This window comes from Pipra filicauda, unplaced genomic scaffold (assembly GCF_003945595.2).
Source record: "Pipra filicauda isolate LSUMZ 115617 unplaced genomic scaffold, ASM394559v2 scaffold91_size2508729_pilon, whole genome shotgun sequence".
Taxonomy (NCBI): domain Eukaryota; kingdom Metazoa; phylum Chordata; class Aves; order Passeriformes; family Pipridae; genus Pipra; species Pipra filicauda.
In genome coordinates this window covers 2,197,481-2,335,474 of record NW_024105109.1, presented here as the reverse complement: position 1 = coordinate 2,335,474, position 137,994 = coordinate 2,197,481, and the positions used below count along the sequence as shown (strand labels likewise).

At 38.9% G+C, this 137,994-nt stretch overlaps 2 protein-coding genes across 2 annotated transcripts; one reads left to right on the top strand and one right to left on the bottom strand.

Moving 5' to 3' along the window:
• The first annotated feature begins 25,236 nt into the window (after window positions 1-25,236).
• Window positions 25,237-48,990, top strand: PIK3R4 (phosphoinositide-3-kinase regulatory subunit 4). Its single transcript, XM_027733391.2, has 20 exons — window positions 25,237-25,306; window positions 25,498-26,279; window positions 27,588-27,721; window positions 27,892-28,474; window positions 30,340-30,474; window positions 32,703-32,924; window positions 34,251-34,424; window positions 35,584-35,729; window positions 36,956-37,159; window positions 37,949-38,150; window positions 39,722-39,921; window positions 40,885-41,095; window positions 41,501-41,666; window positions 42,140-42,304; window positions 43,823-44,034; window positions 44,320-44,451; window positions 45,682-45,782; window positions 46,815-46,903; window positions 47,327-47,435; window positions 48,381-48,990. The coding sequence occupies exons 2-20, from the start codon at window positions 25,550-25,552 to the stop codon at window positions 48,549-48,551; spliced, it is 4,086 nt and encodes a 1,361-aa protein (XP_027589192.1). The 5' UTR covers window positions 25,237-25,306; window positions 25,498-25,549; the 3' UTR covers window positions 48,552-48,990.
• A 30,625-nt stretch (window positions 48,991-79,615) lies between these two features.
• Window positions 79,616-122,796, bottom strand: COL6A6 (collagen type VI alpha 6 chain). Its single transcript, XM_039391236.1, is given in 39 exon segments — window positions 79,616-79,789; window positions 81,680-81,951; window positions 82,122-82,215; window positions 83,037-83,708; window positions 84,773-84,863; window positions 86,662-87,149; window positions 87,261-87,272; window positions 87,842-87,878; window positions 88,750-88,785; window positions 90,995-91,057; window positions 91,376-91,438; window positions 91,565-91,600; window positions 93,659-93,709; window positions 94,144-94,206; window positions 95,720-95,782; window positions 96,672-96,734; window positions 97,441-97,503; window positions 101,757-101,792; window positions 102,745-102,798; window positions 103,968-104,033; window positions 105,179-105,241; window positions 105,487-105,540; window positions 105,755-105,799; window positions 108,127-108,153; window positions 108,632-108,703; window positions 109,201-109,254; window positions 109,420-109,512; window positions 109,609-109,754; window positions 110,325-110,403; window positions 113,413-113,756; window positions 117,332-117,458; window positions 117,460-117,553; window positions 117,555-117,630; window positions 117,633-117,788; window positions 117,791-117,878; window positions 118,648-118,961; window positions 119,681-119,757; window positions 119,759-120,212; window positions 122,787-122,796. Coding segments are annotated over 39 exon segments (4,869 nt in total). The 3' UTR covers window position 79,616.
• Between the last annotated feature and the right edge of the window lie 15,198 nt (window positions 122,797-137,994).

Below are 137,994 nucleotides of genomic sequence, written 5' to 3'. Positions count from 1 at the left end.
ATCTTCCAGCTCTGAGGAGGACTCATCTGAATGCTTTCCATCTCTTACTCAGAAGCGCTCTAAGCAAAAGCACTTTCACAGGTTTGCCTAAGGTGGAGAACACCTGCAGTACAGTCCAGGTCCTAAACAGGCACACTTATTTAAGGCACAATCAGAGACACACAAGGTCACATTATTGAGAAAGTCCTCTGTTATTCAAGAACAAGCTTTATAGAAATTGCATACGGGACATCAAGGACTAGATCTGCAGATGTACTTAGGGATACAAGACACATTCTTACTAGGAGCCCCATAAGACACTGTAGAAATTTATTTTTTTCCCTAAATCTTATCAGAATAGCTATAATGAGAGCCAGAAGTGCTGCTTACTGTTAAGATATCTGCCTCTTCTCCACACTTAAACAAGAGGAAAGTCTTTCTCAAACTGAATCTGATTCCAGCAATTCACCTTTAAACACTTAGCATTAGCTTTCCAAAATATCCCTCTCATAAGACTAGGGAAAGATAACATGGAAATTCAACATGCATTCTGCCAGATTAGGCATACAACATTTCCCTGAAATTAAGGAGACTTCACTAAAGTGAAAGTAGCACCTTTCCAGCAATTCAAACTTGTTGCGCAATGTACTCTTCTACATCTTCTTATGACTCTTCCTTTCTAAATGTAGCTACCATTCTTAAGATAATTCAACAGCTGAGAATCAAAAACAACTAACCTTTTTTCCCATCTTCTCGTGGTCTATAATTCTTTTCCTTTTCAAAGGCCCTCCCAAATGTTCCTCTGGGAATATTTCCCTTTATGTGACTACTGAACACCACAGAAGAAAGGAAAATGATTGCAATACTGCCTTTATAAGGGCTCACCTTGGGTCCCCTTCCTCTCACTTAAAGAGACCTAGCCTAGCCTATGATTTAAGGAGAGTACTGCTATGTAATTCTAGATTTTTCCCTTTTGTCTTTGTGAACATCACAGATTTGAGGCTGGTGAAGTAAGCAAGCAAGGAGAGGAGATAGTGTGAGTGTATGAAATGTGACTTATCCTACGGTGGAGAATGTGAATCCTGCCAATGACAGGGTATAAAGGATCTAATTGAAAGCATATATGTCATTTGAAAGCTGATGGAGAGTAAGAACCAAGTGAGCAAGAACCACTGAAACTCCAGGTGCAATTAATAGTTCAGCTGCTTAGCATCTACTGAAAAAAACCCATGCCTTACTTTATAAAAGATTCCATTTTTAAAAGATCTATCTCTCAGGGCAGTTCATTTATCTATTGATCAGATTAAAATAAGAATGTGTCGGAAACCTACATACAACTAAAAGTAAGAATCAGCATGATAGTTTAAAATAAAAGCTTGCCCAAAAGGCTCCGAATTTCGTGTTGTAAATTGGCAAATGTCTGACTCGAAGAATGGCATTTGAAAGTAACAATACATTCAGAAAATAGATTCTGGAAAATTATCACTGATTTAGACTTTATCTGTTTATATATCAAAGGACATTCTTCCTAGTAGCTGCATGTCAATCTGTTCTTTCTGCCTTGTACACACTCCAAAAATTATTTTAGGATTGAATTATCTGTCAGTTTTGGATAGCCTGGATCTCTAGTGCAGAGGATATACAGCCACTTTAAAGACATCAAGCAGAAGCTATTGCTCACATTATGCACGGATGATCAAAAAAATGTGCCTAGAGAATGACAGGAGGCAGTATTATTTTCCATTTAAGAAACTAAGGATGTGTCTAACTGAGAGCACCCATAGCCAGATATATCATCATCTCACAAAAACCAGCTGCAGGAATGCAAAGACATGAGACAGACAATGGTCATGGATAGTCCTACAAAAGCTTTCATATGAGAAAGGACTAAAAAGATGCAAACTATTTAGAGCTAGCAGGAGATAGGCACAGAGGGAAATAAGAGACACCATGGAAGAACGAGGTACAGCAAAGAAGGGCTGAGCTCTTATTTGCTTTTATTCTGCACAGGGGAACAACGAAGCCACAGCATATCTGAAACATGGGAAGAAAGTCTTTTTTTTTAAAATATATTTTCCTTTTAATAATAATTGATTAAAATGTGGATTTTTTTTTTTTCCTGCAGGCCATCTCTGAGGTCAAATGTTACTCAGACTCAAAAGAAGATTGGACAAGTGCATGTATAATGGGAACATTCATTAGAAAGGGTAGAGGCTGGGATATCAAACTGTATGCTTCAGGGCATAGGTCCCTCATCAGCTTTTAGGAATTAGAAACCAGACTTTTATAAACAGTTATCCTGGCAGACAGGGAAAGGATTGTTAATTCATTTATCATGCCTTTGACCTAAAACACCAGGGCAGGATATAGACACACAAAAAGAAATAGAAATAGAAATAGCAAAAATGCAAATGAATCCACATATGATGACTTACCTACAAAGAAAATCCCCAACTTACTCTTTAGAAAAAGGAAAGGGATGAAACATAAATTAATCAGGCAGAGAGAAACAGAACGAGGTTCTGAGGCTAGGCCCAGCAGAAATATGAATAGACAGGAAAAATCCCCCAAATTTTTGAGCACAGTTATAATGAGGGTGAAACAGAAGTGTGACATATTGAAGAGATGAATAAATGGATCTTTTATTAAAATAAAAATTACAGTGAAGCAAACCACAGAACGGATTCAATATTGAATGTTTAAAAGTTTTGTTAATATAAATTGATGCTTTACCAAAAGAATCAGTTTGTTGAGATTACTTACTTGATGTCCTTTCTCATTCTGGTCTGAACATGGTTCAATTCTAGCAGAGGTGGAAGGTTACATAGAAATGATCATTCTCCAACAGCATTGAAACTTGTTAACAGGAAAGGGTGAGGAAGCCTGAATTATGTGCTTTGTGCACAGAAATAATAATTCATCGGGGTAGTTTGACACTGGCTTCCTTTGCCACTGAATTCTCAAGGAAGGAAGACAGGAAGAGAAAACCTGCAACCAATTTTTTGTCTCATGAGGCAAATCAGATGAACATATTCCAATTGCAGAGTATGCAGTGTTATTAACTTCTCTGAACACTATGTTGATACACAACCTGTTGGTAGCTGGAGTGATCTTTATTATCTTTATTATCCTGGCTTACAACCACAAGTGAGCCATAAGCCATGTTTCAGCCCAGGCCATTCTGTTATTATTGCCTATTTGAAGTCAAAAGAACCCCCTGGCAAACTTCTACAAAGCCCAGGCAAAACATGTCTCAGTCACTTTGCAATTACTGCTGAAGTTCATTGAGCAGCCACATCCACAAATACCTTTAACACCTCTGTTTTTAGCATGGTAACCTTCAACCTTATAAATTCTTCTAAGAGAATCTCTGTGAAGATGTCACTGAATTATAAGATACATGATGCTGCGTGATCAACCATATTACTGTCACACCTTTTACTTTTTCTCCCAGTGTGTGGGACCACGTGCACTAGATTCACATGATGAAAAGCAAGCAGGTAATATGATGGGTAGCAGAGTGTATGACAGCTTGAGGTTGTGCCCGTGCCCCACAGCTAAAGGTGCACAAAACCCAGAAGCGAACAAAACACCAACCACTCATCACCTACTTCATGTTCAGTGGTCAATGGATCACAGATTGGGTCAACGACCTGGTCATGGCACATCACACCTCAGAGAGGGCTACAGACATTGGTGTGTCACAGCAAAGGAGTGAGCTATAAGGCAAAGAAGCAGGTAGCTTTGAGCCATGGGTGATCTGGGAGCTGTGAGGGCATGGCCCCACCAGCCAGGGCCCCTCCCACCACCCTCATGGAGGGAGTAGGACAGGCTGGAGGGGGGCAGCCAGGCACAGCAAGCCCATGGGTGATGAGGCAGGTCTGGGGTCAGGCTGGGAAGCTAATTCATGGGTCGGGGGCAGTGCATGCATCAGCAGAGTCCACAGCCAAGCATGGGCATGGCTGTGATGCATCTGCCATGTAGACTGGTTGGGACCCAGGGAGCCGGAGTCTGAGGTTAAAACCAGATTCTGCATGAATGGAGGTGAGGAAGGACCTCACTGAGTCCTCCCAGGTCTGTCCCTAAGACCACCGTCTGTGTCACAGGGCACCGGACTGGCCCTGAGCCCAGGCAGTCAAACCCCTAGGAGGGATGGGGGATGCCCTCAAGGCCATGACATGAGGTGAGAGACTGTCCTCACCCACTTCTGCCAAACAGAAGGAGTACTGTTTTGTTCTTGTATCACAAGTTACAGCTCTGTTTGTAGGTTTCACTATTTGCCTTAAGGGATTCATGAGAGCAGCCCTACCCCATCAGAGTACGTCTCCATTGAGACCTGCTTCCTGCCATGGCTTTTAACAGATGCACACAGAACTAAGAGCAGAGCAGGCACACAACGTTGCTTCCCTGAGGTACTTTCGTCAGCTTCCAGAATTCTCCAGATCAAGGATTTCCTGCACCAGAAGAGGTGTCTTTAGGTGTGGCAGCCCAGATTAATTTTTTGTGCATAAATTTCTCTAATTCCTTTAAGAGCCTATATAAACTGCTGGTGCCCACAGCATCCTGTAGCAATGAGCTCCCCTTCTTATCTTTCCTCTGTCTGTTGAATTCCTTTATGAATCCTAAAAAGCAAAAAACTACGTGTAGCTACATTACTGATGAATTCCTATGGGTAACTGAGAACAGACCTTGATCTGGTGTAGCTGTAGAAGTATCAGTTGCTTTGAATTATTTGATTTTACTGTGTTCACATGCAAATATAAAATCCCAGGCTTAGAGATACTAGGAAAAGGACTCTTGGGAAGAAATGATACAATGTGTTTTGCTTTTGTAAAATCTGGCAGCCAAAATGTTGAGCAGATTAAAAAGGAAAGTAAAGGGCATGTTAGTAAAAAATTTATTGCATAGAGACACCTCCAGAGACTACAAGAGCAGAGCAATCACAGTGTCAAGTGCCATTTATCACCAAGAGAAGACTCAACGTTCCCACTGTAACCTTGTTTCTATGGAGAACGCCTTCTCCTGGCTTTTTCCCCGTTATGATCGATATGATACACCAAATATGCACAAATGCTGTTTCCAGACTCAGTCAAGTTTTCATGGTAGAGAAACAGTACACAATTTGTCAGTTAGAAAAGGAAATTACCATACAGTTACTGTATTTGGGATATTCGGTGCAGCATATAACTGGGAAATGCTTGTTAACTCTATGGATTATGAGAAAAATTTGAGAAGTAACGTTGAAGAGCTGGGACAGATCAGGACATCAGTAAAATTATATCATCCGCTACTGGCGTCAAACGCAGGGACTTTTCCCCGTGCCTCTGCAATGGGAATGTGCACACTGGGGATTAGGACACTGCGCTGTTATACCTTAGTCACATTGCCTTTTAAAGTGCAGGAAAGCTTGGTCCATCCCTGAATATTTTTTTCTTGGCATTATATGCACTCTGTTGAATGAGCGGCTTTCAAAAAATGCTCATGAGAGCTTGTTGGCAAATCTAGCTGGGTATATATGCCGTAGGGCCCATCTTAAGGTGCCACATACAGCACATTCCCAGTCTACCCAAAGTTGCTACAAGCAACTTCAGGCTGTTGTTGCTCTCCAACAGTGACTTATCCTATAAGAGAAGATAACCACTTCCCCATCTGCTGCAGAAAGCTGATGCCAGGTGCTCTGCTGGCTTTAAAACACTGATGAAAAAGGAAGTCTCCATTTTCCTCATGCCTCCATTTTAGGATTTTCCTTGCAAGACTGATCTCAAGGGCTTCCTGCACACGGAACAATCAACTTATTTGAATGCTTCTGAGCTTCTGTGAGTTTTGAGTGGGAGAATGAAGAGTTACATTTAATGATCTCAGGAGATCATTTCAAGATAGAGTTTCTAGTGGGGTTAATGGTATCCTTCCATTTATTTTTCCATGGCGTTCCATGAAATAACATGATGCCATTACCCCGTGATTTACTACTGTTGCATTTTGCTTCTCATATCTCTCTATTCCAGAGCATAGGAAGCTAACCTCCTGTTCTGTTGTCTCAATGCAATTTCCCTTATCACCTCATGGGAGCTAAGTGCCTATCTTCTTCGTAAGCCTTTGACTCTGCTCTAAATAACAATCTTCAAGCTGACTTTACAAAACACACTGTACTCCCTGCTGTCAATGCAATGTTAGATTCTGTAAATAAATGTATTATGACACAAATCACAAAAAATTATTAACAGTGCAAGAAAACAACATTTGTCTAAACTGTCAATTAACCACCTGGGAAGGCTGCATATAGGAGATGTCCACATTTATTTTTACTGTAGCAGAATTTGGTTCAACATTACTGGGTTATTTCATACCCTTGATGAAATGAGTGTGCAGAGTGCCCATTAATGGAAATAAATGTACTGTGTGAGATAGGAGAAGATTGTGTGGATAGAAGCAAGTACTTTTGGGGAACAGAAAAGCAGTATTTATATCCTTTTTTTTTTTTTTTGGTCCAAGGTAGAAGACCTAAGGGAGTAGTATTAGTGCATAATTTATGTGATGCATTTGCAAGGAGCTGTCTACTCACAAGACATGAATCTCAGGCAGCTGGAAATACAGGCCAAATTTCACCCAAGGATGAGAGGTTCTTTAAGTCCCAGTACCCAGTCAGTCTCATCACGGCCACTGTGATGAAATGAACATTGGTGTTCTGTAAAGTGGATTTTGTTATCAGTGATTCATTGCATAGTGATGATAGAATAGCCATATATAAAAACATTTTCTTCCCACTGCCTTAGATTCTAACTTTTTAGCTATTAAATGTAACTGAGCTGCAAAATTACCTCATGTATTTTGTCCAGTGACAATCATGTACATACAGGTAACATAAAAGTAGCATAGAAGTAGACATACAGGTAACCTAAGGAGTGTTTACCACATGCATTTTCTGAGAAAAGTGTGAAAACCAAGCCTTACTTCCATTCTTAGATTCAGCTGTGATCCTCTCTACCAAAAACTGAAGGGATACTAGAAGGCAAAACAGGCATTCTACAAGAGCACTGCACATGTTACATCTTGGCTGCAAATGAAAGGCTTTACTTTCTACAGCTTATATTAAAGAACCTTTATACGGCCCTGAGACTAGCTCAGTTGGTCAGAGCCTGGTGCTAAGGATGCCAGGGTTCTGGGTTCAATCCCTGCATGGGGCACTCACTTAAGAGTTGGACTTGAAAGATCCTCGTGGGTCCCTTCCAACTCAGAATTATTCTGTGATGCTGTAACTATTATACTGAATTATAAAATAACATAAAATTTTGAACTGGAGGTATCAGAGGACACTTTCCAGTGAATTTGCTCTGATGAGAATCTTTTTCCATCTGGCTTGGGTCTTAACACCGCAGAGGAAAAGCTGTCAGCAAATTTTAGGGGCATGATCCTCAGGTCAGCTTGGTTCTCCTTTGAGAAGCCTGTGCAACTCTTTTCTCACCCTGTAGGACAGGAGCAGTTCTGGTCCCTGCTGTGGGAACATTTATTCCCCTAGTTCCCTCCCTGCATGCTCACACTTGCTCCATGCCGCTCCATCACCGTGCCTGCCTGACTCCCGTGCGCATCTGCAAAGGTTGGGCTCCATGATCTTAAAGGTCTTTTCCAACTTAAATGATTTTACGATTCTATATGAACACAGAATACCTCCAGTAAAGTCACATCAGACTTCTGAGGGCTTACACTGGGATGGTATAGGATGCCATTTATGAACATGGCCATAAATTCATAGTAAAACACTCTTCACTTTGTGATATCATTTCCCAGGTCACAAAACAGGGATACAAAAGGTATCTTTTTTTCACTCACGTATGTATTTCCAGAACTGAAGCCCTCCTCAGTACCTTTTAAGTTCAAAAATGGCCAGAAAGAACAACGATCAGCAACACTTACATGCTTTCAGCCAAAGGACAATTCAAACATTTTACCCTAAATATCATTTACCCTGTCAGGTACACACAGCAAAAAAAGAGTATCTTACAAAGCAATGTATCATGAATAAATATTGTCAATAGAGTAATTTTGACTGAAATGAAAAACAGAAACTCCCAGGCACTAGAAAAATAACTTTCTAGGTAAATCATGGGCATGTGGTCTCTAACATCAAGGAAGTCACTCTGAAATTACATTCCTCCCTCTTCAGCATGAAATTCTAATTGTACTGAAAATAATGGAAATGCCCTTATTGATTGTACTGAGATAAGGTTTTCAGCCCAGTCTTTTTAAAGCATTAGTCAGGAATAACATTTACCAAGTTACAGCCTCCCTTTGGAACTTGTAGATGGGTGGGAAGTGCTTTGCCCTCACTTCTCCTGCAAATCCATTGGTTGTGAGTCAGAATTTCCATCTGGAGCGGCTGATCTATTGATATAAATTAGCAAATCACAAAATTCATCCCATCATTAAAAGAGGGGTCTTGTTTCCAGTGAAATGAGTTGTGTTCTCATTTCATATGAGATGGTGGGCTAAGCTCACACCTCTTATCACTTGTGTAACTGCTCCTTAATTTGTCCGTCTTCTCAAACTCTGACCAATTTAAAGCATTAACCTTCCACTAGGCAAGAGAAGGGACAGGTTGGGCAAACCAATTTCAGTATGTGTCATGAGAAGTTCCCCTGAGTGCTTTATCAGCTGTTTGTTAATGGTTGAGAAGAAGCTTGATAAAAACAGCTGTGCAGAAAGATGAAATATATTTCCTATGCTGGCATTCGTATTGACTCGGAGTTCACAAACACCTCATAAAATATTAGTTGTAAGGCAGCATCTATCTAGGCTGTTTTTTGAAGAGATTACACTTAGTTTGTCAATCAGGACCTTTCATCAGAAATAAAACAGGTAGAAACAAATGAGAATTTATAGACAAATCCCTTGCCTCAAAATTTGGAAATGTTTTTACAAACATTACACACAGCTGCTACATGAAAGGTCATTGAAATAATGAAAAAATGGGAATTTGAGATGCAGACAGCATCAGTAAACACTTCTGTTTGCCCTGGTAGCTTAACAGTGTGTAAACAGACCAGGGGAATGCAGGGGAAGATTTTGCATCCTCATTCTGAAGTGAATGCATACTCTGAAGTGAATGGTGCAAGTCGGGTGCCAAAGAACAACTACTTGCAAATGACAACATATCAAAGAGTTGTAAAGCAAATGGATAGAAAAGATCTGTAGAATTTATCTAGTTGAATACTTCTCAACAGTTTTTCACCACTGGCTCATCAGATCTTAGATGGCACATTTACCGAACAAATTAAAATCCCATAATGTTAGCGAAATATACCACCAAGTATTAGTGAACAAATAAAAATAACAGTATAAAAATGAAAGCATCAATAACCCATTTCAACCCACATGTTGTTTAGTTACACAAGAAAACAATTATGACAAAACCAAGTAAGATAAATCTTTCTTTCCTTTTTGGCTTGTCCTTCAATTTGTAAAGTCTGAGAAACATCAGCATCGCCTGTTGCTCTGTCCTGAATTTTGTGTATATTATTCCTCACAGCTCTTGTTTGCTCTGTAGCCAAAGATTTTCAGGGATGGAAATTACACAGTTTCCTTGAGGGACACGTTGACAGTAATCTGTTGGTCAACATGTGGCCCCTGTTGTTCATTCGTGCTGCAATTTCTTAAGAAAATGAAAATAAGAATATAAAAACCATGTATAACACAAGTTCTTTCATTCATTTGCTGGAAAAGAGCATTAATTTTCAAAGAGAATTAAACAAGGAATAATTAGAAACTAAATGTAAGAAGGAAATGTTGAAAGTCATTAGCTCCTAAGAAAATTTTGCTGACCTTATTCAAAACTGATGTGAAAGTCTATAGAAATGTTGTGGCACTAGGATGTTAAAACAAATGCCAGGAACTAGCATTACATGATACTATGGCATTATAAAATATTATACTAGCCCTTCACATTTGCAGATCTTTCCTTACTCACAAGATCTGAAGGGTGATTTGACAGTATTATTTTAGTCCCTGTCTATAGATATCACAGAAAAATGACTGTTGCAGCTGCAAAGCCGGCCAAACCTGTTCAGAAAAGGCTTGGCATGGGAGAAGGAGTGATGCTATACCTCAGGATGAGCTTCTGTTACTAGCACGTGAAAAAGTGAAGCAAAATGCTACAAAACCTGCCTTCTATTCTTAAGCACTAGCCAAGGTGTCCCATCTGGTACATCAGGCCAATATAGGGATCTTTGTGCTGTTGCACAAGAGTTGCCAAGAAGTGTGAATGAAGGTGTGGTATGTAGGAGGTAGGTGCCGCTGGTGAAAAAGCAATTATTACGTGGTGGTATTTTTCCTCTAACCATGCAGTAAAAGTAGCATAAATGGTCTTGTCTGGCAGGCAATATTGTGCTATAAAACCTTACTCTCCAGAGAATTCAGCTCATCTGGCCTGATTACCTGAGCAAGTCCATCACTCTTTTCCCTTAATTGTTAAAATTAGCTGTGAAGTTCTTGGTTGGAGGTATCTGGGTTTGAATGACTAGGAAGAGGCATGATCAGAGAGATTCCTCTTTCTGGAATTCATTTTTCCTTCCTGTCTAACACAGTCCTGGTGCTTTGACTGAAGCATATTGTGAAAGATAGATTATATCAGGATAGTTTCAAAATATATGTTTGTTTGATTTGTGTACATGAATATGAATTAATAAGACTTTAACGTTAATGGAATCAAAGTTTTTTTTTACTCAAAGTTTCTTTGTACGTAAGCAAGGACCAATTCTAACCCTTCCTTTTATGTAAAATAATTTTCTGTCAGTTTAGCCTACTGGACATGAGAAGAAAGATAATCAAATGGCTAATAATTAAGGATAATTAAGAGGCTAATTATTAGATATGAAAAACATTTTTTCAAATAATCCTCTGAAATACCCTTCAATGCAAGGCTTCAGTGCCAAACTAAAGTTTGCTCTTCATTCTATGTAACCTTAGTTAGTGAACCTCAATTAACCAAAAATCCTTCTTAAGCAAACAGTTTAATATCCTGAGATGCTGATTAATTATATTGGAAATTCCATCAAGCATCGAATCACTTGAAATTGTTCTTTGCCACTTTTTGCATACAGGTAATCAAGCATATGATACAGTACAGATGTCAGCTTGTTATTTTACCTAGTAACTCCAGAAATGAGCACTAAATTGGAAGGAATACTGCAGCACAATTATCTAAAGTTATAAATAAAGTGAATTTCCACTTTCCAGACCTTGCAGTTCCTAATGATGGTTTTAAATTATTCCTTACTCCTCATGAGAAATGTCTGGCCTACAGAGTTATCATGTTAGTCTTGACACCATGGGCCAATTAGATGTTAAGCATAACAGCTCAAAAAGGAAAAAGCCTTCTCCCAACATTAATTCTTAAGAGGATCGTTTGAAGAATTTTTATGGCAAATTGTTCTTGTGAATGGTGCTCAGAGGAAGCCAGAGAAACAACAGTATTACAGATAATTTCCACGCAGAAAGCCGAGCATTCTGAAAATCAGGACTCTGCCAAACCCAGTCTGCAACGGTCACACATCTCTTTTAGAGAAAAACCTGTATCAGATGGCAATGCCCAGAGCCCACTTTGCTGACTTAGCTGAGAAAAGTAATCTTCCCTGTCTCAGGAGATGCTGATGTGAAGCCACTTCCCTGCCTGCTGTTCTGAAAAGCAACTACAAATTTCTTCTCTTAGCTATTGCTCAGGTTTCTGGTTCTTTTTTTTCTGTCAAGATTATGTTATTTGTATATAATGGCCGGTATAGAAAAAAAATTTTAACGAGGACATCTCCATGGATGCTAATTTAGCACAATTATATTAATGACAGTGAAACTGCTTAACAGGGATATATTCATCCAGTTACACAGGGAGTTAAGTATTACAAGCTCAGAAATCAGTGTGAAATGCCAAACTTCCCTCACAAACAGAGATTCTAGTCATAACAAGGAAATAAATACCAAAGACATATGAAATGCTGTCAACAATCTCTTTTTTGCAGTAGTTTTACTTCAGTGGCTACTTTATGCCATGGCAAGTCTTTTCAGAAGCAATTTTGTCTCTCCTTATCAGAATAGCTGCTTAATTGAGTTGTCAGTCTACCAGTTCAGAGGATTCTACTGAATTAATGTTCAAATTTGCTTTGCTTTAGGTAATCAGATGTGCAGGTGTGATGTTCCTGCAGGTCTTTGAGTGACAGAAACAAAGCCTATGTGCTGAATAGTATGGGGTAGAGCAATTAAGAAGATAGGTTGCAGATATTATATGTTCCTTAGTACACCAGGTTGCTTTTCTTCCTTTTAAATTTTATATAACTGTTATAAATCACTACTGGAAGAAATACATGTTTTGTTTACAGTAAATAATTATATATTTATAAATTGGATGTTTAGATTAAGAAAAATAAAATATGAAACTAAGGAAAGAAGTCCACAATAAATAAGAGAAAAGTGGCTGAATCATTATTAAAATTTCCTAGCAGCTAGGATGACTGTTTTTCCCAGTGATACACCACCAGTCCAAAATGCTCTAGAAATAAGGGCATAAACCCAATTTCCATTTAGCCCTGCAGGTTATCTGCCACAAAAACCAGAGGAAGAGATATCTATTTGAGAGGAGAAAAAAAAAAGTAGAAGATTAAATTACTTCTAGAAAGGAATTAATGAATATTTAATGAGTAGCTTTACTTTCAGCAGCCCACATGTAATTTCAAGACCTAAACCCAAACTTGGCTGTTCCTGTGGAGATTTTTAGGGTGTGCAAAAACAGGATGATCTTCAACTTTCTTGAAACACCTGCACCTGCCCCAGGGCACTCAGGACCCTGGATCTTGTACTGGAAAGGGTGAGGAGAGAGGGTTCCTACTGTTACGGCCAAAGATGAAGTGGACATCGTGCAATAAAAACCTGCCTCTGTCATTGTCCCCCACTTCTGTGCCCACCCTCCCCGTGCTCACTATAGCACCAAGAAAAAGGCATGGACACAAACCCTTTCCTGCCTCAGCAATCCTCTGTATTCCCCACTGCTCCATTCTCAAAGCAGGGATCTGTGCTGTATGATCTATCCTGCATACCCTTGGCCAGCCCAGGGCAACAAATAACAAATAGAACACATTAGTAAGGTTTTATGCAGGAAAAAAAAATACAAAGTTTCTAACTTGTGAAGGTATATTTCAGATAACAAAAAGGACTGGGAGAAAGGGGTACATCATCAAGACTTTGTTTTGTGCTTCTTGAATCTCAAACTTATTTTCTTCTTTCATGGTAGGTTTTTTGTTTTCCTCTTTTTGGCCACTAAACTTTTCCAATGAGACATGGAATTTCCTTCCTATGCAGGGACATCCTGTCATTTGGCATTTTTTGGAGTAAACATACAGACCCAGCTCTGTATCACTCAGTAAGGCTTTTAAGGTACCACTGTCTTCATCAGGTAACAGCCTGTTATTGTTGGCTACATCACAGAAATAATTTTTTTTGAAGCATGTCAAGGCTAGAAAGTAACCACCTTTAGCTACAAAGACAGATTTCTGTTTGTTACTGTCTTCAGAGGAGGAATAGGATTATTTTGTCTCTTAGGAGATGACTATGTACTCTTTGCACCTTTTGTTTTTCTTCCCTTCTTTTGACATGGTTTCTCTAGGAGCCATGTTGAGTCAGACTGCTCCTGAGAAAAAATTTACTCCTTGGCACATCAGCTCCAGAAGTTGTAAAAGTGTAACAGCACTGCTGGAAATCTCTTACTTTCTGAAGTACCTAGGAAACTGTATGCATTACTTCAATAAAAAAGATTCCAGCCTTCCTGTAGTGATAGGACACGGGGCAATGGTTTTAAACTGGAAGAAGGAAGATTTAGATTGGATATAAGGAAGGCACTTCTAATGATGAGCGTGGTGAGGCCCTGGAACAGGTTGTGAAGAACAGTTGTGAGTGCCCCACCATTGGAAATGCTCAAGGTCAGGTTGGATGTGGCTCTGAGCAACCTGTTTTGGTGGAAGGAGTCTCTGTCCATGGCAGAGGGTTGGATCTTAAAACGTTCCTCCAACCCAAACCATTCTATGAGTATTGTTATTCAAACAATATTTTCCAATACTTACAGTATGGAAATGCCCCAAAGAGGTAGAAGACCATGAGTTCCCTGACTAATACAAAATTATGGAAATCTGCTAGTAAAATAGGAAGGCTTATGTACAAAAGATCAGCATGGAATCTTAATATAAACCATATAGGATATACTGAATATTTTCTTCACCTGAGTTTCTGAACTCTCTGTCAACCTGTGAATAATGTAAAGAATCTCAAACTATGAACATGGTTCATGTTGTTTGCAGAAAGAAAAGGTGATATATTATTTACAAGAAGATCAATCAAATAAGACATTAACTCACAGGTAATTTTGTCTATACTGACAGGCTGCTGAGTATATATACACCAGTTTTGCACTTCAGTTTATCCTGATTCAATTTCATTTATAATTGACAACTGCATTTGCCTTTCTATATTTGCAGTAAAATACTGTGCAAACAAAATTTGTGAGTATACGTGCAGAAAATCTTGTATCAACACTGACTGGCTGCCAGATTTGGAATCAATTCACTGATTAGTTTGAGAGTGATTAATGTGAGTGCTTAATTGAAGTCCCTGATTTAAAAACATGTATGGAAAGAGAACTGACAGCTTAAATAGCACTTCAAAGTGCTATGCTTCAAACCATCCTTCCATGGATTCTGGTTTTCTGAATAGTGAGGGTAAGTTTTTGCTCAGGTACAACATGCCATAAGGTGATGATGTTCAGATGCCAAATTTTTCAGCCCTTCTTGCAATAAGAAATTATAATTGTTAACAAGTTTTCTGAAGAAAAACTGGAAGAAAACCCCCTTTTCCTCTCAACTGAAAGGAAGACAAAGCAATGGCTGAATAGAGCACTAGGGTTAATCTTTTTATATACCCGCAGTTGGAATTTCAGCCTGTTTTATGTACCCTACTTCCAGCCAGGACATGACGAGAAAAATTTGATTTTGGGTTAGGATAATAAAACAAGTCCCCGTAGACAGTCAACGGTTTCCTGGTGGAAGCATTAATTCAATTAGAAGTTTCTCCAGCACTGTCATGTCAGACCTGCTACTTTCCCTCTCCATATATTTCTGCCCTATATGGACGGGAAACCCATAGTCCAGGCCCAGTCTAGAAGCAGTACAGAAGGGATGCAATGTCAGGGCTAACGCTGGATAAGAAGGAGTTCTTGACACTAGGCCTTGTTTTGAAAGATGTTATGAAAAAAAAAAAGAAGTCAACATCAAAAAATGCTGTCTTGCATAGATTATGAGGGAAAGAACCCTAGGAGATCAAATAAATTCAATTATTTCTTTTTATTAGGCCCCAGCTGCATGCTCCCCCTTCAACAAACTGAATACATATCCTCTTGCATCTTTGAACTCATCCAATTTTGGTTGTTTGCCATGAGATACTGTCTTCTGATCCTTCTAAGGCACTTCCTTTCTCAAAGTCAAAATTACAGCAGCATTTTAGTAGCTAAAATAAATTACTGGAAGCTCTCATGCCTTAATTTATGTACATATACAATCATTGTTTAGTTGACCCTTTCATCTGTTTAAATCTGCCTGGACATGCTGAAAGTAGACAGTTTTTAATGGAAAATGAGAAATGCCCAACTGCACTACAGTTTTTTCCCTTCTCCATCTCCTTTTGGAAAGATTTTTTACTTAAATCCATCATGCATATAACACTGTCTACTAAGATCCAACATTACTGTTTTGCCCAGGCAGAATTCCCAGATATTTGGAGGGTACACAGTTTGGAACTGATGTTCTCCTTGGTAAATTTATTTTTGTGGAATATTTTTGCAGCCTATAGCAAATTCCCTTCTATTTCTTATGGGCATATGCAACATGAATAACAGTACAAATCTGTTGTGTTGCTCTGCCTAAATCTTTCTAGGTAAGAAAAGAAAATTGCCTTTTTTTTCCTATTCAGTACTTCAGTCTGCCAACAAAAGTGAAAAATTGCAGTAACTGCCCATCATGATTTAGAAGAGATTTTCATTGTTTCATAGAAGTCAAACAACACAGAGCTGACCTAAAGTGTTCAACATTAACCTGGATTATATTCAAATTAAAAACTGATGAGAGAAATCCACCAGACTTCATCATTAGTTCCTCCTAAGCAGCTTCACTTTATTTTGGAGTGAACTGAACCCTATGGACTTGGTATGTAGAATCAAGGAGAATGGATTCTGGCCCTTTACTGCCTTCTGCCAAGGGAAAAAAATATTACAATATTACTACTTTACTAGTGAGCACACACAATAGTGCAATTTTGATGGACTTATTCACTGTTCTTCAAAACACAAAAAGCACAAATTCTTGTTCCTTTAAAAAAAAAAAAAAATTGCTCTGCAAAAAATTTTCTTCATCTTTTGAAATAATCTTGTGGCAATCTATCTTCATTTAAACTGTAAGGGATCTGGCTTGAGTCCTGGAATAGACTCCAGTTCCTTTTAAAACAGGGAAATAGCTTCAAATACATTGAGCCACTTTTTGGAATTTATGAAGCAGAACTCAAATCTAAGAGCTGCCAACATTTAATGATAATGAGGCAATTCTTACATGAGAGAGTTCATAACAGGATCAGCTCACTACATTTTCCAGCAGCTGGAAAACAGAATCTTTTGCAGGCTGGGAATGAAAAAAATCTCACTTTAAAATAATCTTGTTTATACTCTAATATAAAATTAGTTTAAAATGGAAGCACAGCAGAATTCGTCCTGCTGCTCCTAATGCAGTGAGTTTTTTACTGAAGGAAAGATGTTTTCCTCATACAGTGCTGTTGTGCCAGCTGACTTGCAGCACATGCTGGAGAGTGGGCTGTGCTTTGCTCCTCTGCAAATGTTTTGAGATGGTCAACACTGCTCTTGTATGAGGCAGAACCTGTTATTGTAGTCAAAAAGCACAAGGAAAAGGATTGTGCCTGGCTCCGTGTTGCTAAGAAGATGCATTTCCTTACACAGGCATGTTTCTTAATAATCTGCCATAACTCCAATCTGCCATAACTCTTTCCTACTGTATTTTTGCCATCAGATGGCTTTGCAGCAGAAGTATGGCCCAAGAGGAGTTTGAAGTCTCATTCCAGTCTCATAGCTGGAGCGAGTTTGCCAGAACTGAGCCATGTAGATGCAATGCCTACCCCCCAGCTCACTCTGAGTACCCTTTCACTACTCAGGTTGGACTGGAACAAGTTGCAATACATTGTTTTACAAAATGACTGTATTAGCCAGTGGATGCTTCTACAGGAGAAAATCCAGCTGTTTAGCTCCTCATTTTGCATTTGTTTTTCTAGTGGTCTGCAGTGTGCATGGTGAGAGATTCTCCAAATGACCCAGAGCTGCAAACACAAACTTCCCAAAACGGAACATATTTTCCCTGTAGGTTGCACTCTGCTGCTCTTCAAAGTATTTTCAAAACATGCTGAGATGATTATTTCACTTCACTTGCTATCCCCTACTTTAAAAGACACTTAAATCAATTAACAACAGAAAGACAACAAAACATCCCACTCGTCCTTTTAAAGGCTGCAGAAGCCCAGAGAACATCTAAAATTGAACCTCTCTAGAGGAATCGAGCCACCCCAAGTCAGCTGCAGTTCCTAACCAGTTACTGAGCTGGCTTCCATGGTCAGTGCTGGTGTAGGAGGGGATGGTGGGACCAAGGAAAAAAAACTGATTCCCCAACACTCAGTTCCCCAGCCACCTGAGACAGCCAGCTGTCATTGCTATTTCCCTCCTCCCCAGTAAGGCATTATGCAAGGCTCAAACATGCCTCAGGAGTGAGGCCACAGAAAACACAGTTAGGAAATCAAGAGGAGTTGGGGAGAGAATGGAGATGAGATGGACTGAAACCTGTGGAGATTTTAAAAACAAGGGTTTCTATAAGAAGGAGCTGTGCATATTTTCTTGCACAGGCTTGCAAACCTTACATTAGCAGCCTGATTGAAGTCAACAGAAAGGCAGGCTGTGCACAAAGAGCAGTGTGAGTCAATGCCAGCAGTTATCACCACAATTTTTTGTCTCAGAAAAATTTTAATTATATAGTTAGGTAATAAGCAGTATTTTTTTCAAACATGTTGATTGCAGTGGCAAAAGTCAAAGAAACTTGAAAACTCTTGACTGAAGTGCTGAGAAATCACAATGTTAGACTGCTGAACCTAGATAATTTTTTGCTTCATACAGAAGATGTAAAAATAAAACTACCAACAAAAAAACCCAAAACACTAAAAAGAGAGCTGGCAGGAAAAGATCCAGGTATCCCAGCTGCAAAGAAAGCCAAACTGTGAGCTAGAAACAGATTGCTGAAGGAACATACCCAAGTAAGTCAGCCAAGTATTTATTTTGATTTATACCAATGCTTGGTCCAAAGCCCCAAACACTTTAAAATATACTAGTTGAACAGTAAGAGTGAAAATGCAACTTCAGCTTCAGATTAACTTTATAGGAACTTAAAATTATTGTCAACCTTTAAAGAGCAACTACTAATGATTTGAATTTCAGAGACAAGTGAATAAGTTCTCAATGAGACATGAGAGACAGAGATAAAACCAATAAACCAATACCAGTAGCTTTCCTGTTAAGACTTTTTTGCTATTGAGACAAAGAGACTATAGAAGATGTGTAGGTTTGCAGCACATTTCTGGATGACTTTTTTGCCTCTCTCTACAAGAATTCAAACTAGCTGGTAGTAGCAATTTCTGTCCTGAAATCCAATCTGTAGCTCTAAAAGACTATCAGGTTGTCATGGCTCAGTGAAACCCAAAAAGAATATCACTGTTGTTTGTAAACAGAATGATATGGATGAAAGTCTGGGTGTGCTCTTCTGTGCTGGAGAAGATATAATTTAACACTCTTGGACCCAATTTTACCCTCATTATAGGCAACTAAGAACTTCACAGTGAAGTCAGTGGGCAGAAATCAGACTTCTTACTGTGGGCTGACAGACAAATAATAATCTGTTACATAGGAGAATGTGATTTACCTTGCATGCTAAAAAAGCGATTTTTAAACAGCTCTATAATATCAGGGATTCTTTAAAAATAGAGGACCAGGGTATTAAGATGCATAAATGACAATGCATTGATATGAAAAGAGCCAAGATCTTTTGGTGAACATCCTCCTACTCCTGGATGCATTAAAGGTGCTTTTCTTGAAGCAGTGGAAAGAACAGCATGAAGGAGTAATGCCTGAAAATGGGGGAAAGGAAGCAGGAGTAGGAATTCAAAGATTAATCTGCTATTATATTTTTACGACCCCTTTGTTACTGACAGCTTAATTATAGTTGGATTTGCTAGAGAGGAATCTGTTGACTGTTGTAGCTCTCAGCCCTGCTTTTTCTTATCCTCTTGCTGCACCCAGAAATGGCAGTGACATTGCAATCCTTGAAGTTCATGCTCATAAAAGTAAAACCCACAGGGAAGCCCAGTGCATTGCTCTCCACACGCTTTGTGTGCAAGAAGTGGAGCTGTGGTTAATTACCTGCCTCCAGCCACTCCTTAAAAGCTGAAGAGCTTTTCTTTGTATTTTTATGGCTACAGTAGCCATGGCAGCTGCTCATTTATTAGTTGCATCACATATTAAAGCAGGCTGGGTAACGAGATTGTGTGGAAGGTGAAGATGGCATGCAAATTTCTATTAAAAAAAAAGAGGCCAACAATCTGTTTACTGAGAGCAGGTAATGCAGATGCCAATCAAAACCAGAAACTGTCATGCATTTCACCATTAAGCAAGAATGACTAACAACTTAATATTGCACTGAGGTACATAATTATGTTCTGATCTGTCTAACTATCCCTGGCATCTGCTAATAGATCATTCACTAAAGATGGGTCCAAATCAATCATTTTCCTCTCAAATTTGAAAAACCAAAATTCTTGGCAATGTTAGCTGTATTCAGATCAGAATTTAGAGCTAAACAATCGGACTGCAACACCACAGAAGACTCTAGGAGTGGATTTCCCTGATATATTAGTGTTTCAGTGGGGAAGGGAGGAGAAAAATGGGCACTGCTTGATATCACAGCATAAGCATTACTGCTTCTGTCTCTGCCAGAAAGTTGTCACTGGAAGAATAAGCTGCAACTGTTTTTAATGCTGTATGCCCACATGAGGACGTCAAGAAGAGCAGTGATTCTATTCCCAGTCCTTTCTCATGGGGATAAACCCAGTATCACCATGGTTGCTCACACAAGGGTCTGGAGGGCAATAAGGCTGTTATAGGATGGCCATAACTATTTCACTGTCCTCTTCCTTGACATTCCCATAACTAAGAGCACTGGCCAATTAGATGTTCCCTGCTCTGCATCACCTCCCCAGATGTTGCCATTCCAATTCTCCTGTCAGTTGTGTGCCAGGTAAACTGACTTTTCTCATTAGGCTTTCTTCAAAGTGTACCTGTTCTCAAAGAGCTCACACTCATATATATCATCATCACCCTTGCAAGAGAGGAATGACTTTTAATTTGATCCAGATTTCACAGCAACCAGCACCTGTTTGCTGATTTTTTTCTGGGAAATTTTATGTTGAACCCCAGTTCTGGGCTATCTTTTGCCTCTACAATTCCAACAAAGGAGAGTTTGCAACATAATACTCAGCCTTTTGCCAGCAGGTGCTTGAACAGCCGCCTCTGTCTCTTGGTAAAATTATTTCCAGCTGAGATAGGAACAAGTGAGGCATGGGAAGCTGAAGCCCTGGAAATGGCGAGTTACAATTCTTTTGGGAGGGCTTCCGCTCGCCATAAAACCTGCCTATGTAAAAACAGGTTTCCAAAACGTGCTGGCCACTCTGTTAGACCCTCACAAACTCTTACCAGCATACAAAATAAACAGATGAAAAACACAAAACCTCTCAGCTTCCAGCAGAGTCCTGCTTGCTTGGAAACACTTGACGTTTCAGAGAGATGACATGTCAGAGAGGTCACATCTGGCTGGGAGCCCCTGAGCCCTGGGGCACTACAAGCCCCCCGCTCTCCCACCCAGAGTCCTGCGGGGCTGGGGGGCAGCACTGACACCCCACAGTCCACCCGCTCTGGGGCCAGAACTGAGAGCAGGTCTGGCACAGATCAGCTCCTCTAGAAGAGGGCTGGTGTCTGTATTGAAGAACACGTTAAATAGGTACCCAAGGAGGCGCTGCCTCAGAGCACCATTTGGGATTTGTACCCTGGATTTCACAGGAAGACTGAATAGTCATAGTATAAAATCAAATAAAATAGTCGAATTAAATAAAAATAAAATAATAAAATAAAATAAATGCATAAGTTGTCTGGCATTAGAACTGACTTATGCCAAGCAAAGGTAACCATTTGCTGACTTGTGGCTAATACAGAAGAGCCATTTCTGAGTTTCCGGCAGAGGAATCAAATGTGGGAAAAGGGAAATTTACACAGTTTAGTCCTTGAGATTAAAGAGTTACTCAGCTTTCATTTGAAGCTCAGAACAGGCTGAGATTCCTCCCTGTGTATTTCCATAGCTCTGTAAAACACAAAGCAAAGCATTTTTACTGCTCCGCTCTCACTGCAAGGGGGTGCTTATAAGCACTATCCACAGCTTGCAGGTATGTTTTGGGTTTATGTTTTTAAGGCATGTAATAGAGCTTGCCTGCATGATTTCCAGCTTCCTCATTTTAATTCCCAAAGTTAAAAGTAGCTGCAGACACAGAAGAAAATTGCACTCATATAACCTAATGGTGGGAATGCATGCTAGTGCAATTTAACTCACTGCGTGGCAGAAATACTAAACTTGGTCTGAATGAAACAGAAAAGTGTGTATGAAAGTATCACACGCGTTTGGATGCTTCTGAATACATGGTGTGGGTGTGCATGGGAGTGACATTTACAACACAGTGTGTTAGTGACTGAAATCAACTTTGTTTAAAATAAATACCATTTTCCCTTTCCATATGGTCTCTTGCCAAGTTTTGTGAAATTAATTTTGTACATTCTGCTTTGGTAGAAGAATCCAGGAGGAAGTGATTCTCATTCCAAAACAATTAGCACTTGACTAGGGAACAAATCTGTCAGTACATCAGTTTGGAGACTAAACTTCAGGCAATCCTCCTGCTCTGGGTACTTTTAAAGAAAGTATTCTATAAACCACTTCTCTCACCCATTTAAGTCCCTGGGATCACTGCCATATTGCATGCAGTGAGATCCTGCTAAATCAGCAGGACAGACTGTCAGAAGACATGATAGCACAGAATGTTGTTGCAGAAGGTTTTAAAATGTTAACACATACTAATCAGGGGTGATAAGGACAGATCTTTAATCCCTTTGCAAATTAGCAATGAAAAAGCACCATTCTTAGAAAGTCAACTGATATATTAATAAAACATTTTTAAAGTAATAAATTATCCAAACTCCTGGCATAGAGAATCAGAATAAATTAAAACCTCCCAAGCCATTTTCAGGAAAACATATGAATTTGAGAGTTTAAGCTCAGCTCTGCAGAAGCAGCAGAGTTCTGACATTTTCAAGAAATCATGAAAGGCAAAACCATTTGCATAGATACCCAAGGATGTTTGCTTTAGAAGGGAAACAGATCTGGGAGACAAGGAAAAAGATGACAATGTATTCGGGAGCTTACATAATTTCTGTTAACTTCAGCACAGTCAACAGCCACCACTAAGTGTCTCTTTTTACTTCTTGTATCCATCTGAACAGATGCTGACCAAAGAAATGCTGGCCATAGTGAAATGATTAAGTTTTGCTTTCTATTTATTTTTGATTTGGAGGATCACCTAGACAGTGTAGTATGAGGAGGAATGGAAGGAGAGCATATATACGAGTCACTCTTTTCTTCCATTTTATTGTTCCAAAGCCACAAATGCACCTTCTCCACTTGTTGCAGCCAGTTTAGCTTAACTAGATTTAACTCCAGTTACGGGGTACCAAAATGTGCCCCTGTATTTGTCTCAGCCCCTGTGCCCACTCATGCTGTACTCGTGGCAGTACTGGGGAAGCCATCCCCCTAAGACAGGTGGCTAAAAAACTGGCTTGAATCGTGACTCCAGCCCAGCATGACAGTGTGCACAGACAATAATACATCTTAGCCAGGAGACAGTAACTAATGGCTCAGCCTGGAGCAAAGTCTGCCTGCGGCTGTTACAAAGAGCCCTGGGTATGAAAAAGCTCTACCCTCTTGAAAATGGAGCTTATCTCCTATGATCAAAGGGAGGAGAGCACAGCTAAGCTGCTGGGGCTGACAGATGCTCCTCTCCAACCAAGTCTGCAGCTTGACCACGCAGTCTGTGGCATCCCTTCACAACTGAGATGACTGCTCAGTCACGAGTGGAAGCAAAAGCACTCCTGCACTCCACTTTGGGAGGTGCAGACTCTTACATTGCCTGAGGTAATGTGTTTTCTGTTCAAAAAGCACAAGGCACATCACTGGGCTGGCCTTCTTCTGACAGAACCCTTACAGTTTCTAAACCTTAACTGGGGGCTGCTGTAGCTACAGTCATAGTTCAGTGATTTGAGCAGGAAGTAAGTCACAGCATGAATACACATTCTGTTCTTCATTGAACACACAGCCAGAGCATAATTAAAGTAATTTTCATGGGAATTACGCTTACTGAACAGCCTCAGATGCTTTCTTCCAAACTTATACTCCTTGCATATGATTCAACTGAGAAAAACTTTCTGCTTTAAATCCATTTACTTTTTCTATTAGAGAGAGCAATATAATTGTCTACATAATTGTTTTGCAGACAAGCCAATGGAAACTTTCTGATTACCCTCTTATTAACTTACAAGACAATCAACATCTAGCTTAGATACAGACTTTCAGCAGCCACTCACTTTTCTTCCCCACACAGCTTTCTCCATCCATGTTACATCCTAAAAGGAGGTAATGACGTTTTAGGTGATTGGGAGTGATCAGAACAGGGTACCATTAGCTCACTGGCTGTTTCAAGTCAAAAAAGGAGCACGAGTCACAACTCCACAATCCCTTCTGTACCCACTGACAAGAGCTAAACAGTGCTCTTTACAGCATTACAGCGTGAAGCCAATATGCTAAGCTTCAAGCAAAGCAGAAAACGGACTCTATTTTCCTTCCTTCCAGATCCCCCTGGGCAACACTTGATGCAGGCACTTGCCTGCCATATAGGTAAAGGTCTTGTGAGTGGAACAGTTATGTCCAGATCATGGGATTCCAAAGGGAAAAAATGGCACAACAGTTATGACTCTAGAAGGAACTGTGTCTAGGCACTAATCCAATGCCTATAGGTTCCCCACTTCTTGCCCTCTTCACCCTGGTCCCAGTCCTCACTGTAACCCTGGGTCTGGGCTAAGATTTCTGCCCTGGGAAAGGTTGACTCTCTGGATGTCCACTGCTGGTGGGAGAGTCCTTCTGGCAAGAAGCCCTCACTAGCACAACCCAAACCAGTTTGGAAAATACACGATTAAGTGACCTCATGCATGGCTGGTGGAAATCATGTATTAAGGTAAGTTTTGAGCATACAGGCACTGGTGTACAGGACACAAATACCACATCCTTAGTAATATATTACAGGTAGCAAAGAAAGAACATGGCAAAGGGAAAAGGCAAAGTGAATGATGAGCAAACTCTGCCCTGGGCTTCTCCTTGCTCTCAAGCACAATAAGGATATCAAACAATAAGGATAAGGCGTTTGTTTCATTCTCTCTTTGCAATGAAAAGACTTTTTCTCATATTTCAGATATACCAAACCCCTTCAGGACAGACTTAGTAGTGAAGTCACCTAAAAAAGCCTCCCCACAGGTGCCCAGCACTAAGCATCAGGAGAAGGATGCATGGCAGCTTTTTTCCCGTTTGCCGAGAGAAGGTCTTGTCTGATGCCTCCGAGGCCCGTTCTACCAACACACCTCATCTCCTCTGGGCACCTTCCGACCCACACAGTTTGTGCTGGCTCAGCACCAGGCTCACAGCTCTCACTTGGCACGGCAAAACAAACAGATGAAAATAACTTCAAAACTGCCTGAACTCATCTCTGTTATGCGCATTACAAGCACACATCAAGAAGAAACCCTTCCAGAGAATGTAAGCAGCGTGAAAAAAACCAGTTCATCGGGAGATCACGAGGCCACATCGCGGGAGCAGCGGGGACGGTGTGCCCCGGGCAGGCACCGCGGCAGCACCGCCAGGGACAGCCCGCACGCCGCTCGCAGGATGTGAGCTCACGGCACCGCCCCTTCCCCGCCCGCCCCGCCGTGCCGGTTCCGCCGCCCCGAGTCCCGCCCCGCTCCATCCCGCTGCCTCCAGGGCCGGGGGTCCTGGCGCTGCCTGGGCCGGTGAGTGCTGCGGGGGGGCCCCGCTGCCCCGGGCCCGGCCCGGCGCTGCCCCGGCGGCGGGGCCTGGGGGCGGAGGGAGCGGCGGCGGCTGGGCCCGCCCGGGGCGGGGGAGCGGGGGCCGCGGGCCCGGGGCGGCGAGGCGGGCCCGGGGCAGCGGGCGCTGTGAAACCCGCGCTGTGTTTGTCCCCCAGGCTGACGCGGGAGAGCCCCGGCGCGGTGCCTGCGGCCGGAGGAGCTGCCGCCATGGGGAACCAGCTGGCTGGCATCGCCCCCTCGCAGATCCTCTCGGTGGACAGCTACTTCTCGGACATCCACGACTTCGAGTATGACAAGAGCCTGGGGAGCACCCGCTTCTTCAAGGTGGCCAGAGCCAAGCACCGGGAGGGGCTGGTAGTCGTGAAGGTGTTTGCCATCCAGGATCCGACCTTACCCCTGACGAGCTATAAGCAGGAGCTGGAGGAGCTGAAGATAAGGTTACATTCGGCACAGAACTGCCTTCCCTTCCAGAAAGCCACCCTGTCCGAGAAGGCCGCCATGCTTTTCAGACAGTACGTACGGGACAACCTTTACGACCGAATTAGTACCAGGCCTTTCCTGAACAACATTGAGAAAAGGTGGATCGCTTTCCAGATCCTCACTGCGGTGGACCAAGCGCACAAGTCTGGAGTCCGCCATGGGGACATTAAAACAGAGAACATCATGGTCACCAGCTGGAACTGGGTTCTTCTAACTGACTTTGCCAGTTTTAAACCAACGTACCTTCCTGAAGACAATCCTGCTGACTTCAATTATTTCTTTGACACATCACGGAGGAGAACGTGTTACATCGCTCCCGAGCGCTTTGTCGATGGCAGTATGTTTGCTACAGAGCTGGAAAACATGCGGGACCCTTCGACTCCTTTGGTGGACTTGGCGAATAGCAATCAGCGAACAAGAGGGGACTTAAAACGTGCAATGGATATCTTTTCTGCAGGTACTTGGAGCTATCAGGAGAGACCAGTGTGTTGTTTCTGACTGTATAATCCAATGCAGAAAAGTTGATTTGTTGTTTGGTTTGGTTTTTTGTTTTGTTTTGTTGTTGTTGGTTTGGTTTGGGGGTTTTTTTTGGTGGTGTTTTAGTTTGGTTTTCTACAGTGGGCTTAGAAAACAACATGCCAAAAAACTTGCATAAGACCCAACTCCAAACCTTTTTCATTCACATAAAATGTACAGACACGACATAGTAAGCTACAAAACTTAAGTGTATCACCATTATCCGAGGAGGGAAATCACAAACTATTCTTTTATGGCACAACTCTGCTCTGGGAAAGAGGTGGTTCTGCAAGGCACAGATCAGCATCTTCTCATGGCTGAGAAGCATGTGTCTCATGGGACCTGAGAGGAGGAACCAGTTGGTGGTCCAGTTGCCTGGGGGCTGAGACAGCTTTCAGGGTCATTTGGCAATATTGGCTTTAGAAGCCTCTTCTCATTTCATTTTCCCCACAAGCAGGAAGTTGGAGCAAGCTCCTGTCATAGTCTTGCTCACAAATATTTGTTGGAGTTTGACTGTGGGAGCCTATTTTGAGTCTTGGGCTTGTCTGGAGCAGTTAGACAGCCAAAAGTTTGACCTTTTTTTTTTTTTTGCCTTAAAGTGATTGAAAATATGGATTTAAAGTAAATGGTTATTTCATTTTACAAGCTGCTCTTATGGCCAAACTTCCAGGACACTCCACTAATAAAGCAGACCATTGGGAGCAAACTGCAGGACTGGGTTCTTTGAAGAGGATTTGTGTCATGTACATGACACAGAGGAGTCTGTGTTTAGCAGTCGTGTGAGTGAATATGTGCTGTCTCCCAGCATCTGCTGTGGAAGCAGAGGTTATTTCTTTACCTTCTGTAAAAGGGCTGCTTAGTTTTGACCTACTGCCCAATCCATGCTGACTTACCAGCACTCTTCTTCCACATGACAGTGATGTGGGTTCCTTTTCTGGTAATGTATTTTCCAGCTGGCAGGTGGCTGAAGTTACTGCCTCATGTTTCCTAATTGCAAATTCCTCTGTTGTTGACATGTTTGTAATAAATTACTTGGGACATATTTCAAAGATCAAGTGTAAAAGCCAGGTTTTGGAATGTGAGATGTTATCTCTTTTCTGCAAATTAATTTGGCAACTCATTTGCCTTATTTTAAATTCAGCAAAGAGTCGTTTAGGGTTTGTTCTTGTCCACATGTAGAAAGTAAAGTTAAAGCATCTGTTTATAATCTTCTGACATCTCTGACTTTTTTTTTTCTTTTGTTCCCCAGGCTGTGTAATAGCAGAACTCTTCACAGAAGGTGTACCCTTGTTTGATTTATCTCAGCTTTTGGCTTACAGAAATGGCCTCTTTTCCCCTGATCAAGTCCTAAACAAAATTGAAGACCGCAGTATCAGAGAGCTGGTAAGGATGGACTACAGCATTAGAACCATCTGTGTGGTCTGTTTGCAGTTTATTTCACCTACTTTGGTGGCAGATTGCATATTGTTTGGGTTTGGGCTTTGGGGTTATTTTGTATTACAAATGTCTAAACCTTTAATCTTTCTCTCCCTCCCACTTCTGCCTTTCTCAAGGTCACTCAGATGATCCATCGGGAGCCAGATAAACGTTTAGCAGCTGAAGATTATTTGAAACAGCAACGTAACAATGCATTTCCTGAAATATTTTACACTTTCCTTCAGCCTTACATGGCCCAGTTTGCCAAGGAAACGTTTGTGTCGGCAGATGAGCGTATATTGGTCATACGTAAAGATTTGGACAACATCATTCACAATCTCTGTGGGCACGACCGCACAGAGAAAGCCGAGGGAGAGACAAAAGAGAATGGGCTGGTTATTCTAGTGTCTGTGATAACTTCCTGTTTACAGACTCTCAAATACTGTGATTCAAAACTGGCTGCTTTGGAACTGATTCTTCATTTAGCACCAAGATTAAGTGTAGAGATTCTTCTGGATCGTATTACTCCTTATCTGTTACATTTCAGCAATGACTCTGTGCCCAGGGTGAGGGCAGAATCTGTGAGGACACTAACTAAAGTTCTTGCTCTTGTCAAAGAGGTGCCACGCAATGATATTAACATTTACCCAGAATACATTCTGCCAGGCATTGCACACTTGGCCCAGGATGAAGCCACCATTGTCAGACTTGCATACGCTGGTAAGAGGACATCCGGTCAAAACTCAGAATCTTGGGCTTTTCTGTATTTCCTTCACTGTTTTCCCCTCTGTTCAAAACCATCATCTAGCTTGCTGTTTCGTTGTCAGTAAATCTCCCCACAAGTTTCAGAAAGGACTGCAGGTAAAGATACATGCATTCGCTTAAGATAACTGGTGCAGGTGGTAGTAGCCACTTAATAATTAGTTGACTTATACGAACAAGTGGATTTCCAGTGTAGATCTGTACCCAAAGTAAATTATTACATTTTAAATTGTTGACAAAATGCATTTGCTCTCTGCTAGATGAATTAAGTTTTAAGAAAGTTAATATCCCTTGTCCTCTGTAGTTGTGAATGTAAAAGTAACTTGCAGAATGTGTACATGTGCTTTGGGCTAGGGACTGGATGTAGCACACAGCAGGTCTGCTTACAGCTAAGGTAAGGGGCCAGAGTTTAAAGCCTCATGCTCAGGGAAGCAGTCCTGGCTTATTTCCCTGAATGGGCAAGAGTGTAAGGAAGAAAACTACAAGTGGTCTTTAAATAGCTAATTCCGTGAACAGGGCTTTTTGACATCCCATCCTTTGCTGCTTTTATTAATTTATCTTAATTGACATTTCATTAGCTCAGAGTGTTTACCTGGGGTGACCTAGTTAAACTGAACAAATTCAAAACTAACTTAAAAGTATCAGTGTGTTACTGTGCTTCAGAGTTGTTTTCCCACAAAATTAAATTTGATATTCAGGGGCTGAAATTACATTATTCGCTGTGTAATAGACTTGATTATACCATAGCAGCTGTTTTCTTCATATGTTATTCAGATATGAGTTCTGCGTGGTTCAGGACGAAGTTTTATAGTCATGCCAGTATTTGCTATTTACCATGTACCCTTATTTGCTATGACCAGCGTATTTTCAGGTGTGTCGTTTTGGGTTTGGTTTTTTTTTTTTTAGTTATAAATGTAGATTTTCCTTGAAAATGTCTCAGGTCATGTTTTTATTTCATTTCCTAAGTAAACTGATAAAACTAATACTGAAGTTATTTTATGTTTAATGAATAGAACCAATTGCTTTAGGTCAGCTTGGTCTGTTTAAATTTCAAATGAAAAAAATACGTTGATACTTTGAAAGGTAGTCTAGCTGAGTTAACTTCTGTTACTGTAGTACTGGTTTTGGAAGTGGTCAGACTACTGACTTAGAGGATTTGATCTGGGCTGTGGACAGGCTCTGTTGGCATGCTGCTGTTTTCTTGGATGACAGTCAGAACGGCTGCTTAAGTGGTACTTCTGTCTCGGCATTATCATTCCTATGCCAGCAGTGGCCTGACCCATATGGTACAGCCTGAGTTGCTTCAGCATCTTCCAAACGGTGCAGAACGGTGCCAAATTGTGTGGATAGAGATGGTGTCAAATATTCCAAAAGTGGATCCCAGGATAATGTTGTTATTCCCTAGGATACGTATCCTGGTGTGGTTGTTTGCTGTTATTTTGTTGCAGTGTACGAGATGGGAACCTTAGTTAATTCAGGCTATTTGGCCTTTAAATTCTATCAAGTTATTTAGTCACTAGGCTGAGATTAGGTGGCATTTAGGGCTAGTTCTAGAAGATTTAAATTAATATTTGTTACACTTAATATCGTTAGAATTTTTCCACTTGTTTACATGACAAAAGTACTGTGTGATTTGATGTACTTGGTAGCTTTGCTGGGGGTCAACAGAAGTGGATTGACCAGAGCATGTTGTCTAATTTCAGTCCCATTTGTCCATCATGACTGGTACTGTCAGTGGCTATAACCTCTCATCAGGGAGATTATGAGACTGATGTAAACAGGCAAAGTAGAACAATTCTTAACCAAGAAGTTTTCCCTTGCAGAAAACATAGCGTTGTTGGCAGAAACAGCTCTGAGATTTCTGGAATTAGTACAGCTGAAAAATCTGAATATGGAAAATGAACCAAATGGTGAAGAAATGGATGAAACATCTCACCCTAGTGATAACTATGACACAGGTAATGTCACTTCTATTTACCTTTCCTGCCTATGATAGCAAATCATGGGGCAAAACTCCTAGTTAGCACTGATCCATCTCATCTCTCAGAGCTTAGCCTTCCTGTTAAATGGGAAGAATGCTTTGCCTCAACCACTGTGTGTTACAGCTTCATGCAGAGACAGACACCTCTGTTCTGGATGTTGTGAAAGACAAAAAAGTAAATAAGTGAGCATACTTTTCATCTCCAAAAGTCCTCAAGGTATTTGACTCGTAGGTGATACTGGTGGCCTGGTTGCATATCCAGCTTCACTCACTATGGGTTTCCCTTTCCCCATCCACGACGTGGGGGAGCCCAGCTCTAGTTCCTTCTCCGTCTGAAGAACCATTTCCGACGTCTTGTGGGACGGGGAAGGGGAACTCCAGAAACAGGGTTTTTCAGGCCCCGAGCCATACTTTTCCATCGTCCAAGAAGGGGTTTATCCTCAAAGGGGTCACGAGTTCAGGGTGACTCAATAGGAAAGGGTTAAACAAAGGTGATACCTTTGACACTCCTGCATGGGAGCCTGTGGTATTGCGTGTTTGCAAAGGGACCACAAAGAGCCATTTTAAAACATGTTTAAACAAGTTTCTCATCAGATTCACTGCCACAACTCACGGTCTCATAAACAAGTCAGCTGCAAAAACACAGATGTGTTCCAAATGCTGCTTCCATTGAAGTGGCAGGCAGCATTGACTTTAGAAAACATGTCAAATTATGGCATAGTCATAGTACTGTATCTTTCAGTCGTTCTTCCTTGTCTGTTCCTGTGCCTGGCAATTCTTGTCTGTCTTTTTGCCTGAAAAATCTAAATGTGTGGATGCCATTTGGCAGTAATAAAACTTTGTATTATAACTCGCCCAGAGAATGAATTAAAATCCTAAGGATGGATTTTCTTTTCCTTTGGAAGAACAGATGGTAATAAGTGACCTGCATGTCATCTCCAGTGCCTTTTAGTGATGCATAGATTCCCAGAAGAATGCTGGGCAAGTCTTCTGAGCTGGAAGAGTTTGTGGTTAAAAACTGTCGTTTCTCTTCTGGGCTAAGTAGATCAATCTGTGACTAATCATAGCTGGTAAACATCCTGCACATACTCCATTTTGGAAAAAGGCAATTATCTCTTAACTAGCTGTAGGATGATACTTTAAGATAAAGCAACAAATGTACTAAAAACAAACATAAATCCTCTTCAAGTTCCTTCACATAAGGCATGGGGTGCTCAGAATTGCTGAGGAGTGAGAGAGGAAGCCTCATCATGTGGGCTGTATTTCTAAGAAATACTGTCCCCTATCCCTTGAAATAGCTTGGAGATGAAAGGAAGAAAGAAGCTTGAGTAGTTCTATTCTTTTTACCCTTTTAGAAACCAAGCATGAGAAATTTGAACCCAGAAGGCAGTTTTTTCATGTGAGTGACAGACAGAGTCATGATAGAAAGCAAATTAGCTGACCTTCTGACTGCAGGCAAACAGTAATCACCCCTGCAAAGCTGGGGCAGCAGTAGCTGAAATTTTTGTTTACTTCTTTGAGAACCTGTCTTGTACAGCTTTCAATAATAGCCAGTGCATTAACAATTCTGTTATTTCCACTTAATAGAAATATTTTTTTAGTTGCTTCATGGAGTAGAAGCCATAGGCAAGGTCATCTTCAAATTTTTCATCAGTATCATTAGGGTAACTGCAGATATTTAATGAAATTAGAAGTATTACATTTGCAGGGGTTGTTACATTCCTCCCGTATGCTTAATGAAGTGAATCTATCTACCTAACTAAAAACATACTTTTGATCTGTTGTCAGTTCACGAATTTTGAAACTGATAGTCAAACAAACATATAAAACCAGAATTGCCTTGAAGCATTTTGTTTACTGTTGTAACATTGGTGCTGACTCATTCTGGTGCTTCTTCGCATCTGCATTTCATCTATATATAGAATGAGCTAGATCATCTTCGTTGAAGTTACAAGTTTAGAATATACTGATCTGGGTGAGATTGTTGCACATTTCTCTGCTCTTTGGTCATGTCACCACCTCAGGCTTAGCCTGAAATCTTCGGTAAGCCCTTGTTAAAATTGTTGAGGTTCTGTTGCGTTGCCTGTCTTACTGAGTCAGGTGTTCTTCAGGATGACCTGTCACTGTAACTCCTTCAGCAGCAGGTAGTACATGTGCACATGTTGCTTCTCACCAAGCAAAAGTCCATACTGTTGTCCCTTGCAGAGTTGCAAGCCTTGCATGAAATGGTCCAGCAGAAAGTTGTGACTTTGCTAAGTGACCCGGAGAATATTGTGAAACAAACACTGATGGAAAATGGAATAACACGTCTGTGTGTCTTTTTTGGACGTCAGAAAGCCAACGATGTTCTTCTCTCTCATATGATTACTTTCTTAAATGATAAGAATGACTGGCATCTTCGAGGAGCTTTCTTTGACAGCATTGTTGGTAAGTATTTAGTTTCAACCAAACAGAGTATGAAGAAAATAATGTATGTAAATTAACAGTTTCCAGGATATGCAAAAATTAAGTAGTATAAAAGTCCTTTCTTCTATATATTTCTAGAATTTATAGGAAAAGACTTTGCTGAATTATTAACTGTAAATGTTTCTTTAAGGAGTGAAGATGAAACAATGTAAATACTGATGTGTATTTCTTTGAGTCCAAATGTTTGGTGCCAATGAGACTGAGGCATTTAAGTTTAGGGTAGATTAACTTAAAAATAAACTCTAAATGCTCTTTTTTGTTAGAGTCTTTGCTAAAGTTACTGACTTAAAAAAAACTCGCCATAAATTATGACAAGCAAATACTAAGATTTCTGCAAGCTTTCTACTAGATGTATCACTTCACCTGTGTGCATATTCCCATTAACTTCAGTAGGTCTGTTAATATGATGAAAACTATACGTTGGTATAGGCTAAAGTTATAACTGCAAAACTATTTTTACTACCTTAAAACCTTACTTAAAAGTTCCTGTCACTTCAGAAAACCTAATAGCAATTTAAAAAGTCTTACCAGTGATGATATCAGCTGTTAAATATATCTAATGCATCATATATGTTGGAAATTACTCCACATGACTGTTGCTGAGAGGGTCAAGAAAACTTTCCCATTGCAGTACCTGGGGGCAGAAATGGTACGTCAGGTGCATGGCAAGAAAAACAATCATGATCAAACTGTCAGCAGGGCCATTGTGATATGTACACGTTCCATTAGGACTGGAAGCCACAAAATGCTGTGCTGGCAAACCCTCCCAAGAGGCGATGCTGATAACTTGTCAGAAATTGTTTAGAAGGAGCAACGGAGTAGCCAAAGCACAGGTCAGACTGTCCTGGCTTCTTGCAAAAGACAGAGAGAGAGATGTGAGGCAAAAAGTCAAGATAATCTATATTTTTAACTCCTCTCTCAATATCTGTTCAAAACGTCCACAGAAGAACTCAGATAAAGTTCTGAAATTATAAACTGAGTTCTCTAACTCATACTGAAGTATGTGCAGGCACTGCTACCTGTAGCTGTTGGCAGATGTCCTTCTGTAACAGTGGCACTGAGGGCATTTCTCTTACCTGTGCTGTTTCTCCCTTCTTCCTCTCTTCCTTTTAGCAACTGGTTGCAAAGTCCACATTAATATGTGAACAAGCATATTGATTATTACCTTATTAGATTAGAAGTGATAAAGTTATTTTATGTTTAATCTCAATTCTTATGGAAAGACATAGAATTTTCTGGTGTTTATCAATCTACTTCAGATTTTTAGGTGTTCTCTTTTTGTTTCAGGTGTTGCTGCTTATGTTGGCTGGCAAAGCTCATCGATACTCAAACCTCTGCTTCAGCAAGGTCTCAGCGATGCTGAAGAATTTGTCATTTATAAAGCCCTCAATGCTCTTACTTGTATGTGCCAACTGGGGCTCTTGCAAAAGCCCCATATTTATGAGTTTGCTTGTGATATCGGTAAGTTGGAATACTGGAGAATACCTTGTTTTTCTAGTTAAGAAAAAAGTCTTAGTACTACATAAAGCTTCACCATCAGCTTAGCTGTCCAGACTGCAAACCTATAGTACTGTTTTAGACTCTACACAAAATTCTGTTAAGGAACTACTGCTAATTGGACCATGTTAGTGCTCAAACCTCTAAAATAATAATTTTGCTCAAACATATTGGAAGCATCTCCTCTGGTTGTATGTAGGACAGCAGCAAACAAGACTTAGTCCAAAAATTTTCTGCTCTAAGATCTTTCCCTGTTCTACATGCCAATCTGCTATAAAGAAAAAATCCTGGTTACTTCTGGTAGTCCATCAGGCACATAACTTGCAAACTCGAACCCATCAGCCTTTGAGGATGAGGGAATTCAGACAAACTGTGATGCTTTCTCATCCAATTTTTGACACCATAAAAACCTATTACCTGAATACAACCTTGAATGTAGAGTTAGTCTCTCTTTCCTCATCAGGCTTATCACTTTAATGTAGGTGTGCCCAAAATTTACCAGCTATTTATGGAAAAGAAAATACCACCTGATCTTTTGAGATGTAGTCTGCTTCTTCTTAATGCTATGGCTTTTCAAATGCACTCAGAATTTGAGGCAGATGATCTGTTATTACATCTCATGACTAGATACAGTCCCTTGATTACAACTTCTTAAAACTCACATAATTGAGAAGGATTTCTGAGTCTGATGATCTTATAAAATAAGTAGTGACTCTTCAAGGAAGAGAGGAGAAGAAGGAAGGAATAAAATATTTACTTAAAAACTAAAAAAAACCCCAAATCACTGGTATTAGAATTCTCTGTAATTGTCTAGGTTATTGTTGAGATTTATTTTTTGATTTGTCTCCATTGCAAATCTGTAGTTGACAGTTAGGGATTGAAATGAACAAATAGGGAAAATATGCATTTTGGCAACAGGAAGGAAGCTGAGCAGCATGAGCAGAGTGAAATCCATGAAATAATTTCCTCAGTATGAGTGTTTTAACCTTGGTGCTCTGCAGGAGAGAAGGCTCAGTTTGGGAGTAATTCTAGTGGAAGGAAATGACATCGTGGGCTGCCATATGCAGAATGATCTCTCTTCTCTATGAATGATATATTTTTTAACAACCTATTTTTCTTTCAGCACCATTCCTGTGCCATCCTAATCTTTGGATATGTTATGGTGCAGTTGGATTTATCACTGTGGTAGCACAGTATTTGAATATTGCTGATGTCTACTGCAAGCTAATGCCATACCTCCATCCTTTTATCACACAACCAATAATACAGGTAATACTTCAAATAACATGAATGTGAATAAATCTTGACTAGTCGTGATTCTTAAGTCTATCCTGGCCATGGTCCTGGCTATAAGAATATTAGATTACTTTTTTTTCAGTTAAGGTTAGAGATGATAGAGGTCTTTGATCTTTGCTGGCAGGTTACAGAATGGCCATTGCTTTCCACGTTTCAAGAACTGTTGTCTCAAATTTGTTGCAAAACGCAGAACATTTTACAAAGCCTGAAATCAACAAGTACATCTTTGGTTCAAACCTTTTCTGCCTTGTTTACAGTCAAACTCTTGTAGCACTGTGCTAGTTTATAGAGTCTAGGAGGCGTGAAATGTTGGCTGTGAAACAAGTGGGTTTATGTTCTATGCTTTCATCTGTAAGGCTGAGTGTTCCAGCCCTGCCCCACTACATTTGACTGTGGGTCTGACCTCTGCAAACATGAACAGTCTGTTAGGTAGCAGTTACCATGCCTACTATTTCAGCAGCACCACTCCTGTGCTTCAGTGTTTTGCCAAGGGTAAAGACAGAGTATTCAGCTTGAATTAAGTGATTTCGTAACTGCACATTCCTAGGAATGACCTGCATGATGCTAGTAATGTGATCATATAGGCATTTTTCCTTGTTTACATGTCCTTAGTCACCTTGTGCTGTGTTTTAGGCATTGATTGATAAATTTGTCTTTTTCACTTCCTGTTTCATTTTAGTGTATAAATCTTTTCTTTGCTATGCACCATTAAATATAGTAAGCAAGTAGGGGGCAACATTAAGTTGGATTGTAATAAAGTTCTCATTCTGGAATAATTGTGAAGTTGTTTTTCATGCAGACAGTAAGCTATGAGAAGCCTGTTATAAGAATGGGGGAAAGAGAATACGGAAAGTCTCTATGACCAACACACATCTAATTTTCAAGAAAGGAGACAAGTTGAATCTGGATTATTGATATAATGATGTGCAATAATTTTGAACTCCTATGTGATTTTCTTCTTACTTGAAAACTTGAAAGCATGTCTCCAAGTCTGAACTGGAATCTGGTTTTTAGTACATGCATTCAGAGGAAGAGATTGTTTTATACATTAACATTTGCAGTTGTCCAGTTACTGATTTCCAGGGAAGGAGAAAAAAATGGCAAACACTGTAGACATGAGATGACAGTGTTTGCTGCTAGATTTCCTCATGTTTATATGCATATCATCATGTTGACTGGTCTCTCTTTTTGAATTGCAGGTAGATAAAGAAATAGTCCTGCTAAGTGTACTTAAAGAGCCTGTCAGCCGTTCCATATTTGATTATGTCTTAAGATCAAAGGATATCACAAGCCTCTTCCGACACCTTCACATGCGTCAAAAGAAGAGAACGGGAGCTCTCCGTGACTGCCCGTCCCCGGAGGACCCTGCCATTGCACAGCTGTTGAAGAAGCTTCTTTCACAAGTAATTGGTTTTCATTTGTACTTTGAAAGTCAGGCTTGAGACGCTTGGGCTCTGTACACCTCCACAGACCCTGACCTTGCAGTTGCTGTTGTGAGGGACTCCCAGTCTGAGGTTCTGATCCTGCAAACCATTAACTCCACTGATTTCAGTATATGCTTGTGTGACAAGAAGTTCAGAAGTTAAAGATTTTTAAAAGATCTGCCAGATATAGAACAATACAACCTAAGTCTTGAAAAAATGATTCTATGTCTCAAATTTCTGACACGTCTGTGATGTGGCAGCATTACAGAACATTGCTGTGCATTGTGTTGGATAGAGGAGTATGCATTTGTTGAAGAGCTAGACGTGCAATGCCAAAAGCAAATGGAGCTGGGAAGTCTCGAGGCTTATGTGTGAAGAGGGGAACATAAAGAATCATTCACACAGAGTAGTGAGAACTGGGTAGAGAAAGGACCGTAGCTGAGTATGGGTTTTTTCCCTATGGCTTGTGGGGCTATAAGCATGGTCTAGGTGGCACTTAAGCAGATTGCACCAGATAGTGATCCAACATTAAATGCCCTTTCGCTATTCCTAGCCCCATTCCTTAGGACAAAAGATATTCTTACGCTACCACAGCTTACCTTATGTCTTGTATACAAGAGCAATGTGCTGATGCTTTGAATTCTGGGGATGTGCTCTCTCCTACCACTTCTGAGCCAGTCATTAATTTTACTGCTTCTTAAATCTTCATGCCTTGATGCATGTTATTGCTCAAAAATAAATAATATTACCTTTTCTTTTATTCTGTAGGGGATGACTGAGGAGGAAGAAGATAAACTGTTAGCACTGAAAGACTTTATGTTAAAATCAAATAAAGCTAAAGCCAATATAGTGGATCAGAGCCACCTGCATGACAGCAGTCAGAAAGGGGTGATTGACTTGTCAGCTCTGGGAATAACTGGGAGACAAGTGGATCTTGTTAAAACAAAGCAGGATTCTGATGACAAACGTGGTTAGTATATTTCATGGTCTCTACAGATGAAGTTTGGCCTTTCTTTCAGGGTGTTCTCAGTAATTCAATAGACATGAGTGTCACCATCCCCACTGGGTTTGCAATAAGAAAATTATTGCTGCTGTTTGAAATATGAGGTGGTGAAATGTTCTCAGGATCATTGAAGATGGGGATTTTTTTCCCCCTGAGAATATTTTAAATTATTTTGACTGCATTTGCAGTAGTAATTTGTGCCAGTTGTTCAGCTGGTTGTGACAAACTCTAGTGAGTCATGGCAACAGTGTAAATGTTGAACGCTACATTTCTGCTCTCTCTGTGTCTTCTCAAGAAGCGCTGAGCTCTTTAACTGTGAAAATTCTGGATATTTTCTTGAAGTAGCCTGGAGAAAACTGAAAACTCCTCAGGCTGCCGCTGAGGAGTTGCCAGCTGTTGCTCACTCATCAAGTACAGGCCTTTTGGCCTTAGGGTTCTTCAGCTTCTCATCCACTCCATTTAACTTTTTTGCCTACTCCTCTTTCAACTCCCAAAACCTCTTACATTTCCTTGTTCAACTCTGAAATCCACTTGCTGTTAACTATTCTAGTTCTTTGTATCCTCAAAATTCTTCTTTTCCAGATAGTTTGAGCTTCCTCTTTGCTCTCTGAAGCTTGTAAGTCCCTCCTCTGTTCCATCACTGATACGTTCTGTGTTTTTAGATAAAAAATACAGAAATACCTGCAAACCATATAGCTATTGCCATCTTATTTCCAGAATTAGGATCCTTGTCTGCAAATGTTTTGCATATCATTTTAAAGGAAAGTACAGAAGTACAGGATTTTTCATTTTTTTTTTGCATTCTTGAATCAGGAGTCAACAGGATTTTAAAGGTAGTGTGTATGGAGTCTGTATTTGAACTGATTTGTTTCACCCAGAACAGTCACCTTCAAAGTCTTCATGCCTTTAATTTTCTTCACTGACTTTGTCCAAATTTAATTTGTCCCGCGTTTTTATTTTTCTTTCTGTATTTTAGAATTATAAGTGACTCTAAAGGAATCCTATTTACAGAGATAACATTCTTGAATCTACAAGTGATGATGCAATTGTGATGGAAAACTGATTGTATTTGGCACTAGCAATGATTTGCGTACTGTACTTTTAAAAATTCATCCCCAATGTCTCTGCTCATTGCAGGGTGGTTGGACTAGATGACCTTGGAAGGTTCCTTCCCACCCCAAACCCTTCTATGATTCTATAAGAAAATTTATCATATGGTGCAGTCTAACCCTGCAGCCTTCTAGATGTGAACTTTCCCTATAGTGAAATGATGTATTGCATGAGTCAACTGTAGGATTAAGAAGGTGTGAACACAGGTGGCAAGTGCTTTGTTTTGTTTCCCTCCCTATCAACTGACCTCAACAACCTAGCGGTAGGGTTTTCTCTGTATATAAATAACAATCTGGCATGTAAACCTTGGACTTCCATGTAGTCTCGCAGTAATGGGTAGCCTGAGTGAATGTTGTTATGATAATGTTGGGTGAGTTGTTTTTTTTTCTTCTCCTTCCACCTCCTCCATCCCTCCAAACTGCTTATAGCTAGAAAACATGTAAAGCAAGATTCAAATGTAAATGAAGAATGGAAAAGCATGTTTGGGTCCCTGGAACCAACAAACATCTCCCAGCCGATATCCAAAGGACATGGACAGACTACTGATCCTGAAGCCATCCAGGCTGGGAAACCACTTCGTTCAGAGTCTTCAGCTGGCATTTGTGCCACTTTGTCATCCTCTCCACAGGTATACCTGAAAAATACTATGTTCTCATCCTAAACTGAAATGATTCAACTGCTTTAGAGTCAAGTGGGACTATAGAGATATGGTGTTCTTGTTTGGAGGTTATTTAACATTGGTCATGATACTGCCAGGCATCTTCTCCGGCAGTCACTGACTTTCAAGTTCTTATTTTTAAAATAGGAACTGAGAAAGGATTGAAGTAAGTTTAGTCTCTTGAACAGAAGAACTTCACTAACAAATAGATGCTTTGCACAAAAAGATGGGGCTTTGTGGATTAGACAATTATTAGGTAAGCTTTTCTGCAGGGAAGGCTTTTCCTCAAATTGCACGTGCTGATATGTATTGTGAGGAAGAGAAGAGATGTCATGATTTTAACTTGGAAGTGGTGTATGGCATCACAGCTGCATTTAGACATCCTGTACCTGTAATACTTTGCACTGACTACAGAAGGCTGGGCTGGAAGCCCTGCAGCCTGTGGAGGCGTCTCTCAACCTTGAACACTGTATTCTCTTTGGGTTCTAGTTGGAGATTAACTTCTGCTGGTTTTAAATGAGTGTCCACTCTGAACTAAGAGGGAAACAATTACACTTCTGTTTATAAAGCCCAATATAAACAAATAATCATTCGACAGCTAACCCGTAATTCTGTCAGTCTTGAGAGCAATAACTGCTTCTGTAATAGTCACATTAAGAGTTGTCCTCAGCAGATTACAGTTTCTCCAAACAGTATATGGAACCTATGAAGCAAATGGTAGAATAAGTGAATGGTTAATCTTTTCTATAAATTTCACTATTTTTAATTTTTTCACACAGGTATGATTTTTTTAATGCTAATTCATTGTTAATTGATTCAATAAAAAAGATTTTTCCATTTTTATTCAGTGTCTGTGACCCAGAAATCTTAGGAGCGGGGTTTATCTGCGTGTGGAATGTAAGGCATATATTTGTAAGTGCTGATCTCTTGCAGGCATCTGATGGAACGGTTGTTCAACCCAGGAAGCCGACCATGCAGGCCCTGAGCAGTACAGCGTCCCCATCCGCACACCAGTTACGCACCACCACGTGCAAAACTGAACTTCAGCAGCTGATCCAGCAGAAGCGAGAGCAGTGTAATGCAGAGAGACTTGCCAAACAGATGATGGAGAATGCTGAGTGGGAGAGCAAGCCCCCACCTCCAGGTACATCACAGTCCACTGAGGTTATAGATAAAAAATTATACATCTATAGATATATATGTATATAGATATATATAGATATAATTTGAGTAAAAACATCATTATCTCATGGAAGAAATGCAAGAGATAAGGAAAAGAGGAAATCATTAGTTTAGGAAATGTGCCTACTATGCAGAACACCTGTTTGGCAAAATACATGCATGACTTATTGTCCAATTTAGAAGTGAGCAAGTTGGCTTTTGCATTTAATATTTAAAATGCCTTAGCTCTGTGTTTTCAGTGCCATCTGTGTTTTGCAGCTGTAATGATTATATCCTGATACAGCTGTTGGTGGATGGATCTAGGTTCATGTTCCTAATTAGGTTGCGAAACCAACACCAGACTTTATGGTTTTATTTTTCCCTGTAGGATGGCGTCCCAAAGGATTGTTGGTAGCTCACCTTCATGAACACAAGTCTGCGGTGAACCGCATTCGGGTCTCTGATGAACACTCCATTTTTGCCACTTGCTCAAATGATGGCACAGTGAAAGTCTGGAACAGCCAAAAAATGGAAGGAAAAACCACTACAACCAGGTAGCTTTAAAACTCATGGGATTTAGGGGCTGCTGTTTTAGAAGGAAAAATAAAGTAGAGCAGAGAGCAAAATATGAATCACTTGTGGGCATGCTGGAAATATCAATAAGGAGATATACTGGTGTTCCTCTTGGCTTGCAGCTATAAAATATTAGATTGCTGCTTCAATTAGTTAGTAAAGAAAAAAATCCCTAGCAAATGCAAAGGGACTGCTTTGCAGTCATAGTAATTACAGGCTTTTTGATTTAATTTCTGTACATATATAAATATATTCTTGTGTTGCTGTTTAAAGCCAACACTGGCTTTGTTGCTTTCTGATTTTGGAACACTTAGAAACTGTTATTTTCAGAGCTCTTTCAAGAGTCATTGGTTTTAAGTAGGTGTTTGAAAGAAGTAATTATATTTTTTTTAAGTGCCATCAAAAAGATCTTCTTTTTTCTCTCCCCCCCCCCCTCTCTCTCTGTACTGTTTAGATCAATTCTGACATACTCTCGGATTGGAGGACATGTAAAGACACTTACATTCTGCCAAGGCTCACATTACCTGGCTATAGCTTCGGATAATGGTGCCATCCAGCTTCTTGGTATTGAAGCTTCAAAGCTCCCTAAATCTCCTAAAATTCATCCAATACAAAGCAGGTATGTACTTAGAGCAGTTAAATCTTGCCACACACAGAGCTCAAGCTGTTAGTATATTCCTCAGTTAGATCCTTTAATTTGCTCTAGGCTTCCTGCTGGCTGAGCCCAGGCTGTACTAGAAGGCTGTAATCCCTGATCTTATCTTACTTCATAAAGAACTGTACAGAGCTGAGCATTCTTAGCTCTAGGTTATTGGTGCTTCCTGTGTCACTGAAGTCATTATGAGCTTGAAACATTCAGTCTGAATAGTTCTCATGTCCTTTATTTATGCACTGGGTCCATTAGTTTCTTACGTCCTTTGTTACAATCCTAATACTTGGAAAGTAATTTAGAAAGTTCTTTTACAGGTCATTAGAGAAATGTTTACAGATGTACAACATGTGATTTGGCCTCAGACCTGCAATTTTTTTCTCCCAGGCATTTAATGTGATAAGGTAGCAGAGATATGAGTAATGGGATACTATTTTGGGGAGTCTGTGGGGCTGGTTTAGCTCTTTACTACCTCCATATGAGCAGTTTTTGAATATTTGGCACAGATTCACCAGCTTAATCTTCCAGCTTGGGTGGGGGACATGTCCAGGCCTCAACAAATCTAGCAACCATCTCGAAGATCTCTTTACTTTCAAAGTAAAAGTAAGGTATCTGTCTCAAATGTCCTCTCTTAGAGATTATGTTCAGAAATGAAATAAGATAAATCCAGTGGAGATGCAAACTATAAACCAGATTTTCCCTTTTGGTATACACTGCATTTGTGCCTGAAGGTGTCAATTTTGCACACACGGTAAGTGATTGAGGACAGTGCTGGCTGTATAACATGAAGAGGGATGTAAACTCTGGGTAGATGAATATCTGAAACTTGGAACATGAATCACAGAATCATAGCATGGTTTGGGCTAGAAGGCACCTTAAAGATCAGCCAGTTTCAACTCCTGTGCCATGGGCAGGGATATCTCCCACTAGATCAGATTGCTCAGGGCCCCATCCAGCCTGGCCTTGGACACTGCTGGGAATGGGGCATCCGCAGCTTCTCTGGGCAGTCTGGTCCAGTGCCTTATTGCCCTTACAGGAAAGAATTTCTTCCTAACAACTTAACTATCACTACATGCCCTTGTATAAAGTTCCTCCCCAGTTCTCTTATACCCTCTTCAGGTACTGAAGTTGCTCTAAGGTCTCCCCAAAGCCCTCCCTTCTCCAGGCTGAACTACTTCAACTCTCTCAGCCTGTCTTCATAGGAGAGGTGTTCCAGCCCTCTGATCATCTTCATGGTCCTTTTCTGGACTCACTTCAGTAGGTCCACATCCTTCATGCTGGGGCTGCAGAGCTGGCCACAGTATTCCAGATAGGGTCTCACAAGAGTGGAGCAGAGGGGAAGAATAACACACTCATGTTTCTTTTGATTCTTTTGTTGTGGCTGGCTTTTTTGGCTGTGAGCGCACATTGCTGGGTCACTTTGAGCTTCTCGTCAGCCAATACCCTCAAGTCTTTCTGTTTCTAAGTTAGTTTTTTCTTTCAACCCAGGTCCTTAGATCTGAAGGATGATGGCTGTGTGGTAGATATGCATCACTTCAATTCAGGAGCCCAGTCAGTACTGGCTTATGGTACAGTCAATGGATCTCTGGTGGGATGGGATTTGCGATCTAGCAGCAACGCTTGGACGCTGAAACATGATTTGAAGTTAGGCCTCATAACTTCATTTGCTGTGGACATACATCAGTGCTGGCTGTGTATTGGTAAGCCTGCATTTCTTGCTAGTTTCTCTCTCTTCCCTGCCTCAGTCCCTTCTTTCTAGTTTTCTTTTACAGTAACTATAGCTGAAACTTTTGCTTGATCTGATTGTACTAGCATATGCTTTTCTCAAATAAAAGGAAATAAATACCTTCTAATCTATTTTTGGGAAGTATTCTGTCTGCTAAGTACTTGAGACTGAAGTCCATCTCCTTAGGAACAGAGCACAAGGATATGGGCAAAAACTCCAATATTTATCCCTCTGACTATGGAGAACTTTTTCTCACCAGGAACAAGCAATGGTACCATGGCATGCTGGGACATGAGGTTTCAGTTACCCATCTCCAGCCACTCTCATCCTTCCAAGGCCCGAATCAGACGCCTGCTCATGCATCCTGTGTATCAGTCCTGGGTAATCGCAGGTAAAAGATGTCTTAACGTAGCTCACAACCACCAGAGGTTGTGATTAAAGCAGCTTTTGTTTCAGCTTCTGCTTCAAGCCCTGGGGGGACTTAAAAAGAAATAAAGTAGCATTAAGGTGTTCTGAAATTGAGAGACAGCCTTTACAGTTCTCATCTTTGGAGCATTGCAACTCTCATGAGGGGCCATCCCTGTGTACTCTACCACATTATATAGACAAAATAATATGTGACTTTATAAGGGCAAAATCTTAGGAAAGGTAAAACTCAAATTTGTTACATACATTGAAGTTGATAGGAATTCTCCCACTGCCTTCTGTAGAGCAGAGACTGAAGGGTGTCCCATTCCAATTCCCACTTGAATCTAATCCAGCTATGTCATGGGTTAGAGCTTTCAAAAATATCCCAAGATTCCTCATCTGGTATGCTCACAGCTGCTTCATCCTCACTGCTTGTAGCACTGTCATATACTTCTATGTGTTTGTGTCAGGAACACGTTCTGAAACGGACAAGTAGCTTAAACTAATCCTACAATAACAAAATTGATTAAGTTGCTGTAAAATGAGAGTAATTTGAGTTTCATATTTGACTTGCTTCTTAAGCTTCACTTAGTTATTAACCATCCTGGGAGATAAAACAAATTTCTTGAAAATACATGCAAATAAAGCAAGCTTCCTTGTGCTTTTTAGTTCATTTCCTCCCTGCTAAAGACTAAAAGAGTGACAATGTTCATCCTTCTGGAGCATTATTAAAAAACCCTTGCCTGCTAGGTTGCTGCCAGTCATATAAACAATCCCTTGAACAGAATTCTTTGCATGTCCCCACCAAACATGAGCGTGGAACTTCGCTGTAGCTAGTGAAGTCTGTACCTTTGGATAGCTGTCTTACCTGCACAGGAGTGTCCTCTGAAATCCCTGATGACCATGCTGAAAAAACCATCCAGCCTTCTCAAAGTCATCTAGGGAGGAAAGTGAGGTTTTCATACATTTTTAAAAGGGATAGGCATTAAAGCAAGTTTCATTTAAAATTGTTTAAATTACACACTATTATTAACTATAGTGAAGCTACTTCCAAGCAGTAAAACCAAAGTGCTAAAGCGAGATTAACACAAATGCTACAGGGAGCAAGTGGAGAGTGTCTCTATGCCATACCCTCTGTGATGTCATTAGAACAAGTAGCAAGAGCCAACCAACCTGTTTTATATTTTTTGCATTGGCAATATCTTTCCTGAAGCTGTTCAAGGCAACAATGAAGTCTCCATGTGGGATATGGAAACTGGCGATCGACGCTTCACTTTGTGGGCCAGCAGTGCACCACCTCTTTCAGAACTGCAGGTCTGGTCTCTTTCTTTTCCAGTTTCTGTTGAGTAGCCAAGGCTAGAACAGCTTAGACTCTATGCTATGCATCAGTACAGTTATCTGCCTCTATGGCTTTGCCACTTTGGCACAAGGAACTTGCCCTGGGATTTATTTTGTCACCATAATTGGTTTGCTTGTCAGAATTAAATCCCCTTTGTAAAACAGCAGTTTTACCTGAATCTTCACTGGTATCTCCACTCTCTGTGGAATGTACTTGTAACACTCACTTGGTATATCCAGTCCAGTTCTAAGAAAACCAGTGAGCCAGTCAAGCCTGTAAAGGTTATGGCAAAGCCAAAATTCATGGTGTACTTACTTTTACTTGCTTTTTCTGGGATTGCACATACTGTAATCATCTGCTCTTTTGCACTGTTTTTCTGTAATATAATGCCACTTCTACACTTAACTGCTAGTTAAGTAGTGGCTCTTCAAGGAGTTAATGGGGGAAGGAGCAATCTGGAATATCATTCTAAATCACAAATACATACAAAAAAATAACCACAGCTGCTTCGATAGATGTTGTAAATGCATATCTGGAATCTACCTAAACTTAAATCTGTACGTACTACAAAGATTGCAGGTGTTGAGTTCATTTTGGTCGTGTGCTTTGCACATAGAGAGCTCTGTGATCTAAGCTGGCTTTCTGTTGTATATCTGTCCCTTAATGCCCTCATACCTAAAAATTTAAGCATCCACGTGCTATTCAGTATGATTTGTCTTCCTGATTCTTTTAGAAATATTCTCTCTCATTTGCCATCATTGAGAATGTAATTTCCACGATTCAATAAAAACCATTATGGAGAGTTCAATCTGTTGCATTGCTCTATAAAATGTAAGGGAACAATTTACATTAATATATTAAGATGTGGCCCATTAAAGTGACTTGGTATTTGCCAGAAAGATTTGGAAATTGGGTGGATGAATGTGGCAAAGAATGCATTCCCTTTCTGAAGCATGGCAACAGCTATTGGTGATAAATTATTTTTATATATCCCTTTTCCCTACTAGCCTTCTCCTCACAGCATCCACGGAATATACTGTAGTCCGGCATCTGGTAATCCCATATTACTGACAGCAGGCTCAGACATGAAAATAAGGTAACAAAACTAACAACTTTCTTGTTTGTCACCCTCCCCTCTGCCCCTGCTGGTGTACTAAATTTTGCCAAGCATTGCCTAAGTAATCTCCAAGAAGTCAAAACGATAATGCTGAAGATGTGTTCATTGGTAAGCATCAGCAACCTAAGGGAATTGTTTTCGGCAAAAGTACTGCAAAACTTGGTGCTTCTCTGAAACACAGTGTGTATCCTTCTGTAAAGTTCTTGATGGGCTGCATGACAAGAAAACAATAACTCATGTGAGCTTGATATGGGTGTAGATTTCTCTGCATCACCCATTTCCTGAAAGCGTATAGTGTTTGTGCCCTCTCATTTTCATCATAAGAGCAAGGCTGCTTTTAAACAGCTGTTTTAAACTGACAAAATTGAATATCTCACCTTGATTTTGTTTCTTTCTGTTTAGGTTTTGGGATCTAGCCTACCCTGAGAGATCATACGTTGTTGCTGGAAGTTCTAATTGCCCATCTGTTTCCTACTACAGGAAGATAATTGAGGGCACAGAGGTGGTTCAGGTATTTTGCTTTGTTTGATAGACACCTACTCTGCTTGCCTTTTGGATGGCCCCATGGATTATATTAATTACATGATTGTTTTAATTATAACTCTCCTACCTTTTATGGATGGTGTCAGCATTGCATTTTCAGGCAGTTGGGAAGAACTTGTTTTAAAAGAAAAATGTCGTTTGTTTTTGACAGAATTAGGCTCACCAAAAACTACTTACCCAGAGAAGCCAGAATCAAGTGATTCTTCCGGAATATTAAAATCTAGAGTTTTAGCACTTTTGGTTTTGATCAGTGTTTGGAATGGCTTTTGTGTAGGATGTTAGCAAGGCAATGTGAGATGTACTGGCACCAAAATAATACAGTAGCTGAATGCTGAAGTTTTTATTACATCCTTGAAAGTGACTTTTAGAACTGGCAGTGTTGCTAGTTGTTGAATAGCACAATGTTTTGTTTCAGTTCAATGGAATGAATGCTACTTTAAAAGTGACTAAAAAAAGTCAGTTGGGGGTCTACCCTATGCACGATGATATTTTAGTGTTTCATCTAAAGTTCTTACACAATTGCATCCATGGTATTGAACCAGTGTTTATAAAAACTCCGGAGAGGCAAGATGTGTGTGTTGCTGTAGCTTTTTTCCCCCCATGGGAATATCAAATCTTAGCATAATTGAAATGAATCTAAGAAAAAAACATTCTTTCCCTAATCAAAGAGCTGTAATGTCAGTTCAGATTAAGATTAGGTTGTGTGTGATGAAAAGAAATGAACCAAGGAGTAATCCTGATATAACTATCAAAGGGTGTGAGGTTTTATGTTTGGGCATTGTTTGTTTGATTGCTTGTTTGTTCGAAGAGGTTTTTTTTGGTTTTCTTACACTAACAACCTAACATGTGACAATTTCTCTTTGCAAATGCTCACCTTTCCTTAAATACTATTTCTCACTTTGTTTTTACATAGGAAATTCAGAACAAGCAAAAGCTGGGGCCCACTGATGAGACCCCTCGGAAGGGTCCAGAGTCTCTCCCAGTCGGACATCATGATATTATCACGGATATCGCAACTTTCCAGACCACACAAGGGTTTATAGTAACTGCATCAAGGGATGGAATTGTTAAAGTGTGGAAATAAAAGTTGTATTAATATATAGTATGTAAATATTTGTAATAAAGAAATAGTGTTATAATGAAGTTTTCAAGGACTGTTTCCAGTTAATGGAATGGAATGGACTTTAAAGACTATAAAAGTGATGATAAATTCAGTTACCTGTATTCTGCCACCCTGTCATCACTTCTTTATCACTTCTTATATTAAAGTTTTTTGGTATCCACAGCATTTCCTTGAGATACCAAGCAATATATGAAGAAATTACTTAGCCTGATTTTGACTACATTGTTCTTCAAGAATTTTTCTGAAAATTATTTAAAGATGTCCCACATTACACATTCTAAATGTGCACAAAGTACAAGTACTGACTGCTCCTATGTTGAATCTGAGAAATGAAATAAGAACCAGTGCACTAATGTCCCTGTACATTCTAATAGCTATAATAAAGTCCACTTGAGCTTCCCTCCTTGGTACTCGCATTTCTTTACATCTGTGGTTCCTCTGCAGTGATTCCATAGTCTCAGCTGTCAGAGCCATTGGGCTGTTAATTGTCATTTGAGATCAGCTTAACCTTCTGTCAGATCCTCAGCTGTCCTTTGACAATTATGTCCTTGATCCTCAGCTGTGCCTTGTATCCACCTTGCTTTAATCTTGAGTCTAATGCTAAGCTCTGCTGTCCTGGGAACCTAAAGTAGCACTACCAGGATGGTGTTCTCCGTCATTCAGTATGGATATCAAAAATAGCCAAAGCACAAGCTTTCACCAGGAACTATTTTGTCATTGTGCAATGTTCAAATGAGAGGCAGTTCTGGAGGTCAGACAGGGGCAGTAAACTTTCTTACCACTCTTACACTGTCTGATCCAGTTTTTCAGATTTCTAGATTCTTTTCACTCTCCCTCTCTTAAGTTTTACTAACTTATTTCTTAGCTGCTGTTCCAGATTCTACTTTTCCCTCTGAAACAGGTGATTCACCTCCTCTCCATGGGTGAACTCAGAAGGTCACTGACAGCAAACATCATTAATTTGACAAGTTTCTTTTGCGTAGCTGGAAAAAAATGGAAGACTACTTCTCTATAGAGTGTCTGATGGAAGCAAGGGATATTCTTAACTTGTGAACTGGGTTCTTTGAAGAGACGACACATGAAATAATGACTTGTTTAAGAAGAGTCTCAGAATTCACTGGAAAAAACTCTACCTGCTTTTCGTTAGAGTGCACATTACTTGGATAATTTAGTGTAGCAGGTAGACATTGCCCCAAGTGTAACATGTTCAAAAGAGGAAGCGAACTCAAGAACACTGTGACATTTCTTTGCAGACCTTATTATTTCTGCTCTCTGTTAAGCTGAACAAAGTTTTTTATTTGCTTGTGTAGAGGAGCTGATAACTGTCCTCTTATGAATTCAGGAATAAGGTATGTCTTTTCAATACACTTCTATTGCAGATTAGCAAGGAAAAGGGGGGTAATTCAAGCTTGTTCTACTGCTGTATCCATTTGCTGTGTAGTTCTAAACAGGTCTTTCTACACCTGGTGAAAGGAATCACCTCTTTGGCTGTATTGGTCGGTTAATGGTTTTGCCCATTGACAAAATAGTTTGATGAAAGAAACATATTGGGTTTCATTTTCAGGTATTGTAATCCACTGATGCCGAAAAACAGAACTCTTGAATGGTGGGTGTAGTATTAAAAAAGAATTCGCAATATAACCTTATCTCTACAATGTTAAAATAATTTCTAGTGATCATTAAAAGGTCATAAACCAGGGTAAGCAATGAAACATCATTATCAGTAAATTGTATGTCTGCGTGTCTTTTGCCTGTATGTAGTAATTTTATGGGAGAAAAAATAATGATGTCCATTCTTACAAGACATCTTGTTGGGCTTCAGTGGGACCACTTGTAGGGAAATGGGCTTTTGGACCAGCCTTGAGAAATGTTAGTATTGCCAAGCAGCACAGAAGTTACAGTTTCAGTAGTTCCTCTTTCTGTGACATTATAATATGCCTTTATAGACTTTTGATTACTTTTAGTTTTTATGAAGAGTTCAGAAGCATTTTTGTTTAAGAGATGGCAGTCTGTTAATAGTATCTAGATCAAATATAAAGGGGTTTTTAAAAATATATTTTAGGTGAATGTAGACATGGTTGATTTGAATACCTGGTGTAATTGAATTTCGGTAGGAGTGCTATTAGAATCACAGAATCAATTAGGTTCTAAAAGACCTCTGAGATATCAAGTCCAACCTTTGAATAATGACCACACTGTCAACCAGACTACAGCAGTAAGTGCCATGTCCAGTCTTTCCTTAAACACCTTCAGGGATGGTGACTCCACCACCTCTCTGGGCAGTCCCTTCCAATGTTTAATCACCCCTTCCGTGAAAAAATTCCTCCCAGCGTCCAACATGAGCCTCCGCTGGTGCAGCTTGAGATTATGTCCTAGAGCTACCACAGCTGAGAGGAGCTTGGAACAGTTCAGTTTTTTCAGAGAAAACTATTTTTGCATGTCTTTGCAGAAAAATACTGTGTGGAAATACATATTCTAATACAGTATTCTGCTCAGTTTCAACCCTATTTGGTAACCTCCATGAGTCATATATTTGGGGATTTATTGTATACAATTTTTTTACCTAACAAATTCTGATCCAAATCCCACAACACTATGCACCCATTTCATCTTTAGGTCAACTCCATGTTTACCTAGTCACATCTCCTATGGTCCCCAAAGTTTATAAATTATATCTTAAAATACAGCATTCTCATCACATGTTAAGACAGCCTTTCACAGGAGCTTACACTGATAGCATGGATACAGGGATAGCAAATGGAATAAAAAGCAGTAACATGGAATTACTCCCTGGGGGAAGAGCTCAAGGTTGAAAGAGAAACAAGTATAGGAAAAGTCAGAAATACACTCATCCAGTGAGAAGCCATGAATCCCTGCAGGACTCGGCACAGCCAGCAATTCAAGGGAGTAATCCAAATTATGAGAGGTAGTCAGAGGACACGGGTTTACACAACCCTCTAAGAATTGGCAGGAAGTTGTTAAAGGCATAGCTTGCAAAAAACCTGATAAACACTCTTGGTAACCCACTTACATACCTCAGAATTGAGCAGGTGTAGAGAGGGAACGAGAGAGGAAGGCAAGTATGAAAGGACGTACTGAGAAAACCATGATTTTTTTTTTGGTACAAATAAAAACTTTGCTATCAAGTGATGGCCTCAACTAACTATAATGAGGCAGGCAAATTCAGGCTATTTTCTATCAGATTCCTGAGGCACCTTAAGTTTTCTTAACTACCAATTTCCAGATTCAAGAGTTTTGATCCTTGTAATGCCATAAACCAAATTCTGAACAGAAACCTGCAGTTCTGTTAGTAATCTCTCCCTTCCTTCTTCCACATTGCTTTGTTAAACCGTCAAGCTGTCTTCTTCTACCTCTTTCTTAGCCTGTGTAGGTTTTTTAATTGACTTTAAAAAATGACCAAAAAACAACACTGCCCAACACAAAAACAAACAAACAAACAAACAAACAAAAAACCCCCCAAACACAAAAGAACACCCCAAACAAACCAAACCAAGCAAAGTAAGCAAATTTACTACTTCAAATGCTTTCTCATTGCTGGGAATATCATTAAAAGCAAAAATGCCAGCAAAAATGTCCAATTTGCTGTGCTTCAGGACTGCAGTGTTTAATACAATATTTTTGGTGGTATCTGGCTGAAATATGCAGCTCTTTCTTCCGTTAGAACCTTACATCATTTACTGGAAATAGTTTCTGGCAATGGCCTCAGTGCATTGCCAATATTATGTCCACTTGAGGATCTCTGATAATTCAGATTTTTATGACCTCTGAGGTATTTATTCCTGCTGCAGGACTCTAGAAGCAGACCAGCCTGTGGACAGCCAGAGCCTAGGAGACAACAATGACTAGCTCCTGCAAGGAAGTTAGTGTCTTTGATTTTGATGACATTGACTATTACAGTTATCATTTCTCTCATTATTTCAAATATTTGAGGTGTAACTTGTGAGTGAAAGTCCAGGGCAAACACCATGTCAGTTGGAGGCACAAGGCACGCTGGCACACTTGAACCAAGAGCAGAGAGTCACAGTTCAGAAGGATTAATAAAACTAGGCATTTTTCTCAGACAGACCACAGACCCACAGACCCACAATATACTGCACTAAGGAAGAAGTTGCTGCATGCTGGGCCATGCTTCAGGAACACAGTGAGGTCTTCTCTGCTGTTGCCTAGGTTTACTTGTAGTCCTGAACCTCTAAAATCAGAGCTGGCTTATTTGAGCTCAGGAGCACCTTCAGATCAGGGTAAGGAAAAGACAACCATGCTGCACTGCTGCACTGTAGACAGATGTAAAGGGGGAAGTCTGCAGCACTTCATTTCTGAGAGTTCAGGGAAGGACAATTTTCTGGAGACACCACAGGTTCTTAAACAGCAACATTACTCACTTCACAGAGCTGTCCTTATCAGCTTATAACATTTGCACTGTTCCCAGCAGAGAAGCTTTCAAGGTGTACACATCATTTGCTTGCCCAAATTCATACCAGTGTTTTCAGAGGCTACGGTTACAGCATCCTGCCAGAAAGAACTGGGTTAGCATTAATGTCTGGCTAATTTGGCAGGAAAGGCAGGACAGTCAGAAGCAGAGAATAAGGCAGCTTAACGAAGGACAGGGAGAGCAAGAATTGTAAAAGAAAAAGGAAAAAGCTCATCCAGTTTATGCTTTTGGTGGAATCAGGATCATTATACCTATACTATCCCCGAGAGACATTTGTGTAATATGTTCTTCTGAGTCACCAGAAAAGGAAAGTCTGCAGCCTCCCCTGATGACGACACTTGCCACTTCCCTTTCACGTCTGATTTTCGTCTTCTTTGCTGCAAATCATGCAAATTTTTTTTTTCTTCTTTAAGACGCCACCAAGAAGACTGTTACCGTGCCTGCTCCTATACCTGGCTATCGCCTTTATCTTTAGGCTCAGTGAACTCAAATTATTCATCCCTTTTTTATGGCACTTACTGCAAAATGCCAGTCACTGCCACTCACTGCATTCTGTCTACATTTTCCATGGTATGTGGCACCTAACAAACACCTGCCACTGTGCTCCAAGTGTACAAAGCACTTTCTTGTGTCTTATCTGCAACAGTCTGGTCAGCGCATGGCAGAGTAAGATCTGGGGCTTTCATCACATTGTACTGTTGAGATTTGCTCCCCGACTACTGAAGCAATCAAATCTTTCTATTGCTGCTGCTATTCATCTTTATTCATACAATTCCTCCCTGTTAAGAGTAAGGACCTGTGTTCAACTTCTTTAAATTTTCTTGATTTAGAAAAACTAAATTATGTTGCGCCCTTCAGAATAGGGAACGGAGACTCATGTGATGATGGCAGAGAACTGCAAAAGGCCAAAAGGAAAACAGAATCAGAGGGTGGAAGAAAAAAAATCATTAATTTGTGTTTCTCTAAGCAGCCTGGAAGAAAAAGATGACAGAAGGAGACAAAGTGTGTATTTAAAAGATGTCCTCATTAACAGAGGTAAAGCAAGGACAGCAGCTATGTTAAAATTTACAGTAGTAAGTAAAAAAGCTTGCGGAGAGGTCATGAAATGGGAAACACCAGCTAGCTCTTAGCAGAAATGTTTAATAAATTAACAAACTGTGAGATAACAGACAAGGAACATAATAATTTGTCGCCCAAAATAACCTCTGCCATTGAACTCTGCCTTTCACAGACTAGCTGAAACGGAGCTGTCAGGAGCTGGTGAAACCCAGAAAGCAGTTCAGGTAAAAGCAGGATTTAGCTAGTGGGAGATAGCATGTTTAGCTTTGATTATAACATGTTATGATGTCAACAAATCTACTTCAAATTGTCATAAGTGAGACTCAGTTTTCCAACAAGCTAACTGAAAAAAAGAAAAGAAAATGGTGTTGTTCAATAATATTTATCAAAACTCTTGCATCTTATAGAATACTAGTCTATCAATAACATGGATTTTTCACTTACTAACTCACTATGTTCCCTCTAACAAGGAAGGCTTTTGGCCAAAGTGGAAGTGCTGGTTTACCCAGTAATTCAGGACCTGTCTTTAATTTCTCAGAATAGCAACATTGGTTCAGTCCCTGTTCTCCTTTCCAAGCCTAGAGAAACAGCAGATACAACTCAGCAAATTTCATCAATATTTCATCAAAAGCATCTTAGAGCCCTTGGTGCTTCACCCACAGTTCAAAACACATCTACACATCTCAAGCAGCTGGTTAAACCAATCCCAAACCCTGAAGTGCAAAACCGTCTTAGGAATTTTGCACAAAGATAAACATGAACTCAGTGCTCAGTATTGATCCAAAAGTTAAAATGCATGTTAGACATTAGCAGGGAAACAGTCAGATAAAACCCCGATGAACAAATCCATGGTGCCCTCTTACTGTGATTAATGTGTGCAGTCCTTCTCCTTAATAATGAAAATATATATAATACAACTGTGGGAGACACAGAGAAGTCTATCGCGGGTAAAAAATGGTTTCCATATAAAGAGCAGGTAACTAGACTGGGAGTCAGCATGTGCAAAACAGAAGCCTGAAGAAAGAGATAACAGATCTGTAAATAAGCAGTGACAGGAAAAACTGAATAGGCAATAACTGCTTGCTCATGCTTGTAATGTGAAAACTATAGAGTATCAAATAAAAGATGAGCTAAACATGTACAAAAGAAGGTACTATACCATAAAGCATGTAGTTAAGTGATGAAACTCATTGTTTTGGGCTGTTGTGAACACCAAGGGTTTGTCTGTATTCAAAAAATACTTATATAAATTCAGAGCAAAAAAGAATCCATTAAGGGCTATTAACCACAAAACTACTATACACAAAAATAGCATGTTGAAAATTAAAGCTGGGATTTTACAATAACTAGCATAAATTTTCTGACAGACATGACCTGCAAAAAATAATAAAATTTTATTTATGTGCACAGGTTTCTGTAAAATGTGAAAAAAAATTTTATTTTTATCCAAAAATCTTCCTGGATGGAATTCAGTTTCCAACAAAAAAAGCAGTGTTTTGTTGTTAACAAGACTGTTATGAATTGTCTGACTATTCTGAGATTTTAAAAATCCAGCCAGGATCACAAATTCCCTTGCCTTCCAACTTTAAACACTCATGGGGGGGGATATCCTGGCCATAGAAAAAGCAAAGACATAGCTAGTAATTTCCTCTGGTAATTTATTTCTTGTCAGAATGAGACCAGCTGCCATAAGTCAACCAGGTGCCATTGATTCTGGAAGAGAGGGAAACCATTAGCACTACAAGTAAAGTAAAGCTGGCAACAGCTCTGAGAGTAGAAGTTCTGTTCTTATCTTCCTTCTCCAAAAGGGTGGGGGAAAAGTAAAGTGCTAAAAGTCACTGGGTTTCATCCTTCAGTGTGATGAGTTTGTGCTGTACTGGTTGGAATCTCCAAGAGACTCTTTGTTCTTGCTGACACCACTTTGGCATTTATACTCTAGAATGCAGGGTAGGGGGAATGACTGAAATGAAGCCTGTTTTCTCACCTTATGATTTCCATTGCTCATATTTTTCTCCAAAGGGTCACTTTCAAAGGAGATAATTATGCATAAAACCAGCATCTACATAAAAGTCAAGTGTCTCCCTTGGCAATTCCCTTTTCATTCTGCCCTGCATATTTAACTCAGCTGGCATTAGAAATAGATTCTTTTCAAAGTTTGCTTTGCATCCAGGAGAATTTCCTGATTTTATTGTTGATTTGTATATTTATGAATTCATTTCAGATTCAGTGGTCAGTATTTCAATGAGGTAAACAACGAAATGTGTTTTCTTCTTGCAGTGCCGCCTTTTCACACAATGTGTACATGGATAAAGTTGATTTTATTCGCAGCCCATCTGATACAGTTGCCTTCAAAGATGTAATATTCTCCTTATGATCATCTGCAACAGTAACAACAACCATCCTTGATTTGAGCTCTGAGAGAGAAGTTATGTCTGTAACTCAGCTTTTTCATATAATTCTCAGATCTTAAATCTCCCCTGTGATTTTTAGACCTGCTCTTCTTGTCCTTGCTTTCCATAGGTTCTTGAAAGACTTTTAAAACTCATAAATCCTCATCTTACAACAAAAATGTAACATGCATAAATGTATAGCTTTGTATTAACTAGCAAAAGCCAAAATTTTAATCTGAGACTGAAGCAGGAAAGGGTCATTATGTCTCAAGCCGTAAAAAGACTGAGTGAAAGAAAAAGCCCCTGGCATTCAATGGCTCTTTTCCATCACACACAACTCCAGTTCACTCCTCATACTGAAAAGTAACGTGTTTCAGAAGTCCATGCATATCTGTGTATCAGACTACAAGGTAAGCTATGCTGGAACACCTATTGGTTTTTCTGTTTAGTTTGAAAATGAGCATTTTGTGCTGTATTGTGCTTTGTGAATGTGCCTCAAAAGAGAAAAAAATCAAAAATAATAGAGTGAGCTAGAGTGAGTCAGCCAATACAAACCATCCACAGGAAATCATACAGCCACAAGAAGTGCTGTGGTTACCTTCACAGCAAGGAGAAAGGACTCAGGATCCAAAACCACAACTTTAGTCATGTATGACATAAATTATGAAATAAATTTCTGGGCCACCTTTTATTGGACAATTTAGTCAGAGGGGATTAGCTGGAAATCCACTTCTCACTTTAACCCAGGTTTCATTTTCAGTTTTAAAATAGGACATGTTGTAAAATTCTTCAGAATCTCATGACCTGGGTTTGTTGTCTTATACGTACAATAAAAATTCGGCCATTTTGAGAAGGAAAAATGAAGTGTACCAATCCTGTTTTTCTACAGTTCTTTCTAGCCTCCTTTCCAATGGAAATAAGGTTAATATTGTTACAGTGTCTGTCTGTTTATCTTGTCACAGTAGAATTGTGAACACGCTGGCCAATTTCAGCTAAACGTGACAGACAGGTAGAGGTCTCAAAATTGTGAAGTTTCTGCAGACTTTACAAAGATAACCAGCAGTACAGAGGTTAGAGACAAATTTAATGCTTTACTGAGAGGAAAAGCAGGGTGTGAACTCAGCTGCAACCTGAGCTGTCACAGAGACATGTAGCATATACCCAGCTATGGCAATGAATGATTATATGCATTTATTTAATTTTAGAGTTTCCTTACATTTTACAGTGCAATCATCATCAAGACAGTCCAAGTAGTTCAGTGCCAGACACGTTGAGACACATGAAGCAAGAATCAATGGCAAGCTTCACCAAGATAGGAGAATCAGGATTTTTACATTGCAGTTCTCTCTGATCTGAAATCAATTGTCCTATGGATGATTTTTGTGCAGAATACTTAAATAAAGAGTTATATACATGCTATAGAAGAGCCATTGGGATAAGTGGAAATCCTGCAGTGTAGCTGAATAACAACAAAAAGTAAAACACAAAGTAAGACACAAAGCAAGACACAAAGCTCATGGCACCTTGCAAATCAGTTAACGCCAGCAGAGAGCCCAGATGAACTGAGCACTGTGGTAGAATGCAGCTTCTCAAGAGTGTCATCTGTGCATTACAGAGGCTACATATTATCAACAAACATTAAATATTTTTTCAGGTTTCTGAAAGCAATGTAAGAATTTTGATTCTCTGAGGCAAGAGGGGCAGGTATTGCAATTTCAAAACAAAGTATCTTTCAAGTGATTTTGGTCTCTGTAACTCTTGGGAACACTGGAAGAGAAATGGACATCTCTCTGGAATGCAGAGTACTTCCAGAGTAAAATTGTGAACTGCTTCTGTCTGTCTTCAGGTTACTATGTGCCTTTTAATGGGAGCACATTCCTTTTCTCCTTCCCAAGTGTATTACAAGCAAAACAAACAAAAGCAACTTATGAAGATAGAAATTTATTTCTTAATTTATTTCTCCCCATCATCTGCATCCTCTTTATATTTAAGATAGCAAGTGTTTAACTGAGGAAATCTCTTCCCAGTTCCCATGCTTGATAGAACCACAAACTGGGTGCTTCTGTAGGACCCTGTGATGGAAATAGATGGAAATAAAACATCTCTCATCACTGTGGAGCATTGTTAAGTGCCTAGTAACAAAATACAACCCACTTTATCCTCTTAAGGACGAGGGGAAAAAAGGAAAAATGACATTAGAGATATGGAAAGTGGAGAATCCATGTACTCCACATACAATTAATCTGATATACTCTCTTTAATTCTTTCTTGGAAGGACCTGAAATCCCTGCTTTCTAGCCTCCCACTGACCATGTGTCTCTCTGCATTCATCATCCTTTTCCATAGCAGAACTTATAAATATGACTTCTCATCTACCATCATCAGAGCCATCATCGGATCACAATTTCACCTAACATTGCTAATGCATTCTTAAGGGATGATGAACAGCAGAAAATTGCAAGGAAAAGCCATTTCATCTTCTTATGGTACTGACAATTTTCTTCTAACAACATTTTATCTGTGGTTGGAATTCACACTTTGGGAAAGGCGTGAAAGCTAGGAATAATTCAGAAAATAAAGTTATGAAGCACGTCTTAACATATGATTACAAAAACCCAAACCCCATTCTCAGGAAACTCAATTCAAGAAAAAGTTAAGAGTGATTTGCTTGGCTTTTCCCACAACAAGATCTGTTCCTTTTAGCTAAGCACATATTGACTATTCTAATACCTATTACGCAGTTCAGTTTTTATTCACCTAAATCTTGAAAACAGCATGAAGCTGAAAGAAACCAAAACACAATCCTCTGCTTTAAAAGGCTAGCTAGGAAGAGACTGCAGGTGAGTGGAAAAGCATCATGCTTTTTGTCTCCCTTAGAGAGGATTCACTCAGAAAATGGATGGAGGTTTATATAAATCATTCACTTGCAAATAGAGAAGGAGAAAAGTGATGAAAAGGACAACTTGAAGCAGGGGCAAGAAAAAAGTTGATTGTTACAACTTCATAGTACTGCTATTATTAGACATGATCCACAGTAATGTGTATGTGAACTGCTGCTAGAGAAAATTCAGACTGCAAATAAGAGATGTTGTTTCTAAACATAAGAAAACAGAAACAAGAAGTCACAACCAGCTGCTCTATCTATTTTCCTCCAAGGGCAGGAGGAAAGGCTTCCAAAACCTTTGGGTTTGTTCATTATTATCATCATTTTTTTCTAATACAAGAATCCAGATTCTTCCCCACATTCATGCTAGACCTGCTCTAACGATGTGCCTACTGACAATGTGCCTGCCTACATAACAGAGATCCTTCTATACTGTAGTAATGCAAACCAGGAAAATGTTAGGAACTTTTGCACTATTCTCAGTTATGCTTTGGGGAAGTAACCTCGAAGACAATGGCTTGGAGATGTCATGTTTCATAAGGCCTTCATTTGTCTTTTGCTGACCTGAACTCTGGCCTTGCAGTGTCCCCTCCTGGGCAGCTCCCTAATGAATCTTGCATTTAAAGTGAACCCTTTCTGCTTCAATTCAGTTTTAGAATAAACCAATGCCTTTAGCAGGAGGACTCGCAAAACTGGCTGCCATCATTCACTGATTTCCTCAGTTCTGACTTTTTTGACTCTTTTCTCATTGTATTTAGGCCTTCATGTAACAAGGAAAGAAAAAGGAACATTTTAATATTAAAATATTGGAAATTTTCAGAAGGGTACAATGAGTAGTTTTGGGTGACCGCAAGTGTATGTTTAAAACAAAAATAATACAAGGGCTATAATTAGTTATGTACAACAACTTTAGACCTTTTTCAACATGCTATAATGTCAATTTCTAATGTGTTTATTATAGTCCAGTTTCACTCTTTATCTTTAGAAATCCAGCAGAATTTAACTAATCAGACAAACAGCTTGTTGAAAATACCCAATAAAGAGAGTGCTCTGAAAGCAAATCTTATTCACCATTAATGCCTGATATCTAAATAATTATTTAATGGACTTACACAGGTCTTTGGCTCTGAATATTGAGTCTCTTATACTTTTGCTTGAGGTCTTTTGGTGTGTAGCTGTCCTCATCTGTTCAGAAGACAGTAATAAAGTTCATTAGTTTTGTGGGATTTAGAAGATTTTGGCAAAGTTTTGCTTTTTATCCAAGAATATTTGCAAAATAAGTAACTTCATTATTTTATACACTTATAACAAACACTATATAGAGAGAGATGAGTGGCGGTCTGATTCTGCACTCATCAATAAGCAAAACTTGAAAGAAGAAATGAAGGACCTAAATAAACTTCACTTTAGATGAATGTGAGGATTATATTTACACCTTACTTTATTTTTTTCCCCAGTAAAGTGTTCTGACTTTTTAGCTAAAAGCCACTAACAAAGTCTATGAACAACTTAATGCTCAGTGTCTTTTTACATGGTCTACATCCACAATTTAACACATGCTGTAGAGGATACAGGCAATCATTAGACTATTCTCATTTGCATTTGACAGATAGATTTTATATTTTTACAGTAGCAAAAGTGTTAGACTTCCAAAGCCGAGGGAAGAGGCAGAAGCACTTAGATCTGACTGAAGGTCAGCTGGAGTTGATCTTTAATGAGAGCAGGTCACTTGTCTATATTTCACCTGATATAGAGCATTTCACCCCACTGTCATTTTTGTCCACTAACTCCCAGCAGTGTAGCAGAACTTCCATATACACATTATAAAATGAATTCTTAACTCAGTCCCCAATTAAATTCTCCATTGACCTGTATTTAAACAACCCTGATGATGTCTGAATTTCCTCTCTAGATATATGATGAATATACAGTACATGATAATAAAGTCACTCAAGAAACTGCACTGAGGATTTTCTATCCTATTAGAAAGCAGAGGTCTGGGTGATGTCAGAGTCTAAAGGCAATGGAAAAGCCTTCCTTCCTTCCTGCCTTCCTTCCTGCCTTCCTGCCTGCCCACCTGTCTTCGCCAATATCTGGCAGGAGTAACTCTCAGGAGTTACTCCAACAACTCTTCTTTTCCAAATAAACAAAGGCAGGACTTTTTAGTTCACTATGATACATTCAGGGAGTGTAATGACCGGAATATCACCTGTCTGGGCCAAAACCCCTGGCAAGATTTCAAGTCATTTGGTAACAGCTTTTTTGATCCAGCTTTTTGATACCAGCTTTCACCCTTTCTTATGAACTTTGTCTCCAGACAACTGTTATTTATCCTTATGGAAAGATCTGAAACAGCAAAACTAGTTCTTATGTTCCCTGTCTGTGTCTGCCCTCTCACACCACTTGCTCTGCTCTAACAGATGCAACTTGAACAAACTTCCTCACATTTTTACAAGAGAAAGAAAGTAGACTTCCTATCTGCCTAGGACGTGACACAGAGGAAGCAGCAGCAGTGATCACTGGCACCTTGTGGTGATTTTGCAAGGCGAATGAAATTTAAAACTCTGCTGGATGCCAGAGTAAGTAAAACTTAACCAAACTACATAAGCTTTTATAGTGGCATTTTAAAACAATTTTTTTTTTTAATTCATTGGTTTTAGAAACAAGTTACACCTTTCTGTATGAAGACAATGAGTGCTTTAAGAAATGTGTAAAATCTAGTGAATGTGGAAGAAGTGGCAGGCCAGATCCTGCTGGACTTGCTCACGTGAGGAGGCCTGAGGCATATGAACAAGAACAGAGATATTCAGCAAGCTTCAGTTTCTCATTTGTTAACCTCTAAGCTGAGCATGACACTTGAGGAAAAGGAAGGAGTTTCCATTTCAGATAACTCATCTGCAGTAGAAACTACCAGAATGGGACTAAATAATTCAGTCTTAATGAGAATCACAGAATATTCTGAGTTGGAAGGGACTCACAAGGATCATTGAGTCCAGCTCTTAAGTGAATGGCCCATATAGGGATCAAACCCATGACCTTGGTGTTATTAACACTGTGCTCTAACCAACTGAGCTAATCTCAGTTCCCCTTTGGGGTTTTCCACATGAGTTCCACTGTACCTAATGTAGTCTCTTTATAGACTGTGCATGATGAGGAATTCTTTCTACCAGATAACATTATTTAATTATGCAAGTCAGAATGAAAACTCAGTAGACTAAAATAAACTTGGATGTTGCTTCATGAGTTTCAACTGCATGTTAGAGAAACACAACTCCATCGATTTTAAAGCAAGAGTTTTTCTTTATAAGGCAGGGAAGAAAGGAAGAAATAAATCCTTTAAATCCATAAAATCCTTTCTATGTAGCAGTATTATTATAATTTCTGCAAGGTCACATATTATTTTTGGTGAACATTAACAGAATCAAAACCAGTAACTCCATTTTCTTAATGTAAAAATCTTCCATGTCCTTCTCACAAATACTTTTTTCATATATCCTTTCTCTCACTCCTAATCTGATAGAAAAATAATTTACTCTGAACACAAAATTTATAGCTATTGTACATTCCTTTTTACATGATTTCATGGAAATACACCCCCACTCTACAACACATTCTTTAATGCCAAGTATATGTAATTAAATTTGGTCTTTCTGTCTAAAACAAAATTATGTGATTTTCTAGGACACTTATAATATACAAATCACGTTTCCCTGTAGGGCCACTCAGCAGTATTAAATGAACCACTACAGTTATCAACTCCTTTCTATCATTTTTTATTTACAGCAAGTGACAAGAGTATAACATCCTCTCAGAAACTAGATGGCAGAATAGTAAAAATTAATCCATACTTTAGTGAACTTAGAGCATATAGCAATTTCCTTTAGAATCTAAGTCTACCTGTAGTAATTCTACAAAATACCCTATTAAAAGCAACATGACTACTAATTAGTTTGAGCTTTATCACTTAAAATATAAGAAAAAGGCAGAAAACACCTCAGAACAGGTTTTGTATTTTCATTAGCTGCTCTGTGTGCACTATTGATTCACCTCAAACTTTGCAAGAGAAACATTTTGTTGGCCTGAGGACTTTGAAGTCGCCAGTGATAAGGACCATCTACCTTAATAATGTAACTAATGCAGTTTTTGCAACAATGGATAGAAGAGATTTGCAGTGTGGGCCACAACATCCAACTAAGTAGCCAGGCTGGACCATGTCTTCCAACTCCAAAGACTTCCTATGCTCACGCTGTTTCACAGTTTCTCCTTTGTGAAAACAGTGCATGAACTGTGTCGGTCACACTTCCTCACAGGATGCCTTTCCAAAGTGTACCTTCCCTCCACTGTGGTCCTAAAGCAAGATGGAAGAAGCCTCTCACCCATTTTCTTTTAAAAAATGGCAGAGAAAGGGAAAGGGAAATAAGATCACAAGAAGAAAGCACATCATGCGGCAAAGTGCTACTCACATTCCTGAGAACTTATTTTGTAAAGTGAATCTGCTTTCACTCATAGGTAGAAGTAGGACAGACACATCTACTTACGAGAAGATAACACATTCTGTATTTAAACATCCACCCGTGGGTCTTTAGCAAGACAGTGCAATGTTGGTGTCCTGGTTTAATCCCAGTGAGCTGCTGGCTCACTCCCCCACAGCAGGATGGGGGAGAGAATCAGAAGAGTAACAGTGAGAAGACTCATGGGTTGAGATAAAAAAGTTTAATGGGACAGAAAAGGAAGAAAGTAATGATGTTGATGAGGATGACAATAAAATAATTACATCACTAAAGATAACTGACAGTGACTCGTGTGCAACATTAGGATCAAAGCTTGATACAGGTGAGTGACTCTGCTCAAGAGCGTCACATATTGAACAAGCACAACCTAACTAATACATTTAAAGTTTCTTGTTTTGAACTAACATTACTCAGCATAAAGAAAAGTTTAGTAAATTTCTTACCAGGAAAGCTTGGGAGATATGGGGTGTGTTTTCAGAAGCAATAACTACTAGAATGACTTCTACTGCACTCACCTCCATAACTGCTTCTTTAACAGAAGATGTATCTGCGGCTGGTCGATGGCTGAAAGCCACAGCTTTTTTCTTACATTAGGACCTTGTAGAGTTCTCTTGAAAACCTTCTTGGCAATGAATTTCATCACACATCCAGTGTCCTATTCACTGGAGTATCTCCGGTGAGAAATATTTTTTAGTGCATTGAGTAGCTTATTCTTGTTGTGAAACTCTGAGAAGTAGATGAGGTAGCGGTAACCGAGTTGCAGAAAACAAAATACACCCCCAAATTATTTTGTTCTCTTGCATCTCAGTCATGGAGAGTAATGCACATAAAAGCCATATGACACAATGCTAAACTTCATCCTGCACTTCAGACAAGTACAAAGAAAAATGGAAAGCTAGACAAAAATCTGCCCAGTGTATAATGAAGTGAGGCATTGAAGAGTAAAAATTGCTTGTTTTTATCAGGATGTTTTGCAAAAATATTTGAAAAATGGTGCTAAATTACCCTAGGACTATATTACAGATGGAGAAGCTGTAGCACTGAGTGAAAGTGGCTTTTCCAGCATCACCCAAGCACAGGACAACAACAACAGGGCCAGGAGCAGAAACAGTCTTGGGTTTTGTCAAAATTCTGACAGGCTCCACATTCACTTGCACTCTGAACCTGTGGGATGCAAGCCTGTTGCAGTCTGTACCCCCTTTGCTGGGTGTGCCTGCAGAGGTAGAACCTACACTGCTGACCTCAGAGCAAGCTTGCAGCAGTCTGCATTGGGTTGTATAGAAGTACCCTGTAATTTCAGCACACAGTATTCCCTTTTAAAGCTCCTCTGGGGCACAGTGTGGGCCCACACTAATTCAGGTACTGCTATGTGGCTCAGATACTGATTTGACGCTGTTATTATTACATTATTACTAGGAGAATTGTTTAGATTTTAAAATGCACGTGACATTTCTGTAGTAAAACACATCTCATCTTGTAATTACTCCAGCCATTATTATATCTAAAATCAGAAATTATGTTGAAGAAAATAATTTACTGCATCATGAAGAAAAATGTAATTTAAAAAATCAGAGGCTATAGTGGGTAGCATAACTACAGTAATAATAGGATCATTTATCTAGCACTCACGAAGGGAGGAGATTACTGACTCACCATTCCAGCCGAATTCAGTGTAGGACACAAGTTCCATTATAATTTTCCATACATAACTAGTATCAGACACATTTGGGTATAGAATGCACCAAGTACTGAGGATAGTAAGAAATAAATAAAAAAAACCCAAAACCTCACAGCGAAACAAAGGAGAGCAGTATTGCAATCCGAACAAATAAAGAGGAGAAAGTTTTAAATTAATAGGTGTGATAAAATTATTTGGCAGCTCAATGGAGGAACTCAGTGGAGGAACTGGTGGGAGTTAAAACAAAAAAGAAGGTCAGAGAAGGGACAAGGAAGGTAATCTGCAGTGTGGAAGCTGCAAGACAACTAGAATTATGAAAGGTCAGAGAAGGATAGTGCTAGCTGGATCTCTCAGGGTAGAAAGAAATAACAAAAAATAATATGCACAAGAAAATAGAGAACAGGGGGAAATTAAAACAGAGGAACTCAGACTATTTCGATATTGCCAAAAATACTCTTACCAACAGAGTTAAATCCAATACCACTGAAACCAAATGATACAAGGCTCTGAGAAGACCTGTGAACCTTTATTGTAAATAGAAATTCGTGATATGTAAAAGATTTGGAGAATCTACATTTAATTATAAAAGCTCTTTTTCAGTTCAGTTTCTCCTACCTACTCATGGATTAGCAAACTGAAGCTCCAGTTCAGTAAACACCTGACTCAGTGCAGGATTTAACCCCTGTGAAGGGAACACACAACTCGGAATGTTTGTTTGAGTGGAGCCTAATACTACATAGGCAAAGAGTTCACAGCTTATGAGATCTCTGCTAGTTCGGTTTGAAAAATGAGCAATACCATTAGTAACAGTGACATAGGAGTAAGCAGTATTGGCCATCCCAGAAAGGTAAAGAATAAGTAAAAGAAAATTAAATTGAAAAATGCTGGATCTGGAAAGTTTTTCAAATAAAAGCTGAAATCATTGTTGGAACATACACTGAATTTAGTTTCCCTAATTCTACAGATTTTAAGACTTTCAGTGACTTAAGATGCATTATTGTCTTCCACTACTATGTATGCTTGCTAAACTGCATTTGGTTTTATTGGAGAATGGAGTAAAAGGAGAAGCAGGACCTGGGCCTGCTCTATGCCAAACACTTTCATTGATGGGTTTCTACCAGAGTTTAGAGATATAAATATACTATTAACTGTAGAAACTCACACTATTTGGCACAATCACTTTCTAAGGAATTAGGATAGACAGACTACGAAAAAAATAATGCAAACTTACTTCATGGTAACTGGAACCAGTGGATACTAAAGCACTTGCCATTTCTAATAAATTATGTTGCAGTAACTTTGGCAAAATAAATTAATCTAAACAACAACAAAATATTTTTCATTCTAAGCCCTAACATCATTTTTCAAGCACCTGCCCACTAAGACCATAAATTCACATGCATGCTTAACACAGAACTAGTGTGATATTAATAAATCAGGGATGAAAGCAAGTGGTGATACCAAAACAAGATTGAGCATTTATGGCTGTGTTTGCAGATGTAGTTAATGAGTTCACATAGCTGTGAACAAGAGTAAAAAAGGTGTACATGAGCACATGACTACTTAGTGAGATGGTGCATTGTGTGTGCTTTTAACATGGACTTTGCTTGAGATATGTACAGAAAATAAGCCCTGTCCATTAAGTCATTTATTCCCCTAAAAAAAAATAAAAGAAAAAGATTACAGTCATGTTCTCTTCATTTCACTTGATTGCTCAGATATTTTACTCACCAGAGCAAAAATTTATCAAAAGGGCTGATTGCATTACACATTTTTATATAATTTATTTCAAGTCTACCATGATTAGATATTGAAATTCTCTAGTAGAACAGAAGGTTCCACTATCCGTGTATATTTTTTATTCCATTTAGGGTGAGAAAATATAACTATTAAAAATACAAATAGTTATATTAAAATATACCTATTTTTGTTTGGAAGGACAGACCATTAGTACTTTGAGGAATTTTTGAACATGGCTACTGCATTTCATTTCAGCTGTAATCCTATTCTGAAGCTGTAAGAAATTCACAGTATATAATTTCATATCTGACAAAGACGTACAGGGAAAATTCCAGCTTAGCATGAGCTGCAGATTTCTTAGCAGTGGTAACAATCAATGAGAGAAAAATTAATCCAATCTGTCTTTTATCTGTCTTTTATACCATGTTGAACTTGCAAATCTGAAAGTCAAAGAGGAAATAAATACTTCATTTGAGACTTAAGATACATACCACTGAACTCCCACAATGGTACTTCTAAAGAGCTTGTTAGGAACACGTAACTGCAAAATTTACCGTGCTACTGACAACCAAAAAGTACAGTAAGAATTCTCCTTTGCATTAGCTAAAAGGAAATGCTCAAAGTATGAGTCAGGTACAATTTTCAAACATGCACAAATTACACATTTAGACTATGTCTTCTGAAAATGATGTTTATAGGTATATAGTTAGCCATTTGCAGAAGTACCTGGTTTGTGTTTAGAAACAGACTGATTCACAATCTTCTTTATTTAAAAAAGTCTCGAAGTTCACAGTGTAATGCAATCAGGCAATTTACAATATATGCACAACACATCATTGGCAGTCATCAGAACATTGCATATGTAGCCATTCCAGACCACCAGAACAGGAAGAAAATATTCTGTTTCATTCCTTATTTTCCCTTAAAAAGAGCAAATGTATTTTCCAGTAATGGCAAAATATAATGATTCTAGGTCTTGCCCTGCATCCTGGAGATCCCCTCTCATCCGAACAGTCTTCAAGGCCAGCAGGTTCTGGAATAGCCCGATGAAGAGTAGCATGTTACATATGCGGTATTCAAAGAAAATAGAGAGGTGACATAACATTTTTATTTTCTATTGGAAATCAATAGACTTCCTTCCATTTCCCTTCATTTGCTCCATACTTAAGTTCCAGCGACTTAATTGGCTCCCCAGGGAAGTAGTCAGCACCAAGCCTGACAGAGCTCAAAAAGCATTTGGACAACACTCTCAAGCACATGGTGTGATTCTTGGGGTGACCTGTGCAGGGCCAGGAGTTGGACTTTATGATCCTTGTGGATCCCTTCCAACTCAGCATATTCTACGATTCTATGAATTGTAAATGAGAAGTATGAAAGAAGAACATCAAGTCTGACACCATTTTTACTTTTAAGAGATTAATAACTTGGATGGATAGCATCAAAGCAACAATTTTCCTCCAGTAGTTAAGCTCATTTTTGTTAACTGTGATATTCATAAAATATGTTCAAAGTCCATTTAAAAATACAACCCCTAAAAAAAATTAGCAGATGCTTTGGCAGGGATAAGCTAGCCCTTGTCAGCCCCTGTCACAGCAAAGGACATCTGAAGTTACTATTCAGCCATAGAAAAGCTTATGAGGAAAAGGGAGAAAGAAACATATGAGAATTCAGAAAAATCAGGACAAAGATGTTAATGGGGAATAAATGGGGTCATCACACTGCCCTTAAACCAGCTAATTTCTTCTACAGTAGCTTTTTATCTAAAAGACACAAATGGAAAGTGAACTGGACCAGCAGGTAGGATATTCAGAGATGGTCATTGCTTCTGTTTAGTTTTACATACATGGGGACAGAGCACAGTCACCATTAGCAGCCTTTGAAAATGAGAGACATAACATCTAACAATCAATACAAGTGTGCAATCAGCACATCAAAAAGGATCCTATAAAAAAGTCCATTAAAAATATCAATGATGATGTACTTGTCATATCTTGTTTGTCCATATTCCCCTGCAATTCCCTTGTCTCCAGCTTGTCTCCTAGTTAATTGGAAAAACATGCAATTAAAATGTGACGAGAGGCTCTTCTGATAAAAATGCAAAATTCTCAAGTAATTATTAATTTCCCCCTGAAACAGAGGGCTATGAAACTCAAAAAAATAGTCATGGAGTCATGCAAAAAACCCCAACCAAACCTACACAATGATCAGCCCATACTTTTTTTTCCTGGGGGAAAGATAAAATGAGATGCAGCTGTTACCTTAACGCAGCATCGTAAGATAACAAAAGGCATGCAACATCTTGTTTCACACAAGTGAAAGCATTTCTCCTTCTCATCTGCCAAAAACATACTGTTGACTGTGGTGTATTCTCTCCAAGTAATACCTTCTACGACAGAAGCGTGTCACTTCCAAAATGTGATTTATCTACTTGTTTACTGAAGCACACACTGATTTCCCATGAGAACAGTGAAGAGCTGGCAGCTCAATTTATTTTAAAAACTCATTGCTCCGTAATTGCTGTGTAAGTAAAAATGTTGGAGAAAATATTAACAGGCAATTTCTATGCACAGAACATTGAAAATGTCCATTGATCTCAACAAGAATGAGCTTCTGTCAGATTTTCTACATTTGTGAGGGAATGTATATCAGTCAGCAAACTACAGGAACATGAGGTACTCCTTACTCTTCATTACTCAGGAACATGAGGTACCACTTCCTCTTCCTTACTCCATATACAAATGACAATTTACCAGAAAGCTTTGGGTCAGAGATCTGGCACAAAACCTGTCCACAGGATCTCCAAGCTGTGATGTTCAGCAGAGTGACTCTGCTCTTCATGTGGCAATAGCTCTGCATCCACAGAGAATACAGATGTTAAGCAGCCTTATTAGCCGAAGCCTCAAGCGTAATACCAATTTCACAGCTCAGTCCTATTTATGCAATTTTCATTGTTTTCAGAACTGGTTGAGGCATCAACCTCACATTTCGCATGGAAAAAACTTTCAGTCTTTTGTCTGGCCAAATTATTCCACTGGATTGTGAAAATCAGTCTATTTACTCTGCTTTTGAATTAAAGAGTTAAACTAGAGTTATACAGAAGAGTTGACAATGCATAGGAGGTTGTATGAAGTGTGAGCACAAACAAGAAAAAGGTTAATACACACCTTACAAAACATCCATACCATCACCGCTCTTGAAAGCAAGACCTTACAAAACCCCCTGTGCTACAGCACTTGGAACAAGAGTTACACCCAGAAAGGAGACTAAGGAGCAAAGGCAGAAAACCTCTCTAAGACAGGTTTTCGCTGATGAAACAACTAGAATTCCCAGGAAGTAAATTATGATAATTCTTAGATTAATAACATTAATTCATACTTAAAAGTTTCTGCATGACCAAATCTGTGACCTTTCTTCGTTTTCTGTCTTAGCTTACTACAATAAAACTGTCAAGTCCTTTTTAATAGCTTGCTAAAGATAACAACAGCAATGTATTAGGTATGATTGCAGAATTTATCATAGCTTGTAAAAAATACTGATGCAAGAGAAGTGCCTTACACTATCACTTTTTTTCTGCATTATTTTCAGAAAGGTGGAATTATTAGAAATCTAATATTTTATTGGTAATAATTAAGTTTTATAGATTTTTTTTTTAATTTCTTTTGTCTCTTAGCAACATGTATCTCATTTTCTGGTCAAAACCATGTACTGATAAGAAACTTGAAAAACAGTGTTATGAAAAACATTCAGACTTCAATCCTCTGTTGGTTACACATCCAGTACCTTACAACTAAGCATGCTTTCAGTATACCCTTACATCTTGATGACCTAACAGAGAGTAACATATTGGGATTCATTGTATTGAAAAGGTCTGTTTTATTCTTTACATCTTCCTGCTATGTATAACATATTTTCTTGCATTTACAGACGTCAATGAAGATTCCAGAGGATCTATCTAACCAGTCAGAATGAACTAGCAATCAACACAGCAAAAATAATTCAAAGACAGTACTCCTGAAACCATACAGTGGCAATGTTCTTGAAATAAAATCTTGTATGTGGGCACTAAAAATCACTTAATACCATAGTCACTGGGAAAGGCTTGCTGAGCACTAGGCCTAATGGTGGAAACTGATACAAATGAAAAAAGAAATTTTATATATCTAACAATATTTTTACACAAGCTATAACTACCTAAAATTTGTAGTTTTATCCATGCCACGTTTGGAACACACTCCTGCAGGTGGTCAATGTAATCACATGAAGCATACACATAAAAGTTTGTTTCCCCATTTGTCTCCAAAGAAAACCAGAAACTTGGGGGTTCTTGGACAGGGAGCAATACAGAAACAGGCATTGTGCTCTATGTTTTGTTCCATGGGGTTCTTCATTGTTGTTGCTGTTGGTTTGTTTGTTTTTTACTAAAGAATAAATTCAAAATGCCTATTGCAACGAAACAGAAAATATTCCAAATATCAAAGAACTTGGCTGGTAGGCTATACCATTGAAAGGCATATGCTAGCACACTTTTCATGTTTTGAATGTAATAGTGCCTTATCTATGAATGACCAGAGTTTTCTGAGTAGCAATCAGCTCTGAGCCTCCTTGGGCACCTGTATAAGGGCAGGTAGGGTAAGATAGTTTTCTCTGGAAGTGAGGTGCCAAGGAGTTATTTGAGAGTATTGTTTTCCACACTTGAAACGGGTATCCAGTTGCTGCTCCTGAAAGCTCAAATTGTTCACGCACAGACGTGTGTGGCAGCTACTCACCAACCTGCCATCCCTAATAGCAGGCATTGAACTGGGGAGGCTAAAATGTAACTGATGGCCTGCTCACAGAGCCGCTCCACGCTTTATAAAAACTTTTCTGATGCTGGCAACACAGACAATTAAAAACCCTCTTGTCTCTTATATGCAACCCTGCCAGGGTTCTACGGAGTTAGGAAGCTTCATATCTTTATATCTTTAACCAAATAAAAATTACTCATATGCAGAAATTACTTGATCCCTCAATAAATCTGAGAAAATGCCCACCTAGAAGATGGTATGATAAAAATCTAATTATTCGTCAAATTCTCTTTTCAATAGATGCATCATACAGGCAACTATTTCCTGGATATATACCCTATTTTCAAAATTACCCACTGGCTATTCATCAGTAGTTTGCTGTTTTTCAGAAGAGCAAAAATATTGTAAGTCCTATAATATCTCTCCTGATAGGAATTCAAATTAAAAAAAAGTGCAAATAATTTTGTGGTACAAGGGCTATGCCTTGTGCTTGAGAGTTCATTAAAGACATTTCTCACAGGGACAGTTTCGTGGAATAGCCATACTATTGTTCTTAAATTCAAACTCTGGCCAATAAAAGATGACAAAATGTTACCAACACCCAATGTCACCCTTTTCTCCTTTCTTTCCAGGAGCCCCGGGAGATCTCTTAAAGACAAAATATGGTATATTATTTCATTTTTATCGCTCAGTAACTTTGAGGTCAAGAAGGCAAAAGAAAGAAAATAATGTCTTCTCCTCTAATTCCATCCCTCCCATCTTCCCCATTGTCCCTGAAATAATAAAAATGCACATGAATTTTTCACATAAACAACCAACCAACCAACCAACCAGAAAACAAACAAACAAACAAACAAAAAAAACCAGAAGGAAAACACAAACAACAAAAAACCCTAAACATGGGAATTAATGCTTGAAGTTCAATTTCTTGTATGTTCCCTAGGCACAACCACAAACTGGGCACTGCAGCACACATCAGCAATGCAGCCTAAAAAAAGTAGCATTGACTTAACACTCACTGACATTTCTGAAAAACTCTCAAAATCTTCATTTATTGAAGGACAAAGCCCTAAAGAATACTGCATTCACAAATTCAGACTGTATAGAGTAATACTATACCAATAAATCCTTTTGCCAACAAATCCTTGAAACCCCTGAAAAGAAAAAATACAGCAAAAGTTAGAAAAACATGTAATAAAAACATTGAAGAATTATTCTAAATCACAATTAAACCGTATTTTCAGATTTTTTCTTTAATCTTTAAACCTTTTTTACCTGGACATCCCACGTTACCTTGTCCTCCTTACGGTCCAGGTGGTCCTCTTGGGCTCTGAAAGAGAGAAAAGAGGAATCCGGTTGTTTAAATTTATGATGTTTACACAATATGGAAGCTAATTTATCTGTCAGAGGGATCTGGTCCTGTAGTCCCAGAAAATCTTCTTCTCGAGAACTGTGGTTCAAGTAAAGTCTGTGGTTGACTGCGCATAAAGGTTGACTGCACATGCAGTAGGGAAATGTGAAACCACGAGATCCTCATAATTCACTGACGTCCCACTGAAAGATCAAATATATCAGCATCTCAGTAAATGTAAAAATATTTTAAAGCTCTCCTGCTATCATCTTGAAATTTTTTTACCTGTACATATTGTTCTGTTAATATTCATGTTATTACGACCCAAAGTCTACAGTTACAATTTTGACAAATCCGTCTCCTGTGAAAAAATGTCACTATACTAGTGCATCTTACATTTGAAACTACATACAACTATGGAAATCTCACAGAGGAGAACAAATATTTGTGTGTCTGGTTTACAGGAGGTCCATGAAAAATTTCTGCTTGCATAGAAAGTAAAGCAAATACAGTGTGATTATGTCACTACGCAACTGCAGGTCTGGTTTTGGAGTATTGCATCTTATTACTGCTCACAAGTCTCACACCTCAAACTTGTCCTGTTGCCATCCAAACTCATCTTCAGCTATGGTGTATAAAATTTTCTTTGATCTCTCAAGCTACTGGTCACTACTTAGTGCAAAAATGGTGAGCTGAGATCTTTTTTCCCATCAAGAATTGCGTTATAAAGAGACAATAAAATACCAGTATTCCAGGGAACAGATATGTGTGGCTTGAAGAGGATGAAGAACAAAGCCAGTCATATCTTCAACTCGAGGTAGAGTCCTCTGAGCATCCTCTCTGAGGGAGGTGAAAATGGTCATAGTCAGAAAGTTGAAGAAGTTGTTTTTTAACCATGCATGTGTATCAGGAAGATTCAGCTCTACTGAAGTACAGATGCATTCTGCTTTGTTTTTGTTCTGTTTGGGGGACAGTGGAAAGCACTTAACTAGCTATCTATTAATCAAATGGTAACTATTTTAAAAAATGTGTTTTGAACAGCTATTAACCTTTAATGAACGGGCATGTTTGTGATTTCAGGAAGGCTGGGTATCTTATATTGATATACCAATATCTTCCATAAAAGGTTTTCATATTATTTTTTAAAGTAATCTGTGGTGAAAAAATTTTTACAAAATATTAAGAGATGATTCAAGTTCCACCAATTTTAGTGGGAGCAAGACTGCATTCTGAAGTTTGATTTATCTGAACTTATTTTAGCTGAGAAGAAGAATCTGTTCCTATAAGTCTACTGATGACAGAATACTTTCTGCAACAATTCATTTCTTTTTCAGGATTGTTAGTATGTTATTTACTAAACATGTATGTATAAAAACACAAGTGATTCGGAAATAATTGTCAGTGTAAACTACTGCAATGCAATATTTCTGGGCATAAAACCAGTAACTCTTTTAAAACACCAGCAAGGCTACAGCCAAGTACTTAAATTCCTTATGAGCTCAGGCTCTGCTGATCTAAGCACTCTGGCAGAGTCTACTGCACTCCATTAGAGACGCTGGGGGTTAATTTAGGCACAGCTGAGATAAGGAGGCAGGACCAAAACAGTGATAGGATAATTGCAACAGAACATCTTTGCCAGTGCTGGAAGTCCTGAATTTCAACACTTATTATCTAGAGAGTTGGCTCTTGATAGCCCTTCAGACACACCCTTTCTTGGAGCCGTGGCTGCTAGCTCTGCCTTGCCTTGGGAATTCTGTGGCAACCAAGGCACTTCTTGTCACTGAAAGTGTAAAGATAAGAGAATCTCAGAATTTAAAGCTGTGGATTAAATTAGCCAAGAAAAACTAATTAAAGAAGAGGAATTACATCGTATCTCTTCCTTAGATTCCTCTAGAGAACACTTGGTGTTTTCCTTCACAACACTGTTACAGTAAACCCTTGTCCTCCCTTGCTGTAGATCTAAGTTAATTAGTTTTTCATGTGTTCTCAGCTATTTTTACAAGCTAGCAATAAACATCTGGAAAGGTTTAATACACAGTTCCTATCTAACAAATGTTTTAATTCAAGGAAAGACATCAAACTGTCCCTGTTTTTCACAATCAAACACTGAATTTTTCAAATGAAACTGAAATGATCTTCCATTAGACACACTTTAGAGCTAGCAATAAGATTTTTTTTTTAATTTATTTATTTATCAAAAAGCAGGGAATGGGATTTGGAAGTAAGTAATCCTAGATTTTCCTTAAGATTTTAAAAACCGCTGACAGGCATTCCTGGAGCATGAAACATGCATTCACACAGAAAGAAAGCAGTCTGGACAGAAATGGTTCACGCAAAATGCTTCACTGCACTACTTGACCCCAGAAAACAGTGGATGTAGATGACAAAGGTGTCAATTATCCAGCAGGTGCATTGAGGTTTGATGTGAGTTGGACTTAGGCTAGCTGCCTATAAAGTCATTGAGATCTTTCCTTTGGCTTCAAGTGAGAGACACAGTGATGTGCACCCACTAACAGACCGTCCTGCAGAGTTGTTGGAGATGAGCACTGCTAGGGGGCTGCCAAAAAACTTGCTGTAGGGTTCAGAGACTGTTTCGACTCTTCCTTCTCTCTTCTTCTGTCTCATGAGAAAGAGCAGGTCCCTAGAGCGGAGAGCTAACCATGTAGAAAAGAGCACAAAGGTCAGCTTGGGAAGGTAAAACAGACAGTTACGGAATACTGACCTTGTACAAAGTAAAGGTGATACCAATGAACAGAAGGTGACACCTGGATGAACTTACATCTGCAGAGAAACCCCTTTTGACTAAAGACCCTAGTATGGTGTTACTCTATCAAATCAGCTTCTCAGTTCATGAAAATTCTTGGATTTGTCATTGATGGACAGCCTGATACAACAACATTAGCACAATCTTCAGGGGCTTGGACAGTGCCTTCACTTGACAGGCCTGACCAAGATCTGGACTATGATTATCCAAGCATGAAATTATCAACCTTTACAGAACTATCATAGACCGCTACCAGATTCTTATAGTAACACTATATGCTCAGAGATTTGGCCTAGCTGAGGGGAAGAGGAGAGATGGGCAAGAATGGCTGTACGATACAGATGACAACTGTATCATAGCAATTAAAATTTGCAGCCTCTGGAGTACTGCCCACTGGAGCATGTGGATACCCCAGGGAAGCTGTAACTCTGTGGGAAACCCATGCTGGAGCAGGCTCCTGGCAGGACCTGTGGCCCCATGGAGAGAGGAGTCCATGCTGAAGAAGGTTTGCTGGCAGGACTTGTAACTCTACAGAGATCCCATGCTGGAGCAGCCTGTTCTCAAAGGACTGCACCCTGTGCAAGGGAATCCACACTGGAGCAGGGAAAGAGCATGAGTCCTTCCCCTGAGAAGGAAGGAGCAGCAGAGACAGTGTGTGATGAATTGACCAAAACTGCCATTCCCCATCCCACTATCCTGCTCAGGGGGAGGAGGAGGAGGTAGAGAACTCAAGAATAAAGTTAAGCCTGGAAAGGAGGAAAGGGTGAGGGAAAAGTGTTTTAAGAGATGGTTTTATTTTTCATTGTCCTACTCTGATTTGGCTGGTAATAAATTCAATTACTTTCCCCAAATAGAGACAGTTTTGCTGTGACAAATTTACTGAGTGATCTTTCCCCGTCCTTATCTCAATCCACGAGCCTTTCCTTTTATTTTCTCTCCCATGTCCAGCCGAGGAGGGGAGTGACAGAGTGGCTTTGGTGGGCATCTGGCATCCAGCCATGGTCAACCCACTGCCTGTAGGGGTGGAGAATGTGCTGGAGTTGGAGTTGGCTGGGGTAAAGTGTAATTTTCTTTTCAATGGCTGGAACAGAGGTTTATTTGGGTTTGTGCTGGAAACAGTGTCAAAAATTCAGGAATGTTTTCATTATTGCTGAGCAGTACTTGCATGGAGTCAAGGCACTTTCTGTCTCTCACCCCACCCCACTATCAAGAAGGTTGGAGGGGCACAAGGTGGGAGGGTACAGATGGGACAGCTCACTCCCACTGACTCAAGGGATACTCCATACTGCATGGCATCATGCTCAGCATCTAAAGCTGGTGAGGAATGAAGGGGTAAATGTTCAGAGTGATGTTTATCTTCCCAAGTAAACATTACATATGATGTAGCCCTGCTTTCCCCGGGGATGGCTGAATACCTGCCTGCCAGTGGAACATGTTGAATTAATTCCTTGTTTTGCTTTCCTTGTGTGCATGGTTTTTGCTTTATCTATTAAAATGCCTTTGCCTCAAGGCTTGAGTTTTCTCCCTTTTACTCTTCCTATTCCCTTCCCCAGTTGTGTGGGGCTTAGTTGCTGGTTGAGGTTAAACCATGACAGTCCTTTCCAGTTGCTGGGGCTAGCATAGAATGGGTTTGCCTTTGCCTGAGTTAGGAATAACCCACTCAGCTTTCCCCAGCACGTTTTCAATATGCACTACAGGAATTCTATCCTCCTCTATAGTATGTAAAAGTTTTGATTCATCAGGGTCAGTCTGACTGGCAGATTCCCTAGTGCTGACTAACCATGTGGTCTTTGCTAAATGTGTATCCCAATGTTCAGGGGTCCCACCACCCATTGCTCTTGGTGTAGTCTTTAACAGTCTCTTACATTGTTCGATCTTTCCAGAGGCTGGTGCATGACAGGGAACGTGATATACCCACTCAAATGCCATGTTCTGTGGTCCAAATGTCTATGAGGTTGTTCTGGAAATGAGTTCTGTTCTTTCTTGCTGGAGTACCATGTTGCTGTAAGACTTGCTTTTCAATGCCCAGGACAGTGTTCCAGGCCATGGCATGGGGCACAGGATATGTTTCCAGACCTCTGGTGGTTGCTTCCACCATTGTAAGCATTGTAAGCACATGGCACTTGCCGTCACGGGTTTGAGGGAGTGTGATATGGTCAATCTCCCACGTCTCTCCATACTTTTATTTCAGTCATTGTCCTCCATACCAGAGGGGATTTATCCGCTCGGTTTGCTTAATTGCAGTGCATGTTTCACATCCATGGATAACTTGTGTGATAGTGCTTTATATCCAGCGGTATCCATCCTCAGATATAAAATATATATAATTTTTTTCACTTTATTTCACCAGTAGGAAATATTTTCTGCATCATTTTTATAGCTCTTCTTCCAGTTTAATATTCTTCTTTTTTTTCCCAAAGAACTATAAGGAAAATTGCCACTAGATGTAATCTTGTATCATCTTGTAGATGAATACAGAGAAGAAAATTCCAGGTGAGTACAGCCACCTCTGCAGAGTGGACCAAGGTGAAGTTAAATGCACCATGACTTCTACAGACATAAAATGGGCAACTGTAAAGTTTGGATAAGTCAACGGAGTGTGAAAGTTTATATAAGTTCCACCCGCCTGCACAGCGTTGTATTTATTATCTTTAATCAGATGATGTCCTCAGGATCTTTTCTTCCACTCCAGAGCAACCATAAAAATCTAATGTTCTAAAATAAATGCATTTGTCTAACATCAGGTAACAAGGAAAGGGGACCAATGCTTATTTACAAATGAGATGCCACACAGTGAGAATAGTTATACCTGTTTCAGGAACTAGGAGCAGAAGTATAATATTTCAGAATTATTGATTTTATTCACATGTTGGATTATTCAGGAAAAAAATAATTAAGAAACCAAGAATGACTCTGTGGTAGAAAATCCTTTAAATCAGAGTGAAATAAGTCCTAGGAAGTCTGTCATTTGAGATCTAAATGCTTTTTGGTATTTTCTATAAACAGGATAAATGTAAGCAAACACATCAAAACATTCTGACATTAGTGTCTTGCGTCCAAAGTTATTTCAGGAAAATCTCTGAGGTATTGTTTTATTTTATGGAGTATATTTCGAAAGTGTACATTTTGGTATTTATGGAAGAAAGTCAAATTTCAATACTTCCATGCCTTTTAAACAATACATTGTTGGCTAACAAATTTCTCCGTACTCAGCATGTTACATGAGATCAATGGAGTAATAGCTTAAATTTTAATTTTCACAATTAAGTTACCAGGTAATAACTTTATAATCAAGTATTTCTTTCAACTGAAACATGGGAGCCAAGTGGCTATGTAAAGCCTTCTCTTTGAATCCCTTTTCCGCATCACCCTGATAGTCTAACTGAAGAATTAAAGTAACTTAAGTGTCTCTGCACTAGGAAGACTCTATACACAAGAATCCACATTCTTCTTGTGTTTCAAATCTATTTCTATTGCCTCCGCAGCCCCCATACCAGAACTGACCACACATTTTCTGCTCTTTGTCGTAGTACCACTTCAAAATGTAATTCTGACATTCTCCACTATCTTGAACAAGGTCACATGCATCTGGAAAAGGGAAATAAGAGACAGATTTAATGAAAGAAAGGTCAACCCTTCTTAGCACTGTTAAATTCAGGGAAAACTAACATTCAGTGCAAACTGTCAGACAAAATAAGTAGCCAGTGTTCGAGATTTTACAAAGATTTACTAAGTATTCATCTACAAACCCACAGTGTCAGCATGGTCTGAAGACCCTCTTCTTATGATTGCTTTAACCAGAAAGAATGTCTGAAATGACGAGATTTCAGCGGCATAAATAGAAGGAATGCTAAAAGGTTTTTAGTCTTCTAACATAGACTTTTTATTAAAATGATTGCAAAATGACTATATGTGGTCCACAGAAACTGTGTAAATAAACCTTTTAATAATTTCCCTCTTCTTTATTCCAACTTGTTATACTGGTATCCATCAATAATACTTCATAAACAAACATACACAGGTTGTTAAACTATCCATGATAGTCTCTTAGCCAAATCCAATAATAATACAAATTTAAACTGCATAAATTAGCAAAGTAGGTGAGAGTAGCATACTTTGTAGCAATCTGGCATTCCGTAAGAACAGATCTAATCATCTTTCACTAACGTAAATTCAGAGTTACTCAAAAGAAGACAGAAGGGCAGCTCAACGTTGGTGCCTGTACAACATTGAAGGGGAAGAACTGAGAAGTAAAGCAAAATTGTGATAAAACTACCCTGCTTAAAGATTTAAAATGATGTAACCTTCTCCTAATCAACTGAAAAGCAATAATCTCAAGTAACAGATCAGTACAAAGTATACCTCTCAAAAGACAAGTTCTGGAACTGGGTTTTTAGAAGTAAACTGTCGGGTCACTAGTTACAACACAGGATCGAGAAAGGCAGTTCATACCTCTCCTCTAAGTGTTCCAGGTCACTTCTTACATTGGTGCAATGACCCTGACTACTTCCTCAAAGGAAATATTTTATTTGTAAAGTATAAACAGTGACATATCTTCCTGCTACTGGATTTCCTGTGTGACCACAGAGTTCATGAACTGGTTAATAAGAGATTAACAAGACTGTACTCATGCAGTTAGGCAACAGGACCAAATCCTATGGTGCTGAGTAAGTCCATCATGCACTGTGGTTGTATGGCGTTCACAGTGGTACACTAGCTCTTAATTAAAGATCCAATACTAAAACAGTATTGCAAAGGCATTGGTACTCTCTCATCAGGGATGTGGCCACCAGACACTCTGGAATCGTATTTGAGTGGAGAAGGATGAAAACCAAAGGGATGACAGCTGCAGCAATGAGCTGCACACACCCAAAACTGTGCAGACACCTTTTCATTTTTTTCACATAAATTCTCTTTAACTGTATTTTAAACAACAAAAACACTCAATTGTGCTAAAAGAACGTTGATGACAAATAATCTCATAATCAGCTTCCCATACCTGTACCAAATGTCAAATCTGTGAAGAAAAATGCATAATTAGGAAGAAAAGTTAAAAACATGATGAATATATATTTTGAGACTTCTGCTGTTCTTCCTACAGGAACAGACTGTATCAGAGATATATTTAGTTCCTCCATGTTGACCTAAGTTATCAGTAGGAGTAACTCAGGAATTACAGTGCAACTTGGAATTCAAAATTATCATCTGTTTTAGTAAGGGGGATTAGAACTTTTTATGATATTATCACAAAAAGTTACAAATCAAAACTAAAGTCACAATGACACATATAGTTCAATCTTCAGCTACAAACTCTTACTGTATAGATTTGGACTGAATGCAAACATATGATGACCAAATGCTTTGGAAAAGTGTAATTAATGGAAATTCTTCATCGTGTGTAAATATTCAACTGAACCCTTTACAATTTAAAGCTTTTTTACTGAATTAAAAAAGGATTTTCATATTCTAAAATCATACCATAATCATTACAGGCAGTTCTAGTTTCTACTGTTGCACCTAAGTTTTCCTTGTTCTCCTGAGCTTCTCCACACTCTTGTGGCTTTTCTCCCGCAGCAGCTCCCTCTGTGACATATTCATTCTTCTCCTCATAATCATATCTCATTTCTGGCATTGTGTATACAAGTTCTTTGGTGTTCTCTTTAATACTCTTCATGACTCTACTTTCAGTTCTTTCAGTGTCTTCCAAACCATAACTGGAACCAAGTTCAGCCATTCCAGGAAAAGGCATCCTTCTGAGAAGAGGGGGAAAAGAAAAATTATTTAACCAACAGTATGACCTTAAAAAATGCATCCTGGTCCCATTTCTATTAAAGGTACTTTAAATACAACTACTGACACAAAGGCAAAAATCTTATATTCAAAGATACACACCCAAAGAGTTAAATAGGCAATTCCAAACCTTTCAGTTAGAGACACTTGCTGTTGTATGTCTCCCCGATCTAAGTTTTCACACTCTTCTTGAAGTTCAGGTGAAGGATAACTGTTCATTTCTTCTGTGGGGAAAGCCCAGATACCACGGTTGAGTTTTAAAGTCCTCCAAACCCCAGTACGTTTAGTAAAAAGCACTACGTGAGTTTTTTGTTGTGAACTGAAGTTTGCATCTTTCAGTAAGTTAACACACCATACCCAGAGTGACTGGACTATGTCCAGGAAAATGAAAATTATGATAGAGGTTAGCTAGGTGAGAATGACTCCTGAACCAACCTTTCATACTTTTGTCTTGCTCTGTAATAACCTATTTAGCTTCCAAAGAAACTTTCAAGTCTCTAAGTACATACAGAATTTTAAATCAGTGACAATTTCCTTCTTGATATCTTCTTGTTTGTATTTCAAAGCACCTAAGACCTGCTAATCTGCATGAATGTGTCTTGAAAAGTGAAGAAGTCCTTTTTCTGCTCTGCGGAGGAGGAATAACTGCAGTAAAGAGAAAATGTGCTAAATATTTACCTGTTCCAAAGCCTAAATAAGCATAGTAAATCTGGACCTGCCAATGGTCTGAGGAGAAATGTGGACCTAATCAGGAATCAGAACTGTGTTCTCTTAGCTGAGAATAGTCTACCTTTAATGAAAGTGGAGTTCACAAAGCCACACATTAAATAAAAACTTCAGGGAAAAAACCTGCTTAAGACTAGTATATAATGCTGTTCTGTCATTGCTGGCACTTCCATTAATGTCCAGCATCTGAGGCAAACTAAAGGTGAAAGACTGGCAGTTATGACTAGGAATGATAGCACATATATACTGACTACCTTCTTCTACACAGCATTTCTCTTTCTTTCCATACCTTAAGCAAATGCCATTGTGTGATACTTACGCTGTAGAAGATTCAGAAATGCCCGGCTAAACCTCTGAGCGTACACCATCTCCGCTGTCGAAACCCTGCCCAGTGTCAGTAAGTGCTGCTCTGTGGGGGAACTTGGCAGCTCCATCAACTCATTGTCACTCACATCACTGCCAAGCGCAAGAGTGAACAAAGTGAATCCTTGGCACTTGGCTCCGAGTGAAATCTCTTTCAGCCTCTCTCTGTCCCACGTGCTTGTTTTGCTTCCAACTATTGTAAATATGACCCTGTGTTTCCTTTGTCTGGGGGCTTTAAAGAATACATTTTCGACCGTCCACTGCAGAGCAGAAGCAACGGCTGATGGCCCTTCCAGTTGGTGAACAGACTCTTGGATGTGTTTCTTCATCAAATCTTTACTGCTGTATGTAACTAGATCAAACTCCAAGGCCACAGGTGTCTGGTTTCTGCCAGGCAGGAAGCCCCTAGGAGCTTGCTGCACCAGTGCCACTCTGATGCCTCCGTATGATTCGTTTGGCTGTAAGGAAACAACAAACTGATCTAGCATGTTGTTCACAAAGTCTTTGGCTCTCTGAAACTCTTCACTGCTGACACTGCGAGAGCTGTCCATGATGTAAGTGATATCCATATCCATCAGAACTGGGGGAAAAATGGGCACCTCGCAGTTTGTTCTTGGTTTGCATTTATCTAGAGAGGAAGAGCAAACAGCAAACTATTTAGCAATAGCAAAAACAAAAGCAAGAGTTTGGAAAAAAATTCACACAGTCCTATACATTTATTTTATTTTTCTTAAATTTTGATTAAAAAAATAATCTGGGAACTTGAAATCTTTTTGTTCTAGTAATGAACAGCAGACGAGTCTTGCTGAAGGAGGTTTTGAGATATGGGAAATTATTCAGGCATGAGAGCAAAAAAACATTCATAAGGTAAAACTTCATAGATCCATAGTTCCCTTGAGAAATTTTCTTCTGTTGAAATCTAAACACTGTAAAGGACACAGAAACAAACCCTATTTTTCATCTCAGATCACTATTCAACATTCTGAAATATTATCATTTAGTAGCATCTCCTCCCCTCACAGTGTACAACCCACAGCAGATGAGCCTGGTTTCCCAGAATCATAATGCTATTTTAAGTTCATTTCTGTTAAAAAGGAAATGCTAAACACAGTAATTCATTTCACATGTCTGAGACAGAAACTAATTAAACAGCTTTTGTGGGTTTGACAGTCTAACTCTTACCATTCACTGAAGAGGAAATTAAAATTATAACTCCTCAGCACTGATAACTGTAACCAAGAAATGATCTGTCACAGGGGGCAAGAAGGCCCATTTGCAGAAGAGGTTAAGTTGGCTGGAAGCAGGAATGTCAGACACAGAAAAAATCCCTGTCACGGAGTGAAGTTTCTCTTGGTGATGACAAGAAACAGCTGCAGCACTCAGGGCCACCTGTGGGCAGCCGAGCTGGGCTGAGTTGCTCCATGCAACCACTCATGGGATTGGTGCTGGTGCAAGCATATATAAGGAATCAGCTCTTACATTTTTGCAAACTCCTTGTAGAACCATTTATGGCAGTAGGATTCTGCCCAGTGCATTGTTTATTAATATTTTTCTTTCATATTTAAGCACAAACACCTTTAAGGTGTACCATAAAAATTCCCCAACACCACATTGCAAAATAAATACAATAGAATGTGTTACTGAAAGGCTAAATAGACCAATACAACAGATGGAATTTGTAAAATGTCTTACCAAAGCAAAGTGTACAATATGTGATGCCCTCCAAATTTTCATCCTGTTGTCTTTCCCAAACAAATAGTCGAAATCTTCTAGTGTCATCAATCTATGTTTTAAAGCAGACACAAAAGTAACATTTAAAAGACAGGTAAAATATATTACAGTTTTTCTTTTTTCTTTTCTTAATAGGGTGTATTTTTCTACAGAGAAAAGGGCAGGATCTCTTATATCTGGGATAAAGAGTGAAAATGTTTTCTTGGGAGAGAAGATTTTAGCCTTGGAACAACATATGTGTTGCCTGTGATCAGCTGAAGAAAGACAATCTTCCCCAGTAGAAGATTTGACCACAGAAATGCTTGAGGAACTCTGAAGAAGCTCCAACAACAATCTATAATTTCACTGACCACCCAACTCCATCCAAATGTGATTCAAGGGAAAATGCATTTACTTGTAGACTAAGATTAACAAAAATGGCTGTACATTATACTATAACGGTGAGTAAAGAAATAATTACTTCTTTGCATTAAACTTCAGCTTAAACTACACAATTAAATTCTGATTAATGTCTGTCAAGAATGTTATAGATAGAACTCTTCAAAGGAATTAGAATTGGCAAGGTTTGAATGATCGCTAAACTGAAACTCCTAGAACAAAGTAACCAAAGGCACAGGCTGTGCTACAGGCTGGCAGGATCATAAAGATTAAACCATCTCTCAACTACAAGGGCAGAAGTCCATCTCAAAGAAAAAGGGAGGTTGTATTTACTCGGGGGGTAGTGGTGAGGTTGGTTGCTTTCCCATCATTGTAAACATAAAGCAGAGCTGCTGCCATGAATTTTTTTGCCTTTCCCCCTGCTAAGCAGCTCTTTTAAACTTTTCTTCTCTGAAGACTGATTTATGGATAATTGGCACTTTTGTAAATAACAGACATCATCACATGCATTCAGATTTGTAACCTGCTTATACTAAGTAAACAAAATACTGATGCTTGCTCCTGTTTATCCTGGGGAGCAACCCAGTCAACAAACTACAAGCTTCCTTCTCATATGTTAGCAGAATTATTTCATTCTGCTAAATTAACATCCAGCCAGAAAAATACATGAATTGACTAACAGATATGAGGCTGCATGAGAATAAATATAATAAGAAGATTAAATGGCTACTAGATCAGAACAGACTCCAAGTTTTGCACCTTTTGTCCTGTGTAAGTGAACATGTTTCCTTTTGGAAGGACAATTACAAAGAAACAGCAGCTTGAAAGAATTTTATTTTGAAAAAGTTCAAACTGAGAACAGATGATACCAAAACAAATTGGAAAGATGGAGACTATGGAATCTATGTTATGAAATCTTAAATAAATTTAGAATTGTTTCCTCTCGTACCTTGTAAACTGGACTGTTTATTCTCATTTACTATCTTTTATATGAAGTCATAAAACAAAATTTCATAATTTTCTCCTGTGCGAATGGCAATACAGATATCAAAAGGGGTTTTGCTTAATTTAATTTTCTTTTGAAAAAAACATGGTGTACTTGAAGACTTCTATTACTTTTTTCTAGAAACTAGGGCCACAGTTTCTTAGTTAAATGGTCAGTACATGTCACATCTTCAGAAGAGTAATGGCAAAGGTAACTAAGTGAAATTAACACAATGTTATGGAAATTCTGTGATTTGGCCTAAAAGCACAAGCCATTCATAATTCATGTGCAGAAAGAGGTCAGATGATGATCATTATGGTCAAGTGAATCACCGTTTCTTTGTTGAAGCAATATTCTTTAATGTACCTCTTTCTACTAAAGGATTAGACAGTTCCTAGAACTTACTGGACTGAGAGCAGGATTTACTCAAACAATAGCAGACACTGAGCAAATGGGTGACTCAATTTTCTATCATCTATCTACTTACTGAGAAGGCACGTCTGACATTTGGCACTTCACTGAAGGCAATAACCACTGGAGTGATATCCAAAGCACTCAACTCAAGCACAGCTGTGCTGATGGCAACATCATCCTGCGATGGACCGTTGGCAAAAAATAGGGCTACTTTTCTTGTGAGGATGCCCTGACGAACACGTTTGAAGACATTTCTTGCAACAAATCTCATGGCTGCCCCAATATTTCGCTTTCCAGTGGACCTCTCCAGAGGTATTCTCTGGACTGCTTGTTGCAGCAAGTTGCTTTTTTGGAATTCTGAGAATCGGATGAGATAGTGCATATTGGTGTTGAAAGAAACAATGGAGACACGAGCGCCTGTTGGGCAATTGCTTTCACTGATCTTAATGGTCCTCAGCAACAACATGACAATGTTTCTCATCCTTTCAAATGCAGCTGGTGTAACATCATCAGACATATCGAAGGCAAACACCACTTCAGTCGGGTAAGCTGGACATGTGTCTGTATATTGAAGCAGAAAATTTCTGTGAGAACCTTTCCACAACTCAAACATTGTTAGTTTTTTCTTCAAGTCTATAAAAGAATGGATATGCAGAGGCCAGATGGACTTACCTGATGAGCAAGCTGCAAGGAAGAGAGGGAGAGCAAATAAATTATTTTGGGCCCATATTCATTAATACAGTGACATATTCACTTGCTTTCAATAAAAAGCCTGATTCAAAGCTCAGACAACTGATAGAACCTGCCAGTGCAAGACAACACTCTTCTTCCATAATCAAATACTCAAAATAGTGCACTTTTACTGGATGGGAAGTAAAAAAATTGTTCTGGGTTCTGCTGCACACATATGTCTGAAGGGAACGAACACACCTAATTTGGAGGACAGTACACATACAAGTATTGTCTTCTCTCAGAGAACTCCCCAAAGGGTGTTGGCACAATGCCAAAGAATTATTTTAATCTTTAATGAGGTAAAGAGATATTTGTTATGGGTTTTGTAATTAACAGATTAGAAAAGGAGCAAAAAGAGCAAGTCTGCTTCAAACACCTGCTGAAAACCCCTCACAATTAACAACTACCAGTCAAACGGAACTCAGATACAAACTATCAGTTTACAGGGTTTCCAGTGGAGGCTATTCCATTTAAGAAGAGTGACTAGGTGTTAAAGGTAAAATAAGATGCTCCCTACTTACGGCAGTTTTTTCTTGTAAAATTCACAAGTTCACAAGGCTGCAGGTTCAAAATAAAAAAGGAATTAATGGCAAATCCCAGACCATCCCAGACTGGGAATCTTACTGGTGTTTGAGCTGAAGGTCATATCCCAGTTCCTGAACTAACTCTCATTACAGTAAATCCAGATTCACACAATCCAGTTCCTCTTTATTTCAAATAATACAGGGACACTCTCACTTGCTGCAGAAACTAGGCATGTTTTTCTAGACCTGCTCTGTTGGCATTTATGATGTTCTGGAGTACCAAGAAACCATTTATCCATTCTTTATTTTGTGCTAATAAACTGATCTAGGATGTCACCACTCAGTGGCACTTCCATAAAAGAATGGACATTTCAATAGCGACTCACATAGGAAGAGAGGTCCATGAAGGGGGAGAAGACCTCCTCTGGACACAGAACACACCTGCAATAGTATTGCCTGTAGGTAGTCATCCATGCAAGGGCTAGATGGAACCTTTGCTCAGAAGTACTCATTTTATATGGGATTACAATTCTGAAGAAATCTTGTACTTCTATTCCCAGTGAAAATAACTGTTGCTGAAGAAATGCCTTCCTTTACAAGAGGGGAAAAAGTAACCCTAAACATGAGCTAGTGTGTAAACTGATGTGAGTAAAGAAACAGGTAAATGAATATTAATGGTCCAATGATTTGTAAAAGTTTGGACATGGTGTTAATCCATAGGCATAATTGTTTCTCATTCCTTGATCATTTGCAGAACAGATGAACGCACTGCACTCTGACAAGAACATGAAAAGGATATTGTTTTATAACAGCTAATTGTGTGCACTGCTGTAAGTGCTTATAAATGGAAGCCTAAACCAGATAATTCCATGCAGTGTACAGTTAGCTGTAAGGTTGTTACTTACTTCCATTAAAATGGTGCCCATTGGTCCTTTGGCACCCTGAAACAAAATAAACACAGGTCCAAAAAGTCAGACCCTGATAATGTATTTCCATCTGTTACTCTGTAGCCCAAAGAAAACGCAGGCATATAGTGTTTCCCAACAAGCACTTATGAATTTGAAATATGAGGAGACATCAGTTCCCAGCATAGATTTTTGTGGACCCATTCCAGAGTTACAGACCACTTCTCAGACTTATTTCTTAGTCCATTTTCATTAATGGTTTTAAAATGTTCAATACTTGTTGCCCTTGAGGACCAGTATAGTTCAGAACCGGATTTCCTTTATAAACAGCAGTTTCTGTGCTATGTTCAGTTATTTGGACTTTCCGTACTTTCCAACACCTGATGTGTGACAAGCTTGCCCTCTACTCTTGCAGGGTAAAATCCCTACAGTTGTACCTCGAAAAACCCTGCAGAACACACACACACATCATGATAGCTCAACCTACTCTGCATCCTTCTCCTTGGGAGCTGTGGAAAAATGCTAGCACCTCAAGCATCTTTTTTAAAAATAAAAGTATTTTTTAATCTTCATAATGGGAATAAAACAGAGGCAAAGGAATTTTTTTTTCAAAGGGGTTTGAGAGTTCTCATCATGTGTGCACTCAGATGTGTAGGAAGACTACTGAAAATTCTCACTTACTTGCAGGAGGCTGCAGTGAGATACACCAGAAAAATTTCAGCTCCACATCCCACAGCTTTTACCTTACCTTCTCTCTACCATAACACTTCAGTTCACCAAAATTATATACTTCCTTACGTCCCCAGATTACAACCCCGTCTCCTTATTTGTTCCTTCCCCTTCCAATTAATCTTCCATTCCTCCATCTTCTGCCTGAGCTACGCTCCTCACCTCTCCTGCTGTCTTGCTGCTAGCACCATCACAGCCATTCCATGCTTTTTTCTTCTCATATTTCCCAGTAGGTCAATGTTCTTCTTTGGTACTGTTCAGCAAGAGTTAACTGTGAATTGCCTGAGCCCTAATGCTACTTGCAGCAGCTCAGTGGTGGTGACTGAGCTGTGCAGACTTGACACATACAGACAATCATGTCACCAAGCAGGAAGGACGGGTAAGACAGGCCCGATTTGGCTGTCCCTGCCTACTACTTGTGCTTCTTCCTGCATTCCCTATCACTTCCACTTCCCACAGACTTCCCACTTTCTCATTTCACTGATGCACAGCTATTGTAATAATCCTAACAAGCCCATATATCCCAAGCTCTACTCTCATTTCTACATTTGAGGAGGAGATCTTGAGCTTGAAATCCCTCTGAAGACTTCTCGGACCATGGATTGGCAAGGCCAACGGCTGTGGCTCGTCAGCTCACAAGATTTGTCTACCTGTAACATGTGAGTGGCCAAGCAGCTGGGAAGGCAATGCATTCTTAGCCATTCTTGTGCCCAGCATCATAAAATAAAGTGGGACGGGTATATTCACTGACCAGCACAGTGTAATGAGAAGGAAAAAAAGTTTTCTAAGCTGACACATCCCATGGGCCATGTTTTACAGGTAAAGATACTGCTATCAATAATGTTCCACATTTAAACTAAGAGTAGGCCTAAGAAAGTTTAACATGAAAATCAGTAACAGTAGAGATTGTTTCTGGTCACTATGGAGCTGATTTTCAGCATTGCTGCAGGATAAAGGTAGACACATACAGGGATTTTCCTAGCTACCTACAAGGTTAGTCCTAAATCCTATTGAAATCCACAATCCTTTCATCTGCTTAGATAGAGAATAAAACATTTTGTTGTATAAAATGCAAAACACAGACACTGGAAAAGTACATCAGGACATTTACTTGTATATAAGGATTAACATGCTACAATAAATATAAGCTTTAAGTGCATGCCTTTTAACTGCAAGTCTGATTTTAAATGGCTTTTCTTTTGAAATGAAAAAAATACATTGGCTTTCAGCAGATCAATCCAGTTCTATATTTTAGTACTCTCTGCTTATTTAGTTAGATATTTACCCAGCCTAAAGACAATACCAAATACTGTGGAAGAAATTCTGCCCTGCACTATTGTTGCAGTTCCATTTCAGCAGCAGGTGCTCCTGTGCACACATATCCACAGGCAAGATATAACTCTATACAACTTCCAGGCAACTAAGCATATGAAACATAATTAAATATTCTGTTATTCTACTAGTAAGTCTAAGATCAATCTAAGAGTGATTTTTTTTAAAAATAAAACTATATTACCATAGGTCCTGATGGTCCTTGATCTCCTGGATCTCCCAGGGAACCTGGTGTGCCAGTATTACCCTAAAAATAGGAATACAAGTTTCATTCTTTATAATTGCACACATAGGTGCCAAACTTCATAAGGGGAAAAAAACCCTCCATAACCATATTGTGAGTTGGATCCTGCATTTACATAGACTACCACTATTAAGAATTATTAGCAACCAGCATCTCTGAAGACTCCGACCAGCATTCTCTCAAGACCTGTTGCACAAGATACGGCAATAAAAGATCAGGGTGGGAAACAATTTAACTTTTTTTCTTTGTGAGAAAACACCTAGGACATAAGGGCTTTATTTATAGAACTCTTCACAGAGTTAGCAAATCTGTCATTCTTACTCTTCTACCCCTAGTTCCTTTGGGTCCTTCAGCTCCTGGAATGCCTGGGTCTCCATCTTCTCCCTGAAAATTAATGACATTCAGAACTTTATAGGAAAGGAGAAGACAGATAGAAAGACTGACAAAAACTTCCAAATACAAAAATATAAAACAAGACATAAGGAAAGGAAATATGCCATTTAATCATACCTCTGGACCAGGATATCCTATGAATCCAGATTCTCCCTACAAAAAGAAAGGACAAAGACTTCATAGGAATCTAGAACTTTATGATCTGCTTAGTGTTTGATGCCTTTAAACCAAAAACAATTTAAAAATTATTCTTAGCATTCCAGCCCATTCAAGTAACTGTGGTTACTACTCTGGTCTCAAATGACACCATTGTATATGAACACCTTGCTCATCTAAAGGAAGAGCGTTTTAAAAATTTCCAACAGTTTCTGGATTTTCAAGCATTCTCAATTTCTCAAGTACATGTCTTATCAAAACTTATTTATGCATCCTAGTCAATCATGGCTAGGCTTCGCGAACGAAGATTTGGGAAGGCTCTATCCACATTTGCTACAGGCACGCTGGTGGCTTATGAGGCCAATACGTGACAGACATATCTGATTGCAAAAGGCACAGCAGAAAGACTAAAAACTTATTTATGTATCCTAGTAATATACAGTGGAATTCACATATAGTGACTATGAGTAAATGGTAACATTCAGAACTCAGTGTTTGAATGTAGTTTCAAAACGTTGTACCCTCCATACTAAACAATGATACCATGATATTTTGTTGGCATATCAGAAGTCAATTCATTAATTGTTTTCAGTTACTTCAGTTTCTGGTCTGTTCTTTGCTCGTATATGAGAAGTATGGAAACTCACATAAACCAATCAGAAGTGAAGTATCTCTTTCCTTAACATCAGAATTCACACTACTTACGTATGCCACTGTTCTAAGAGTTCCCTCCCATGGAAGTGGACTTGGTTGTAAAACATCATATGACTTTATCCAACAATTTTCAGAAAATTTCATGCACGTACACCCCCCATTACATGTAAGAGAGCGTAATGTGACTGCGAACCTGTATAATTAATAGCAACCTTAAGTAAAATTTATACTAAAGGTTATTCTCTTAGCTATCAGGGGAAAATCATTCTTTCTGAATCACTATTCTGGAGTAAATTGGGTTTTGGTTATTTTTATTAATTGCTTTAATCCAGGCCCTGCCAAACCCTGGGCAGACATCAGTGTATAAGAAAGGCTTTAAATTAATCCTTTAAAACAATGAATAATGACTAGAAGATTTAGCAGAAACTTTTTTCCTCCATTCTTCTAACATGTAGGGTGTTCCCTGAAGTGAACAAGTGGGAGATTTCAAGAGATTAAAAAATTAGTCTTGTATACAATGTATGCATAATCTACGAAACTCTCCTATGAAAAGGAATTGTTGGAGCTAAGAAGGTGAGAAAAGATATTGGAAAATAAGAAGCACCAAGAGCCATTTTAGCAAAAGGAGCTCATCAGTTAGAGAGGTTCCCGGGAAGCCTTTCATATCTTTTCTGCAGGTTCCTACAACACTCTGCTTCTCCCACAAAAAGGAACAGTGAAAGACAGGCCTATCAGAGATCCACTGGGCCACTTCTGTTTTACAAGCAGCAAGAAAGGACTTGTATTGCAAAACACTACACAAATTCCTTGAAAGGAGGACTGCAGCTTTTTCAAGCATCCTGACCCCTCTGCTCCCAGACTGACCCATTGGTGCCACTGGTGCCATGATTTTGATCTCTTCATTTCTGTATACTTTTTATTTTAGCTGGATTCTTTTATGTTTTTAAAGAAGTGAGAAATTAATTGCTTTTTTAATTCAGCACTGTGAAGGGAATGATAAGAGTTTCTTAGTAATCCAGAGGTTTATCCCCAGATCTTATTGCTGACCATAGGAGCACAAGGAAGAATATTTCACATTAAAACAATATCCTTACTGTCTCAGTATTCCTTGGTAGTCAAGGAATCCCTCTACTGAAAGAAGAAAAATGAGAAGAGCCCCGAGTGGCTGGACCACCAATTGCGTACTCCAAGAAGTACAATCCTTCATATCCATATACACCCATCAAGGGAAAGAGTGAGAGGGGTCCTCAAAAGAATATCTTATTGAAGAATTTCTCACAAGGACTGTGGGAATCCTGAACCTCTTACTGTGGCCATGTCTTACATTCCTTTTTGATATAATACGGATGCTCCATTTGATACTGCAGAAGACTGAGAGACATTCCGACTTGAAGCACTCACCTTTGCTCCTTTGCTTCCTTCAGGACCATAGGCATCTCTGCCATCCACGCCCTGCATAGGTTGAACATACCGTGAGTTATATTTTAATAGAGGATTAGATTTATATCCAGTTTGACTTTGAAATAAAGATGTCCCATTACAGTGAGGTGCTCAGGCTGTTAAGATTAATGAATTAGGGTAAGCTCTCACTATATGGTCTGAAACCAGCAGCAAATGGTGGTAAAAGCCATAGAGAGAAAATAAGGATTAAGGCCACAGTTCCTTTCCTTGTGTGCCCTACCTTCACCATATTCTTTCCTCTAGAGAATTTGATGTGAAAGATATTCTCTCTAGCCCACAAGGAATCTGGTGTCCATAAGGAAACTGGGAACCAAATGTGAAATAATTTTAATTGTATCAGAGAAAATAGAAAGGGATGAACTGTAGTATTTCAGCTGGATTGGTATTAAACTACAGGGGCTCTGAATTAGGGGAGAAAGACTCACAGGCATGCCTCTCTGTCCAGGTGGTCCGACTGGGCCCTTCTCTCCGGGGTCACCAGGTTCACCCTGTTACAATTGAAACACGGAAGCTGTTAGTTGGACTCATTTAGGAGAATTCTTCTTTCTGAAACGTGAAGTTGTCTGTTAGACTGAAGTGTACCTATACATTTTATAGACTACTTGATGCTGGGCAAAAGCATTCCACTAGAGACCATGTTTCATGGAATGTTCCTTATGGTGGAACCGGAAAGGACTAGGCAAATCAGAATATGCTGAGCATTCATGCAGCTAAACTCCAAAGGCCTTTATTCAACAAAACTCCCATTGTTATACAGTATTATCAGTGAAAAAAGTGGGGTTTGGAAAAGTTTATAATATAGTACTAGCAGGATATATCCTGGAATTCTACCAGCCTGAACCACCTGTTGATAGCAGATGATATTTCTCAGGCAGGCTGTCTGCAGTGAGCTCTTAGTCCTCTCACAGCGTTTCTTTTCTTCAGTCTCTTTTTTGTTTCCGCTTTCCAATCGAACTTTCTTCTAACAAGGACCCCAATATTAAACAGCACAAAATCAGACACAGAAAATAGAAGGTATGATGAAAATTTCTAAGTATTTTTCCAATTTTTGTCACTGTTTCACTGTATGTTTTCACATAGTGACTATTTTTATAGTAACACTTTGACCTTCTGTCACTGAATGTAACAAACCTTCAAAGAGACTGAAAGGCTTAGCCAACTGGTATGACTTATGACTTACATTCAAAAATTCAACAACAACTGAGTTATTTTTATCGAATAAAGTTAGTCTCCCATATTAACATAAATGAAAGGAAAGTAATGTAGACCATCTATTAGCATAAGTCTTTCTGTTAAACTTCATGTTGATTTAATTGTTCTCAACATACTCAGTCCTCTATGATAGACATCGTAATAGTCAAGGTTCCTTGGACCTGTTAGGAATTTTTAGAAAAACAAGGTGAAAATAAGCAACTACACTTTTTTGAACTGATTGGACATTAGGAATAAGTTCTTCACAAAGAGGGTGGTCGGTCACTGGAACAGGCTTCTCAGGGAAGTGGTCATGGAAGCAAGCCTGTCAGAGTTCAAGAAGTGTCTGGATGACGCACTTCGTCATGCGGTTTACTCGCCCTGCGAGGAGCAGGGAATTGGACCTGATGATCCTCATCAGTCCCTCCCAACTTGTGATATTCTGTAATTAACTGGAATGTATTTGCAATGGATTGGACAGATTCTAGGAATCCTAAAATGAGCTTCAGGGTCAGGTCAGCACTCTTGCATTTTGTGAGAAACCAGGCCCCACTGAGAACCACTACCACAACAGCAATTACATTAGTGGTCATGGTAAAACTAAAAACTTCTTATTATCTCTCTGACACCTGTAAGATTACCTTGAACATATCACTTGTCTTCCCATGCAGTCTGAAAATGTCTATAGATCTTAATATTCTACACATGTTTCATAGGACTAACAAAGTGTTAGAATATGCTTCTTCAGTCAAATTCTTGAATGAATGATACTGTTAGATTGCTGCAATTAGATACCTTAAAAATCTTTACCTTTTCTCCTCTTGCACCTAACTTTCCAACAGAGCCAGGTGAACCTGGGGGCCCCAGACTACCCTGTAATAAGAAGTATCAGTTAAAAGGTGTACAGTGAAGAAATCAAGGGCTCACTGCACTCAAGGATTCATTCCCACTTGAAATTACTACAGAGTCAGTATAAATAATAGTGCATTTACAAGCTTTCAAGGACCACAGTAAGAGTTACTGGTCAAGTTATCATTCCATTTCTTTCCTGTCTTCTGTACAACTGCTGTATAAACCTCAAAATGCTTTTACGTATGAAATGAATGTTATTTTCAGCCTACATAGATACTTAGTCAATACATGCACATGTGCACAAAACCATGAATGCACACATATAATTGGGTGTGTAATCATGAACATTATTACTTGACTGAAGCAGATGACCAATGCTGACAGCGTAGGACATTCCAGTCCTGATTTACACTGATGTAATTCCAGAACAAGAACCTCCAAAATCAAGAGCATCACACAGGAGAGGAGATCAGGAGACAGTGCTCAAATGTTACAACCTGATCATACTTCAGCAGTAAATCTCACAGGCCACAATGAAACTACTGATCATTATATAACTTTGATCTCAACTACACCACTGTGCATCTGTATTTAAACATGCTGCAAGCCATGCTCTTAGTCCTCATACTAGATAACTGAGAGTAGAATCTAAAGATAAGGCTCCTCACTACAATCATGCAAAAGCTCAGTAACACTGACATTCACTTCCTATTCACCCACCTAAACTTATTTTCAAGGCTGTTATTTTATCATATGAAGCTGCAAATCAGTTACAAAAAATCAGTTACATCAAAAAAACCCTCAGTTTCTACTTTTTATAAGCTTTTAAAAACTTTTTATAAGAATAATATCAACACTGAGAATGAAAAGCCCTAATGTGTACAGTAGGAATATATTATTTAAAGCTAACCAGAGGGCCTGGAATGCCTTGTGGTCCTGGAGGTCCTCTGATCCCTTGTGGTCCTCTTGGGCCCTGATGTAAAAAAGCCATTGAAAAAAAAAAAGTCAGTTCCAGACTGCTGACAGTCTTTCAATGAAGATCAGATTCCTGCAATGATCAGAATACAAGTGCCTGTTTCGTGAGCCTTAATGCACAGGTGAAACTTCTGGCTGTTTGGTTGTCAGGATTTTCCTGTGTGAAGCAGCTGAGATGGTCACTGCCCAACAGCCTGATTCAGAGATACACTGAGGTGTCTAAGATATCAAGGGAGCCATAAGCAGCCCACTATGAACTAGGCACACTTTCTCCAGATCCTAAAACATAAAGTTAAAAGCATCTTTAGAGGATCTAAGAGCATCTTAAAACTGGAAGCTACTATAAACAGTCTACCATGATAATTCTCTTCAAAATTACTCCACCTAGCAAATTTTTAAAACACAAAGCTTTTCACATTGGTTTTGTCGATGCAATAGATTTTATGCAATTTCTAATGATGTGTTGGCTAAATTACTTATTTTTGCTATTCATTTTCCTCTTTTAATTTCACTAGAAGCTGCACCCACATAACTTGCCACATTTAATTCCTCAGGGTTACATAAGAAATTTGCCAAGGAAGATTTCTTACTCACAAGATTCAGAAGCTGAAGTTAACCAAGCTTTCCAAAAGAAAAACAAAATATCAAGACTGACAATTCATTTTCTTCACAGCTAAAATAAAACCATAAGTTTTATTAGTTACCTGTGGGCCTGGAAGACCGGTCTCTCCTGGGTAACCTGCTTCCCCCAGATCTCCTTGCTCACCCTGCCAGAACAAAACCCAAGAAAACAACAACAAACCCAAACAAATTAGCACCTGTCATCTGTACATCAAAAGATAATAATTTCATATCTGTACATAGTTGATAGAATGTTTTTCAATGCTCCCAAACAGCTTTCAAGCAGCTTCAGATTCCTGTTGAAGAAACTCAGTAGAAAGTAAAAGACTTCAGTAGCTTTTTTTCTTGTTGTTTAGAGTGTGTGATGATTATAAAAGTTGCAGCACAAGAGGTCAGTTCTATTTGCTTTGCATTTTCCTGAATACATTTTACATCAGGTTTCAGCACTATTCCTGCATTACCGTTGTCCTTGTCCCCATCCCCTGCAGAAACCATGAGAAGTTATAAAGTCAGGACCACAAGGGCAGGTCCTCTTCCCCCTTGCCCATGAAGCACGACTCTGAGGGGAAACCACAACTTCATTATCGTACTAGAATCAGAGGCTTTTATACTCCACATCTTTCACCCTGGTTATTCAGTGAGGCAAGTCAAATACTGCATCATGGATAAAAAACTTTTTCAGCTCCCATCTCCATATAAAGCTGGCATCTGAGGATGAGTCAGTTTAGCTGACATCCATAACAAATATTCACTGTCTGCTGGATTGAGTAAAATGGTGACAACTAGCACCAAGATATTACAGGCCTTGCAGATCCCCTTTCACTGAAGAAATCATAAACATATGTCTGAAGATTCTTGGGAAACAGATGGTTCTGGAAAGAATCTCCTGAGTAAAACTGCATTTAAAAGGCTGAATTTCCATTCTCCATCCCATGAATGAAACGAAAGATAAAACAGAGGGAAAAAAAAGGAAAAAAAAAGCCAAAAGCAAAAAACAAAGACCAAAATCAATTTATAGCCAGAGTAACCATAATGTAAAATGGAACATCAGTAAGTATATGTTATTGCCAGATGTAAAAAAAATTAAATAGGAAAAGATTTCCACAAAAATTGTTTTGACTCTAATGAAGATGGACAAATTTCTTAGGCACACTCTACTAGAATCCAAAACAAACAGAAAGTTTTCGCCTACTTAAATTTACTTTGAATCAAACCCAGAAAAGTGGTTGTTCTTTTTTCTTCCCCCATCTTTTCCCCTCTTTCGTGCCTTCCTTTAGTTTATTCTCCCTTCCATCTTCAATATCTTGCTTTGTTTTCAGTACACAGACTGCATGTTCTTCTTGCCTGTGACAAACACCCCTCTGACACCTCACCACACCTTCTGTTCCTTCTGCCCTGACTACTTCTGACTGTTAAGAATGGCTAGCTGTGCTTCTTTATGGTTTTTTAACAGAAGGATGGATGCCACTGTCATATTGCAGGGTTTACTGTTCCTTCTAGTTTCTCCAGGAGATGTGGAAGACAGAAGTGTGCAATTCTCTCTGCCATTCACCTTTTTCACCTCTTCAATGAAGGATATTTACATAAGCTGTGTTCTGACCATGGGTTGGTGCCTAGCTTTTCAATGCCTACCTACCCATACAAATGTGGGTTTTATTATACTTTTAGAAGACAAAGCTGATCATCAGGTATTTAAATGAAAACACTTTGGAAGTTCCTTGTTGCTGTGAGGTTCAGCCATTTCTCTTGTTCCGCACCACATCACAAAAGGGTGGCCTCATCACTGGGTGAGGGGGTTCCCAGGGAGATGACAAGGGTTGACTCTAAAGGCTCAATGAATTCTGCACTCTGTGATTTTACTAAACAAGTTGAACATTTTATTTTCTAATCTCATCAGCATTCTTGTGCTTTAGTGCAACAACAACAAGGCACAATTCCATTTTCACAGAGTCCAGTTTTGTCCTGTTACCCTCAGTAATCCTGTTACTTGGACTATTTTTTTCTGCTGGTACCTGACAGAAAAACACAAATATTTTTAGAGTTAAGCAGCAATCAAAAGGGGGGGGGGGGGGAAGTGCACGAAGTTTCATAATTACCTAAGAAATGGATTTCTGAGTGTTTAGGCAAGAATTGGAATAATTAAGAGGCAGGCTTGATGAATATTCTTCAATATTTTAATATAAAATGTCTTCATAAACCCTATAAATAATTTCTGAGATAGAAATAGGAAACGGGAACTATAAAATGCTCATATTTTTTCAAGTTACTCTGATCCCTGTAGCCAAAGCTTGGTGCTTTCTCTGTTAGTGGCAGACAGTATCAGAATATTCCAGTCTATTCCTACCTGCAATACCCCAGACAGTGAAAATTCTGGATTCTCAAAGTGAAATCTAAATCATGACTTTGAGAAACCAGGTGGGGACAAGGGTTTTGGCACAAGGTATGCCTGTATATTGCAAAAAGCTGGGATGTGACGGGACTGTAGTTTAGGGAACTTACAGGACTCTCACTTCTGATTGTCATTTCCCAGTGAAATATTAATTTGAATCACTTTAAATGTAAAAGCCCTGTGTTACCTGGCTGCAGCACACAGGAAGAGAGTAATAAAGGTACAGTAAAACTGCTCCTCCCAACAGGAGAGGGACAGGAAGCTCAGAAATCAGAGGCAAATCAAACACTATGCTGCTGAAGAAATATTTCTGCCATAAAAGTGACTGTGCCCTCCCAACAGTCCTTTTCCTTTGCTGAAATTTATGTTCTATATTGCATCGCTATGGTTATTATCAGTATTATTTATTAACATTTCACACTTGGTCTTCACTTTAAATGCTTGCTGCTGATACAAAAAAACCCTCACTCAATCGAGGCAGAAGTTTCATGAAAAATCATTAACCTTTTGCCAAATTAAGAACACAAGAAGCACTTCAATTTACATACTGCATCCACAATTAAAAACCTGAGAAACTGAGCAAACTCATCAAACTTTTACTGGCTGTCCTCTAACAGCATGTTTTGTACAGCATGTTTTGTACATGCCAAACACTTCATATTGTGAACCTGGATAAAGGAAACAGGGCTTTGGCAAGGACTTTGAAAGAACTGCTACTTGGGCGTTTGCACTTCATCCTGTCTCCTCTTTGATACTATGACTGCACTGATATTGTATGAGTATGATTTGGAAATAAGCGATGGGGAAAGCTGGTCCAAATTTTGCCCTGACCATGTTTCTGAGTCAAGAGTTGCATAGAACAAACTCTACTCAAAATGCTGGTTTGCACATTTATTCAGAAGCTACAATTCTGCCCATTCCCTAGACTCCAACACAAGGCAGGATTTCGAGACATATTCCATCCTGCTGGTCTGACAGTGTCATACATGAAATTGTAATGTTTCCCTGGGTTTATATGCACTAAGATAGAAAGGAAATGCTATACCAAGGCATATACTGTCTCCCTTATCTCTGTCAGAAACTGCAGAGATATGGGAACCACAAATGGGAACCACTTGTGCTAAAGCAATGTTTCCTGAAATGATCATATAACCTATACTTGAGAATTCCTAGAATTTCTACTTGCACTAACCCACTCTTGAATATAGCTGCTTTTAGATGTGCTTTGATAACTGTATTTTGTAATTTATACCCAGAGACAAACAAGATTTCTTTTCCAAGAACACTACCTGAATCATCGCTTAAGAGAATGGCAGTGATGTCTTTACCAAGTACATCTCCATAAAGTTTATTGAGATCCAAACTCTATGGGGTATAGATCTAGGAAAACCAGGGCTACCATCCAGAGGATCTTCCTGGAACGATCAATCAGCATGCACTGGGGTCGACCTATTCCTTACATCCTATACCAGCATTCAAACTACACTACGTTCTTTTACATATTGACTTTGGAAATTAAATTCTTTCCAAAACCTTGATCAGTTTATATGCTTCGAGCCAATTTTCAGAGCTCCAGTTAACACTGTTACATCTATTTTTAGCAAAGCATCATTGCCTTAATTTTATCTGTGCTGCGTGTGCGCATCATGCATATATCTGTGTGCATGCAGCAAAGGAGGAATAAACTGTCAGACTTTGCAGCCTGACCACACATTCCTGTCATCTTTAGTGAGTTTCTTCTCTACTTACTTTCCCACATTTGCCCTAATAATAACAGTAGCTGTCCTTTTATTTTGATGAAAACTCTTTTCCAATTCTAAATCCTTCAAGTCAGGATGGCCTCTAGTACAGCCACCTGAGATCCAAAGGCTGCCCTGGCTTGAGGCAAACTTTTGATTTTTAAGCACTTGTGTCTTGGATCACAATGAAACTTTCCCTTTAAGAGGAGCAAACACTGAGGTTGGACATGTAGCTGCATATAGATGGGTAGCAGCAGCATCAGCCACTCACCTTTATACCTGGAGGGCCTCTTCGACCTGCTGCACCCTAGGAAGGAGTGGCACGAGAGATTACATCCAGAACACTGAGCAACATGTAAAACAATGGCTTATAATAAAGTACATTACATATACTGTCAAATCAAAGGCAGCTTATAGAAAGCAGAGATTATTCCAAAAGAAAGATTTAAGGTAAAAAAAGGAGAAAAGAGTGGATTTGGGACAGCAATTATTATGCTAGAAAGCCTTACAAAAGAGAAAGAAGGCTTTAGGTCCTTAGTGAGTGCAGAGGGAAGACATTTCAACAAAATTCTGAAAAACATCTTCCCAGTCAGCTGCCCTTTGGCTAAAATCAATGGAACAAAAGCCCTCTTCTCTCCCTCTGAGCTAAGAGGTTTGCACCACTTCCTGCTGCACACTGCTCAGCAGCACTAGTGAACGTTACTGTTCAACCTCCTATCACTAGAAGCCTTTAGGATGTTTCTACAGCCTGACTGAGGAGTGATCATCATTCCAGATTTTGGCATCAAGCACCATTCTGATGGACAAGAAGAGGTGCCTTCATAATTTCCAGTCTCCAGTGAACAAAAAAGAGCAGCTTAGCTGCCAGTGTGTTTATATATATGCTTGAACAGGCATACAAAACTTGTTGTCATGGGGAGGAAGAAGAGGTAGATTTACCTACAGCGAAATTATAAAGCAATTAAAGCTCATAGAAAAGGTTGCATTGAGTTTAAGGCTTGTGACTTCGCATGAATCAGACCTAAAATTAACAGGACAGTAAATTCCTGATCTTAAAGAATACAAAACATTTCAATGACCACAAGCTACTAAATTTTAAGCCAAGTATGTTTCGCTAGGAAAATATTAGAAGATTTTTGTTCCCTCTCCTTGCAGGAGTTTGAAGTGTGGGATAACAGGAAGAAGAGAAAAAAGGGGTTTTCTCAAAGGAATCCCATTTTTTAACAGTAACTTCACCCCATATTGGTTACTATTCTTACATCAGGACCAGCATCACCCTGCTCTCCTTGGAGTCCACGTGGGCCTGGATCTCCCTGCAAAACAAAATAATGATCAAGCTCTTTAAACATCTTTGCCTCTTTCTTGTACTTGCACATTCTTCTTAATACATTACTTCTTTGTTTCTTCTTCTAAGTTTTCATTGCAATCAGTTGTGTCATGCTAAATACTGACCCCTGCTTTCTGCAAATAATCTGCATTCAAAATTATAAACCAGACAGATCATGCTTGCTTTGGACTTCCAATCCATGAGTTATTAACAGCTGATACTCCATCAAGGCTTCTTGAATGAAATAATTTTTGTTGACTTCGGCTTTTCAGTTGGACTTGAGATGAGAAAGTTTAATGAGATCTGCTTTAAACAAGTCATCAAAACCCAATTATTCTCCAAAAATTAACCCTCACAGTTTTTCTGCTGCTTCCATCACACTCTACATAGACATATGCACACACGTGTCCAAGCACGTGCACAAAACCCTACTTATTCTGATAGGATTAATCTTCTACAATAGTGGATTTTTCTCACATGTTGCTAGTTCTCAGCTTCTTAAGCTTTCATCCACCATCATTTATATACTACTGTCCAACTACTTATCCACTTTGCTTATTCTTTCCAAATAAAGTGCAATAGAGAAATGGGCTGTGCTTTTCTGTTATGTTTCTTTTCTTGCAGTATTCTTCAAAGACCTCTTAAAAACTCAGACATTGCTATATAAGCACATAATCCAGCTCTTATATTCTTGATACAGGACAAAATGGTGTTTACCCACATCCTGAGAAATAGCGGCTCCATAGCAAAATGCATATAGTTTGTTGATACTCAATGCAGTTTTACCAGCATGATTTTTAACAGTATCCTTATAACGCATGGCTAGAAGCCTCTCAGGTGGCTGATGCAAATTTGTGGTAGAATAATATATTCTAGTCCATATCTTCCCTCAGGTCTATATTATGAGAATATTTCCATAGTCTTTGTAAACCTTTTTAATTATTTTTTTTCTTTTATACTCTATCACACACTTCTCAAAGATTTCTATGCTGCAAACAAACACTAGAGGCAAAATACAAAGCAAACAAGCAAACGAAAAACACACACACAAAAAAAAAACCACGACAAAAAAAGAGCTTCTTGGTCACTGGACAGCCAATACAATTTAGCAATTATGCAAATCCTCTCTCCATAATTATAGAACTACTTGCTTACCTGTGGTGCTAGGCTTCCTTTTTCACCTTTAGGACCACTAACACTACTGTTAGCCCCAGGATCTCCCTGGAAAAGTCAAATGGAAAGCTCAGCATTTTCAGTGATCCCACCTTTATTGCTTTGATTATAGAGGCAGGATACGGAAATAATATTAATTAGATTTGTCATTGCAGACAACTAGAAATGAAAAGGCTATTTTAAATGAAGATGCCTGTAAGAACACTATATAGGAAGTTCTGCAAAGTCCACAAAGTTCTTTTCCGAAGAGATTAAAGGCAAAATTACTAACGGGCAAGAAATTAAACCCTGAAAATGTGAAGCTGTTCTGGTTGATTTGGTATAGTTAATTAAGATCATATCTTGTCCGTGAGTTTCACGGGGGGTTACACTACAGTGGAATTCCATTTAGCTGCTTAATGCTAGACACAGGTGAAATCCTGATCTCTCAAAGAGGCAAATTACCATGACACCTGGATTTTAGTTTTCTTTTAATATAATCATTAGAAGTCAGGAGTCAACACTATATTTGAATGTTTGGAACAAAATCTTCGAAATATATGTGAAAAGACAAAGTTGTGATACAAGAAGTGTTGTGTCTCCACTGAAATTTCAGTCCTCAGGGAGTGTGTTCATATAGAGCTCTGGAGCATGCAAGGAAAAAATGTGAGCATGAAGAAGTAACTTACCTTTGCATCATTATAAATTGCTAACCAAGAGTTAATGCTCAGGGTTTTCAAGTGATCTCAAATTCCTCTTTAGGATGGGAACCACCAGGAAGACCGGTCTAGTCCACTTGGTCTTTTCATTAAACCTTCTGGTCTAGTGGGAAGTGTCCCTGCCCATGGTAGGGGTTGTGGAACTAGATGATCTTTAAGGTCCCTTTCAACCCAAACCATTCTATGATTCTGTGATAAGTAGCTCCAAAAGAAGTTATGTTGTCCACAGTAACAAATAAACAAACAAACCAAAAATGCAAGGAACAAGCAGGAGACCTGAGGCCTAAACACCTGCCTCCAAGCAACATATCAAAACACATCAGTCCATCTACATACAAAGAGTTTAGGACTCCTGGAATATGCCATGCTTCTTGCAGAGTACTACTTATCTAGCACTGTGAAAAACTCTTCAAATCATATAAATTTCAGACGTCACCATCACAAAATCCAGGCACAAATCAGTGCAACATAACAAAAATAAAGGAATACCCTTACATAATCTCCTCTTAGACCAGATTCTCCTCGTTCACCTGGTTCTCCTCTGGGGCCTTTTCTGCCCTAAATTCATAAAAAGAGCACAAACAATTCAGGTACAAGTATAAATAGTATCTGCCATAAAGGAAGGCCAGATAAGAGAACACAGATTTGTTGAAGTCAGTGGAGCTATACTGATTTACAGCAGGAGTCACATCTTATTAGAGAATACGTAGCTCTTAAACACAACTCAGAGGAATTACAGACAGCATTACACATTGGAAAGATGTTTCCATAAAATCTAAACATTACTGTAAAGGGTACTTCACCCATTTTCCTCTGTTGCCTTTCTCTCCAGAAGGTCCAGGAAATCCCCGTTCTCCCTAGACTCATAAAAGTGGAAAAAAGAAAAAAAAAATAATTGTTCTTTCTGATAAATGTGGTTATCAGGGTTTATCTGGCAGAATCCAACTTCAATCAGATACGCAATTCTAAACACATAACAGTGGAATTTCTGCTCAGGACTAAAGCCATAAAACCTGTACTTTTGAACCCTGAGGTAGGTGTCTTTAGTAACGCTGCACATGTCATGATTACCTGCTCTCCATCAGTGCCATCGAATCCACTCTCACCATGTTCACCCTGTAGCAATAAGCAAAAAACCCCCTTTCAGCATCAGTCCACTTGTCTCTGAGCAAGTGTTCAGCCTACCTTTTTAAACTTGAATAAGGTTAGTTGTTTTCAATGGTTAGCAAGAATAATTAGGAATAATAATTATAAATTGGAATTAATAATTAATATTTTGACAAATTAAGAACATCTTAATTATTTGTTAAGAACAGTTTATAAGAACAACAGTTATTAAAACTATAGATTTTCATCAGTATTTAAATTCTGTTTTTCCTTCTTTTTGTTTTCAAATCTTTTTTCAACTGCAGCATCTTCAATACCTAGATATATTTCAAACTATAACTACTAGTATCTGATCTATCATGCTGATAACTTTTTAATTTTGATGTCAACCATCATGTGTTTGTATTGTGCTTTTCTTTTTTTACATAGCTTTATACCATGATTAAAAAAATTACAGAAGACTGATCCTAGACTTTACAACTTGTTAAATAAACTTCATAACTCTTTCAGCAATGTGGTGCTTGCTACAAAAATAGCAGTCATCTTCCTTTTCAAACACACATTGCTTTTCTTCTCCCTTTGTCTGCAAAAATGATTCCCCATATTGCAACTGATTATGGAAGACATTTTCCTGCAAAACATCCATTCCTTCTTTAAGGAATTTGCAATATTAACTTGTGTGAGGCATCTAAATAGACTTACAACTGTGAGAACCTTATTTCATTTATGCATGCTTCACAATGTTTCAGACCTGACCAAATAAGCTTCTTCCATCTTTCTTTACTAGGATAAAAATGAAGGAATTAACCCTGATGTAAATTAACTTAGCAGAGACCACTACTCTGAAAGCTGAAATGATATTCAACCAACCACTGAAAGTGGCACAAGACATCAGGACTCTCACTGTGAGAGAGACCACAGATACAATTGCTTCGTAGATTTTGATGCTAAATTGACTTTGCAAAACCACCTAGTTGAAGTTCACGAGAGAGAATTTCTTTTATTTATAACAATTCTGTATGTGCAACAAGAAAAAATAGCTGGCTGTACATTTTGATTAGATTAATATGTCACGAACAAGAATTTCTAAATAAGTATTCCAGAAAAATTATGAGCACTAAGTCAGCAATCATGATTTTTATTTGTGTTATTTTTTCGTCACTCATTTTCTACCTCAGAAAACCTGAGCTAAACTTCAAAGCATTAAATATTCAGAATTGCCTTTTTTTCTCCAAATAGCTATGCTAAAATGTCTTGCAGACTTCAATAAACTGCCTCAAGATTACTAAGCTGGTAGAATTGAAACACATTTTTTATGTGTTGAAAGTTTCATATTTTTAGTTAAAATCAAATTAGTAGATATAATGACACAATGCCACATATTCATTGGATTTCAGTAGAGTTTGTGCACCTGGTAATTTCTACTCCACTATTCAACTTGGACAAATCAAAATCATCAGCAAGGACTCTCCCTCTTCTATATTCAGATGTTTCGGATATTTAAAGGAGGATAAATTACTTCAGAGAACAGAGAAGAAAATGGAAAAGGAAAGAGAAACATGTGAGAAGATTAAAAAGTTAGTACAGAGCAAGACTTTAAAGAGAGCTGAGGTATCAGAAACACACTCAACTTTCTCACTTCAATTATGGAGACAAATATCTTCTGAGTCTTTGAGGCTCCCAAGTCTTTTTTAGAAAGTGGGTTTGTGTAAAAGCGTTCAAGTTAATGCCATTTCAATTACTGTAGTTTGGTAACTAATACTGCCATTATAGATCACTGTCTTCCAGGTTTCACATTTTATTAATGAATTGGTGACAATATCTCTTTGATGAACAGATATGTTTAAAAGGTTAAACAAGACATGCAATAATAGTGGATGACAAGAACAGCATGAAAAGAAGTTTGAATATTGAATAATGTCAATAGTATCAACAATGATCTAGTGAAAGTGCTGTCCAAACCCACAATAAATATTATTCACAATCTTTTTTCCCCCCTCTATTCTGCTTCCTCAACATTAGAATATGAGATTCACCTGACAAGAATTACCACCTTAATAGATTATCAAATTAATCAGTAAATAAATCCCTGTTAGTTAGAATAAATCAACTACGACCGTAACCATATAAAAATAAAATTATGACTGTTTATTTTGACTAATGTGATAGGTATCTTAAATTCATTCTTAGACAACCATAGCAAAAGTACATTAAATGCTCTGAAACTTTTACACTGTTTTCCTTCTTTGCTGATATTTTCTTACAAGGTAACATGAACTTTAAAGGAAGCAGAACACTGTTCTCAAAGAAAATCGATCACACATGAACACACTTACCTGATTTCCTCTGTAGCCTCTGCCCCCCTTAAATTAAAAATAAACAGAGATGAAATTTGGTGAAAGTACTTTTATTGAGCTTGAAAAGCAGGGCACCATAGGTTGCTGTGCATGGGTATTCTGGGCTCCGTATCAGTAAGTTCCTACCGTAAAACCCTCTACTGCCACTTATGGGATTTACCCCTTTCCTGTGGGGAGATAGTACAGCCCTCATTTTCATTCTTGTTCCCTAAAGCTTTATAGCTTTAACTAAGGCCAGTCTGGAGCTGTTGGTGAAAAAGTCACTGTCAAGTTGCCTAGACAGCAACATCCTTAGCTGTTTGACCATGCTTCAGTTCCTCAAAATACCTCTCAAAATGAGACAGCAAACACTGTCTGCCATTCTTACAGCTGGGTCTTGCTCTCTACCCATGCTTCAGTAAGACAGCCCCCAGATTTGTCCCCAGTACAGAAAACAGGTTTGTGGGACACAAAATTAGGAAATATTTCACAGTCACATACTTGCCTTATGGCCCCTAGCACCTGGACAACCCCTGTCTCCTTGAGTCCCAGTGAAGCCAGCTGGGCCTCTCTCCCCCTAAGAAACAAAACAAAATGTTCAGTCTCATCCATACAATGATGGTTACCGGTTAATTCATCACATAAGACTAAAGCAAGACAGAATTCTATCACCATTCACTGTGCTAAGGACACAAGTGCAAGTCACCTGGAAATTTTCATACTGACCATAAAAGAGCAGTCAGTTACTTATTTGAGTTGCACCTGGTTCTCTGCTCTTGCTATCATGCCATGTTTCAGACTGCGATACCAACTTCAGACTGAAATCTTTGTACTTGAAGGTAGTTTTTTTTTTAACTGAATAACTAACTCACTTCTGGTGGGTTGTTGTTTTAACTCAATTACTAACTATCGTGATGTGCAGAAGCACAGAGAATCAAATCTGTATATTTACCTGCAGATACATGTTGCTTAAACACATTTTAGGTTAGCACTGGTGAATCCTCAGTGAGTAAGTGCAGACAGGCTCAGGCACCAACTGTCAGCATAACAGCAGGAAGAAATATGTTTACTTACAACCCCACCTTCCTCACCAGGATGGCCAGGAGATCCTCTGTAACCCATATTTCCCTGAAAAATGAGAATTTATAAGATAAGTAGCACTGTTCCCCAAGCACACTATCCTAACAGTTAAGGTCATGGGCACAAGCATGCATGCTCAGAAATATTGCAAAAAACAGAAGCACTTTGAAAAATAAAGTAATTCTTCTGTAATGTCTATGTTAGACCTTCTACCTTCCTTCCCGGACTTCCCCGGACACCACGATCACCATTTTCTCCAAGGCATTTACAAATAACCTTACAGCATTTCCTTTCTGCAACAGTATCCTGAAAAACAACAAGAAAAATTTAATTTATGTATATTAATCATAAAGCAAAGACTGATTTTTCTCTCCCATTTGTTTTTACCACAGAAGGACTTACAAGGTTTCTCTGCAAGATACTTGCAATCTCTGCAAACCCAACACTCAGAGGTTCATTGTATCCAAAGCCTCTGCCAAACTCTATCTCCCAAAATTCAGTCAAGTTCTGTGTATTGTCCAGGCCAACTAACAGGAGTGCATCAAGACCTTCAATATAAGCACAGATTTTAATTAATGAATGCCTGAAATATACTATTTAACCAACAATATATTTTTAAGTAACAGCAATTCTCTAAAAGACTTACACTTCACGGCTTCAACACAGTATGTTCAAAGAAATCAACCTCTTGAGAACAATGTGTAAAAGAAAAATCCAGACCAGTAATTTTCCAATTAACTTCTCTCCCCAGTTGTCAGACCAGATTGCTACGCAGTGCCCAAATATTAGTGTTTTGCACTGCAGAAGTCTGAGTTATGCCTAACCTCTGGTGCTGTACTCATCAGTGAGAGGGGGCTGTCCTGAGTCACATCAGCTGTTGAAGCTGGATCCCAGAAACTAGAACCTCAGCACACCTATGTGTGTTTTTCTGCCATCATCTGACGAACAGTGACAAGTCATGTACCTTGGTTCACATGGAGAAACACTCTCCCAGGGACTCCTGAGGAATGCCACATGAGAGTGGAGAGGCAACATTATGTGGAAAATTTGCAGTGGGGGAGCAATACACTGGGCCTTGGGTAGTAGGAGGCTGGAGCATCAACATCATACTGTAATACCTTTAAAGCGAAGTGAGTCAGATGCTTTCCTGAGATCTTCCAGCGAATCATCCAGCCCATCTGAAAATACTAACAGAACCTGTCAGGAAAGGGAGTAATGCCAAGTCAATTGTGAAGGGACTGAAAGTTCAGTCATCGTAAAAAGTACAGTTTGCATTGAAAACTGGCTATGAGGTGGTCAAATTCCACTTCGCTGTATAGATCTGAAATATGTGCAGGAAAAAAGTGCTGAGAAGCAAGGAGAACAGAACACAAAAGTCTGTTCTCCCTGACAGCACTTGAAGTTGAGGGATTTGTCTTGGTGAACAGTTCATAGCGTGGCTATTATGTCTGTCATCTTTTTAGCATGCCAGGAAGGCCAGTGCTGCTGTGACTTATCCACTGAAAAACTTTTTCTGATGTCTGAAGAGTTCTCCATTATGTGAACGTGGAAAAGAACTTAGAGTAAACAAATTTTCCTCTTTCTGCAAGAGTAGCTTCAGCTGGCTGTCACTGAGCCATACTAGGAGGTGTATCCTCTCTAGGTCCAATCCTTCCACCCCACAGATGCTTATGTTCCCTTGCCCTTTTCACAAAGGCAGTACACCACCCTGCTCCACTCTCTGCCATATTTTATCCTGTTAAGGCATAAGGCTTAGCTCACCTACGGATGCTAATCATTTGTACTGGCTACATTTCCACCTTTTCAGGCCAAAGACCTATAGTTAAGCCTCTTCCACAATGGAGGATAGCATAGTTTTCTACAATTCCCTCCTGAGCTACCAGTCTCTTCCCATTTTTCTCCTCCCCTTCCCTCTTCTAACGAGCAGAAGTCTTCTCAGGACCCACTCATCCAGTCAATTAGTTTTCCCAGAAAGAAGCTGCACAGCTAAACTGTCTCCTGTCCCCAGTGGTAATGACTTCAAGTCCTCCTATACTCTCTGACCAACAAATGGACAAGCACAGCTAGAGCTTCTTCCCTCCTATTCTTCATATTTTACATTCCCTATACAAGACACAGCTTTGAACAATGCAAACCCTTTTGCTCCTGTTAAGATAAATTTTTTTGCAGGTGACAGAGGCAAAGAAAGTGACTACCACACCAAACATTCCAATTCCGTGCTAAAGCAGCAAGGAGACGAGAATTTAAGAACAGGCAGAGCTCACTGGTTTTGGTGGTGTTCCCAAACATCCCATATGGAGGCACTGGTACTGACTCTACATTTGCTCAAGCAAATTGTGATACATAGGAGAGCTGGACCATGGAGGGTTAAACACATCACAGACTGTCGGGAATGACACTGTAGGCCTGGGCTTGATGATTTTTTTCTATAATCTTTTAATTTTAAAAACTTGGGGAGCGGGGAATATGGGGTGTCAGTGCACCCATAAGTATATGTAAACTTATGTTTACAAAGCTTTTCTTTATTGTTTTGTTCTATTTTTCTTTATTGTATTGTTATTATTGTTTTGTCAAAAAATGCTGGAATCATGTCCAACTCTTTTGGTGCAAAACAAACAAATAACAAAGAAAAGAAGAAATGCAAACAACAGCAAATCCCTGTCCCCGATGAGGTTTATAACTAATAATCATTACAGAACAAGCATATTATTGCTCAGGATCCTAGGGAAATTAAATTGTGATTTGATTTGCATTCTAAAGTGCATTTTCAATTTGCACATAAACAGTATCAGAAAGAAATATTAATCCATTGGTAAAGTCCTGAGATATGCAGCATTTTTATTTCTAGTAATAATGCATAAGCAGAAAGAAGCCTTGTTTGACCCTAACCTTCAGAATTGGCAATTAGGAGGAAAAAAGCACTGCTTTTTACTGGTTTGTCAAACAAGTTCTCTCTCTGAGGGTCATAAGAAGCAAAATCTTATGTGGTCATCTTCCCCATTCAGACATTTTAAGAGATCTTTGGGAAAAAATGCTATTAAATATGCAGCAAATTACAATCTAAACTGATAAGCCACACCTATGCAAATGCTGTAAAAAATGGAATACCAACTTTCATCTGAAAGCAGGGAAATCTGTAATTTGGCTTTCTCATTCCATATGATATTAAAATTAACATTTTATAAAAGTTAAAATAAGGCTGAAAGAGGAAACCCCTTATGTATTTTGCAAGGTCCCTCTTCAGTAGGAAGGTCCTACTGCATGGAGACCCTAGTAAGTGATAACATTCAACAGCTACTAGAGGACATGCTCAGTGTTTTACTGCGTTAGGGCCTTATTAAGGATAAATTGTCAGGGCACTGACCCTGAAACACTCCAATGAGACCTAAATTTCTTGAACCCAAGTTGAAAGACTCCCCACTCATGTCAGAAGAGATTAAATGAAGCTTTATACTTTTCCCTTCACTTCAAGATGGATGAATAAACTGCATCTATGCAGATTTTCCTTATCATCAGTTACCCTTAAGTAGAACTCGGCTTTGTTACTGGAAATTATTTGATAAGTTAATGACATGAATAAACCTCCATAAACAAATTTCTCGGATGACCTTTTTCTGTGACTTCTGCTTAGAGCTGTCGCTGCTCTGGACAGAGATATAGCATCAGGATTAGGAATTCCTAAAAGAGAACAACTTTCCACTACTCAAAGTACAAACATTTCATGGTAGATATAAGAAGGTTATCTGTACGAATAGTTGTCATCATATGTATTAAGACAAATCTTCTGGGTACCATCTCACTGCAGGAGCACCTAGGAAGCTGGAATTGAAATACATATTTATATCAGGTCAATGAAAAACAGGAGGTTCTATATAAAAATAAGGAAAGACTTTTTATTACATGGGTGACTGAGCACTGGCACAGGTTGCCTGGAGAGGCTGAAGAGTCTCCATTCTTGGAGATACACAAAAGACATCTGGACATGGTCCTGGGCAGCCTGTTCTAGCTGACCCTTCTTGAGCAGGGGGGTTGGACAAGGTGACTTCCAGAGGTTCCTTCTAATCTCTACCATTCTGTGATTCTGTTTATTAAATTCACATATTCCCGAACAACATTTTTGTCTCCCTGGAGTACTCAGCATCAGGAACTGTAAACATCAAACTGTGTAACTTCTTTCCAAGATATATGTTCATACCATTAAGTTACCTTAACTTCAGCAGAGGTCACATTAAAGAACTTCTCCTCAAGTGCCTGCAAGAAATCTGTATTCAGGTAGGTATCCACAGTGGCCTGTGCATCTAAGAAGTTCTGGATGATCTCTTCATTATAGTCTTCAAAACCAGAGTCAAAGATTAATTGGTTGGTCTGTGCCAATACTTGGAACTTGAATCTAATGTTGACTGGAGCTTTACAGCTGGTGTTTGGTAATGATTTCATCTGGAGTAAAAGTCTGGGGAGGAATGCTTGCAATCTCTGTTTCAGGAGCACTGTGGGTTCTGGTTGCATGCGCCTTGAAGCATCAACTGCTATAGAAAGATCTATGTTGCAATCTGAAAAAAAAATATATAAGAAACACAAAACTACAAACATACGCTATTTGTGATCTTGGGTTTTTTTTGCCAGAATCATGGCAGTGGAACAAAATTCAATATGGTAGATTTAAAACCAGAAGTCAGAATCAGTGAGATTGGTTTTCCATAAACATAAAATACCATCATCCCACAGGTTTCAGTGGGACCACGTGAACTTGAAAATAGTAAGAACCATATTACTGGATGTCTGCACACACCCAAACTGCAAAACATGTCATTGTTCTGTCAAATGTCATCAAAAGGCCTAATCTTGAAAATGTTCCTGTGAGCTTTGCTACCGAGAACATGCAACATATATTCCAATTGCAATAGGAAGCTTGATGGCTGACTGTGGTCTGTCACTTTGTCACAAGAGCAGGTGATACATACAAATGTAGAACAACAGGCCAAAGAAACATGAGAGAAAGAGGCAGCATTGCCTACATGCAATGTTATATAACCACTGTGAAAAACAGCTGCTGTAAGGTGAGGAATTGCTTGTATAGCTCCTTATAATAACAGCAAATACTGTGATGTGGTTAATTCCTTCCCTCTCCCCAGTCATCTTGCCCTCATTAAACAGCTAAACTACATGGCTTTTTTCTTCTTGATTATTCATTTCTCATGTTGTTTTTTCTGCTGTGCTCCTAGATGCATTAATATTCATTGTCGTACTTCTGCAAGGAAGTCAGAGGCAAGCAATTTTAGCTGTAAAACAGCACTCTACCTAATTTTTTTCCTTCTTCACTCATTGCCTCTGAAACACTTAGCAATCACAAGGTTGTTTTCAATATTGGTTTGCTAGTCTGGGCTAGTTCCTACAGACCATTATTCCAAGTTTTCTGAGTTTTCCCTCTCTCATGAAAAAGATGAATGTGTTCAGTTCTTTAACCAAATACATCTAGAAATAATTTCACCTCAAAGTGACCATCGTTACATTTCAGCATGCTCACCTGTGGTACAAAGTGCCCCCTAGAGGGCATGATCTGCTGGAAAGCAGCATGAGAATTTTTAAATGCAAAAGGTCACACTGAATGAGTCTTTATGGCTAAAATATCTGACATTCAGGCCTCAGAGCAACATCAAAAATCTATACCTCATCTGTTTAGTCCAAAACAAGACAAACAGTTAAATATATCTATACATGCACACATATCTACACACGTTCATGAACATAATATTTAATGGATATTTCTTTCGGTATGTGTTCATGTCCAGGACACAATGAGTATGTTTTCAAAATGAGATTCTTCTAAAACCTGGGTCTTTCTAATGACATAGTTTGGAGGCAGTGTGCAGGGCAACCACGGACGCAGCAGTTTTGCCCTGACAATTGGTAATCCACACTGCTTAGCTCTTAAAACATTCTCTGTCAAGTCCCCAGTGTACCAGCAATAACAATAAAACAGCAGTAAAGCATTCACTTCTTGTGCTACTGTGTTGTGGATGAGAATGTGTAAAACAGCTTCTGGTATGTAATATATACTCTCTTGATAATCTCCATTTGTTTTCAGGAGTAAACACCTCTGTGTCGCCAACCTCTTTTTCTAATCACCTGTTCTCCTACAGACATCCACATTGTTAAACTTCTCCGTCTTACTGTTGCAAAGGTATCTTTTTCCCCTGTTGACATGCTGTACCTCAAATGTGTTTTTTTTAAATTGAAAAATCTGTTATTTTATGGGAAGGTGACTGGAGAATGGAGACTTAATAGTTTTATTTCAGGCAAGAAGGTCAGTGAATATAAGAATACAGATGAGAGTACAAGAAAAAACAGTCTTCACAGAAAGTTGATCTTTGTTCTATGAGACAAATTTATGCAGAACTTAGTAATAAATAAACGCATAACTGAGATCAAAGCCAATATGCTGTTCTTAACTTCTCTCTCTCTAAACAAGTGTGCCTGTATATATATATAAACTTTACTACTGTATCTGCCATTAAATCTCCCTGTTCTCTTGCCATGAAACACCAGGAGGTGCTCCTGCATCAGCCACGGTCAGGCTGTTTCATGGTAGTGCACTCTATTTCCACAGTAGATCTCTCCCTCTCTCTACTTTCAGGAGATGAGGGATGCCTTTCCATCTGGGGGTCTGCTCAGCTCTTGATGGGAAGAAGGGTGGGTGGGGGTGCAGAGCTCATAATGAATCAGGCCTGGCTGTCCTCCTCTCTGCAAACCACCTGAGCAGACATAATTCACACAGAGTCACTTCTGTCTTTAGGAGGGAAGGCTCAACTTTTCATTTTGGCCCCCCAGCACCCCAGCAAACACTAGCCAGTTTTGGAATGTTTAAGATCTTACTAGCTCAGGGTACAGGAGAGGCTCAGCTGTTCTTACAAAAAGCCTTAGACAAGCAGAGTGGTCATCCCAGCGTTCCTTTCTCACAGTAAGTTTCTGGTCACTAGGGGAATGAAACCTGGAGAACTGAGTTGGATCAGCTTTATGGCATAACAGAGAATGAAAAGCACACATCCAACACATGTAAAATATCACCTACATAGTGAAAACACAGGGAAGACAAGGAACTTTAAAAGACAGTCACAGTCCTTGTAAGCACGAGTACAGAGAGAAAAAACACTCCAGAAGTCTCTTCCTGCTATGTCCAATCAATGCCATGCACTTACACCACAGCAGGTTCCCCTCACCATCAGTAGAGGAAGAGACCAGCTTTTTGATTTGTCATTCACTCCATTTTTCTTTTTGCTACTTAAATGCATCTACAGTGTTATCTAACTACATAACTGGCATGAATATGTAATGTTAAAGAGCTACTGCCTATGTTCCCTACTTCAGTCTTCCCACATGACAAGGCGACTGATACTGCAGTACTATGTCAGAATAAACTCAGATAAAAAACCAGCATCTGACATCTGATAGAAGTTGTTATTTTAATCAAAGGCAATACTGAACCTTTATTTTCCTTGGGGGTGGCAGCCTCTCAGGCTGTGTGGCAGCCAAGCCATTCTTGCCATCAAGAAGATGTAGTAGGAAATACCACTTTCTGTTTCTTATCTAGGAAAAGCTTTTGGGTAGCATCTCAGCATTACTGTGGGTTTGCTGTTCACATCTTGCCAATACCTCCCACATATCCAAGGATGGATTTCCTCACGCCCCCTCTCCATAGAGCCTCTGCGAGACTTCAGTTTTGTCAACAGTTGCTGCTGACAGTCCCAATGAAGCAGTATGGTCAGCTGTAGATGACAAAGTTAGTTTCCTGAAAGGCTCTTCTTTAAATATCACTGAATTAATTGTCTGTTACCCTCTTTTGATTAAGATACTCACTGGGGATGTCTGCTTTGGCTCCTCTCAGACACTGAGCAGCTATGAATATGAAAGCTAGATGTGAAGTACTGTCTTACCTCAGAAGCTATTTACCACAGCAAAGAGTGTAGTGGCTCTTGACTGAAGCAAGGTGCAAGTTGTGAGTTGCAAACGGAGTAACATGGGAAGTATTCTTTGGTTAAACAGTTGGATTGCTGTCCATCCAGCTGAGATACTTTTATCAGGGACTGCACAAAGCCATTATACACCCAACGAAATGTTTTTTACTCACCCTGGCCAGGGAGATGTTTGGATTGACAGACCCAATCGACAATATTCCTTTCGATGGGTTTCAGTGCATCAAGGCTTTCCACTGTGAACATTCCCCTTGCATCATCAGCTATTAAAAGCAGCTCAAAGGGAATTTATAATCCCTGTGCCAACTTCAAAGACATGGATCTCATTGCTACTCAAAGCCATTGCTGCATCCTCTACCCTGTCAGCAGAGTAGTCACTGAAAAAGGCTCTGGACAAGCCTCAGGCCTTTGCCATAAACCACAGCAGACTGCAATTGCTTTATTCTGTTGATCGTTCCTTTATCGTGGTGTCACTGTAGAACTCATTAAAAGGAAATTCTTTGTGGGGCTCTGGGCTGTGCTGGACTACTCCAACAACTACTCTGTCCCTAGAAATAACAAAGTTGTCCACAACTTCCATCACGAAGGTCTTTGTGACAGAAAAGTTTTTTATATGCTTTCTGATCCTTTCATCAGGAATACAAGATCTGCCACAAGACTGCTGCAAACTTAGAGTAAAAGCAGTGGCAAAAAGGTGACCAACTAATACAGCATCTAACCCCTAACTTTTCCTTTTCATTGAGATAAAACTAGTGGAGGTACCCACATTGAACTCTGCAAAATCAGGAAAAAAGGTAAAAATTTAAAATTGTAACTATGTTACCTTTTAAACATTCATTATTATTTTGAACACCATTTTTTTGTTCTGATTTTAGTTTTTATTTCTCACCTCTTTTTATATCACTCCCCCTTTCACCATTCAACAATAACAGTCCTTAAAGAAACAGGGAAAATACATGTTCTGCAAATTTTGCTGTTCAGCAAATGTATTGAACAGGAAAATATGACTTCCCTTCATTTTTGTAACTCCTAGAATGTGCAATTTATGAACTAGTTTTTTGAAGGAATTAAAAGTTACCAAAACCATAGCTTAATCAAGAAAAAATTCCCTGTTCAACTGTTCAATTACATCCATTTTCTAAAAATGACTCCACCAGCTCTGAGATGAATTGTTCCAAAAAAAACAAGGGGGAATTTTTCTTTTTTCCTTTCCCCTGCATCACTCTAAAAGAAACACATTGAATGAGGAACCAAATATACACCACAGAATCTGTGAATATGACCCTGATTTTCTTTACAATACATTAAGGCTCAGCTTCAGAGAGAACTGAGCACAAGTTTACCTTCCTATTTTACCAGTTAAACCTCTCTGAATTCAGTGCAGACATTGAAATGTGATAAAAAGGGAGGTCAGCCTGAACTGCAACCTAACTCAAAATTAGCCCTATTGTTTTCAGTCATGTTACATGACAAGAACACTGATGTAAATGACAGCAAAACCAGCACCAAAGCAGAAGCTTCCCCAAAGTCTTGTGGAGAGATCTGGAAGTTCATCAAAACTACCAGCACTACACAGATACCTACCAAAAGGTTTGCTGGCTCTTTGCTGAAGATTAGCTGTATCCTGCACACCAGTTCCAACAACATAGAGGGGAATGCCTCTGATGTTCCTCAGTTTCCTGACAGGCAATTCAACTTCACGACTGGATTCTCCACCAATGATTAGAATCACTAACTGTGTAACAAAGCCCTTAGCCTTGCTTTCTGTAGGCTGAGTGAAATACACTGGTTTAAAAAACCCAGAGTTTTCCCTACGTAAGTTTTTCCACTCCTCTACAGTAAATTATCAATCTGCTCCAAAACACCACTTTTCAAATATTGATTCAGCAAGAGTTCTTGTTAAGTCTCATCACTGTACTGTCCCAGTCCAACTTGGCCTTGCACCAAGGCCAACATCAAAACTTGAAACCAAGGTGAAGAGGAGGAGTTCACCTTGTTAAAGTTTTCCTTATCAATAGTCATTGAGGTATCCACTAAAGAGACAACATCTAGTTAGGTTTTCCTGCTAACTGCCCAAGAAAAGGTAGATAGAAGAATTAATTACTATAGCTCCTTCTCTGGCTTTGTTCAGGAGCAAGGAAGAACTGAGTGTACATTTTATTATTCATGAAATAAATTGCAACTGTGTTGCCTGTTTCTGCCTTTCCCCTCCTCACCTCACCTTCTCCCCTCCCACCACTATTTTGAATATTTTAATGGTAAACAGGCACTCAAATTTTACCAGTTACGACTTGATATTATTGAAAGCTAGTTAGCAACATATTGAAGATGCAAGAAGCTAAACCCTGTATTTTGGCAACACACTGCAATTTCATGTACTTAGTCTATGGATAGAGAAAAATAAACCTGGAAAGACAACAGCTCTTTCAGGTCATACCATGGGCAACCTGGGTGGCTGTTCCAGTTATCTCCTCTAACACAGTACAAAGCATCTGCAGATTTACTGTGAGAGAGTCCTTGCAGAGAAGCAGTATCTTCCACTTCATAGGCATGCTTATCAGCTGGCTCACTAGCTATTTCTAGACAGAGCAGATCCTTTCGGACCTGTGGTGTACATGATGCCAGCATCTTTGAATGCTGTGGCTGGGTTTTGAATATTATTTTCAGCCTCTTTTTTTGTAATCACCAGATAAATTTGAGGAACCCCTTTATCCTTTTGGCTATCAACACTCGCTACAAAGTGATTCTCTAGCATAAAATGGAGGGTCTGCCCAGTTTTGGTGCCTCCTTCTTTGTAACATAATTTCTGTATCTTCTATAAGGAATCATTCTTGTTACAGAAAATATTCAACAAGAATTCAGTGTATGTCACATCACTGTACTGAATTATACCAACATAGATTTTGTCTTGCCCAATATCAAAGCCATTGACCATTGTGTAAAAGATATCTTGAATGATCTTGAAGTTCTTTATCCCTGCAGTCCAGAATTCATCCACCAGGAAGATGTTGTCCATCACAGAAGCTTTTTTACACACTGAAGAAGTATGTCGTTACTTTGCTCTTCTCCTAAAGGTTGTGTAATCTAATAGAAGAGTAATTTTGAATCCTAATTGCTTTTCAGAATCCAAGATCTATTGGCCTTTTACAAAAAAACCTTTTCAACTAAATTCTCAGCAACCACTACTTCCTTATTTTCCTCTGTTTATCATACAGAGGGTCAGAAACCACGTCCTTCTGCAACACCATTCTCAGGAAAAGGAGAGATGCTGAAATCCACAACACAATTTCCATTCACAGCCTGCTCAGAACTTGTCTGTAGTAAATGCATATTACACACTTCTTTATATGAAACACAACCATAAGAATGTGTTTGCCTGCTGTCAAGTGAGCAAAAGAAACCTTACTCATGCACTTTGAACTCCATTGTGCACACATACATTACTAATAAATATTTGTTTTCTGAGGGGCAAAAAATAAGGTCACATCAATTTGAAGAGTACTAACCACATTTCCTTGTAGCGAATATTAAATTCATGTGTTTCCACACCTTCCAGAAGCATATGACATTAGTACAGCACGGATGAAACACTTATTATTTCCTCAAACCAACAGTCATGCAGAAAACGTCCTGCAACTGGACAGAACACTTTCTCAAACAGATCTTCCAGAAGACCCGACTACCAAAATGGAACTGCTAAATCCTGTGACTTATCGTGCTTTTAGCAGTCATACTGCTAAAGGTTTTTTGTTGCTTTGGAAAATATGAAATCTCAGCATTCACAAACAAAACCAGATTTTAATGAGCTGTTGCATTTAATTTTGCATTTTTTATGACAACTCTCCTATTATAGAAACTTACAAATATAAGTTTCATAAAAGCACAGCACATTATCCCTAGTTAGAATACATTTTCATCAATTCATCACATCTCTCTGACACTGGGCATAAATGTAAAAAAACAATTTTGTTATCAACTTGAAGAATCATTTCTTTAATGTATTACCAGTCTCCTGTGCATCTATAGAGCAGGTGGAAACACAGAGAAGAAGAAGAAGAGGTTTCCAGCCATCCATTTTGAAAACCTTCCTAGAAAAAAAAAAATCAAAACCAAAGACAGTGAGAAATACAGAGCATAATTTCCTCAAAAAAAAGGTTTCTAATTGTGGAGGAATTGGGTAAGTGCATTTTATTGACAACATGGAGGCTTTCTAACTGTATGCAATTTAAAGTAGCACTTTAAATTCATATTTTTTCCCCTTAGCTTTTAACATGCAGGCTTTGAACACAAAGCTGTTAAGACTTTGACACTGATGTAGAGTATATAACCAAAATGAACTGTTTACTGCTCTGCTTTCACAAACATGCTTTGTTCTGATTCAAACAGCTATATTTACCATGATCTAAAATTCAACTAAAAGCAAGATATTCACAGTGTAAGATTAATGGTAGTTATGCCTCTAAGATTCCCTTCTAGCCTTGAAATTCCCTACCCACACATCAATTTAAAAGGAAAATTTGGTAATGGCATCTGTACACAATACACATAGGTAAGAACAAGCATTCATTTACAAATCAAAAAAATATGCCAGTTGGGCAGTAATAAAAACACTTGCCATATAAAACTGACAAAGCCCAATGCTGTAGGAAATGGGAATCAAAATCTCTCAGCTGGAAAGTACAAAATTAAGCCATGTTGCGTTTAAGTACAGTAAACAAATGAGAACAAACTAGTTATGGATAACTTCCAGTTCTAGGACACACATAAACTTAATGGCACTGTTAACAACTCATTATCTTATACTGTATCTCAGATCTGCAAAGACAATTCAGTAGAAAGGCTACAGCTAGTCTAACATTACAGCGTAGGGTTCAGTTCCAGGTTCTTACAGTAACAGTGTGTGCAATATTATCCTAGGTCTTGTAAATAACAGAAAGGAATGAATAGAAATCATCTGCTTGAATCTATATTCTACCCTCAGGCAAGAGCAAAACTTCATTTCCAAGTATCACCACACCAAGCTCCATTGTAGCTCTTGAAGTGTTCTTTGGAACCTTTTCCTGTGGGGAGAATGAAGCCACATTTCCTATATTTCAAGATATTTATCAGATATGGGCAATCTTTACTATTATTAGCACTGCAGTAACACAGAGATTCTAGGTCTAACTGAGGTCCCTATGCAACAAAAGAGGTTCCAAGTATTATGTGGTCCTTAACAAAAACAAAATGTTGGGGTTGGTGCATTGAAGAAACTTTCTCATGCCTCTGCGCATCACAGTTTTCTTTAATAAGCACCTCTAACATAAGGGAAACTGCAGTTTGTCATGCATGAAAACACAGCAGATAAAAACCTTTTGTAAGCATCTTATATGCCTCTTCATGATTAAATTTTTCTGGGATTTAATTAATTTTTCTGTATATATTACTGAGAATTAATGACTCTCTTAAGAGCTCTCCTTGATCACTTTGATAGAGATTTGATCCCCAGTTATCTATTTTCACTACTATGCCTCATTACATGGGCCTCTGTTTTAGACCTTATTAAGCTAAAACTTTTTACTGAGGGACAATTAAATATTTTAATGGTATGCAAAAAAAAAAAAAGCTTACTAACTTCCATTACCGTATTACACAATACCTATTTTGATAACACAGTTATTGTGCCACAGTAGCATTCACATCTTGAACTCTTTGGTTTTAATAAATTGCACACAGATCTACAGACCCAGCTAGATATGTACATATTCAAGGGCAGATAAGTAAAATGCTGTCAGTATTTACAAAGCCTCTAATTAGTGTTTCGCTCTAGAAATATTCATTTTGTGAAAATCTCAATGGTATCAATACGACCAAGCTTCCGTGTGGCTGCCCACAGTCAGTTAAGCAAAATGCAGCTGGAGTTTTAGCAAGGGGCTAGACTTCCCTCAATTATGTAAACATTGAAATTTCATACCAAAATCTAGATCTTACTATTATAGTATACAAAATAATCAGTGACTGTTCAGTTATGCAACTATTTCCATACTTCCTAACAGCTGTCAGTCTATTTTCCTCTTTTAGCTTCTTCCAGCCTCATGACTCAAGAACATTCCCTGCTCATCGGGTCATATACCCTACACTAGCAAAATCTCTCTCACTCTTCCTAAACAGTGAGTGCAGATGGGAACATATTTCTTACTTGCCCTTTGTTTTATCCTTCATTAGCCCCAACTGAGATCAGGCAGCTTCTTTAAATACACAGGAACATTGCAATTTAAAAAGGCTGCACACTAATATTCCTATTTGTACCATTTATTTATTTTGCCTTACCTTCACATAGGAAATTCCAATCATGAATTACAAGCTGCATAAAAAACCAAGCTGCATAAACAGAAGTACTTTAGGCTTTCTATGTGCATTCTTCATTATTTGCTAATGTAAAGCGAAAGAAGTAATTTAATGGAAAATTTGTGTCATGCAGTTCATAGATATTATGGGCAAAAGCCTAAATAAACTCACTTAGAAACATGCACTGTTACACAGCATTCCCAATTCTTCATATTACACTAGTAATATCTTAATTCTAAAACTTATTTGAAGGTAAAACTGAATATACAAGGTTCGAGCATAAGGTACTTAAATATGCATACCTATAGTTGTTTATATAAATATATATAAGTATAATCTATGTAAGGTGCTAAGATGGCAATTCTCAAAAATCTAAGACATCTTTCCACTTGAATTTTATTTTAGGAGACAACAGTATGAAAGTTATTGAAAGTCCTAAGAAATACACACATATTTTAAAGTTCATTTTACCGCCAGCATTTTTCCTTATTTGTTCCCAGAGATCCAGCAATATGTATATAAATCTCAAAGGAAGAATAAGATCAACAGTATTCCTGAGTTCTTTAATTGCTTTACAAAGATTACTTGCCACTATATTTTGTTTTTCTTTTTTAATCAACTACTGTACCAATTTTATCTTCAGCTGCTTCAATGTTTTAGGCAGGTAAAAAAGTAATTCTGTAGATTTTTGCTGCAAGAACAAAATGCACCATCAAATATTAATACACTTCTTAAGCACACTGTCAAAAGAACGAAGATTTTGAAGCAACATCTCTTTTACACCTATAGTCTATAACCATGTTGCATACAGCATCTTCCTGCAACACCCTGATTTGGGGATATTTTCCCTCTTCCATTTGTATATACTAAGAAAAGGAATATAAACTTTCTCGTGACAACTTAAATTCCATCTCTCTCAGCACAAATAAATGTGATCACATAGTTTTCTCCTACCTACTGAAGTACTCCAATTAGATTTCTTCAACTTTTACAAGCTGACTTCATTCCTTCTGAAGTTTTTGAAATAAACCCGAGTCCTGAGTGCAGCAGACAGACAGATTCAGCTCACATGCCCCAGCTAGTTATCCCTTTCCTCCACCTTCCCCTTTTCTCTCACTAAAGCAAATTTAAACCCTGGAATCCATCTGTGGAAGTTCCTGGTTTCACCAAACAGTAAACCGAGGGGAAACCCATCCCATCCTCCCACCCCACCACTCTCCTCATACATCCACATGCTGAACTTTCACATTGAGACATCATAGTACCAGAGGAAAGACAAATGTTGCTGTAAAAATAATGCAAAATATTTTCTAGGTGTCAGCTCTTTATATGAAGGCAGAAATATTTTTGTCAGTTATCTCATCTCTACAGGCACATTTTTTTCCCTAGAAGTACATTATCTTTTTGCTAGCCCTGAAATGTCTCAGGAAGAAAGTTGCAGCTTTACTTATTGCAGGTTTCCTAGAGAAAAGAAGAGTTTCCTAATGATTCCAGGTACAATCACGTGGCCAGACACTGATTCAAGCAAGAAGACCCCGGGTGACTTACCTAATTTAGGAAGCCAGCCTGATCAACATGAGATGCAAGATGTTTCGTGGAGTGGTTTTGTTTAGCAGGTCAAGCAGACATAGCTGAAAAGGGTGTGGCCACAAAGGCAGAAACACCCCCACATGCAGACAGAGGTACATACAAGCACACAACCAGCCCCTTAAGTGTCTGCACCCAGTTTTAGAAGGGAAAATTGACTGACACTAAAAGTCAGTTTATTTACTGTTGGAATGAGCCTGTCTGTGAGCAAGTGGGATGAATGTTTATGTGATGACTTACTTTTAAAGAATGGAGAGACATAATGATTTTCCATTTCAGTATTTGGTGCACCTTTTATAAGCCTATTGTCTATTTTTCCATTTCTGAGTAAAGCTTAATAATTAGCATTTTATGATCCTGTAAGCCTTAAACATTCATTATCATTCATACTTCTATCTTCCTGATGGCTTAAACAGCACAAATTACAATGAGTACACATTAACAAAATTTTAAAAATGGACCCTGGTATCCTAGCAGCCTCAAACAGCTCTTAACCTACCATCTACCTAAGACCACATCTGGCTATTCTGAGAGCCTGACAAGCTTTCACTTCTTCACTTTGCACACTCTGTAAATAGCTGTTTATTAATCACACCCTAATTTAAATTGCTCTATTCAGTTGAAGCATTTGAAGTTAATTAAAGTTTGCCTTTAGGTGTATGAATTCAACAAGACTATACCATGCTGTGATTGAAATATGAACAGTACTGCACACAGGACTATGGCTTTAGGCTTTTCTCCTGGTTTAGTTTCCTCAAGAAAGAAGTCAGGCTGAATGTTACATTTCACCTTTCATCCTGGATGGGGGAAGGAATTTGAAAACCAAACCCTGTAAACGGAGTAGTGAAGCTGAAAAGTCTCTTAACCTTGTTAAATGAGTTCTTACCTAGCAATGACTCATTCTGACCCAGAACGAGTTCACATTCAAACTCCTAAACACGTTGTGCTTTGGCCCTAATAAAAGAAGAGCAGAAAGAGACCTCATATGACGATTTGGGACTATAAACAATAACATATGTATATATATTTCACAGCAAGGTGAGTTTGCCTCCTACGAAGGGATTTCTTCGAAAGGAGTAAAGGAGATCAAAAGAGCTCCTTGGTATGGAAGAGTAGTTTTCCCACATCAGAAAGTCATTATGGAGCTGGAGATGCATTTGTTATTGTTCTTCTCTCTCTTTCCTATCAATCCTGGCTTTAGACCTACTTCACATAAGACATGTAGCATAATGTCAGCACCAAAGCAAAATCATGGCAGTACCGTGGATCAAGTTTGTTTACTTACAGAAAAGAATATAAAAGTGATCAATAAAAAAGCATTAAAACAGGAAACAAAAACCATTCAATGGGTCTTGTAAAATGGGCCAGCTAAACCTGGAGGATGATACAAGCAATTTGTCATATCGTTGCCAGTTCCTCTGACTGTAAAGTAGACAAATGTGAACAGCATAAATGCTAAACTTTACCCACATGTGCTTCACTGACTCATTTAGTAAAGGATATTAAGTGAACTAAACACAAACATTCATTCATGAAAGCAGCTTCTGAAAGCCAAAAGAAAACCAGCAGATGTGACTCTCCTACTTCCAGGAATATTGAGTAGGAAAGCATCCCATACACAGGAGTAAGTACTCAAACCCAGTCTCATCTGGAACAGATTAGTTTTATAAAAAGTCTTTTTTTAGAATAAAAATAGTATTAAGTCACCTCATGTTGAACTACCACAAAATGGACAATTCAAAATTAAGGGCAACAGTTAACACATAATGTTTCAGAAGCTTTAGAACCACCAGAAAATTATCTGCTAGCATCAGCTAGATGAACCTTTGAAATAGGACTCTAAGATTATGAGCTACTGGTGGTGACAAGATGCAGATTCTTGTTTTATAAAAGCTTTATGTTAGGAAAATGAAGTAAAACTTCTACCAACATACTGGCTAAAAAACCCTAATTATTCTCCCATTTCTAGTGCTGAAAATCATGCAATTTTACTGGAATCTATCACTTTTGATAGCAGGAAAATACGAAGCTAGGAAGAATCAAGACTTTTGCTTGTGAATATCTTCACAACACTACAATATCACCCGTATTTTGTTCATCATGTCAAATGAAACATCTTTGTAATATGAACAAAGCACAGAGATGTACATGTTTCTGAAGCATCCTAATATTATTATTAGGTGCCTATTTTATTTTTAATCATTTGGAATAAATTTTGTTTATCCAAAGGCTCTTTGCTTATTCACTGACACGAAGGAGATTTGTTTGACTGAATGATACTGTATTTGGATTTGAATGTGTGGAAGAATTATGTAAATGATCATATGCAGGCAAATTAGAGCTGAGTAGCTTTGTGGCAATCATCTTTACAACTGCAGCTGTTGCAAAAGCAATGAAAATTAAACAGCATGTTTTATATATTGCCACATTGTGAGAAGAATCCATAATAAATGCCAGAAAGTAAATGTGGAAAGCTGACACTTTCTCAGTGTCTGCATACTTATGCAGGTAACTTAGAAAATGTTTTCTGTGACACTTAACAGACACTACATATAAACTATCACAATGCAGTAGATATAATGTAAGTTAATGCATATGCAAGCATTTATTAATGATCCTCAGAAATGGTATCTCAATATAGCAGAGCTTGAAAAACAGTTTTGCCAGGAGCTAAGAAATTTTAAAATGTGGCTTTCTACTGAACCAAAATAAGAGCCAAAAATTACAATTTTACCTTGTAGGTAAATTAATTTTAATATAATTTCGCATCCCTCAAGTACTGCATTTTCTCAAAAATTAGTGTCCTCTGATTTTTTTTTTTAACACTTACAGAATGAGAGTTTGTCATACATGATTAGCCAATATTCCACAGGATTACCTTGGCATATGCAGGAATATCTCTTGAATCTCCATAGTAGTACTGAAGGTGTTGGGTTCTTTTCCTTCAAAGCTCTGTCCTTGATGTCCCAGTCCAGCAAAAATTGTGCACAAAAACTCCTTCACTACTTTTTTTTTTTAAATCTTCGAAGCACACTGAAATCCATTTCTTGTCCACAGAAAAACCTATGTTGAAAAAATATTTTAAGATAACATACAGATAATAATAGTAATGGAATTTGGCCTCTACAGCATCATCTACAAAAAGAATCCTCTGTTTTCTTAGGACCACACAAAACAAAACAACTATAGCATCACTGTTTTTTCCTTGAACGCTACTAACATTTCCTGACCAGTGTTTCTGCTCAAGACTTCCATATGCCTCTGTTTATTTACTGATTGGAATTTTTACAAGGGAAATTATGTTTTGGAAATTTTGCTTTGGAAAGTTGTAGGTTCAGTTTAGTTGTAAAAGGGCTTCTAAACAAGTGGTTTTACTTTGTCTGCTGTCAAGAAAGCTAAAAAGAAGTGGAATCCTACACACTGTACTGCAGAAGTAGTGACATACAGATAATTTAAATTCGGTTCAGTCCCTTTTCAAAACATGTTAATTACTTCAAAACACTGCAAGCAGAGTTCTTGGTGCCCTCTGAAAGCTGAGAAATGGGTTGAAATACCACCCAGTGACTCTGTCCTCAACAGATAGTAAATATCCCTTCAGTGAAAGGGAGACAGCAGCAACTATGCAACCAAATCTATCTGGAGTCCTTCTAAGTAAGAACAATGGTTCTTCATGCTGCAGAAACGTTTGAGATGTCTCAAATTTAAATGGGAAAGAAAATGCTGAAGCTCACTTGTGCACATCAGAGATAATGACTGAACACAAGATTCCAAAGGGAAGAGTGCACAAGCCTAAATCTTAAAAAGAAAAAAAATTAATTTAATAAAAATATATATAACCTTGTACTATATTAAAAATAACAGTCTTCCTAGGTGTCTTCTCACTTACATGTTAAGTACACCAAGCTTGTGCTCATCAGCTATATGTAGTACAGTTACACCTCGATACAACTTCTCTTTCAGATTTGCTCACTAATGGATCGGGGATGAAAAACCACAACACCCTTCAAAATTGCTTCCGTGAGGGTTATGTTGTCCCTTGACACCTTTTTATAATGTATTCATCAAATTAAATTAAAGAAAAAAACAAAACAAAACAAAAATTTTAAACACATAATCTCACCAGTAGGATCTTTCTTTAAAGTAAAATGCTCTGTAACACAATCAAAGTTTTACTTACATGGAACTTTTTATGTATCACCATAGGCCTGACAGATACCAGGGCTTGTAAAAGAATACTGTCACAACAGCTTGATAACAAGGCTAAGTACAGGATGCACTCCTTCAAAAAGCAGTGGTCCTACCATATGATACCCTACCCTATTTTCTACTTTATGAACAAATTTGTATCTTAACCTGTTTGTGGTAAGAGTTTTAGAATTTATCAATAAACCTGTTTTCAATCACTAAGCAATGTTTTGAGGGATATGATTTTTCTACAGTGAATTATAAAGGTATTTGAACTGCATTAATACACATAACTAATGAATTTGTAATGTTATCTCCCAAAGAACTTTTTGATTTTGAAATTATGTCAAGGATCAGAACACACAGCATTTATTCAGTGAAGGAAGAAAGCTGGAAGAATCAAAGAATCATGAAATCACAGAATACTTTGCCTTGGAAGGGATCTTAAAGCTCATCTAGTTTCAACCTCCTCACCATGGACACCTTCCACTAGACCAGGTTGCTCAAAGCCCATTCAACCTTGCCCTAAACACTTCCAGGGATTGAACATCCACAGCTTCTCTGGGCAACCTGTTCTGTTGCCTCACTACCCTCATGGAAAAGAATTTCTTCCTCATATCTGATCTAAATCTACTCTCTGTCAGTTTGAAGCCATTATGTCTACTTAGGATAGGGATGAACAGTACAGAATCACAGAATATGCTGAGTTGGAAGGGACCCACAAGGATCATCGAGTCCGTCTCCTGGCCCTGCACAGGACCATCCCCAGGAGTTACACCATGTGCCTGAGAGTATCATCCAAATGCTTCTTGAACTCTGTCAGGGCTGGTGCTGTGACCACTTCCCTGAGGAGCCTGTTCCAGTGCCCAACCACGCTCTGGGTGAAGAACCTTTTTCTAATATCCACCTAAACCTCCCCTGACACAACTTCAGGCCTTGTGCTCCTGATTCTTTAACCAATCATCCCAAGGCCTTGCAATCTCTCTTGATTACTCTTGAACTTTTTGTTTCAACTTCACGGCTGCCTACCTGAAAAATCGCTGATGGATAATTAACTGAGGGGCATGCCAGAGTAGGAAACTTTCTCTTCACATCTTTATCCTGGGTCCCATGGAGGCAGCAGACTTCCCTAAGAAATGGGTCCAGACTGCATATTGGGCCTTCTGTTCCCTTCAGAAGGGAGTCTCACCTGTCTTTTTTGCTGTATGGAGGCAGTTTTGATGCAGGGAGTAGGGTGACTTAACCTCAGTGCCACCCTCAAGCTAGATGAACCGTCTTTGTCATTATTTGGTTCCAGTTGCAAAGCCTCATACATGTTGTGCAAGGCACCTGGAAGGTGGGGATGGAAGGCACGGCATCTGGAATAGGTATGACTTGTGCACATTCAGGTTCCTTAGCTGGTCTCAAGCCTGATCTTCTTCTAAGGTATGCAGTACTTCTTTTTCCCAGTCCCTGCCTTTGGATTCTACGAATTGAGAAAAAAAGTTGTTGAGTATCTCAGTCTTGTACATGTCAGTTTTAGAAAGGTCTCCCATTTCTCACCAATCAGGGATGGTACAGTTTCTTTCTCTTCCTTTGTTGTCCCATCTACCTGAAGAAAACCTCCTTGTTATTTTTCATATCCCTAGCCAGGTTCAGCTCCAGATGTGCCTTGGCTTTCGTGATTGCCTCCCCGCATCCTGACTTCTTCTCCTTCAACCTTTCATTTTATTTTCAACTACAGCTGTGTAATCTTTTTTTCTTCAGGAAATATCTTCTATGTATCATACAGTCTCAAAACCCACACACTTTTTGTTCCATTTTATAGCAATCAGCTGTCTCAGTAAAGACAGGCAGCAACTTTGCTTTTTTCCTGATTTATTTCCTATTCAACATATCCTTTGGGATACAAATCCGCAAAGCATCACAGACTTCAACAGCACAGTTCACAGTAGATAAGGATCTGGTGTACAGATGGGGCTTTTATTCCAACCTCTCCAGTAATCTCTTCCCTTAGAAGGAAAAGGAAAAGCTGTTGTACTTTAGACTGCCTGGCACTGGCAATGACCAGCTATTGTAAGAGTGACTCTACAGGTCACAGTACTTCGAGGTACAAGAGAGATCTTTCGGTTTGTTTCCAGTGAAAGAAAGATTTAGTGAGAAAGTCCATCCCTTCTGAAGATGGTAACTGACAAAGATGTAAAACCTGAAAGAAAGATGAGCTCATAATGCCACTGTAATCAAGGCTAACGCTGGAACAGAGATCACGTAGTTAATATTTCTGTCAAATCTATCCCTGCTCCCATCAAAAGGTGTTCTACACAGTGTGAACTGTATCACATCAAGTAATGGGGCAGTTGTACTATTTTGTTTGTTTGTCTGTTTTTTGGGTTTTGGTTGGTTGGTTTGGTTTTGAGTTTGGTTTTTTTGTTGGTTTTTTTTTTTTTTTTTTTGCACGTGTGTGTGGTTTTTTAGAGATGATGTAGTTGGTTTAATTATATTTTATGGTGTTTTTTATTGAAAAACTGTTTTCAGGTATTAAATACTGTAATATTTTGCTAATCTCTCCTGTATTTGGAGGGTAGAGAGCCCACTAGTCAGTGTATGGGACTGAGACTGCTGAATGTTTGCCCTTCCTGATGGATCAAATTATATCTCTTTGCAGAATATCTGAAAAAGTTTCAGGATCACCATGGTGCTATAGCACATTTGTGGGAAACCAAACAGGTGTTCAGGCTAGAGAGCCAGAGGCAGCTACCCAGCGAGAGGCCTCAGCATTTACAAGATGACAGTACATGGGTAATGCTTTAATTCTCTACAGGTAAAAAATTCTAGGAAGGTGAGAATTCTTCATAAAAACACATCTAAAAACCTTCCTTTTAAAACTTCCTACAAACACCTCTGGCTCAGTTTTCAACCCTGCAGTGACATCTTAGGGCTCCATGGTAGTTCCAGCAGTGAACACATGCCATCAAAGAACATAGACAAAACTGAGGAACACAAAACATCTACATGTAGAAAACTGGGTAGCTGTCATTGCTATGGGATGACCTAACCCCATTAGTTGGTAACACTGAGCTCATTTACCCTCCCAAAAAAAACTAATACAAAATACCACCTGTTACAAGGTACTTAGGTCTCTTTGCACACAGGCTCGCATCCCACATCAAGAATTAGGCAGGGCTTACTGAAGTTAAGGAGCAGGGCCAGAGGAGCAACATTAGCTGCTAGAAGAACAGACTCCCACCCATCCTAACACAGACAAACTGCCATGACAGCTGGTTGATGCCTTAGGTGGCCACCAGTTTCAAGCAGAAAAAAAGACATTCTCTTAGTTTCAGAGGACTGAAGCCATCACATGAATATCACTACAGGGAGTTTTATATCTGCATTGCAGAAGCCAGGAAGAGGTGAATTAATACTATGTATTAATAAAGTTAAATTTTTCTTACACAGAAACCCTATTAAAATGCTCAGTCAGAACTGTGTCCTAAAAAATGCATGCATCTGTAGACCTTTCCATAGTTTAATGTAAGATCAGTCTTTATTCCTTAATTAACTCAAAGCATGATATTATTTTCTGGGTCAAAAGAAAACTACTATATAATTTATTTTCTTATGATGAATAGCAAAGCTTTTAGCTAGGTCTCTTGGAAACCAGGGGGGGTTTTTTGCATAAATTGCTGGCAACATTAAGGTGCTTCTTAGATAGAAGCAAACTGGGGATGTGGAGGGAAAGCAATAGGCAGGCTTGCCTTGTTGTAGCTGAGGTTAGCTTTTGAGCACAATACAGTTTTTGTGTGATTACTGGTGAAGGGAACAAACTCATGCTTATGGTGAAAACTTCACTGTCCTTATCTGTACTAGAGTGCCACGCCTGCATCATAACCTTTTCACCCCAGCAACGTAAGTCTTCACCATGTCTTTAGGGTCTTGATCTGAATGCATGTGCACTGTCTAGAAGAACATACATTGAGCTCTAAATAAGCTCTATTTCCATTCGATTAATTTTGTGCCTTACTAGAGATATAGAAAAATCTGAGTATTTCAAAACAGGAAATTCAAAAAGTAAAACCTCTAAAGCTTTAACACTGAAAAAAGAGTAGTATAAAGGCTATACATTCTGCGTGATCTCTACATTCTTGGCTTTTGACATAGATCATTACTGAAGTCAAACCTTGACGTGGCAATATTGGTATTTAGCAACAGTAACTGGGATTTCAACCAGAGGACACATAAAGAAATTCCTCAAAGATACACCCACCTTCTACAGAAATATGTTTTCCTCCTCTGGCAATCACCAATTTTCATACAAAAGAAAGGAAATTAGAACATCTGGCAAAGTGAACCTTGCTATATTCCTAAGAATGGAGGGTTTATTGAGCTCTAATAGAAACTGGAGTACTTCCCACTCGACTGGTACATAAAGATGAGATCAAGTTAATAAAACATGCACAATTGCACACCCTTCCTACTTCATTGATTTCCCTTTATTGCTTCGTAACCCATATCACCCTCACCTAAATGTTGATTTTGCTTGATTTTTTACTTCTGTTCTTGAGACATATTGTTTGGTTTTGAAGATTTTGATCTATTGAAGGGTTTCACATGAGAGGAAAAAAAAGCAGCAATGTTTGCATAGTTGCCTCCAATTAGAGGAGAACTTGACTGGACAACTCAGACCCTTCAAGCCCATGTGCTTTTTTCCTGCTCTTTTTTTCTCCCAGATGATCAAATCCCCGTGTCTCCAGAAGAGTAAAGTAACAGCGATTTCAGAGACCAGCAATAACTCTGCAGATTCATCCAAGCACAAGGCAGGGTAAAAGGGCTAAACAAAAGGTATAGAAAGACTTTTTAGGAAGAAATTTTTTACAGAGAGAGAAATCAGGTATTGGAATGGGCTGCACAGGGAGGTGGTGGATTCACCATCCCTGGAGGTTTTTAAGAGACTGTATGTGGGACTTAGTGCCATGGTCTAGTAACCACAGCGGTGTTGGATCAAGAGTTGTACTTGATGATCTCAGAGGTCTTTTCCAACCCAGTTGATTCTATGATTCAATGATTCTATGACTTTGAAGTATAAAATGACTATTCAGTCCAGTGGAAAAAAAAGATGACTGAGTAAAGATATGATGGATGTTTATAGAGCCATGAGCAGCTTGGAGACAATGGCTCTTCAACAAAAGGACAGGATATCAACTGAAGCTAGATGCTGGGAGACTCACAGCAGGTCAGATGGAGGCTCATGTATTGGGTGCTTAAGTTGTGAAATGCTTTGCAGCAGGGTGTTGTGAATGCTAAGACTTCAGATAAGCACAAACAGTCAATGAATTGGAAGTAAATATATCAGAGGGCACTAAAGATGCCACCTTTTAGCTCTAAGAGTCTCTGATCCTTGAGCATTACTACAGGTCTGTTGTGTTCTTTTGCTCTTCCTTACATATCTGCATTTGTTCATCAAAAACAGGATAGCAGCTTAGATGGACAGCGGCTCATATCAACTGTTGCCATTCAGAGGTTTATGGTTAGTTATCCAAATGCTAAAATTGCCATAAAATGAGAAGCAAGCTATCCAGCCCTGTGGATCAAGAACAGTCCTGTTATGGCATTTTATTCATTACCACTGAAAAGCAAAAGATTATGCCTGTTAAGGAACAACACTGTATTTTACCAAATGGTACTCATACTTGCCTAAGGACAAGAGCTCTTCCAGCAGCACATCTCACACAGACTTCCTGGGAGGGTGGAAAAATGATTTGAAAAATTTTTGCTAAACCAAGGAGCTGAAAAATTTATCATCATACAGAACACAAGGATTCCCCTTAGAACTCAGGTTAAAGATCATTGAAGTTAAGCTCTAACAGTAGGGTCCACTTTAAAAAAACATGTGCTCGAGTCGCTTGTAAAGCACAGCAGAAAGACAATTTCCTGCAAGAAACACTGGGGATTTTGCCATAAACAGTTATAACTTCCAGACTGCTCCAGTTCCAGCTTTAAACTGCTTCTTTGTCTGTTTCTAGGCAGCAAAACAGGCAAAGAAATGTTCACCCACCGATACTTACGGAGGTCACAGTTCTGTTTTCTAGACCATGTTCAGTGCTAACTTCCTTGCCTGCAGTACTTTAAAAATAAAAAAAAAGCACAGGAGTTGTCTTAGTTCTGAGGGACATTTTTATATCATCTTTCTGTTCATTCAGTCATGTGAAGCAGACATCATTTCATTGAAAACTAAAGAAATATCTTATTGCCTTTTAACTTTAAAACATTCAACATATAAGGAAAAACGTAATAAAAATGAGACAGTCACATGTAAAGCCCACCACCGTGTGGAAGGGTTATAGGGTATGACAGCCAGATCAGAAGTGACATTTCCAGGTCATGGTTTTCTGTCCTTAATTCCTTCTGATTGTACTCACCCATTTTATTTTGGTAGTTCAGAGCAGACATGCTGCAACAACAAAGATTATAAAACCTTCTATGTACTAGGCTCACTGTTATTTTATCACACAGTTAAATACTGCATAAGGGTCCCACAGGACTAAAGGGATACTCTGGTTTCTTACAGAAGGAAAAAATAATAGTTGGGTTTTCATTGAAAAACTGACTAGATTTTTTTTTTGCATGCTTTTTTTATTAATAGCTGTAGAGTTATGGTTAGACTAAGGGATTCAAATGTAGTGTACCTATAATTTCGTTTGTTCCAGCTGTACAAACACTTATGCACATGAATCCCATTGACATTTGCAAGGGTAAAATAAAAGTTTAGCATATACAATAACTGAATGAGGTCCATCATTACATACACATTTGTGTTCCCAGGACTTCACTGTCCTTATTTTTTTTTGCTGCATTCCTATGCAGTGCAAATGGCTTTATTTTAGCAGTCGTCGTGGAATCTGCCTGCTGCCTGCCTACTTGCTGCTTACAGTAATGTGTCTGTCCTTAATTTAACTAAACAAAAAATTGTTTCTTAATTAGAGTAAGCACATCAAGCAAAAGAATCAGGATGTTTCCAGGCCAACTGTATCAGTAGTATTGGCAGGAGGGTAAACTACCCAGTCTTGTCATATTCTGAAGAAGAGACTACCTCTGCCAAGCTTCTCCAAATGGTTTGGAATTGAAAAGGAGTTCAATTCAGATGAACCTACCATGTAATATAAACTTCAGAGGAAGGAGGGAAAAAAAAAGATAGTTGAGACCCATCATGCACCTGAAAGAGACAGTCTCAATTAAGGTATGATACACAAACAAAATTAGTGCTTGGGAAGGTCACATGCAAACTCAGTCAGCAGTTGCCCCAAACACATTATCCTCTCAAAGGCGGTATGCACAAAGTAGTTTTTCTTTCTCACTGATCTTCCTATGTAGTATTGCAGGATGAAAGCATTTACACAGTACCTGGCACAGTGGGGCTGACATACATCAAGTTCAGACTGCAGTTTTCTTACATGAATATCCTTCCAACAGCAGAAGCAAACACCCTTAATACCCAAACCTTCACAAGAGCAGCAGCCACAGGAGAATACCACCTGTACATGAAGGACAATGCACAGGAGATAGCGGTGGTTTCTAACTTCTGTTCCCTTGATCGCCAACATGTTGCAACTGGGTCTTCAACAAGGGTCTTCCCTCTCAGACTCAGCAACATCAGCTGAGGCAACAGGGACTGCTTCCTTCTGCAGCTGTGGGTTTAGTTTAGTCCATAACCTGTACTCCAGGGTACACTCACTGCAAATAGCAGAGAGTAACCCTACAAAGGGAACCTGGACTCCATGTAGCCTCTCTATGGGTCATGTTGCCCTCAAAAATATTTTCAGTTGTGCCTTACATGAGTTATAGCAAATAGTAGCTAATCCAGTCCAGCTGACTGCCTTAGCTTTACCAATTTTCCTGCTAACAAATCTGAGGGGAAAAAATCCTTAATTGTAATTATCTCTTATTTCCCTTCAAGTGAATCCCTTTGTGAGTGCACTGGGTAAAAAGAACACTTTCGGTAGTGGTGGCGGGGCTGCAGGAGCGGCCTCTGTGAGAAGGGGTGTGTCAAACAGCTGACTCAGCAATGGACCTACCGCAGGCTAAAGCTGAGCCAGCCAAAGTTTGTCCCACCTCTCTGAAAACAGTTTTAAGAAAGGGCAGAAATAGCTAAAACTGAGAGGATCAATGTAGGGTAGCAAAGGAGCACCAAGGTCAGAGTCAGAGGCTGGAGCAGGTGCAACCCCAAAGGGACTGCAGCCCATGCTGGAGCAGGTAAACTCCCAATGGGACTTCGGTCAATGGAGGACTCACACCAGAGCAGAGTGAATAAATAAGCACAAAGGAGTAGCAGAAGACAAAAAAAGAAACAGCAAAGAGAAACTGCTACATACCAACCTCTAAATCCTGCATCACACATCGCCTCACTAGTTACTAGGTGCAACTTGCATCACTAACAAGAGGGGAGGTAAGGTGTCTGGAGTGAAGTTAAGTCTGAAAAAGGGAGAAGGAAAGTGTTTTCACAAAGCATTTAAATGTTTGTTATCTTTGGTTTCCAATCCCCAAACCACTAATTAAATGTTTATGTTAACGAGCAATAAATTAATTTAAATTCCCCAACCAGAGTCTGTTTTGCAACAACAGTAACTGGTGAATTATTTCCTTGTCTTTATTTTGACCCATGAGTTTTCTCACTCCTGTGCTTCTTGTTTTCTCTGTTCCTCCCCCAGTCCTATCCTGCTGTGGGGGTAGAAGCGTGAGAGCTTGC

Bases quoted from the DNA above. Each gene is read 5' to 3' on its own strand.
- PIK3R4 (XM_027733391.2), top strand. From the start codon at position 25,550: ATGGGGAACCAGCTGGCTGGCATCGCCCCCTCGCAGATCCTCTCGGTG. The intron at 28,475-30,339 runs GTAAGAGGACAT...TTTCCCTTGCAG, and splicing joins TGTCAGACTTGCATACGCTG to AAAACATAGCGTTGTTGGCA. The intron at 44,035-44,319 runs GTAAGCCTGCAT...TTTTCTCACCAG, and splicing joins TCAGTGCTGGCTGTGTATTG to GAACAAGCAATGGTACCATG.